Source organism: Aquarana catesbeiana, linkage group LG10 (assembly GCF_042186555.1).
Source record: "Aquarana catesbeiana isolate 2022-GZ linkage group LG10, ASM4218655v1, whole genome shotgun sequence".
Classification (NCBI taxonomy): domain Eukaryota; kingdom Metazoa; phylum Chordata; class Amphibia; order Anura; family Ranidae; genus Aquarana; species Aquarana catesbeiana.
In genome coordinates, this window is record NC_133333.1 from 28,836,954 (window position 1) to 28,981,132 (window position 144,179).

The 144,179-nt window shown below is 43.7% G+C and overlaps 5 protein-coding genes across 5 annotated transcripts; all 5 read left to right on the forward strand.

Moving 5' to 3' along the window:
* Positions 1-2,925: 2,925 nt before the first annotated feature.
* LOC141110505 (chemerin-like receptor 1) lies at positions 2,926-14,681 on the forward strand. Its single transcript, XM_073601886.1, has 2 exons — positions 2,926-3,063; positions 12,871-14,681. Exon 2 carries the CDS (start codon positions 12,917-12,919, stop codon positions 13,988-13,990), a length of 1,074 nt encoding a protein of 357 aa, XP_073457987.1. The 5' UTR covers positions 2,926-3,063; positions 12,871-12,916; the 3' UTR covers positions 13,991-14,681.
* Positions 14,682-24,529: 9,848 nt separating this feature from the next.
* Positions 24,530-38,444, forward strand: LOC141110506 (chemerin-like receptor 1). The gene is made up of 2 exons (XM_073601888.1): positions 24,530-24,628; positions 32,876-38,444. The coding sequence occupies exon 2, from the start codon at positions 32,907-32,909 to the stop codon at positions 33,993-33,995; it is 1,089 nt and encodes a 362-aa protein (XP_073457989.1). The 5' UTR covers positions 24,530-24,628; positions 32,876-32,906; the 3' UTR covers positions 33,996-38,444.
* A 17,826-nt stretch (positions 38,445-56,270) lies between these two features.
* Positions 56,271-89,435, forward strand: LOC141110515 (chemerin-like receptor 1). Its single transcript, XM_073601896.1, has 2 exons — positions 56,271-56,322; positions 88,201-89,435. The coding sequence occupies exon 2, from the start codon at positions 88,232-88,234 to the stop codon at positions 89,318-89,320; it is 1,089 nt and encodes a 362-aa protein (XP_073457997.1). The 5' UTR covers positions 56,271-56,322; positions 88,201-88,231; the 3' UTR covers positions 89,321-89,435.
* A 12,105-nt stretch (positions 89,436-101,540) lies between these two features.
* On the forward strand, positions 101,541-107,958 carry LOC141110514 (chemerin-like receptor 1). The gene is given in 3 exon segments (XM_073601895.1): positions 101,541-101,782; positions 106,753-107,006; positions 107,009-107,958. Coding segments are annotated over 2 exon segments (1,086 nt in total). The 5' UTR covers positions 101,541-101,782; positions 106,753-106,783; the 3' UTR covers positions 107,872-107,958.
* Positions 107,959-123,219: 15,261 nt separating this feature from the next.
* On the forward strand, positions 123,220-139,136 carry LOC141110512 (chemerin-like receptor 1). The gene is made up of 2 exons (XM_073601894.1): positions 123,220-123,293; positions 136,951-139,136. The coding sequence occupies exons 1-2, from the start codon at positions 123,220-123,222 to the stop codon at positions 138,065-138,067; spliced, it is 1,191 nt and encodes a 396-aa protein (XP_073457995.1). The 3' UTR covers positions 138,068-139,136.
* The last annotated feature ends 5,043 nt before the right edge of the window (positions 139,137-144,179 follow it).

Sequence of the window (144,179 nt, forward strand, 5' to 3'; positions counted from 1 at the left end):
GGTTCCCTCAGGGTGCACAGTCTAAGCCCCAGACTGCTTTTCCTGATAGGGTTAGGGGGGTGGCCTGCGCTCTGTCCTCATCCTAATCTCGCACTCATTAGGACATCAGCGTGGACTTTTTACTCCTCTTCACCAGGAAGCCTTTAGGCATGTCTCTGGCAGAAGTGGTGTGGCCTTCTTACGGGGCATCAGAATGGCCGGGGGCAATTGCCCCCTGGCCCAGTCTGTCCCTGGATTGGCAGCAGACTGGAACCAGGTACCAGCCCCTAGGTATGCGGAGATTACTTGCGTGTGCAGAGTACAGATAGCAGGAGACAGAAAAGGATCCTGGATATGAGCCGAGGTCCGGGCACATGCCAGACAGACAAACATGGTAAACGAAGCCAGGGCCGGTACATGGGAAATCAGACACAGAATACAAGTAATACACGGGAAAGCAGGAGCATGGAGAAACTAGGAATTTGCTAGGTAACACAAGCTGCACTGAGCATGTCTATATATAGGGAAGCTGACTGGGAGGTGGACCAGGAAGTGAAAAAAGGGATATAAATCCACAGTACAGCAGGCAATGCCCTTAGGTGCTGTATCCTTATACAAAATAAATCATAGCAAATCATTTATGCTAGCAATAGGTCTAGACAAACATACTATACAACATATTTCAAAAACAATCACCATTCACTTGGTCACAAAACTCATCCTTATCCTACCTAGGAATTTCTTTGACATCACCCACTAAACTTCTTTTATGTTCCAACCTAGTGGACCTTATAAAAAGACTTCAACAACTGTCCAAAGACTTTGTCTTATGGGCTGGCAGAATTGCTTTGACCAAAATGTTTTTGCTTCCGCACATCTTACATGTATACAATACCAGTGCCATTTCTTCCTTCACAAGTCAAAACACTTCTTAACTCCTTTATCTGGCAACGGATGTGCCCCAGAATAAAACAAACCAATCTAATGACACCAACAAGAATGGACGGACTGAGAGCCCCAAACGTAGTTTTATTACAAAGCAGTCCTACTGGAACAACTCAAACTCTGGTGGACACCAACTACTCAATCTAACTGGAAACAAATAGAAACAGTGGTACTGACCAGAGACCCAAAACTGTACAGTTGTGCATCACTTCTAGCCCCTACTCATAAGCATTTCCCACTGGACACAATAACAGCTTCCTTGAGAGTTTGGACAGCTATACCTCAGATGTTAAAAGGTTTGCTTCATACTATCCTGTCCTACATGCCAATACAAGTTATTGCACTCTTGCTTCCAGACCTACAACTACCTCCCTGGATTGATACAGCTATCCGCACAACAGGAACCCTCTTCACCTCATCAAATTTCAAAACTTTTGCAGACTTCCAAACCACATATGGCATATCTCCAAAAACATTTTTCATCTACCTTAGGATCAGATCGATGCTCAATAAAGTTCAATGGACCACACAAGGCAAGCTTCTACACTCCCTGCTACAATTCTATGACTCAAGCAACAAACTACTAAAGGGCATCTCACATATTTATGGCCTCTTTTCACAATCGTCTGAGAAATCCATCCAGAACCAAATCTCACAATGGTCAATGCACCTATCCTCTACCCCACCAACAAACCAATGGTACAAAGCACTCTCATTGCCATGACATCTCTCCCACTGTATCACACACTGGGAATCTTTACAAAAACTTTATCAACAATGGTATTATACACCAACCAGACTTGCAAAAATATACACTGATACCTCCCACTTATGCTGGAGAAAATGTGGCCTCCCAGGAACTCTTTTCCACATATGGTGGGAATGCCCTGTTCTCAGATACTTTTGGAATCAAACAATAACTTTCCTCCATTCAGTCATCCCCTCAACAACTAAGCTGTCTGCACTAGACCTTTTACTCGGCTTAGCAATTCCCACTTGGCCCAAATGCTTCCAAACCATAGCCACACAGATCCTTATTGATGTATGCCTAGCTTTGTCAAGAGAATGGAAGTGTCTATACCAACCAAACATCAAAACAGTGATCGCAATCCTAAATGACCATTTTAAAATGCAGAGTACTTCTTCTCTAAAGCCAAACTCACAACTGAGACATTCTACATCGCCTGGGACATAAGGCTCAATGACCCCAAAAGCACAAACCTGGAATGACCCCTCGGACTCTGATGTGATATAGCACTCTCTGCCTTTTTCTCCATTTCATCTGCCAACACTCTGCTGGTAACACACATATCTCAGCACCAAGTACTGGTAGATCAAACCTACACGTGTGTTTACCTGCTAGCTCTAACTTTCATTTGAACTATGTTTAGATTTAACTATAGGTTCCGCATTGTAATCTCATACTTCGTTATTCTTAATAGTCATTGTCTATGTGAAATGATAACCTCTTTACCCATACCTTATGAACTATGTATACAGATAATCCAATGTACATACCATATTTTGTAAATGTACCTTCACATTCTCTTTGCTAAACTTTGCACATCTTTGTAAAATCCTAATAAAGATTTAAAGTTAAAAAAAAAAGGCAGGCTTCTTCCACCTGCTTGGCTTATATACAATTTTTGGGCAATTTTTAAGCATATTGCCACCCTGGTTGATAAAGGCTGGCCTAGACCATGGAGATGAACAAATAGACTGACCCTATAACGCTGCAAGGTCCCCCAATGGTACAATGTTTAGACAGTTGCTCCTGCATAGAATCCAGCACACATGATTAGCTGGTCCACTTAGGATGATTCTTAGTGGAATGTTCCCTTCGATTGGTGTCCTTACAAGCAATTTTCACCAACTGCTAATTCTTTAATTTAAATTTACATGTAGGTTTCCCACCTTCCCGCAGACAGGGCGATGCTATGTTTGACATAGATGAGGCTTCGCTACTGTACCAATCATTCTACATCAGTGAAGAAAATATTTGAAAGAGGATGTTACAGGAACTTCCCCATCTAATAAGTGATGTCGAACCCATCTGCATATATAAATGTAACTCAACAGCTGAAGCAAGAACATTTATAGAAGGATCCAGAGAGGAACATCAGGAGTAGGAAAGTTCAAGTAAGTAACCGATACACATATATACAGTATATTTATGGTTTTGTTTTAAAAAAAGTTTGCTAAGAGATACTCAATAGAATAGTTATTAGTGGCACATGACTCGGTGGGGCTGATTTACTAAAACTGGAGAGTGCAAAATCTGGTGCAGCTGTGCATGGTAGCCAATCAGCTTCTAACTTCAGTTTGTTCAATTAAGCTTTGGCAAATAAAAGCCTGGAAGCTGATTGGTTACCATGCACAGCTGCAACTGATTTTGCACTCTCCAGGTTTGGTAAATCAACCCCAGTTTATTAATCAGGCAAAGCAATGAATAGATAGTTTGTGAACATAGCCACCTCTATAGCAGCCCATGTGTTTGGGGCCCAAGACAGAGGACTTGTTTGTAATGGACAGGTTCAGCTTTTTAACCACTTAAGGACCGAGCCTCTTTTTGACACTTGTTGTTTACAAGTTAAAATTTTTTTTTTTTGCTAGAAAATTACTTAGAACCCCCAAACATTATATATATATATATATATATATATATATATATATATATATATATATATATATTTATTTATTTGTTTATTTATTTTTTCAGAGACCCTAGAGAATAAAATGGCGGTTGTTGCAATACTTTATGTCACACCATATTTGCGCAGTGGTCTTAAATTTTGTGGCAAAAAATACACTTTTCTGACTTAAAAAAAAAGTTGTTACGTAAAAGTTGTTAAAAAAAAAAAAATGTTACGTAAATTGATACCCAACGGGTCATGCTTCAAAATTGCACTGACCCTTAAAAATCTCCATAGGCGACGCTCGCCGTTGTTGAAAATACCGGGGTTATGGCAGCTAGCTTCTGCCATAACAACGGTATTTAGCGTCAAAGTACCGACGGACAATGGCGGCGATTTGCGCTAAGTGGAGTATATTTAAAGTCAAAATGTTTTTACGTTTTGTAAAGTTTGGGGAAGTGTTGGAAGTCCTATTGAGTATTTATTGCTATCTGCGTCACTTCTGGGGAGATTCACTCTCTCAGCTTCTCCTGCTGTCCATTGTCATTCAAAGAGACAAGGATGGGAAATCCACATTTTTACAGTTACCGAAAAAGTAGAGACGACATTGGGGTTGGTTTACTAAAACTGGAGAGTCCAAAAAAAAATCTGGTGCAGCTTTGCAAAGAAACCAATCAGCTTCCAGTTTTTTTTTTTTTTTGTTAAAGCTTAATTGAACAAGCTGAACAAAGCCACATACACAGTATTAAGCCTTGTATACACGATCAGATTTTCCAACGGCAAATGTGTGATGACAGGCTGTTGGCGGAAAATCCAACCGTTTGTACGCTCCATCGGACAATTGTTGTCGGATTTTCCGCGGACAAATGTTGGATCGCAGGTTTTAAAGTTTTCCGCGGACAAATGTCTGTTGTCGGATTTTCCAAGCGTGTGTACACAAGTCCGTCGGACAAAAGCCCAAAGTACAAACACGCATGTTCGGAAGCAAGCACGAGCCAGAAGCGGTCGGTCTTGTAAACTAGCGTTCGTAATGGAGAATTAACATTCGTGACGCGGCAAATTATGAAATCTCCAAATGCAGCGCACATTATCTTCTTCTTTAATGGGATAATAATGAAGCTGCTTTGCTGGTGATACTGATGGACTTATTGCAAACTAATTTTCAAAGACTTTTTTTTTCTAGTGATATCAAGAATAATATTATTATTCTTTTTTTTTTTTATTTGTGCAAGTTACCACAACACCATTATCCTGTAGTTTTTAAGATCAAAGATACAACTATGTTGGTGTCCCTTGTTAATTTTACATTGTATTTTTTTAAATGTAACTGCCGACTCCCAAACTGTCATTTGAAGTAAAACACATAGCCAAGTATTATTCTACACATTTTTTTTTATTGTGCATTAAAAAAAGAAAACAAATAAAATTAGACATGTTATCTGCCAATAGAACTTAACCAAAAAGTGCATTCTATGCATTCAAAAATATAGAAAATATACCAAATCAAATCATTATTCAACCAAAAAAATAATGTCAAAGCAATAACTCCAAGGCCAATAATAAATAACATGTTATCTCCTCCGATTCTTCAACGTGTCTGGTTGACAAATGGCCGTTCAGAAACGAACTGAAAAGCGCGAAACGAAAAGTGTGAAATGAAAAGTGCGAAATAAAAAAGCGCAAATCAACACATACCAAACTTCTACTAACACAAAATTAGCAGAAGGAGCCCAAAGGGTGTCGCTAAAGAGCTGAAAAACAAAGTAGTACGTCACTACGTTCGTAATTGTTGGCCAACAATTGTGTGGCCGTTTGTATGCAAGACAAGTTTGGGCCAACGCCCTTTGGATAAAAGTCCACGGTTTTGTTGGCCAACAATCTGATTGTGTGTATGAGGCTTTAGATTTTCCGCAGATTTTTGTCTTCAGATTTACCAAAACCATATGATATGAGGTCAAACCTTAAAGCCGCGTACACACGAGCGGAATGTCTGACAGAAAAAGTCCGACTGAATCTTTTCATCGTCTATTCCGATCGTGTGTGTGCCTCATCGGACTTTTTTTTTCGAAAATTCTGGCGGACCTAAAAATAGAACATGTTCTAAATATTTCCGACGGAACCAATTCCTATTGGGAAAACTGCTCATCTGTATGCTGTTCCGACGGACAAAAAAAGACGCATGCTGTGAAGCGAGTACGAGATGGAAGCTATTGGCTACTGGCTATTGAACTTCCTTTTTCTAGTCCCGTCGTACGTGTTGTACCTCACCGCGTTCTGGACGGTCGGACTTTGGTTTGACCGTGTGTAGGCAAGACCGCTTGAATGGAATTCTGTCGGAGTTCCGTCGGAGAAATCTTCGGAGTTTATTTCGACGGCAAAACCGGTCGTGTGTACGCGGCATAAGAGTTTCAATTTCTATGCAATCAGGCAGGCCCGTGCACTACATGGTTTTGGTAAATCTGAAGACAAAAATCTGCAGAAAATCTAATAGTGTGTATGGGTTCTAAGAAGCTGATTGGCTACCATGAGCAGCTGCACCAATTTTTGCACTCTCCAGTTTTAGTAAATCAACCCCCAATGTCCGATAGGGATACCCTTTTCCAGTGAGAACTGTCCAACTGTCCTTATTTGTTCAGATTTCCTGCTGGGTGCTTGAGACTAGAACTCTCCAGGGTGGGCAGCAAAAAAAAAAAAAAACAACAAAACTGGTAGAGGTTTAAATTCTCTATTCTATACTAACCTAAAACTAGTTTTGGCTTTAGATATGCTTTCAGTAAAATGACTGACCCTTGTTGAAATCTTGGCAGTCAGTGGATCCTCCGCTCTGTTAAAGCGGGGGTCCACCCATCTATCGTTTTTTTTTTTTGGAGTTCATTCACAAACTTTTCTTCTCATGATTATCTACTCACATGTTCTGTGTAATAAGTCCGCCTGTGTCCGATTTCGTTGTAAAGAATAACTTATAAAATTCACTGAAGGTTTCCATCTTCATTGTGGGCATTTGAAGCCCACAAGCATGTATTTCCTGGATGTGGTGAATGCTGTGCTCCCAGCATTCACCGAGATGTTGTGATGACGCTGTTGCACAATGCATGCTGGGAAGCCTGAGACTAGCTCCCAGGGGACTGTGGGAGGTCTGGGAGAGGCTAGAAACACGCCTACTCCCATGGGAGGAAAACCAGGAAGTGCTAAGAAGATTAGAAAAAAAAAGGTAATTACGGCGATTTAAATTTTTTTACACAGCATGTCAGCATCTAGGCAAGGAAGAGAATGCATAGAGATAATGTTAAAAATTTGGGTGGAACCCCGCTTTAACCTGACCTTAAAGTGATTCTAAAGGTTGGGCTTTAACCACTTGCCGACCAGATCACGTACATTTACTGCGGCAGGTTGGCTCTCCTGCGCGAACCGATGTACCTGTACGTTGGTCCGTGCAAGGAAAATAGTGGGCGCGCACAACCGCCACGCACCACGGGGGAGTGCCCGCGGGTCCAGCGGACTCGTGTCCACCGGCGACCCGCGATCGCTGTGTACAGAGGCAGAACGGGGAACTACCAAAGTAAACAAGGCGATTCCCTGTTCTGCCTAATGACATATCAGAGATCTTCTGTTCCCAGTGATCGGGAACAGTGATCTCTGTCATGTCCCAGTGAGCCCATCCCCCCTACATTTAGAACACGCTGAGGGAACACACTTAACCCCTTGATCGCCCCCCCCTCCCCCCCAGTGTTAACCCCTTCCATGCCAGTGTCATTTTTCCTTTGATCAGTGCATTTTTTTTAGCACTGATCAATCTAATAATGTCACTGGTCCCCAAAAAATTTGGGGACAGATTTGTCCGCCGCAATGTCGCAGTCCAGCTAAAAATTGCAGACCGCCGCTATTACTAATAAAAACAATTTAAAAATATAAAGGTCCCTACATCTATCCGGTAGTTTGATAGATGCGAAAACTTTTTCGCAAACCAATCAATATATACGCCTATTGCGATTTTTTTTACCAAAAGTATGTAGAAGAATATATATCGGCCTAAACTGATGGATAAAATTGTTTTTTTATATATTTTTTTGGGATATGTGTTATAGCAAAAAGTTGTAAAAAAAATGTTTTTTTTTTCCAAAATTGTCAGTCTTTTTTTGTTTATAGCGCAAAAAATAAAAACCGCAGAGGTGATCAAATACCACCAAAAGAAAGCTCTATTTATGGGAAAAAAAGAACGTCAACTTTTATTTGGGTACAACGTCGCACAACCACACGATTGTCAGTTAAAACGACGCAGTGCCGCATCGCAAAAAAATGGCCTGGCCATTAAGGGGGCAAATCCTTCCGGGGCTGAAGTGGTTAAAAAAACAAAACAAACAAACACGTTATACTCACCTGCTCTGTGTAATGGTTTTGCACAGAGCAGCCCTGATCCTCTTCTTTTTGGGTCCCCTGCTGGTGGCCTTGGCTCCTCCATCCAATAGCAAGCCATTCGCACACAGGTCGCAGCTTGGCCCCACCCCCTGCTCTCTCCTCATTGGCTTTGATTGACTGCAGCGGTATGGTGTGTGTGTGTGGGGGGGGCACAGAAGTTTTTTTACCTTAATACATTGGATGCAAAATCTTCTGCCTTTAGACTCACTTTAAGAAGGGCAACTACTTTTCAGCAGATTAAGCTTCCCATTATCTGACACGCAGGATGACAGTAGTTTTTTTTTTTTTTTCAGATGTGCTTTGCCTGTGAGGGGCTCACAGCTAATTAGGGTGTGTGAGTTACTATAGTACCCAAAAGCAGCACCCCACTACATATCAGTGGTCCAGTCCCAGCTTTGTCCCTTTTTACTGATCTCCAGTATAATTGAGACATTTATTGAGGGACATTTTTTTTCTTGTACCTACAGGTAAGCCTATAATAAGAATTTACCCCCTTAATGACCATTTTTTTGCGATCCGGCACAGCATCGCTTTAACTGACAATTGTGCGGTTGTGCAATGCTGTACCCAAACAAAATTGATGTCCTTTTTTTCCCCCACAAATAGAGCTTTCTTTTGGTGGTATTTGCGGTTTTAATTTTTTGCGCTATAAGCAAAAAAAAGAGCAACACTTTTGAAAAAAACCCCAATATTTTTTACTTTCTGCTATAATACTTATCCAAAAAAAGTATATATATATATATATATATATATATATATATATATATATATATATATAAAATGTATTCATCAGTTTACCCCCGCAATAAGCGTACATTGATTGGTTTGCACAAAAGTTAGCCTCTACAAAATAGGGGAAAGATTTAGGGACCTTTAATTTTTTTCCTATTGTTTTTACTAGTAATGGCGGCAATGTGCGATTTTTAGTGGGACTGCGACATTGCGGCGGACATTCTGACCCTAAGTGACACTTTTTGGTGACCAGTAACACCAATACAGTGATCACTGTATAAATGACACTGGCAGGGAAGGGGTTAACACTAGGAGGCGATCAAGAGGTTAAATGTGTTCCCTGGGAGGTGTTTCAAACTATCAGGGGGAGGGGACTGACTGGGAGTAGAGAGAGATCGCTGTTCCTGATCACTAGGAACAGCAGATCTCTCTCTCCTCCCCTGTCAGAACAGGGATCCACCTTGTTTACATAGGCAGGCCCCCGTTCTGCCTCTCTTCACGGTGAAAGCGGGTGGCCGGTGGACATCGAGTCCGCCGGACACGCAGGCGAGTCAGCGGGCCACCGGCGGCGTGCTCGCAGTACCACATGTACAGACCGATCAGTTTGCTCAGCTGAGCTGCCTTGCCGCAGTATATATTGCCACAGCATATTGATCGATGGTCCAGGTAAGCTTAATATATATATACGCGGTGTGGCAATGGGCGCACGTTTTGCTCCCAGTGTGGCCAATCTCTTTATGGCCCACTGGGAGGAAGAAGTTGTATTTCATGATCGTCCACCACAGTTGTCTTGCTATAAGAGGTATATAGACGATTTAGTGATGGTCTGGGAAGGTGATATGCTGAGTTTACAGACATTTATGAATAAACTCAATAATAACACTAAAAATATTAGGGTTACCTGGACAATCGATCAACAACAGATTACGTTTCTGGATTTGGAAATTTTTAAGAGGGATGATTGTTTTCAAACCAGAAACCACGTTAAAGCAACTGATCGTAATGCATATATTCCTTTAAATAGTTGTCATCACAGGTCATGGTTATGTATTATCCCTAGAGGACAATTCATCCTGCTCCGACGTAATTGTACGTCGGAGGAGGAGTTTTTATCTCAGTCCGTGGTTTTAGCAACTCGTTTTAGGCAAAAAGGCTATTCACAGTCTTTGATCAACTCAGAAATTGAGAGAGTCAGGCTTATTGACAGAAGCACTATAGTGGCCGATAGGGCTGTGAGCAGGGGCGGACTGACAACTCATGGGGCCCCCCGGGCAATAGGAGATTATGGGGCCCCCGGGCAATAGGAGAAGATTATTGGGACCCCGGGCAATAGGAGAAGATTATGGGGCCCCCGGGCAATAGGAGATTATGAGGCCCCCAGGCAATAGGAGATTATGGGGCCCCCAGGCAATAGATTATGGGGCCACACAGTATACACACACAGACACACAATATACACACACAGTATACACACACAGTATACACACACAGTATACACACACTGAAAAGGTACTGGAGAGGCGGGGCAGCTATAATCTTGGGATTTTTAAAAAAACACAGATTTTTACATACTGTTCCTGGTTTTATTGAGGCTGGCAACCCTGATTGGGCCCCTTAGTGGCATGGGGCCCTCGGGCAGTGCCCGAGTGCCCGCATGGTCAGTCCGCCCCTGGCTGTGAGTACTGATACCCAGGATACTACTGCAGGATTCAAAATTGTGATGGATTATAGTATCCAGTACAAGAAATTTGAAAAAATTATAGGCAAGCATTGGGCGATTCTTACGTTCGACCGGGTTCTCGGTCCAGTACTTCCGAATCGACCTGAGTTTATTTACCACAAAGCACCTTCACTTCGCGATCGTTTGGCACCTGGAGTTATTGATCCCCCCAAAACAACAGCCAATAGTCTGTTTAGCTTTCTGTCCGGCTTTCTGTCCGGCTTTTACGCATGTGGCAGGTGTGCCACCTGTAAGAATGCCAGTAATAACATAAAAAAACGCAAAGATTTGATCTCCACTGTCACACACAAGCAATATCAGATTAAGAGCCTCATTACTTGTGCTTCTGTTGGGGATGGTGTATATGCTTGAGTGTGACTGCGGTTTACAGTATGTTGGTCGCACCTCTAGAGCATTACATGTACGGGTTACATCTCTCGTCTTTGAGCCGGCACTCGGGTCTGAGTGCGGCTAAATGTAAGTGTATATTTATACAATTTTTAGACAATAAAAAGCTTTTAAACAGTGAGCACTAGATTGTTTTCCTCTGTTTCATTTTACGGTTACACTTATTGAATGTGGATCTGAGGACCGGAGGATGCTTTTAAGAGCGGGGATCTTCTTTGCCTGGTGATCTGTTTATTGTTACGTGACCTGTTTCAGGTCGAATAGATGAGGTGAGAGGCCATCTATTACCTGTGGTGGAGGGATCACTGTCACTGGATTCATCACTTCAGTGTGTGTTTTTCACCGCACCTATTGAAAATTTGTGTCGTTGCTATTTGCACACATTTTGGGACTCTCTGATTTATTGAACCAATTTTAAGAATTGCGCAGCACTGTTATTTTTACTATGATAAATATCCCCATTTTTTTTTTTTTTTTAAAGCGAATTTTTTTCTCAGTTTAGGCCGATATGTATTCTTCTACATACTTTTGGTAATAAAAATCGCAATAAGCGTATATTGATTGGTTTGCACAAAAGTTATAGCGTCTACAAAGTAGGGGATAGATTTATAGCATTTTTATTTATTTATTTATTTTTACTAGTAATGGCAACGATTTGCGATTTTTATCCTGACTGCGACATTATGGCGGACATATGGGACAATTTTGACACATTTTTGGGACCATCGGCATTTATACAGCGATCAGTGCTAAAAAAAAATGCACTGATTACTGTAAAAATGTCACTGGCAGTGAAGGGGTTAACACTAGGGGGCGATCAAGGGGTTAACTGTGTTCCCTGGGAGGTGAGTCTAACTGAAGGGGGAGGGGACTGACTAGAGGAAGTGACGGATCGTGGTTCCTAGCTAATCTGTCACTCCTCTCAGAACAGAACAGGGAGGTGTGTGTTTACACACACTCGTCCCTGTTCTGTGTCTCCTGCTCACGATCGCTCGTGGCCGGCGGTCATGGCGACCATCGGCCACAAGCATCGGCACCCCCGCCGTGCAGCGGGTGCGTGCGCGCACCTGCTATCGTGATCCCGTGAGCCGACGTATAGCTACAATGGTTCACGGGATTGTGCCGACCTGCAAATAAATATAGTAAAATGACGGAGGCTGGTTGGCAACCAGTTAAAGGATATATTTATACTTCTGCATAATATGCATCTAAGACTAAACTTTTTTGGTAGTTTTTGGCTGAAATAAGGATTGGTTTATACCAGGGGGCTCCAAACTTTCTAAACAAAGGGCCAGATTAATATCCTTCAGAAATTAGGGAGGCCGGACTGTGGTCCATAGCAAATGCCCCATACCACCTCTGGTCAACAGGACAGTAGGAGTGGGAATGTGTGCTGTCATTGGTGTTGGAGGAATAGTACCCCATTGTTTGTGTCATTGGGAGGAATAGTTCCCCATCGTTGGTGTCATTGGGAGGAATAGCGCCCCATTGCTGGTGTCAGTGGGAGGAATGGTGCCCCAAGGGCTGGATAAAGGCAAGCAAAGGGCTGTGTTCGGTTTGGAGATTGCTGGTTTATACCCATGACAGTTTCTTTTTTTTTCATCTGTGCCCCAAATTTATCTTCATTTCTTGTCCTGTAGACACCACTTCAAGTAAAAACAGTGAGAGGGAAAATTGCCTCGTAGGCAGTCATCATTGGAAAAAGTGTCTCCACTGGAAGATTTCCTTTTTATTCCTTTTCTGGTGACAGCTCAAAATTTTGGATTCCCGGGAACATTCAGCCACGGGGACATGGTCACCTGAGAAGGGGAAAATCTCCAGTGGGGACACAGACAGCAATGAAAACCTTATATATTCTAAGCCCCCCCTAATCTAAAACTTCAAAAGAGTTTGGCTTTACATACATTTTAGAATAAGTTTTTCAAAAGTTTGCAGTCATTGCCCTATTTTTCAGGTGGACCATAGAATGTATTTTTGTTTTTATTCTTGTACATGACCAATAATAATAATTTTGATCTTCTATATTTCTTTTTACAGATTTTTTTTACCTCAAATCTATCCTGGGAAAATTAAGAATTTTACAATGGTCTATCCAGTCTTTAATGCTACTCTTAAAGAAGAGACCACATTCCCCTGGACTTACTATAAATCTACCCCTTATGTCAATTCAGAAGGGAGAGAAAGACTGGAAAGACTGTATCGTATAGCATTCCATCTTCGTGTGTTCTCCCTGGTGGTCTATTCTTTGGCTTTCCTACTAGGGACCACCGGGAATGGTCTGGTCATCTATTTTACTGCCTTTGTAATGAAACGGACTGTCAATGTTGTGTGGTTCCTTAATTTAGCCATAGCTGATTTTATCTTCACGTCTTTCCTGCCGGTGACCATTACTTGTGTCTATCTTAATCACTGGCCTTTTGGAAAATTCACGTGCATGCTGAACAACACTATTCTATTCATCAATCTGTACGCCAGCATCTTTCTGCTCACTGTGATCAGCATTGATCGATTTATCGCCGTTGTGCTTCCTGTTTGGTGTCAGAATCACCGAACTCCGAAATTGGCCTCTTTTGTAGCTGTGGCAGTATGGATTCTAGCATTCATTTTCAGTTTACCCAATTTTATATTCCGAGATATAAACGATGCTGAAAAAGATCATGTTTTTTGCTATAACAACTTTCATGAGGATGAAAAAGTTGCCTATCAAATGCAGAAGGCTACAGTAATCGTTCGATTTATCGCCAGCTTTTTTATTCCTTTCACCATAATCATCTCATGCTATTCAGTAATTCTTTTGCATATCCAAAGAAATCACATGACCACATCGAGCAAGCCTTATAAAGTTGTCCTAGCTGTTATCTTGTCATTCTTTATCTGCTGGTTTCCCTACCACGTCTTCTCCTTTTTGAAGTTGTCTGAAAATTATGAAAATAAGCACCTTTACTACATAACTTTCATTGGAATACCTATTACCTCCAGTTTGGCCTATATAAATAGTTGTATCAACCCTATTCTCTATGTCTTTATGGGTCGAGATTTTAAACAGAAATTCCAGAGCTCCCTCCGGTCAGTATTTGAGAAAGCTTTCTCAGAGGAATCTGGCCAAATGGACTCCAAGAACAAAACCAAATTAACGTCAAATCCCCAGCTGGTGTGAGACGGGACTACATTTATGGAACAATACATACTATGGTAACCTTATCTGCTTTGAGGTGTTTTTTAGGATATGTTTGTGCTATAATATTGTTCCCAAGGCTTTGTTATCTCCAGCAGAGAATTTTATGACGTCTGTCAAATACTGAAACTGCCAATTGCGGAAGAAGATCATATCTTGTCTTGGAATTCCAGAACTACCATTTACTTCCATACCACCATAATTAAAAACAGCCAACAAGCAACTGAGATTACAACGACCAATACATACTTTTATGCATGCCAATTTCTAAGAGAAGATGTTAGGAGCTGAATCCAGACAAACAGATAACATACTTATAAGGGAGCAGACTTAGAGGTCTTGTCCCTACCCAACCTTGTGACTGGACAGTGAACAGAGAAGCAGTTAACTGATGAGTTTGCCTCTCTGTTCCTCTGCTCTCCCCATCTATCATCATGTTCCTTGTTAGCACCTGAGCACAAAGAATCAGCACCTTGTATTGTATCTCCAAATTCCAGTCTGAGCTCTGCTATACAATGGATTGCAAGAGGCTGATGCCAAGTCAAGTTTAGGTGCTTGAGTTAAACAAAAAGTAATGATGTATTAATAAATACAGAACTGTATTAATGTATGTCTTTTGCGTCTAGCCGGAATTCAGCTTTAAAATAAAGTTATTACAGATAGATTTAATAAACTAAGGTTCCTTCTTTTCAGTTTGAATTACTGTAAAAATGTGCTACAAACTGCATTCAACATCCACCTAACCTATACATAGACAGTTCCAGAAAATGCCATTGGTGAACTCCTTCTGAAAAGGCTAGTAATCTGTTATTTGCATGTCATAGCCCTCTCCTCCTCTGGAAGTGCCTAATTACTCTCTGTGCTGCTCCAGCTCCTCTGTCCCTCCCCTCTCCTCCCTACATAGCCTTTTATGTTGCAGTCAGGAGAGAAGTGAATGAGAATACTATAGAGTGACAGCTCTGAGACTGCTGGGGCTGCTAACGTCACATTCAAGATGGGGACATCTAGCAGGAAAATCAGGGTTTTTGGAGGACTACACAAGGGAGGATTTTACAGGTAAACAAAATGCATAAAACATGTTAAATGCACATATAATGTTATAGAAATATTTTGTTGAAATGTATGGTCTGGTGACAAGGACTCTTTAAAGGTCAATGAAACTTCCTACAGCTGAGGATCTACTTTTCACTCTGATACAAGAACGCCTTTCCATTTTTACCCAATTTTCCAATACAAGCATTGACTCAAAGAGCTTTTTTTATGCTTCCATATTTGCTATAGCTTGTGATGCATATCTGTATATAATACTACTACGACAGCTACTACTACTACTAATTATTATCATTATTATATATTGTTATTTATTAATATCCAGCTCCAGTCAGATACAGTATTTTTATTTCATTTTTGGGAAGGATTAGCATTCTCCGGTCATATACAGAAAAAAAAACCTGTCAGATATTTGAACTCTTTCTTCATCCAAACCCAAATAAAATGTTTGGTTAGGCTTTACCACACAAAGATGATGGCAATAATACAATAATAATGATTGCACATATATTATGCAATGGGGGTAAACGACTTTTCCTGGTCTCATCTTGTCTGATCTGAGAGGTCGTCTCTACAGCTGATCATTCTTTATATGGACCAAGAGAGATTCCATCTAACAAGAAGTTACGGCCATGGGAATACTCCAACAAAGCTGCACATCGCTGTTTCTTTTCAAACAACTTTATTGTCCTTGACACATGATGCTTCCACCGGATGCTGTGCCTCCTTTAAGTCGCTTCACTGTGATTAAAGCGGAGTTCCACCCAAAAGTGGAACTTCCGCTTTAAGCACTCCTCGCCCCCCTTACATGCCACATTTGGCATGCAATTTTTTTTTTGGAGGGGGAGTGGGTACCTGGTTTTGACAGGTACTTCCTGTCCCACTTCCTCCTTCCGTCGCTTGGCCAAGGCGACTCCTCCTCTCCAAAATGTAAAGAAAAAAAGACAGTATCCATGTTTTACATGGAAGGCGATAGACACATCACCTTACAGGTACATGACTGGGCACGTTTGGAGACATCACCTATCTCCCACTGTACTGAATTCTTGGCCCCCCAAGGACGCACGCAGGCTGCAGCTATCTCACAAGCTCCTGTAACAGGCACACTGGACAGTCCTACCCCCAAAAGAAGGATCACCTTGCACACATATTATTTTTGCCGCTATAGAGCGCTCTGATGTGGACCTACATGGAGTTAAGGAGAACTATCTATCCTTCACATGATATGTCTCCCCACTAGCCATTCCTCCCCATGTGCATATGTGTTGGTCCATGTGTTTATACAGACTGGGTTTCACCTTTTAAAGCTCTGATGAAGAGGTTACCCTCGAAACGCGTCAGACAATCTTTTAGTACTTGCCCATGTTTGGGCATGTCCCACTTGTAACACTACAAGTGTATATTTTGTAACCCCTTAGTATGTTTATATTTTTTACATGTATGTATTCTATTACTTATGAATAAACTGTATGATTTGATGCTAGTGTTTGATCATCCATCCCTCCCACACTGACTCCTCCTCTCCCCCTAGGCGGCTCCTCCCTCTCTGCAATCTTGTGGGACACATCACAGGTCCCAGAAGATTGCCCCAGCCTCTAGGAGAGCGCAGCGCGACTTGCGCATGCGCAGTGCGCATTCGGCTGTGAAGCTGCAAGCTGTCACAGCTGGGTGCCCACACTTGCAATGCCGGCGCCACGGAGAGGAGGGGGAGAGGAGCGGGAACGGTGGGACAGGTGAGTGTCTGTTTATTAAAAGTCAGCAGCTACACTTTTTGTAGCTTCTGACTTTTAATAAACTGAAAAACGACTGGAACTCTGCTTTAAGGGCTTAGTAGTAGAGGCAAGAAGCTAAGGCTGATAGAAAACTAGCCAGAAGGCTGGAAACGGTTAATAGGGACCTGCGTTGCTGTGTATTGCTGAACATACCCCAGTGTGGAGAACTCCTATTTTCTTCATCGGACCAATAAAAATAGGCAGGAAGCCCTGACACATACTGGTAAGCAGCAGTGGCATAACTAGAACCTTCAGGGTCTCGGTGCAAGAAACCATGAAAGCCCCTGACCCCCGGGCCAGGGCCCTTCTCTCCGAGCCTTTGCCACCCAGGTAATTTTGCCATTGGTGTCAGTAGTTTTTTATTTTTGATATTTTATTTATTTATTTTTTTTTACCTTTTTTATTTATTTATTTATTTATTTATAATACAATTTTTTAAGAATGTGTTTTTTTTTAGGAGCCCCGTTGTGGAGGTTTGGTGAGATATCAGGGGTCTAGGCAGACCTCTGATTTTACACATTTGAGACAGAGAAAGGAGATTGAGGACACAGCCCTCATTCTCAGCTGCACAGAATAAATAAACAGAAAGAGCTCTTTACAGAGCTTCCTGCCAATACATGAAATGAAGCATAGTAAACACAGTTTAAGTATAGATCACTATTTAGAAAAGGAAGGGGCCAGTAAATGGCACGTTCCCTGCTCTCCATTCTGACAGATCCCTCGCAGCAGCCAGTGGGGGAGGGGAGGGGAAAACCCAGCAAAGCTGCAGAGGATGAAAAGGGGGGAGCAGGAGAAAGCACAAGGGGTTCGAGAGCACACTGGGGGCAGCAGAGCTGGATAGGAGGAGCGGCTGAATGCCTGCTTCTCCCCGTCTCCCTCCCACAGGTATTGAGCACCTGCAGGAGGATAATGGAGATATTGGTTCTTCTATATGCAGCTGCCCCGACCACTCCTCCCAACCAGGCATACAGGGGGCAGCACAGGCCCCCTGCAGCATGAGGCCGGGTCACAATTGAGAGCCTTTCAACCCCTGTAGGTATGCCCCTGGTAAGCAGACTGGATTCTTCAAATGCTTTCGATCCACCAGCAAGGGCAGGAGCCTACCTGGCTTGATACAAAATGATGTAGATCTGTATAATACATAAGCGCAAACACTTCTACCATGCAGTGGACAATCACACAGTATATCTGCAAAGTGATATAATTAAATGTGAATATAATACAAAATATTTTAAAAAATCTAAATCATATAAAAAAGTCCATACAACTGTCAAAATAACGGTGTATAAATCAAAAATAAATCTTCAAAGTGATTCAATTCAGGAAAGTTTGTGGAAAGTCAACTCTCTATGTGAGTAGAGCCAGGAATAATACACTTTATATCCACTACCAGTGCGATTAAATAGAGCCATCTCCCCTATGGAAATGCACTCACCAAATTAAATTGCCTTCCACGCTCATGAAAAAGCAAATAAGCTTTTGCCTAGGTTCACATTGATGTGATTTGGCCTGCGATTCGACATGTCAAATCGGAAGCAAAATCGGCGGCTATTGCCGGCAATGGCACCGTCCAAATCGGTGCGACGCCGCACTGATTCCCAAAAGTAGTTTCTGTACTACTTTTGGTGACTTTGGGGTGCGATTTGTATAGACATCTGTGCAGGAACCCGCACAGATGTCTCTGAAATGGCCCCCAAAGCCAGAGTGAACCTAGGCTTTAGGTCAATATCCACCTGGCAGTACTCCACAATCAGCAGGTCTCATTGCATGTCTGTGAGAGAAAGAAAAAAGCCTCCAATAGTGCGTTAAACCCATAAAACTTTTATTAAAATTCAAGTAAAACCACTCACATTCAGTGGCGGCTGGTGAAAATGTTTTTTTTTGGGGGGGGGTGGGGCGCAAACCCCTCCAGGTCCTTCCCTGCAAAACAAACAGAGCCTCTATCGCTGTCACAGCTCCCCTGATACTCGGCCAGTGGCTTCCACATTTCAAATCTTCAGCCTCTTGATTAGCCGGGAAACTGGAAGTGACGCGTGGGGAATTTTGATTTGCCTAAGTCTAAAGTGGGCGGGTTCAGAGTGCAGTGCTCTGCACCCTGAGCACAATGTTAAACAAGCCAATTAGAGCCTCGGGCTCTAATCATGTGCTTGTTAAACATTGACGGACCTAATAGACTTCTATTTGTCCTGCGCCCCGCAGTGCACGGCACACACATAGAACAATTTATTTTTAAATAAATTGTAATATTACTAACATTTTTAACTTTAAGATGTTAAAAGACGTTAGTCATATTATTATTTATTTAAAAATAAATGGTTCTATAAATTGCCTTCCCATGGGGGGGGGCACCCCTGCGCCCCTTATGGACCCTCCACCACTGCTCACATATAAAATCATCTTGTACATTGCATGTAAATGGGTAAGTATCAGATAGGCAACAACTCATCCCTGTCTCACCACCGCCACGCTGGTTTCAACTGTCAGTGTGGTCACCTTCCACGCTCTCCCATGATCAACAACTGAACCGAGCTCTGCATAGCCACTTCCTGAAGCTTTTAGTCATTTTCGACTTCATCACTGAAGTCGGAAATTACGAAAAGCTTCGGGATGTGGCTAATGGCTATGTGGAGCTCGGTTTAGTTGTTGATCATAGGAGATTATGGAAGGTGACCACACTGACAGTTGAAACCAGCATGGAGGTGGTGATACAGGGATGATTTGTTTCCTATATGATACCTACCCATTTACGTACAAGATGATTTTAAATGTAAGTGGTTTAGCCCAGGTTCACACTGACTGCGGGAATGAAATTGTGCGAGTTGAAGCTGAACTCACACGATTTCATTCCCTCATGTTAGTCCACTTTGGGGGCGATTTCAGAGACATCTGTGCCAGTGGTGTAGCGTGGGTTGTCAGCGCCTGGGGCAAGGCAAGTCATTTGCGCCCCCTAAACTGCAGACTTTTAGCACTCCAAGTCCCTTCCCTTCCTACAATAGTACTGACCTACCTGATTTCTACACTGACCACTGCACTGACCAACCTATACTGACCACTACACTGACCAACCCGATTCCTATACTGACCACTACACTGACCAACCCGATTACTATACTGACCACTACACTGACCAACCCAATTCCTATACTGACCACTACACTGACCAACCCAATTCCTATACTGACCACTACACTACACTGTCTACTGACCACTATACTGTCCACCACACTGACCACTATACTACACTGTCCACTACATTGACCACTATACTGTCCACTACACTACACTGACCAGTAAATTGTCCACTAAACTACACTGACCACTTTACTGTCCACTACACTAACCACCACACTGACCACTATACTACACTGTCCACTACACTAACCACTACACTGACCACTAAACTACACTGACCACTATACTGTCCACTACACTAACCACCACACTGACCACTATACTACACTGTCCACTACACTAACCACTACACTGACCACTAAACTACACTGTCCACTACATTGACCACTATACTGTCCACTACACTACACTGACCACTATACTGTCCACTACCCTACACTGACCACTAAATTGTCCACTACACTACTGACCACTATACTATCGACTACACTGACCACTATACTGTCCACTACACTGACCACTATACTGTCCACTGCACTACACTACACTGACCACTATACTACACTGACCACTATACTATACTGTCCACTACACTACACTGACCACTATACTGTCCACTACACTGACCACTACACTACACTGACCATTATACTGTACACTACACTACACTGACCACTATACTACACTGATCACTATACTGTACACTACACTACATTGACCACTATACTACACTGAGCACTAAACTGTCCACTACACTACACTGACCACTATACTACACTGACCACTATACTGTCCACTACACTGACCACTATACTATACTGTCCACTACACTACACTGTCCACTACACTACACTGACCACTATACTACACTGACCACTATACTACACTGACCACTAAACTATCGACTGTATTATACTGTCCACTACAATGTCCACTACACTAAACTGTCCACTATACTACACTGTCCACTACACTGTCCTACCTACAGTATTCCTAGACTGACACTACATGGCGCTGCTCTTCTACACTCTCTCTCTCTCCGGCTGCTCCCTCTCCCCAGACCGCAAACCCCCCCCCAGGGCCAGCAACATTACTCACCGTCTGTTTTTTTGTCCTGCTTTGGTCCGGAGGAGAGGAGGAGGAGAAGACATCGGCGGATCACGATTTTCATTGCCTTTGTCCTCTGTGCTCTGGCCGCCACGTTCACTGTCCCGTATCCTGTGATTGGGCGTATGGGGGTCATGTGCGGAGGCGGGACTCCAGGAGTAATCGTGATTGTGGATAGGCCAGCCCCGCCACCGCACATGACCACCATACGCCCAATCGCAGCGCGAGGGACACAGGAAATTGAAATTAGGAGGAGGCAGCCAGTAGTGACGCACACTGGCATGGAATTTCGCCCCCCCTAAAAGTTGTGCCCGGGGCCACGGCTCCCTCCGCAGCCCCCACGCTATGCCACTGATCTGTGCGGGTTTCTGCACAGATGTCAGTGGAAGTCGCACCCCGAAATTGGCAAAAGTAGTACAGAAACTACTTTTGGGAATCAGTGCAGCGCTGTAAATGCATCAATGTGAAGCAGGGCTGACTTGGATTTTAATAAATGTTTTATGGGATTAACGCACTATTGGAGGCTTTTGGTTTTCTCTCACACACATGCGATGCGATGAGATCTGCTGATTGTGGAGTGATACAGTATATACAGTATCTCACAAAAGTGAGTACACCCCTCATATTTTTGTAAATATTTTATTCTATCTTTTCATGTGACAACACTGAAGAAATGACACTTTGCTACAATGTAAAGTAGTGAGTGTACAGCTTGTATAACAGTGTAAATTTGCTGTCCCCTCAAAATAACTCAACACACAGCCATTAATGTCTAAACCGATGGCAACAAAAGTGAGTACACCCCTAAGTGAAAATGTCCAAATTGGGTCCAATTGGCCATTTTCCCTCCCCGGTGTCATGTGACTGGTTAGTGTTACAAGGTCTCAGGTATAAATGAGGAGCAGGTGTGTTACTCTCTATACTACCTGATACCCATTCACATGGGAGGGGCGGGATCTGGGGGCCCCCTTGTTAAAGGGGGCTTCCAAATTCCAATAAATCCCCAGCCCGCATACCCCCACAACCAGGCCAGGGTTATGGGGAAGAGGCCCTTGTCCCCATCAACATGGGGACAAGATGCTTTGGGGGGACCCCAAAGCACCCTCCACATATTGAGGGCATTTTGCCTGGTATGGTTCAGGAAGGGGGGTGCTCGCTCGCCCCCTCCCCCTATCCTGTCCTCCAGGCTGTATGCACGGATAAGGGTCTGGTATGGATTTTGGGGGGTCCCACGCCAATTTTTTTTTCACATTTTGGCGTGGAGTTCCCCTTAATATCCATACCACCCACGCCGATTTTATCATTGATTTTTATCTATATTGTCATTTTAGATTACTTTTTTCCTTTAGAAATGTCATTTTGCTGCAGGCACTGTAAAACACATCAGACAGATGCTCCAATTTACAGGCAGACTAAGGGAACCCCCACAGGCATGATATTTAAAGGAATATTTAATTTTTATTGCTTCACTTTAAGCATTATTAAAATCACTGCTTCTGAAAAAAACCTTCGTGTTAAAAAACTTTTTTGCATTGATCCATGTCCCCTGGGGCAGTACCCAGGTCCCCATACACTTTTTATGGCAATAACTTGCATATAAGCCTTTAAAATGAGCACTTTTAATTTTTCATGTTCGTATCCATAGACTTTAATAGGGTTCGCATGTTCGCACCAATTTTTTGCCTGTTTGCGGAGTTCTGGTGCTAACCGAACCGGGTGGTGTTTGGCCCATCCCTAATTATTATTGGTACTTATAAAGCGGCTTCAATTTATGCAGCTGTTTTCATATTTATAATACATTCACATCAGTCACTGACCTCAAGGACTACCAGCAAGTCTTTTGAGTGTGGGAGGAAACCGTAAAACCCGGAGGAAACTCACACAAGCACAACATACAAACTCCAGGCAGCTAGTGCTGTGGGTGGGATTCAAATCAACTATCATATTGCTGCTAGGCATAGGTGCTAGTCACTTAGCCACTAAACTGCCACTTGTTTAATTGTCCAAGGAAAAAGGAAATGTATATATTTTGTCTATTGCCTAGACCAGTATTTCTCAATCTTGTTTCAATGAAGGCACCCTTTAAAATAATGCACCCCATTCTAGACTGTGGAAAACTAAACTAAACATAATGCAGCAACATCCACACATGAAGGACACCCAATGAAAGCAAATACAACTTTGTACGCTGATACTGGTTAATATTCAACATTTCTCTTCTCCCTCAGTTTCTCACCCTTACTCAGCTAAAGTGACCCCAGTGCTGACGAAGAGGGGGAAACAAGAATGCTGTGCAGGTGCCTGACTTCCTCCTTATCAACCAATGAAGTCCTTCATGAAGTCATTGGTTGTTAGGATGCCGGCGGTTAAAAGGTTCTAATGGTGCACAATAAAAACCAGTGGCTTTGTGGAACTAAAAGGCAGGCTTATATACAATTTGTGGGCAATTTTTAGGCATATAGAGTTGAACAAATAGACTGACCCTATAACTCTGAAAGGTCCCCCCCGATGGTACAACGCTTAGACAGTTGCTCCAACATAGAATCCAGCACACATTATTAGCTGGTCCACTTAGGATGATTTATAGTGGAATGTTCCCTTCGATTGGTGTCCTTACAAGCAATTTTCACCAATTGCTGATTCTTAAAAGTGTTTGTTAACCCCTCCAAAAAAAAAAAAAAATGATCCTGCTCCTTTAAGGCATATAATATGACACAGTGCTTGTCCTGTGTCATTTGGCCCCCTGTAAAACCTAAAACACCTGGCTTATCCTGCCAGTTTCTCCCCTCCCCTCTGTAAACTGACCATGGTGTATGATGGCTGCTGAGCCCTGACATTGTGGTCAGGTTACGTGCCTCCATCATCCACAGCCTGCTATCTGCTCTCCTCTCTGATCCTGTGTCCTCCCTCCCCTCTCTGCTCATGACAGTGCCACCCCCTCCCCCCTGCTGCTCTCATAACACTAACCTGTATACACCATCAGCACTGCCTCCTATTGCAGTGTCCCCCTCTGTGTATGATTTATAAAAATAAATGCTGCAAATGCCTCATTTCACAGCCGAGGTTGCCATCACATGACTAGCCAGCTCTCTCCTCCTCCACTCCAGACTGATATCAGCAGGGGAATCTCAGCGCCGCCTGTTGCATCTCTCAGAAGAGGGAAGGAGAAAGCTGGACAGTCATGTGATCGCAATCTCGGCTGTGAAATTAGGTATTTGCAGCATTTATTTTTTATAAATCACACACAGAGGGGGACACTGCAATAGGAGACAGTGCTGATGCTGTATACAGGTTAGTGTGGCTAACAACCACTTCAATTCAAATGTACATGTAGGTTTCCCACCTTCCCGGCAGACAGGGCAATGCTATGTGTGACACAGATGAGGCTTCACTACCGATCATTCTACATAAAGGAAGAAAATTTTCGAAAGAGGATGTTACAGGAACTTCCCTAGTGGTGATGTCAAACCCATCTGCATGTATAAATGTGACTCAACAGCAGAAGTGAGAACATTCATAGAAGGATCCAGAGAGGAACATCAGGAGTAGGAAAGTTCAAGTAAGTATCCAATACACATATATACAGTATATTTATGGTTTTGTTTAAAAAAAAGTTTGCTAAGAGATACTCAATAGAATAGTTATTAGTGGCACATGACTTAGTGGGGTTGATTTACTAAAACTGGAGAGTGCAAAATCTGGTGCAGTTGTGCATGGTAGCCAATCAGCTTCTAACTTCAGTTTGTTCAATTAAGCTTTGGCAAATAAAAGCCTGGAAGCTGATTGGTTACCAAGCACAGCTGCACCAGATTTTGCACTCTCCCGTTTTTAGAAAAGCAACCACAGTTTGTAAATCAGGCAAAGCAGTAAATAGATAGTTTGTGAGCATAGCCACCTCTATAGCAGCCCATGTGTTTGGGGCTCTTGACAGAGGACTTGTTTGTAGCGGGCAGGCTTAGCTTTTTAAAGTACATCTAAAGTCAAAGTGTTTTTAAGTTTTGTGGGGATGTGTTGAAAACCTTGTATTTATTGCTATCTGTGTCACTGCTGGGGAGATTCATCTTCTCAGCTTCTCCTAGTGACCATTGTCATTCGAACAGACAATGATGGGGAAAACCACATTTTTACAGTTACCGAAAGAAGAATAGACAATAAACATGTGCACACTGAAATATTTCGTTTCGGAATTTCATTTTCGTCCGAAAAATAAATTTATTTAGTTACTCCTGAAATTTGTTTTTATTTCTTTAGTTTCTTTAAAAAATGCATTTGTCCGAAAAAGCAGAAATAATTAAGGTCGAATCTGTCATTGAAGGCTTATGGTGTCTGTCGAATGTTCTAAGAAGATTCGACGGAGCAGCTAAACTGTTCGACGCCGCAATCGTACATTTCCGGTCGAATGTTCCGCCTACAAGCTATAGTAGAATTCTAATGTTGTATGACACTAGTAATAATTATATTTATTAATTATTATTACTAGTCAACCAACATTAGAATTCTTCTATAGCCTATGGGTGGAGCATTTGACCATAAATGTCTGCTTGTGGCGACTGCTTCGTCGAATCTTCAAGTCGAATCTTTTCTCTCTATGTCGAATAATCTTGGACTAATAGAGTTAGGTTAGGCACATTCGACCTTTTTTGCTATTATCTCTATAATGTCGAATCTTATCTCTCTATGTCAAATCTTTTCTCTCTATGTCGAATCTTTTCTCTCTATGTCGAATAATCTTGGACTAATAGAGTTAGGTTAGGCACATTCGACCTTTTTTGCTATTATCTCTATAATGTCGAATCTTATCTCTCTATGTCAAATCTTTTCTCTCTATGTCAAATCTTTTCTCTCTATGTAGAATAATCTTGGACTAATAGAGCTAAGGTTAGGCACATTCAACCACAGGTTCAATGGACACAGATCACTATTGTCAGCGTCATGTCGAATCTCGAAAACTAAAATAAAGCATGTGTTTATGTCGGATCTTTCGGTTTTTGGATTCTGCACCAAACGATAACGAAAATACCCGAAATTCGGATGAAAATGCATTGGGACGAAAACAAATGCACATGTCTAATAGACAAGACATAGGGGTTGATTTACTAAAACTGGAGAGTGCAATATCTGGTGCAGCGCTGCGTTAAAACCAATCATCTTCCAGGTTTTTTTTTGTTTTTTTTTTATCAAAGCTTAATTAAACCATCTGAAGGTAGAAACTGATTGGCTACCATGCACAGCTGCAATAGATTTTGCACTCGTATAAATCTACTAAAACAACACCTAATTTCAAGAGAACTAAAATGTATAAACTGTCCTTCTGTATCTTAATTTGATGTAATGATCAACATACAAACATGGGTTATGAGACATTTCTTAGTTTTGGTTTGTCAATACTCTCTAGGTCAGCATTGTGTGGTAGGATTTTGGAAACTGACACATTGCTCCACAAACCACAAAAAAAAAAATCCTCAACATCCTCTTTCCTAGTCTCCTAAAACCCCTCGTTTATAGATAGGTGGAAGCTTGACAATATCAATACTTAGCAAAACTTTTATGAAAGTCAAGTGAAACTTAAATTAATATACAAAAGAATAAATGTGATGACCAACAGAACTACATTACACAACAAAATGTCAGGCACCATTATAACACACATATGTAGGTAGACATTTCAGGTTGATTTACTAAAGTAGTAGAAGCTGTCCACTTAGAAGAATGAACATTGGTAAATAAGGTAAACCTACTGTATGTTCACTTTGATTTCCCAATTGTGATTGGGTGTTCAGTGTAAACTCAGATTATTCACCAACATTCTCTTTAACCTTTACTTCTTTACATAGTAAATAAATCCCATTGCTCTATACACTACATGGCCAAATGATTGTGGACACATGGCCATCACAACTTTATGAGCTTGTTGTACCTCTTGTTCCAAATAGGGATGGGCGAACGGTTCGGCCCGAGCATTAGTTCAGGCCGAACGTTGGTTGTTCGGATGTTCTGCGGGGCAAATTCAAAAGCCACCGGAACACCGTTAAAGTCTATGGGACACTTATGCCTCGTACACACGATTGGACATTCTGACAAAATCCATGTTTTTTTTCCGACGGATGTTGGCTCAAACTTGTCTTGCATACACAACGGTCACACAAAGTTGGTTGGAAATTCCGAATGTCAAGAGCGCGGTGACGTACAACATGTACAACGAACTGAGAAAAATGAAGTTCAATAGCCAGTGCTGCTCTTCTGCTTGATTCCGAGCATGCGTGCCACTTTGTGCGTCGGAATTGTGTACACACGATCGGAATTTCTGCGAACGGATTTTGTTTTCGGAAAATTTGAGAACCAGATCTCAAATTTTGCGCGACGGAAATTCTGATGGAAACTGTCCGATGGAGCCTACACACGGTCAGAATTTCCAACAAAAGGCTCCCATCGAACATTTTCCGTTGGAAAATCCGACTGTGTGTATGGGGCATAACATGAAAAATTAAAAGTGTTCATTTTAAAAGCTTATATGCAAGTGTTTGTCATAAAAAGTGTTTGGGGACCCAGGTCCTGCCCCAGGGGACATATATCAATGAAAATGTTTTTTTTTTAAAACTGCTGTTTTTTGGGTGCAGTGATTTTTTTAATGGTTAAAGTGAAACAATAAAGATGAAATATTCCTTTAAATATTGTGCCTGGGGGGTGCCTATAGTATGCCTCTAAAGTGGCACATTTTTCCCGTGTTTAGAACGGTACCACAGCAAAATGACATTTCTAAAGGAAAAAGTGGCATTTAAAACTGATCGCGGCTGTAATGAATTGTCGGGTCTCGGCAATATAGATCAAACTTATTGAAAAAAAGAGCATGGGGTCCCCCCAGTCCATTACCAGGCCCTTTGGGTCTGGTATGAATATTAAGGGGAACCCCGAACCAAAATTAAAAAAAAAATGTGTGGGGGTCCCCCTAAAATCCATACCAGGCCCTTCAGGTCTGATATGGAAATTAAGGGGAACCCTGCGCCAAATAAAATAAAATGGCGTAGGGGTCCCCCCAAAATCTGTACCAGACCCTTCAGGTCTGGTATGGATTTTAAGGGGAACCCTGAGCCAAAATTTAAAAAAAATGGTGTAGTTGTCCCCCCAAAATCCATACCAGACCCTTATCCGAGCACGCAACCTGGCAGGCCGCAGAAAAAGAGGGGGGATGAGAGCGCGCCCCCCCTCCTGAACCGTACCAGGCCACATGCCCTCAACATGGGGAGGGTGCTTTGGGGTAGCCCCCCAAAGCACCTAGTCCCCATGTTTATGGTGACAAGGGCCTCATCCCCACAACCCTTGCCCGGTGGTTGTGGGGGTCTGCGGGCGGGGGGATTATTGAAATCTGGAAGCCCCCTTTAACAAGGGGACCCCCAGATTCTGGCCTCCCCCCTGTGTGAAATGGTAACAGGGTACAAGTACCCCAACCATTTCACAAAAGAAGTATCAAAATGTTAAAAAGGACAAGAGACAGCTTGGGGACAAGTCCTTTATTAAAAAATACAGAAATAAAAATGTCCCACGATGTCCATTCATCTTCTTCTACCTCACCGCGACGGACAGAAAAAGAAAAAAAAACTCTGCAACCGATCCTCCTCTTTGGGAGGCTCCCGCAGTGTGACGCTCCTTCGCTGATGACAGTTCTTTTATAACTGAGGGCAGGGCCACCCAGTGACATACCTGGGTGACCCCGCCCCCTCTGACACCATGGGGACTTCCCTGTGGCTTCCCCGTGGCGTCAGAGGGGGGCAGGGTCACCCGATTACATCACCGGGTGGCCTCGCCTTCTCTGACGCCACGGGGACTTCCCTGTGGTGTCAGAGGGGGGCGGGGTCACCCAGTTACGTCATCAAGTTTAATAAGAACTGTCAAAGGCGATGAAGCGTCACATGGCACTAGCATCCCATAGGAGGATCGATTGCGGATTTTTTTTCTTTTTCGGTCCATTGCGGCGTGAAGAAGATGAATGGACATCGTGGGACATTTTTATTTTTTAATAAAGGACTTGTCCCCAAGCTGCTTCTTGTCATTTTTAACATTTTGATACTTTTTTTGGGAAATGGTAGGGGTACATTTTACCCCGTTACCATTTTACACATGGGGAGGCCAGGATCTGAAGGTCCCCTTGTTAAAGGGGGCTTCCAGATTCTGATAAGCCTCCCCGCCCGCAGACCCCCACAACCACCGGGCAAGGGTTGTGGGGATGAGGCCCTTGGCGCTCTCTTGTCCCCCCCTCTTTTCCTGCAGCCTGCTAGGTTGCGTGCTTGGATTAGGGTCTGGAATGGAATTGGGGGGACCCCTACACCATTTTTTAAAAAATTTGTCACAGGGTTTCCCCTTAATTTCCTCATCAGACCCGAAGGGCCTGGTATGGATTTTAGGGGGACCCCCACGCAATTTTTAAAAAAATTTTGGTTCGGGGTTCCCCTTAATATTCATACCAGACCCAAAGGGCCTGGTAATGGACTGCTCTTTTTTTCAATGAGTTATATCTATATTGCCGAGAACCGACAATTCATTACAGCCGCGATCAGTTTTAAATGCCAATTTTTCCTTTAGAAATGTAATTGTGCTGTGGTACTGTTCTATTTATTTTCAATTATTTTTATTAAGATATTTTTCACATAAAAAACATTCCATATCATTGCATTTAAAAAAACCTTATATATTGACATGCTTAAAATTACATATATATAAAACAATACACAACACACATAGAAACCACAATCGACATAGCACATGGATCAATCTCGTATTACTTTCCAAAAATGTTACAGGTATTCCAAGAATGTTACAGATCTTCCCCGTCTCCTCCCTCTCCCCAAAAAAACCCTTCCAAATTTTATAGTGTAGTATACCCCTTTACCATTTTCTCTTTATTTTAGTGACCCCCTCTCTCTTATTTCTTATTCCTAGTTATAATTATCCTTAATCCCATATTGTGTCCCAATTCTATATATATATATATATATATATATATATATATATATATATATATATATATGTTACTATATCTTTCACAAACCTATTATGTTTGTCTTGAAGAGGAGGGAGTCGCAACTCTCTACCAGCATTATATTTCTCCTTGGTATTAAAAAAAAAAATCTAAATTTTTCACGGCCCCCCCCCCTTTTCACGGCCCCCTACTGTACACGTGTGTGATGAATAAAATCTTACATCTATTTCGTTCTGTTGAATTCTCAAAGTGATTCCATTTTAATATACGTAAAAAAAAAGGGGAAGGCGGAAAAAGAAAGGGGGGGGGGAGGCGGGGAAAAACAAAACTTCTAATTACCACCAATATAATTCACATAAACCCGAGTTTGTCTAAATTCCAACCAACTTTTCCAGGTATTAGCTTGTTTTATTTCTGAATCATTTTGCATATGTACAGGGCTTTTTTTCTCAAACAATAGGTGCTGGAATTTAACCACGGCCCCACAAAACTCGTCCCCCTACACACACCCTCCAAATCACATCAAATAGTGGGTGTGTTCAGTCAATATTCACAAAAACAGTAGGAGGGTCTTAAAAGGGCATTAAGTACCAGGATTGCATTACATACAAAGTGCAGAGCTGTCACTTGTAAACACAGAAACCAGACTTCTGTGTTTACAAGTGATTGTGGTGAGCAGGCAATAAAGGGTCTGAGCCAAAGGTGGTGGAACTAAGTTCCACCAAGTTCCCTCTGAAAAAAAGCCCTGCATATGTATTACTTCCTCTATACACCTAATTTTATCTATCTCCCTAAGCCAGTCCTTTTGCGTCGGGGTATTTTTTAACTTGGTGGTACTGTTCTAAACACGGGAAAAATGCACCACTTTACAGACATACTATAGACACCCCCCAGGCATGATATTTAAAGGAATATTTAATTTTTATTGTTTCACTTTAAGCATTAAAAAAATCACTGCTCCCGAAAAAACGCCCGTTTAAAAAAAATTTTTTTGCATTGATACATGTCCCCTGGGGCAGGATCCAGGTCTCCAAACACTTTTTATGACAATAACTTGCATATAAGCCTGTAGCCTCCCTGGCGGTATTCCCGAGTGTGGCTCGGGGTTAAAATTCAGTACCATTAGCGGTAACCCCGAGCCACACTCGGGATCGCATTGCAGGATCCTGGGGCGGCGTTACTTACCTTGTCCCCGGGATCCTGCGATGTCCCCCGCAGTGTCCGAGGGCTCCGTCCTCCTCCGAAGCCTCTCCGTGCCAGGCTCCGTTCCCTGCAAGCGTCGCGACGCACGGGGGCGGAGCCTGGCGGCAAATTCAAAAAACTGTCAAAATCATAACACATACAGTACTGTAATCTTACAGATTACAGTACTGTATGAAATGATTTCACATCCCTTTTGTCCCCAGTTCTCTGGCCCATGCCCTGCATGCAGTTTTACATGATATACACTGTTCTTTCTGCCTGGAAACTGGAGATTGTCCATAGCAACCAAAAAGTGTCCCTTTACGTCAAAAGTGGCTTTAGACCAGCTAGAAAACAGCGATAGTAAATTAGAACACTTGCAGAATTGAGCGATAGTGAATTGTGGGGAAATTTATTTTATTACTATTTTTTTAAATTTTTTTAAATTATTTATTTTTATTTATTATATTATAATTTATGTTTTTGTGTTTCAAACTTTATCATACCCGGGATATCTACTAGACTCTGGTTTGGACAGATTTAAGTGTGTTATTGTTAAGATTTACAGACCTACAATATAAAACGCCAAATTTCCATGCAAAATAATGGTACCGCTTTCAGCACCTAAAATCCGAAATAATCATACCGCCAGGGAGGTTAAAATGATCACTTTTGATTAGTCATGTTCGTATCCCATAGACTTTAACGGTGTTCGCGTGTTCTGCCGAATTTTTTGCCTGTTCGGTATGTTCTGGTGCGAACCGAACCGGGGGGTGTTCGGCTCCTCCCTAGTTCCAAAACCATAGTTATTATTATAAAGATACCCCCCATTTGCAGCTGTAACAGTTTCCTCTTTTCTATCTGAAATAAGGATTGGTTTATATCAGGGGGTCTCCAAACTTTCTAAACAAAGGGCCAGATTATTGTTCTTCAGACATTTGGGGGCTGGACTGTGATCCCGCGGGAGTAGCAAACGCCCCAGTGCCAGTGGCAATAAACAATGCCTCTGACTTTGTGCTCAGTGGGATTAACAAAAATAAAGACATAGCACCTCTGGTCAGTAGGAGTGGAAATGTGCCCTGTCATTGGAGGAATAGTGCCCAATCGTTGGTGTCCTTGGGAGGAACGGTGTCCCGAGGGCTGGAAAAAAGGCAAGCAAAGGGCTGCATTTGGTTTGGAGAACACTGGTTTATACCCATGACAGTTTTTTTCCATCTGTGCCCCAAATTTATCTTCATTTCTTGTCCTGTGGTCACCACTTCAAGTGAAAACAATGAGAGGGAAAATTGCCTTGTAGGCAGTCATCATTGGAAGAAGTGTCTCCACTGGAAGATTTCATCTTTATTCCTTTTTTTGGTGACTCAAAATTTTGGATTCTCGGGCACATTCAGGCGTGCAACATGGTCACCAGAGAAGGGGAAAATTGCCAGTGGAGACACAGACAGCAATGAGAACCTTATATATTCTAAGCCTTCCCTACTCTAAAACTACAAAAAGTTTTGGCTTTAAACACATTTTAGGATATGTTTTTGAAAAGTTTGCAGTCATTGCCCTATTTTCCAAGTGGACCGTAGAATATATTTTTGTTTTTATTCTTGTACATGACCAATAATAAGACTGAATTTTGAGCTTCCCCACTTCTTTTTACAGAATTTTTCCACTTCCAATCTGTCTTGGGAAAATGAAGAATTTTACAATGGTGTATCCAGTTTCTAATGTTACTCTTAAAGAAGAGACCACAATCCCCTGGACTTACAATGAATCTACCCCTTATGTCTATTCAGAAGAGGAAGAAAGACTGGAACGTATAGCATTCCATCTTCGTGAGTTCTCCCTGGTGGTTTATTCTTTGGCTTTCCTACTAGGGACCACCGGAAATGGTCTGGTCATATATTTCACCGCCTTTGTAATGAAACGGACTGTAAATGTCGTGTGGTTCCTTAATTTAGCCATAGCTGATTTTATCTTCACGTTTTTTCTACCGTTGAGCATTACCCATGCCTCTCTTAACTATCACTGGCCTTTTGGAAAATTAATGTGCAAGCTGAACAGCACTATTCTATTCATCAATCTGTACGCCAGCATCTTCCTACTCACCGTGATCAGCATTGATCGATTCATCTCTGTTGTGTTTCCTGTTTGGTGTCAGAATCACCGAACTCCGAAGTTGGCCTCTGTTGTAGCCGTGGTAGTATGGATCCTAGCATTAATTTTCAGTTTACCTTATTCCATATTCCGAGATATAAACGATGCAGAAGAAGATTATGTTTCGTGCTATAACAACTTTCATGATGATGAAAAAGTTGCAATTCAAAGGCACAAGGCTACAGTATTTGTTCGATTTATCGTCAGCTTTTTTATTCCTTTCACCATAATCATCTCATGTTATTCAGTAATTCTTTTGCGTATCCAAAGAAATCACATGACCACATCGAACAAGCCTTTCAAAGTTGTCCTAGCTGTTATCATCTCCTTCTTTGTCTGCTGGTTTCCCTACCATGTCTTCTCCTTTTTGGAGTTGTCTGCAAATTATGGTGATGAAAATGAGCATCTTTCTTACATAACTTTTGTTGGAATACCTATTACCTCCAGTTTGGCCTTTATAAACAGTTGTATTAACCCTATTCTCTATGTCTTTATGGGTCGAGATTTCAAACAGAAATTCCAGAGCTCCCTCCGGTCGATATTTGAGAGAGCTTTCTCAGAGGAATCTGCCCAAATGGACTCCAAGAGCAAAACCAAATCAACATCAGATTCCCAGCTGGTGTGAGACGGGACTATATTTATGGAACAATACATACTATGGAGACCTTTTGGCTTTAAGTTGTTTTTCAGGATATGTTCATGCTATAATATTTTTCCTAAGGCTTTATCATCTCCAGCAGAGAATTGTATGACATTTGTCAAATATTAAAACTGCCAATTGCTGAAGAAGGTCATATCTTGCCTTGGAATTCCACAACTAACAGTTACTACCATACCATTGTAATTAAAAACAGCTAACAAATAACTGAGATTACAAGGACCAATAAAAACTTTTATGCATGCTGTTGGACAATTTCTATGTAAAACCTCGTACACACGATCGGATTTTCTGACGGGAAATGTGTGATGACAGGCTGTAGGCAGAAAATCCGACCGTTTGTACGCTCTATCACACAATTGTTGTCGGATTTTCCGTGGACAAATGTTGGATGGCAGGCTTTAAAATTTTCCCTGGACAAATGTGTGTTGTCCGATTTTCCGAGCGTGTATACACAAGTCCGTCGGACAAAAGTCCAAAGTACAAACACGCATGCTCGGAAGCAAGGACGAGCCAGAAGCGGTCGGTCTTGTAAACTAGCGTTCGTAATAGAGAATTAACATTCGTGTCGTGGAAAATTATGAAATCTCAAAATGCAGCGCACAATTCTCTTCTTCTTTAATGGTATAATAATGAAGCTGCTTTGCTAGCGATACTGATGCAGTTATGGCAAACACATTTTTACACCTTTTTTTTTTTCTAGTGATATCAAGAATAATATTATTATGCTTGTTTTTTTTTTTTTGGTGCAAGTTACCACAACAATTATTCCCTAGTTTTTAAGTTCAAAGATACAACTATGTTGGTGTCCCTTGTTAATTTTCCATTGTATGTTATTAAATGTAACGGCCTACTCCCAAACTGTCATTTGAAGTAAAACACATAGCAAAGTATTATTCTACACATTTTTTTATTGTGCATTAAAAAAAGAAAACAAATAAAATTAGACATGCTATTTGCCAATAGAACTTAACCAAAAAGTGCATTCTATGCATCCACAAATATAAAAAATATATCAAATCAAATCATTATTATTCAACCAAAAAATTAAAAAAAAAGCCTCATGCATGTGTCCTGCTTCTTAATATAGGGGGTCAACAATACTAAGAGTCAGTGAAAGCAGGGGTCTGTCATCTGGAGATAATTCTGAAAAACATCTGTAGTATTCTCCTGGAGCTCCCGCAGCAAAGGCATATGACATAATTGGTCACAATTAATAAAGCAACCAATTTTTGGTCCAAGAACTCCTCTTCCTCCTGTTCCTGGACTGGATTTGGGTCAAAGCAATAACTTCAAGGCCAATAATAAATAACACGTTATCTCCTCCGATTCCGCAAAATGGCTGGTTGATGAATGGGCGTTCTGAAATGAACTGAAAAACACGAAAAGAAAAGCGCAAAACGAAAAGCGCGAATTAACACTCACCAAACTTCTACTAACATGAAATTAGCAGAAGGAGCCCAAAGGGTGGCGTTAAAGAGCTGAAAAACCATATAGTACGTCACTATGTTCGTGTTTGTTGGCCGACAATTCCTTGCTGTTTGTATGCAAGACAAGTTCCTGGCCAACGCCCTTTGGACAAAAGTCCGAGGTTTTGTCTGCGGAAAATCTGATGGTGTGTACGAGGCTTTAGAGGTCTTGTCCCTACCCAACCTCTCTGTCACTCTGCTCTCACCACCTCCCTGCATGTTCCTTGTTAGCAGAGCGGATCAGCTCCTTGTGTTGCATCTCCAATTTCAAGTCTGATTTCTGCTATAGAATGGATTTCAAGGGGCTGATGCCAAGTCAAGTTTCGGTGCTTGAGTTAAAAAAAAAAAAGTAACAATGTATTAATAAATACAGAACTGCATTAATTTGTGTATTTTATGTCTAGCCGGGAGTCAGCTCTAAAATAAAAAAAGTTATTACAGATATATTTAATAAACTAAAGTTCCTTCTTTTCAGTTTGAATTACTGTAAAATATACTACAATCTGCATTAAATATCCACCTAACCAGTACATAGACAAATACAGAGGATGCCATTGGTGACCTCCTTCTGAAAAGGCTAGTAATCTGTTCTTTGCATGCCATTAGCCCTCTCCTCCTCTGGGAGAGCGTAATTACTCTCTGTGCTGGTCCAGCTCCTCTGTCCCTCCCCTCTCCTCCGTACCTAACCTTTTATGTGGTAGTCAGGAGAGAAGTGAATGAGGAGACTATAGAGGGTTAGTTGAGTGACAGCTCTGAGACTGCTGGGACTGCTAACATCACATTCAAGATGGCGACATCTAGCAGGAATATCAGGGTTTTTGGAAGACTACGCAAGGGGGGATTTTTACAGGTAAATAAAATGCATAAAACATGTTAAATGCACATATAATCTTATGAAAAGATCTTGTTGAAAGGTATGGTCTGGCGACAGAGACTCTTTAAAGGTCGAGAAGAACGACTTTCCATTTTTACCCAATTATCCAATACAAGCATTGTCTTGTAAGAGCTTTTTTATGCTTCCATATTTGGTGTATATTTGTGATGCATATCTGTATATAATACTACTACTACTACTTCTTCTACTTCTACAGTAGCTGTGAAGCTTTTTTGGAGTATTCCTGCATCCATAACTTCATGTTAGATGGAGTCTCTCTTGGTTTGTACAGGGACTGATCAGCTATAGAGGCGATGTCTCAGGTCAGCCAAATGAGACAAGGAAAAGTCCTTTATCCTCATTGCATAATATATGGTTTATAATTATTATTGCATATTCTTGCCATCATCTTTGTATGGTAAAGCCTAACCAATCTTCTTTTTTAGGTTTGGATGAAGAAAGAGTTTGGATGCAACAATAATTATAAACCATTCATTATACAATGGGGATAAATGGCTTTTCCTTGTCTCATTTGGGTGACCTGAGAGATCGCCGCTATAGCTGATCAGTCCCTGTTCAAACCAAGAGAGACTCTGTCTTATGCCGTGAACACACGGGCGGACTTTTCGGCATCAAAGGTCCGATGGTCTTTCCGACGGACTTTTGATGGATTTCCGACGGACTTTCGAACGAACGGACTTGCCTACACACGATCACACCAAAGTCCGACGGATTCATACGTGATGACGTGCGAAAGGACTAAAATAAGGAAGTTGATAGCCAGTAGCCAATAGCTGGCCTAGCGTCGGTTTTCGTCTGTCGGACTAGCATACAGACGAGCGGATTTTTCGACCGGACATGAAACATGTTCCAAATCTAAAATCCGTCCGATTTTCGACCGAAAAAGTCCACTGCAGGTCCGATGAAGCCCACACACGGTCGGATTGTCCGTCGGACCAGTCCGGTCGAAAAGTCTGCCCGTGTGTACACGGCATAACAAGAAGTTATGGTTATAGGAATACTCCAACAAAGCTGCACATTGCTGTTTCTTTTCAATCAACTTTATTGTTCTTGACACATAATGCTTCCACCGTATGCCGTGCCTCCTTTAAAGTGGTTGTAAAGCCTAAACATTTTTTTACCTTAATGAATTCCTTGCATTAAGGTAAAAAATGTTTAGGTGTCAGCATCCCCCTCATCACCCCCCCCCCTTTACTTACCTGAGCCCTCATTATATCTAGTGCTGTGCAGGTCTGCAGCTCTTCTTTCACTTCCATGTCTCGCTGGCTTTGCTGGGGCACCGGGAGCCATTGGCTCCCAGTGCTGCCAATCAAAGCCAGTGACCGGGGAGGGGGGGGGATGTGCAGAGTTGGGTGTGAGCACGCACAAGTGCCCCGAAGGAAAACGGCTTCCCATGGGGGCACTGGACAGAGGGGTGGGACCAGGAGCACCGGCGGGGGACCCAAAAACAGGAGGTTCGTGGCTGCTCTGTGCAGTTCCATTGCACAGAGTAGGTAAGTATAGACATATTTACTGTTAAAAAAAAGAAAAAGTACCTTTACAATCACTTTAAGGCGCTTCACTGTGATTAAGGGCTTAGTAATAGAGGCAGGAAGCTAAGGCTGATAGAAAACTAGCCAGGAGGCTAATAGGGAACTGGGTTGCTGTGGCTTTCTGAACCTATTTTCCAGCTTTCCTCAACTACCAGGTTTTAGCATTCAATGACCAACTTTAGAGCTGATATGTTAGTAATTTTGGGGTGTTTGGTTTTCTCCTCCCCCTACATTCTTATTTAATTTATTGGAGTAATTTAGAATATTTTTTATAGATATGCATTCTGTACTTCCTTCTGAAGAAGTGGAACCTCATCTACGAAACGCGTAAAGCTTTGAAATGCAGTTTTTTATTCAATCATGCGTTTATATTATACCCTTTTCTTTGATTTTATGTATTATGTGCAATACTGGAATTTTCACATGTGTCTATTATATGCCCATCAGCTCGTCATATCTGCCATGTACCATGTCCCATGTGTATTTATATGAATAAACTTTCTCATTATTGTGCAATTTATTTATTCTTTCTTTTTTTTTATTCTTTTTTTAGAAGGTTTTCATCCAAAAATGACAGTGTTATCATAAATGGTATGCAAAACATCTGAAATGGCATAACATTAGTGCAATACATACAGCGTAACATGTGTATGACAATACCAGTGGCGGCTGGTGGGGTCTTTTTTTTGGCGGTGGTGGGCGGCAAACAAACCCCCCCGGGCCGGCACTAGCACAACTAAAAGCTCCCCCCCAAAATGGCACGGCGCTAACGCCCCCCTCCACCACCCGTGTCCTTACAGTGGATGCGGGCGGTGAGAGCAGTGGTTGGAGCTGCTGTAGCCATCTTCCAGTGTGGCGGGCTCTGATGTCCTTTCCTGGAGTCCTCTCTGCGGTGCGTCTCCTCTCTGCTCCTTCCGACGCTAGGCGTCCAATAGGACCACCTGACATTTTGGCCAATCGGGAAACGGGTTCCATACCTGCTTCCTGATTGGCCAGGAGGAGGATCAGTGTTGCAACAGCAACAATCATGGCTCATGGCCAGGGCCATCTTAAAAGCATTATAGGTCCCCGGGCAATACAGTGCACTGGGGCCCTGTCTACATAATCACGCACGAGAATAAAATGCAAATGATCAAAAAGGCTATATTTATTGGTACTTCCAACAAAATCAGTGTTTAAAAATTAACACAACGTTTGGACAATATAACACGAGTTTGATGGGCACAGTGGCAGCATTTGATGGGCACAGTGGCAGCGTTTAATGGGCACAGTGGCAGTTTTTGATGGGCACAGTGGCAGCTTTGATGGGCACAGTGGCTGCATTTGATGGGCACAGTGGCAGTTTTTGATGGGCACAGTGGCAGCTTTGATGGGCACAGTGGCTGCGTTTAATGGGCACAGTGGCAGCTTTTGATGGGCACAGTGGCAGCTTTGATGGGCACAGTGGCTGCGTTTGATGGGCACAGTGGCAGCTTTGATGGGCACAGTGGCTGTGTTTGATGGGCACAGTGGCAGCTTTTGAGGGGCACAGACAGTGGCTGTGTGTGATGCACAACTTGAACGTACTTAAGTAGACAGTGTTAGACTTACTTGAGGCCGCCGGTCTCGTGCAGTACAGTGTGTCCCTCACAGCAGCAAGGAAGCACCAGCTATCAAGGGCCGTCTTTCCACTCCGCTCCCTCTCCACGCTGTCTGAAGAACATGGCAGAGGTGGGCGGAGCTTGTTCACTAGCAGCTGGGGCAGCTGCGGTGTGCTATGAATGCTGGGGCAGCCGCGGCCTCTGACTGACGTCACTGGTTGCTAGCTAGACGCCGTGCGGCCGGGGATTCTAGCAAGTGAGCAACCAGTGCAGTCAGTCAACTTAAGATTGCAGCACTGAGGATCGGCCCAGCAAGCCCAGTGGAAAAAACTGCCCTGCTCATGGCTCAGGGGGACTAAGTCCACGCCCCACACTATATAAGGCTGCTTATATATATATATATATATATATATATACACACTGCACTGCATTCAGTGTAGCCTATATATATTCAGAGTAGACTCTATAGTCAGTTAATGCAGGCAGTGTAGTTTATATAACAGTGTATTGAAGTGGTTATGGGGAACCCTGCGCCAAAAGGTAAAAAAAAATGGTGGGGGTCTGCGGGAGGGGGGCTTATCGGAATCTGGAAGCCCCCTTTAATAAGGGGCCCCCCAGATCCCACCCTCCCCTATGTGAATGGGTAGGGGTACATTGTACCCCTACCCATTCACCAAAAAAAGTGTAAAAAAAAGTAAAAGCCACAAAAGACAGTTTTTGATAATTCCTTTATTAAAAAAAAAAGAAAAGTGTCCTGCAATGTCCATCCATCTGCAATCACGGCGCCAAAGGTCCACCGGTGACATAAATGGATGACCACGCCCCCCTCTGATGTTACATGACATCATCAGTTTACGCCACCGAGTGGTCCTGCCCTTGGCTATATAACAGCTGTCACTGCGAAAAGGCTGCAGTCGGGTGGGAGGCCTCCCATGGAGGCGGAGTTTTCCCTTTTTTTTTTTTTCTTTTTATCGGGACCGTCGGTGCCGTGATTTTTATTTATTTCTTTAAATAAGGGAATTGTCAAAAACTGTCTGCTGTCATTTTTACTTTTTGACACTTTTTTGGTGAATGGGTATGGGGTACAATGTACCCCATACTGATTCACATGGGGGGGCGGGATCTTGGGCCCCTGTGTTAAAGGGGGCTTCCAGATTCTGATAAGCCCCCTGCCTGCTGACCCCCACAACCCTTGTCCGGTGGTTGAGGCCCTTGTCCCCGTCAACATGGGGACAAGGTGCTTTGGGGTGGGGGTGCCAGGCCACACTTAAGGGCATGTGGCCTGGTACAGTTCAGGAAGGGGGGGCGCTCTCATTCCCCCTTTTACTGCGGCCTGCCAGGTTACATGCTCAGATAGGGGTATGGTATGGATATTGGGGGGACTCCCACGCCATTTTTTAAAAATTTGCAAATATTGTGTGCGTGCACCGATATTTCAAATTTAGCTGCCTCGGAGGGGACAGGGAGGGGGGCGGGACGAGCGCACTCAGATTATATACTGTGAGAATCTCCTATTTACTTGGCGGCCTCTGTAATAGGAAGTCCCGTCTCCTGGGCCGCCATTGGACCTCTGTCTATGATAGGAGATTCTCACTGTATGTAATCTGTCGGCGCTCATCCCGCCCCCCTCCCTGTCTCCTCTAGGCTGCAAATGGGCATTGATCGGGCTGCACTGATGGCAATGGTGAGGCTGCTGCATTGATGGCAATGGTGAGGCTGCTGCATTTATGGTAAAGGGGAGGCTGCTGCGTTGATGGCAATGGCGAGGCTGCCTTGATGTGGACTGATGAGGCTGCATTGATGGCACTTGTGAGGCTGCAGATGGGCATTGATCAGGCTGCATTGATGGCAATGGTGAGGCTGCAGATGAGCACTGACTCTCATTTTGCTTCAAAGTTCCTTATTTAAAATTTAAGTTTTTTTTCCCCTGAAACTTCCCTCTTAAAATGAATGTGCGTGTTATACGCCTGTGCGTGTTATACACCAATAAATATGGTATATAAGTTAGTTTAAAAGGGAAAAATAACCGAGTTATCTCTATTCAGATGAACACAAAACAAACAAAAATCAAATGGATCAATATATGTTATACAATTGGTCTTTAACTTTATCTTTTGCATTTACTATCATTCCTCTTATACACTGTATCCCCCTTCTGGTTAAAGTTTAAATGACATAAAGATACATTTACCAAGTCACTCAAACCTCATGAATACCATATATATATACCTATCTTAGGGAATTTAACTTACATTTATATAACCCTGTAAATAATTAATACAACTTTTAATTGCAAATAACAATACCCCTCTCAGCAATGCACTAAAGGTATATTAGTACCAGTCTTGAGGTAACCCATTCCCAAGCACATTTATACATACATATATCCTTACCCTACATATATTGACTTTAGCTTGCTGCTCCATAGTGCTAGATTTAGAGAAAACAGCGGATTTTATTAGACCTCGAGCCCACTCAGAGGGTGAATTTCTTTGAATCCCCTCTGAGCACACCGGATTTTTTTTTCTTCTTGTTAATACTCAGCAACAATCACTCTCTTTCTGCTCACTCCTCTTCAGGGGTGGAAGACACAAGAATGGAAAAATCACTACAACAACTAGGGTAGACTAGCAGGTCTAAAGCCGCGTACACACGAGCGGAATGTCCGACAGAAAAAGTCAGACGGAAGCTTTTCATCGTCTATTCCGATCGTGTGTATGCCTCATCGGACTTCTCTTTTAGAAAATTCTGATGGACCTAGAAATGGAACATGTTCTAAATATTTCCGACAGAACCAATTCCTATCGGGAAAACTGATCGTCTGTATGCTGTTCAGACGGACCAAAAACAACGCATGCTGTGAAACAAGTATGAGACGGAAGCTATTGGCTATTGAACTCCCTTTTTCTAGACCCGTCATAAGTGTTGTACATCACCGCGTTCTGAACGGTCGGACTTTGGTCGGACTTTGGGTTGACCGTGTGTAGGCAAGACCGCTTGAATGGAATTCGGTCGGAGTACTGTCGGAGAAACCTTTGGAGTTTATTCCGATGGCAAAACCGGTCGTGTGTACGCAGCATAAATCTACCTCCGGTACACTTAATTCCCCTTTTTTTGTGTTCCTCCTCCTTTTTCCCTTTTCACAAAATCACCCTGAACCCTCCCTTAGTCAATACCTAACTAATTTGCAACACTATCTCATTCCCTATAAATTCTCTCACCTTAGGCATATTCTCTAACACTATTATGCCCCGTACACACAATCGGACTTTCCAACATCAAAACTGTGGATTTTTGTTCGAAGGATGTTGGCTCCAGCTTGTCTTGCATACACACGGCCACACAAATGTTGGCCAACAATTCCGAACGTAGTGACGTAAAAGACGTACGTGATATCTCCATTCCGAACGTGGTCCTCCCTATACAGAAGTGGAGGCCTTCCACTGTATAGCTGTCTACCTATAGAAGTCTTGGAGTCTGCCAATTATCATTGCATCTACTTAACCACCTCAATACAGGGCACGTACACCCCCTTCCTGCCCAAGCCATTTTTCAGTTTTCAGCGCTGTCGCACTTTGAATGACAATTGCGCGGTCGTGTTACACTGCACCTTAATTAAATTTTTATCATTTTTTTCCCACAAATAGAGCTTTCTTTTGGTGGTATTTGATCACCTCTGCGGTTTTTATTTCTTGTGCTATAAACAAAAGAAGAGGGACAATTTTGAAAAAACACAATATTTTTTACTTTTTGCTATAATAAATATCCAATTTTTTTTTTTTTTTTTAACAAATTTTTTCCTCAGTTTAGGCCGATACGTATTCTTCTACATATTTTTGGTAAAAAAAAATTGCGATAAGCGTATATTGATTGGTTTGCGCAAAAGTTATAGCGTCTACAAAATACGGGATAGATTTATAGCATTTTTATTATTTATTTATTTTTTACTAGTAATGGCGGCGATCTGCAATTTTTATTGTGACTGCGATATTGCGGCGGACACATCGGACACTTTTGACACATTTTTGGGACCATTCACATTTATACAGCGATCAATGCTATAAAATTGCATTGATTACTGTGTAAATGTGACTGGCAGGGAAGGGGTTAACACTAGGGGGCGCTCGAGGGGTTAATGTATTACCTAAGGAGGTGATTCTAACTGTGGGGGGAGGGGACTGACTGGGGGAGGTGACCGATCACTGTCCCTATGTACAAGGGACACGCCATCGGTCTCCTCTCCTCTTTGACAGGACGTGGATCTGTGTTTACATGCACAGATCCACGCTCCTGCTGTGTTACCCGGCAATCGCGGGTGCCCGGCGGACATCGCGGCCGCCAGGCACGCGCACCGGGTCCCGAGTGACACGGCGGCGCGCGCGCGCGCGCCACCGGCGGCGCGCGCGCGCGCCCCCTAGTGGCTCGGGAAGGCGAGGACGTCATATGACGTCCTCCCAGAATAACAGAAGCCTCGTCCAGCCGTCATATGACGGTGGACGGTGGCATAGTGGTTAAAGTTGATGTAAACCCGAATTTTTTTTTTTTTTATAGCTTACTGTAGAGTATAAGATTTCCTATCATTTGAGCCCAGTCTTCCCACACAGAGTTAATCCAGCTCTGAGCAATCCTCTTTTATTGTACAGTGAGATAAATCTTGACAAACTGAGAAAAACTTTGTCAAATCCTCCCCCTTGCTGTGAGTGACAGGTGATTTACATATCTCGTGCACTGGCCTAAGACATGCAGTATTTTTTAATTCCCTCCCACTCCTTTCTTCAGCAGCTCTGCAAGGATTGGCTGTTCCGCACCTCAGCATGATTTGGCATGCTGAAGTCATGTGGTTACTTTCCTGTCTTTTCACTGGATGTTAGAGATCATAGCAGAAGTTCAGTGGAAGAAATACACAGGAGAAAATGCATATCGACAAGGGGAGGGTAGAGGTGGGCGGGGAGTCTACTGACATCACAACTCCACCCACCGAGCTCCAGACAACAGACCCACCCACAGAATATGCAGTTTTTCGGGTCTAATAACAGACAGAGGGGAGACATTTGACAGGTAAAGATACATGCAGGAGGCATGTATATCCTTATAGATAACCCCTATGGCAGTAGTTTAGAAAGGATGACATTGGGTTTACATCCACTTTAAGGTTGTTCTGGCCCTAACCCGCTCTCCCACAGTTCTGTTAAGAGACAATAAATCTCTTTTGCATTCAAAAAGTGTCTGGCGCCCATCACTCCATCTTTCATCACACCCACCATGCCTTATAACCCACTCTACAAAGAGGGATGTCAGCTATCCCTGACTCCGGAGGTCACCATTAGGCCTTTGGAGGTACAGGACCTTGCTACATATAATTGGATGGTCAAGTGTCCGCATTTTGGCCATATTTGGCCACTCATTGTTCTTGGGCAGATAACACTCTGTGAACATGGCTGTAGGTCTTTCAGCAATCTTTCAACCAAATTTTAATCAAACATCAGACACTTTGTTGGTTATCTGTAACTTTTGGAATGTGTTTTGATGTAGTCTACTGTTTATTTATAACATAGAACTCTTAAGCAACACATCAGCCACTGCCTTTGATAAAAGCACTTCCTCACAGTCAAAGCCAATTTAATCCCTACGCCCAACTCTAACACAATATTGCACTCAAATTTTGTAGTTGTAAACTGTATCAGACCATTTGACTCCATTTGTCCCTTTCATTGGTCAATGTACAGCTGCCCTCTTGACCAGGTCGAGAACGTTTCCTACTATTTTCATACCTGTGATCGATTATCATCCACACCAAAGTTAGAAAGGGAAAAATAAAATTATCAGTGTCATGTTTTCTCTCATCAACCTGCATACAAATAATACCAGTACTAACAGAGAAAAGGTCTGATACAGTTTTTAAAGTGGAGCTCTAGTCCCCATAATAAATTTATTAAAAAAGCTCCCCTGTGACTGTTATTACTTGCACATTTAACATAGAATACTGTTAGAACAGTATTCATGCTGGTTAGATTTAAATCTTTAAAAATGTCCCTGATCTTGGAAACTGGCAGGTGGCCATCTATGATGTGGGCATCTGAAGTCCGCTTGTGTCTTTTTGCATGATTCGGTGCAGCTGGCTACCCAGCATGCACCTCCCGATCTCGCACCTGTGCCGTATTCAATGTCGTATTCAAATACCACAAGATTTCATTAGGCTCCCCAAAAACTCCTGGGATAGATGACGCCGATATCAATGGAAATCGCCTAATGAAGTCATCGCCTAGGCATTGATTTACTCAAACTGGAGAGTGCAAAATCTGGTGCAGCTCTGCATAGAAACCAATCAGCTTCCAGGTTTTTGTCAAAGCTTAATTGAACAAGCTGAAGTTAGAAGCTGATTGGCTACCATACACATCTGCACCAGATTTTGCACTCTCCAGTTTTAGCAAATCAACCCCAATGTATAGTATTTTCTAAGTTTTTTGGATATTAACATGATATTTTCCTATCAAAAATAATAAAGTGAATAATTCATTGACAGATATAAAAAAAATATTCCATTTCAGAGCTACCCTGTTTCTTCCATCACTAGATGTTCACTGTCTGATGGCCAACATTATTTAATCCACATCCTATTAATCCACATCCTCAAAGCCCAGGCCAGATGCAGGGGCGCCGCCCCCCCCCCCCCAATCCATGCATCCGTCCCCCTAATACACATGCAGAGCCCGGGCGCATGGATTTTTATTAATTTTTTTTTTAGAAGCACATGATTAGAGCCCGAGGCTCTAATTGGCTTAAAAAAAAGGGTGGGTTTGGGGTGCAGTGCATCCTGAGCCCACTCTGTTGTGTGACATTAGTGAATTAATATTCGCTTGTGTCTTCTTGTTTCTCCTCCCAGCCAATCAGGAAGTGGGTCCTAAGACCCCATTGACCGGGAGTCCTAAGACCCCATTGGCTGGGAGTCCGAAGACCCGATTGGCCGGGAGGAGAAGCGATGGGTGGGACACGGTAGAGATGGAGGGGAAGCTGCCTGGCGGGAGAGAGGGCGAGCCGGCGACCGGGGTAGGGTGGATGGTTGGGCGGTGTTGTCAACGGTGTGTGGTGGTAGGCCCGAGGGGGGGCAGAGTTTGTGGTCAGGTCTGTCTGCCGCCACCCTCCCCCCTGACTAATGGAGCACCAGCCGCCACTGGTGCAGACTCATGAACCCATCCCCAACCTGTTACTGGACAGTAAAGTAATCCCCAACCTGTTACTGGACAGTAAAGTAATCCCCAACCTGTTACTGGACAGTAGTAGTAGCATAGTGGTGAGCTCATCTCTGTCACACTGCTTGATCTTCCTCTCAGCATGCTCCACACAGCACAATAAGGCTGCACAAAAATGCTCATTTAAATATACTCCCCAATAACCATAAAGAATATAATTCAACTTTGTGTGCACTAAATATCTTTACAAACTCATATATTACCTTGTAAAAGTAGCATCCTCAATGTGCTGTGCAGAGCTGTGGGAGGGGTCCATCACGCTCCACCCACTATGGACTGCTTGCATTAAACTACAGGAGGGGGCGGGGACAAGACCAGTCACCCTGCAAAAGTAGAGAGAGCAACAGTGACCGGTCTTTATTACAGGAAGCTTCTGCACAGAGGTAAAGTTTCACACTGGGTTACTGCACATATCTGCTGTTGTCATCAGTTCTTCCAAAATTATACATAGCAGCAGAGGTTCTTTAACCACTTTCCGCCATACTTTTACTGCAAGCAGGCAACAGTTACAGGGTCGGTCATGCACTGGTACGTCGCTGAGCACATGCGCACCCCTTGGGGACACGGCGGTATCACGCACTTGGTACCCGACCACTGCTAACAGCTGGTGTGTGATTGCTTTGACCAATCATAGCATTACATGATTACAATGTAAACAAACAGTCATGAATGGGAGATCACTTTTGTGATGCTGTGATTGGCCCACAGATATCACATGGTCACTGGGCCAATCACAGCACCCTGTACCATGTGATTAGCTGTAGCCAATCACATATCACAATAGTAATGCCCCGTACACACGGTCGGATTTTCCGATGGACAATGTCCGATCGGAGCGTGTTGTCGGAAATTCCGACCGTGTGTGAGCGCCATCGGACATTTTCCATCGGATTTTCCGACACACAAAGTTGGACAGCAGGAGATAAAATTTTCCGACAACAAAATCCGATCGCGTCAATTCCGACCGTGTGTGGCCTGTTCCGACGCACAAAGTGCCACGCATGCTCAGAAGAAATTCCGACACGGGACAGCTCGTTCTGGTAAACGTAGCGTTCGGAATGGATACAGCACTTTCGTCACGCTGCAATGTTCAAAATGGTTTAATACAGCGCACTCTCTTCTTCTTTATAATGTGACAAGAATTAAGTAGTTTTGCTGCTCGTATTCACACACACTTCTCACAAACTTATTTCGTTACTATTTATCGGGATTCCCTCAATATATTTAGATTTCTCACATCTGACAACAAAATTTTTTGTTTTTTTTGGACTTTAATGTAGATTCTTTTTTTGCGTTTCTCTTTTTTATTTTTTATTTTTTGGTGATTTTGATTTGTATTCCCGAAAATGTTTGTGTGTTTTTTGTGACAAGTTCCCACAACACCATTGATGTGTTGTTCTATTTAATCTGTAGGAGATTGTTTGGTGTTGTTGTCCCTTGTTAATTTCACATTGTACTTTAGAAATGTACCTGAATCGTCACCAACAAACTGTCCTTTTTGGATGAAAACACACACAGGAGAGTATAATTTACCCAAAAAAATTTTAGTAAGGGCTCACAACTAAACAAAGAGGGAGGCAACGCTGGAGAAACTGCAGAAGTGGGCGAAGCCTTGGACCCCTGGGGCAGACATCAACTATTTAAAAGCAAAATTGGTGGCCTGAGGAGTCCATATCATAAGGGAGGGCAGTCTGGTCCAGAAGTCCCAGAGATCCGGAAAGCAGCAGATGACATCTATGTCCCCAGGCTGTGGTCATACGAGAGACTGCATCTTCTGTCAGACCAGACTGAACCCAGGGCAATCACTATTTGGTCTTCCTTCCACGCTTCCTTACAGGCTTTGGCTGTGGTGGTGGAGTTGTGGCAGCAGGAGGAGGAGGAGGATCGTCCCTCTCAATGACATCCGTCTTGTGTGTCAGTTCCCCACTCTCCTCCTTACGAAGGACTTTATAAATCAGGTCCTCAGAGATCTTGCGTTGACCCTCCTGCATGCCCTGCAATTTTGTGGCAGCCATGCAGGCAAAGGCCTCTTCAGGACTGGGGAAGGCTCTGAGGGACGCAGAAGCCTCCTGGATCAGCCTGTACGCTGAATCCTGCACGGGACTCGGAGTGGCCTTCCTGGCTCGTTTATATGGCAGGCGGAGGGGAGGGACCTGAGACTCAGTCAGGCTGCGACTTGTCCCCGCCTCCTCCTGGCTGCCACTAATCCCCGCCTCCTCCTGGCTGACACTAATCCCCGCCTCCTCCTGACTGCCACATTCCACAGCCTCCTCCTGGCTGAGGTCTTCCTGTGTATGAAAAAGGGACATAGTTTTAGTTTTTTATTCATCAATCACACACAATTTTCACCTCCTGACTGCTGCAAATTGAATGTTAACAAATATAACAGACTATTCTTCTGCACCCAGCAGTTTTCATTCTTTTCCCAATTTTGGGTGCCCACTACTGTCTATTGATATGTAAAACACTTTTTTTAATCAGCAATTAGTGATCAATAATAACATCTAATAAACATCATTTATTTATTGACCAGAAATCTGTAGAAGAATGCTATACCTGACTCCAGCTGGGCTCCTCCACTTCTTCCTGGCTGGAAGGCCCAAGTTGGACATCAGAAGCCTCAGCTGGGGTGGAAGGAAGAGTGGAGAGGGATTCCCTGACTTCAGTGTGGTCTGACAGAAATCGCAGTCTCTCATAGTACCACAGCCTGGGGACATAAACGTCATCTGCTGTAGCTCCGGACCTCTGGGAATCTGTGACCTTCTTGCGCTCCCTAAGATAAGTGCTCCTCAGGCCACCAATTTTAGCTTTCAAATAAGGGATGGTTGCTGTGGGGACCACCGGCTTCACCAACTCCAGCAGTTTCTCCAGCGCTGTCTGCCTCTTCTGTTTGTGATTATAGTGGGGGTGTCTCACTTGCCACAGACAGGGCAGCTCCCTGTACTTGTCTATGAACAGGGGCAGGAAATTGTGGTCGTTGAACCCATCCATTTTCTCTGTAAGACACAACACAAGACAAAGCCTAATGTCAGGCCAAACTCCCCTAATCTTTTTACAATATAGGCTTCCATTTCGAAGCAGTATAGGCCCAAGTTTAGATCCTACCTTCGTTAGCACGATCGGCGTCTCCGATGCTCCTTCCTCCGCTCACAGATCGTACGTAAGACGCGCGCGTTATGATTTATACACACTGCGCATGCGTATAACTCCGCCCGCCCCTGACGTTCTTTCTAGTCTATTCCCTGCCCCTTTTCATTCGGCGCAGTGGGGGAAGAGCACATGGCGGATAGACAGCAGGATAATTGTAGCAACGAGGAGGAGGAGGAGGAAAGGCTGGAGCCTGAAACGTCCCGATCCAGAAGGAGATTAAAGGACTCAAATATGTCCTTTGGGGAGATGTTGGAGATGGTGGACATCCTGAAGAAGGCCGACTATGATGGAAAGTATGGGCCTTACCCCAACCCCAATGTCAGAAAGGCCAAGATCATGGCGAAAGTGGTCAGGAGTCTGCACCGGAAATTCGGGGTACGATGAACGAAAGATCAGCTCAGGAAGCGGTGGTCGGACCTGAAATTACGAGAACACGAGCAGTACAGAAAGATCCGGAGAGTGCTGCAAAAAAGTAAGTAGTTGTGCTGTGTTCCTATTCTTTATGTTTATTACGTTCGTGCTGCTCCATGTGCTTTTAGGAACTGTTGTACAGTTTAAAATGGCAACTTTCATGTTCATGGGCACATTATTCGTTCGGATCACACATTGTTATTTCGGACGATAAAATACCATTGTTTAGGCCATATGCATTTGCCCACCATTTTGACGCCCTATACTTGTCTTCAAAGAATTGGGTTGTGTAGATGGCTTTGTTACTAGAATGAAATGCAAACTAGATTCTGTGTAAGGAGAGGACACTGAGCAGCTGTTTTTACATCTGGACACTGGAGCACTAGTGTGGGACCCCAGAACACCATTTTTATTAGGGGGGCCACACAGGTGCTCCAGTGTATACTATAGGGGGGGCTACATCTGTGAAGCTTTTACCAAACAGGTAAAGTATTGCAGCTTGACAAAGGGCACTAAAAAAGCTACATCTTGGAACTCTGCTAAAATAGACAATTGTACCCCACTTCCAAGCAATGTTTCATCTTTATAGTTCTGACATTAAATATCTGTGTGCTAATTATACCATTTTTGTTTTACATAGGGGAGAAAAGACTCGGAGGACACCCCTCATCCAAGGAGACCAGAGCCCCCCCCCCCTCTGGAAGAAGGGGAAATCCACCCAACACAAGATGAGCAGGAGGATGAAGACGTGGTGGAAGTAGTCACCACAACAGGTGAGTGTCTGCGACCACAGGCCCAGATAAGAGATGGATTGCGGCATTTTTTTGAAACCTAATTTATTTTGGGGTTCCTCTCTTTTTAGGTGATCGTGAGGTTGTGGATGAAGATCCTTTCACATCCGAAAGTGCCCAGATCGTGATCGGGGAGATCATGGGGTGTAATTTACAATTGGAAAACATCAAGCAAAACATCAATGATGTTATTCCAAAATATAAAAACATCATTGATGTTTTGGGGCGAGTTTAAAACCCCTCCAAATCACTTTCTTCTTTTGTGTGCTACAATGTGCTAAATGTTTTTGTGATTTTTCCGAAAGCCAAATTTGGAGGATGCACACAGTGTGTCAACATGTGCTATCTGCCATCACGGGAGATCAATGGACGCGTTTTGGGGGTGCAACCCCTTCCTCAATAATAAAGTAGCGGTGAGGAAGGGCTTTCTCCCCCAAAACACGTCCCTTGATCCCCCCTGATGGCAGGTCGCACATGTTGACATTGGGAAATTTGTGTGCATCTTCCAAATTTGGCTTTTCCTGGGGTGATTTCCCCCCATCTGAACGCAATATCAAACACAGTTCCTAAATACTCATGTCTGATATTGCCTTCCAGTTCTACCAAATGTGAACTTTGTAAGATCAAAAGATTTGTGTCTTTCTTGTGGGTTTTACACAGGCCTGTTTTCTATAAAATGGACATTTTGATTTTGGATAATGACACCACAAAAATTGTTATACAACAAACATGTTGGTTTGTCAGAAAAACCTTGGGTAAATGCACATGTGATTGTGCAGGTATTAAAAAGATTGTTCATCAAGAATGTGTGGATTATTGTCTCACACTACAACACTTTTGGGGTGATGTAATTGTTGTTTTATGAGAAAATGGGGGTTATTTCCTAAGGGCAAATCCACTTTGCACTACAAGTGCAGTTTCAGTGCAGTTGCAAGTGCACTTGTAGTGAAAAGTGTCTTTGCATTTAGTAAATAACAGCCAACAGTGCTTTGTATAAGGTTAAACAATCACGACATTTTCTGCACTCCACACATTTCTGTCAGGGTCAGCTAAAACAAACACAAGCAGTAAATGTCCACAAAGAAGAGCCTGGGGGGAGATGCCTGTCGAGAACTTGAGGTCCTGCAGGCTTCTCCCTGTGGCCAAATACCGCAAGGTAGCGACCAACCTCTGCTCCGGAGTGATGGCTTGCCTCATGCAGGTATCCTGCCTGCTAATATAAGGGGTCAGCAAAGCCAACAAACGGTGAAACACGGGGTCCGTCATCCTGAGAAAGTTCCTGAAATCATCAGGATTATTCTCACGGATCTCACGGAGCAAAGGCATATGACAGAACTGGTCACGCTGGAGCAACCAATTCTTGGTCCATGAACTCCTCCCCACCCTGTTCATGGACTAGACTTGTGTCAAGGTCAGGACCCCAACACCAAGCCCCCGCACAGCACGAACTGTACGAGGAGTACGCATACGAAACATGGCTAGAAAACGGTCGGCTGCTCAGAACAAAGTAACAGAATGCACTGAAGAACAGCAAGGCCTGTGAAGAGCGACCTGAAAAACAGTAACGAGCAGGCAAGATCACACAGAAAACTCTGATACGAACTGACTGCACGCACTGAAGAGCAGATACAAACCCACAAGCACAAACTGAACGGCAGAAAACGATCTGAAAGCCACGAGTCTGAAAAAGCGCGAATCGTCTCTCACCAAACTTTTACTAACATGAGATTAGCAAAAGGAGCCCAAAGGGTGCCGTGCTTGGTTCTGAACCAAGTCTCGTCGTACGTGGTGTACGTGACCGCGTGGTTGTCGATCGGAAATTCCGACAACTTTGTGCGACCGTGTGTAAGCAAAACAAGTTTGAGCCAACATCCGTCGGAAAAAATCCTAGGATTTTGTTGTCGGAATGTCCGAACAAAGTCCGACCGTGTGTACGGGGCATAAGAAAGGTGTTATGAATAAAAGCAACTCATGATAGCTAAAACTATTGCTTTTAACAGTAATCATCACTGTTATAAGCAACAATAAGCTAAAAAAAACTCCCTGAACAACCTCCCCCCCCTACAGTGTCACCTGAACGTTAGAGTGTACCTGATACCAAAATGGAGGAGAGCCTCTGGAGGGGGGGGGGGGGAGGTTGTAGGAGCCTGCCTCTTCTTGGACAAGGTGTACACCATCCATGCCGGGGGGGGGGGGGCAGCCTGTGCTCTGTATTCGTCCTCATCTTGCACTCGGTAGGATACAGGCAGGGACTTTTTGCTTCTCTTCACCAGGAAGCCTTTAGGCATGTCTGCGGTGGAAGTGGTGTGGCCTTCTTACGGGGCATCAAAGTGGCCCGGGGGGGGGGGGGGGCAATTGCCCCTCTGCTCCCCGGCACAGTTCGCACCTGGATTTGCAGCAGGCTGAAACCAGGTATCAACCCCTAGGTACACCCATCTGAAGATGTGGAGATCACTTGTGCGTGCAGAGTACAGATGGCAGGAGACAGAAAAGGATCCGGGATATGAGCCGAGTTCAGGGCACGCGGCAGGTAAACAAACATGGTAGACAAAGCCAGGGTCGGTACATCAGACACAGAATACAAGTAATACACGGGAAAGCAGGAGCATAGAGAAACTAGGAAGACGCTCAGGTAACACAAGCTGCACTGAGCATGTCTATATATAGAGAAGCCAACTGGGAGGTGGACCAGGAAGTGGAAAAAGAGCAGGTGATGCCCATAAGTAAACTCAGAAACCAGCAGCACATGTGCGCAGAACTCCAGGTCCAGCAGAACCACTGCAGAAGGTAAGAATTTCACAAGCTGGAAACTGCAAGCTAAACCATGACAGGATCCCATGCGGCACTATGATGCATCCCCAGGGGGCAGGTCCTTGACAGACTGGGCCCATGGGTAGCGAGTTGAATGATGCCGGTCATGATTCCACCCTGAACAGACCTGTTGATGGAGGAAGTTGGTGATGGCACTGGAGCATGGAGAAGGTGAGTATTGCTGGTCAACTATCTGTATTGCTTGGTCAACTATCTATTTTTAATACAGAAATGGAAGTGGGGGCTAAGATTAAAAAATCAGTACGGCTTTAACAATTTTGCTTTGTTACTGACAGTCATATCTCTTTAAGGTGTATCTTTAGGTCAAACGTCATAGACCTTACAATTTTTAATGAGGTTATGTTAAAATTAGAGTTGGGCAAACGGTTCGGCCTGAGCATGAGAGCACGATGAACACCCGAATTGTCGAGGCGTTTAACCGTTTGTTCGGCCCACCGAAGACCACAATGCACTGCGCCAGCGCACAGCACATTGGAAGCCCCGATTGGCTGAAGCAATGAAACCTTTGCCCAATCAGGGCACATAGTACTGTCAGAGTCATGCACATATCAGCACTCTGATATGCTTCTTTCACATTGTTTTTCATGTCATCACCCCAATGAAAGATTTCAGTATCTTGGCCACTGTTGCATCTGCTCCCTCTGGCGGAGAGTGACTTCATGGCGATGGCATCAGTAGCATTTCCTGGTTTTAAACACCGTGGCACCTTCTCTTTATTTACTCCATATTATTGGGTGTGTATTCCATTTATTTGATTTATTTCCACTTTCAAATGTTGAATATTTTTTATGTCATAATATACAAATTTTGATGATGTATTCATATTGTATTTACATTTTAGGTAGTTTTCTCTGCTACAGTTGGACACCTCTGAAGAAGAATCCTCGCATAGTGTCTTTTGCATAGTGATTGGGGAGTATTTTCATATTTGCCTGTCTATACCTCAGATATGATTTTGTATACCATTTGCCGCCTCAAATATAAACTCTAGTATGACTTTTTAAAAGTTTTGTACAAATAAATTATATATTTTTTTACTGATATCACTTTTCCGGTCTGTGCCTATATAGTCCCAATTAAAAGAGGGGTCTTTCTTATATGAAGGAAAAAGGAAATGCCCGTATTTTGGTCATTGCCTCTAGACCAGTGATGAAGAACCTTGGCACCCCAGATGTTTTGGAACTACATTTCCCATGATGCTCAACTACACTGCAGTGTGCATGAGCATCAAGGGAAATGTAGTTCCAGAAATATGGGGTGCCAAGGTTCTCCATCACTGGCCTAGACAATAGAGATCAACAAATGACTGACCCTATAAGTCTGTGAGGTCCCCCAATGGTACAACGCTTGGACACTTGCTCCTTCTACATAGAATCCAGCACACATGATTAGCTGGTCTACTTAGAATGATTTTTAGTGGAATGATCCTTTCATAGTTACAGAGTCGGTAACGTTGAATAAATACACCAGTCCATCCAGTTCAGCCTGCAGTGTGTGTGTGTTTATGATAAGTAAATCCCATATCCCTGTATGTTGTGATCACCAAGATGCCCATCTAATAGTTTTTTTTTAAACTACAGATGCTCCCCGCTCATACCACTGCTTGTGGAAGAGAATTCCACATCCTTACCGCTCTGACAGTAAAGAACCCTCTACGCAGTTTAAGTTTAAACCGCTTCTCTTCCAAATTCAATGAATGTCCGCATGTCAATTTAAACTCCCTCGCACTGAAATGTTTTTTCCCTATGTCACCAGTATGGTATTTGTACATCGCTATCATATCCCCTCTCAATCCTCTCCACAGAGAATATGTTCAATGCTTGTAGTCTTTCTCCATAACTGAGGTCCTCCAGTCCCTTTATTAGCTTTGTTGCCCTTCTCTGGACCCTCTCCATTTCCAGTACATCGTTCTTGAGGACTGGTGCCCAGAACTAAACAGCATACTCAAGATGCAGCCGAACCAGAGTCTTGTAGAGTGGGAGAATTATTCTTTTATCTCTGGAGTGAATGTCCTTTTTGATGCATGCCAATATTCTGCTGGCTTTGCTTGTAGCAGCTTGGCATTGTATGGCATTGCTGAGCCTATCATCTACTAGTACCCTTCAATTGGTGTCCTCATTACAAGCAATTTTCAACAATTGCTGATTCTTTGAATTAAATGTACATGTAGGTTTCCCACCTTCCTGGCGGACGGGGCAATGCACCAAGTGACATAGATGAGGCTTAACTACTGATCATTCTACATCAGTGAAGAAAATATCTAAAAGAGGATGTTACAGGAACTTACCTAACAAGTGATGTCAAACCCATCTGCATATATAAATGTGGTTCAACAGCAGAAGCAAGGACATTCAGAGAGGAACATCAGGACTAGGAAAGTTCAAGTAAGTAACTGATACACATATAAACAGTATATTTATAGTTTTATGTAAAAAAAAAATTGCATGGAGGTTCTCAACAGAATAGTTATTAGTGGCACATGGCTCAGTGGGGTTGATTTACTAAAACTGGAAAGTACAAAATCTGGTGTAGCTGTGCATGGTAGCCAATCAGCTTCTAACTTCAGCTTGTTCAATTAAGCTTTGACAAAAAAACTGGAAGCTGATTGGTTACCATGCACAGCTGCACCAGATTTTGCACTCTCCAGTTTTAGTAAAGCAACCCCAGTTTGTTAATCAGGCAAAGCAGTGAATAGGTGATTTGTGAGCATAACCACCTCCATAGCAGCCCATGTGTTTGGGGCTCTAGACAGAGGACTCGGGTTGTAATGGGCAGGTTTAGCTTTTTAAAGTATATCTGAAGTCCAAATTTTTTTAAGTTTTGTAAAGTGTGGGGAAATGTTGAAATTCCTGTTGAGTATTTATTGGTATCTATGTCACTGTTTGGGAGATTCACCTTCTCAGCTTCTCCTGGTGACCATTGTCATTCGAACAGACCATGTCGGGAAATCCACATTTTTACAGTTACCTATTACCAGCAAAATCTGTCAATAGAAACCAATCAGCTTTCAGTTTTTTTTTGTTGTTAAAGCTTCATAGAAAAAGCTTAGAGTTAGAAGCTGATTGGTTTGCATGTACAGCTGCACAAGTTTTTGTACTCAGTTTTAGTAAATCAACCCCATTGTCTAATGGGATACCCTTTTCCAGTGACAGCTATCCAACAGAGGATTTTGTCTTACTTTGTACAGATTTCCTGTCTCTATTCTATACTAACCTAAAACTAGTTTTGGCTTTAGATATGCTTTCAGTAAAGTGATTGACCCTTGTTGAAATCTTGGCTGTCAGTGGTGCCTCCGCTCTGTTAACCTGAGCTTAAAGTGATTCTAAAGGTTGGACTTTAAAAAAAAAACAAACATGTTATACTTACCTGCTCTGTGTAATAGTTTTGCACAGAGCAGCCCTGATCCTCTTCTTTTTGGGTCCCCTGCCAGTGGCCCTGGCTCCTCCCCCCACAGAGTGCCCCTAATAGCAAGCCTGCAAATGGATATTGTCTATTTGCACACAGGGTGTGGCTCGGCCCTGCCCCCTCTCTCCTCATTGGCTCACTGGCTTTGATTGATAGCAGCAGGAGCCAATGGTGCCTGCTGCTGCGTGAGCCAATGAGGAAAGGGAGAGCCGTTGCTTTCATGCAATTCTCTGGATTAAGATGGGACTCAGGCAAGTATAAGGGGGGGGGGGGGGGCTGGGGGTGTATACACACCTAGAAGTACTACTTTTCAGCAGATTAATCCGCCCATTTGGACCTGCATACGTTCCTCTGACACGCAGGATGACGGGAACTTTTGTTTTCAGATTTGTTTTGTCTGTGAGGTCCCTCAATGGTACAATGGTAGCTAATTGGGGTGCGTGAGTTACTCTAGTACCCCAAAACAGCAATACCTATCATTGGACCAGTCCCAGCTTTAAAAGTGAGTCATTTTTACTGACATCCAGTATAATTGAGACATTGATGGTCATTAACGTAAAAGTTTTTTTTTTTTTTTACGTTTGTTGTCCAATGTAAGGGGTATATTTCATTTATTACAACCATAAAGTAAGATCTTTTTGACTGATCATCAGTGTAATATTAATCCTGGCTTTATCCACTAAACCATCGCCTAATTTCAAGTGAAATAAAATGTATAAACTGTCCACTGTGTCATAATATGGTGTAACGATCAACATACAAACATGGATTAGGAAACATTTCTTGCTCTTGGTATTTCAATATACTCTAGGTCTAGGCCAGGGGTCCTCAAACTACGGCCCGCGGGCCACATGCGGCCCGCCGAGGACATTTATCCGGCCCACCCCGCGGATTCCCGACAGGCCAGGCTCGGGCCAGGGCCAGGTCGGCTCGGCTTGGGCAGGTCCACTCTGCTTCGGCAGGGAGCATATCGGCTCCGCTCAAGCCGCCTCCCCCACCCCAGTAATGGAGGGCTCAGTGTGCTGCGCTGCATGCTGGGAAGTGTAGTTTCCAGCACAGTCCCGCGCGGAGGGTGACAGCGAGAGCGGAGGCTTCAGGCAACAGCCTACTAACAAGTGAGGACCCCTGGCCATCCCACTGTCCCCCTGTCCACCCCACTGTCCCCTTGTCCACCCCACTGTCCCCCTGTCCACCTCACTGTCCCCTGTCCCCCCCTCTGTGCCCCTGTCCACCCCTCTGTCCCCCTGTCCACCCCACTGTCCCCCTGTCCCCCTGTCCCCCCCTCTGTCCACCCCTCTGTCCCCCCCTCTGTCCCCCTGTCCACCCCTCTGTCCCCCTGTTCATCCCACTGTCCCCCTGTCCATCCCTCTGTCCCCCTGTCCACCCTTCTGTCCACCCCTCTGTCCCCCTGTCCACCCCACTGTCCCCCTGTCCACCCCACTGTCCCCCTGTCCCCCCCCTCTGTCCACCCCTCTGTCCCCCCCTCTGTCCCCCTGTCCACCCCTCTGTCCCCCTGTTCATCCCACTGTCCCCCTGTCCATCCCTCTGTCCCCCTGTCCACCCTTCTGTCCCCCTGTCCATCCCACTGTCCCCCTGTCCATCCCATTGTCCCCCTGTCCGTCCCTCTGTCCCCCTGTCCATTCCTCTGTCCCCCTGTCCACCCCTCTGTCCCCCTGTCCATCCCACTGTCCCTCTGTCCACCCCTCTGTCCCCCTGTCCACCCCACTGTCCCCCTGTCCCCCCCTCTGTCCCCCTGTCCACCCCTCTGTCCCCCTGTCCACCCCACTGTCCCCCTGTCCCCCCCTCTGTCCACCCCTCTGTCCCCCCCTCTGTCCCCCCTGTCCACCCCTCTGTCCATCCCACTGTTCCCCTGTCCACCCCTCTGTCCCCCTGTCCATCCCTCTGTCCCCTTGTCCATCCCTCTGTCCCCCTTTCCATCCCTCTGTCCCCCTGTCCACCCCTCTGTCCCCCTGTCCATCCCACTGTCCCCCTGTCCATCCCTCTGTCCCCCTGTCCATCCTTCTGTCCCCCTGTCCACCCCTCTGTCCCCCTGTCCATCCCGCTGTCCCCCTGTCCACCCCTCTGTCCCCCTGTCCACTCCTCTGTCCATCCCACTGTCCCCCTGTCCACCCCACTGTCCCCCCCTCTGTCCCCCTGTCCACCCCACTGTCCCCCTGTCCACCCCTCTGTCCATCCCACTGTCCCCCTGTCCACCCCACTGTCCCCCTGTCCACCCCACTGTCCCCCCCTCTGTCCCCCTGTCCACCCCACTGTCCCCCTGTCCACCCCTCTGTCCATCCCACTGTCCCCCTGTCCATCCCTCTGTCCCCCTGTCCATCTTCTGTCCATCCCACTGTCCCCCTGTCCACCCCACTGTCCCCCTGTCCACCCCTCTGTCCCCCTGTCCACCCCTCTGTCCATCCCACTGTCCCCCTGTCCATCCCACTGCCCCCCTGTCCACCCCACTGCCCCCCCCTCTGTCCCCCTGTCCACCCCTCTGTCCCCCTGTCCACCCCTCTGTCCCCCTGTCCACCCCACTGTCCCCCTGTCCACCCCACTGTCCCCCTGTCCCCCCCTCTGTCCACCCCTCTGTCCCCCCTTCTGTCCCCCTGTCCACCACTCTGTCCATCCCACTGTCCCCCTGTCCACCCCTCTGTCCCCCTGTCCATCCCACTGTCCCCCTGTCCATCCCTCTGTCCCCCTGTCCATCCCTCTGTCCCCCTGTCCACCCCTCTGTCCCCCTGTCCATCCCACTGTCCCCCTGTCCATCCCTCTGTCCCCCTGTCCATCCCTCTGCCCCCTGTACACCCCTCTGTCCCCCTGTCCATCCCACTGCCCCCCTGTCCACCCCTCTGTCCCCCTGTCCACCCCTCTGTCCATCCCACTGTCCCCCTGTCCACCCCACTGCCCCCCCCCCCTCTGTCCCCCTGCCCACCCCTCTGTCCATCCCACTGTCCCCCTGTCCATCCCACTGCCCCCCCCCCCCACTGCCCCCCCCCCCCCCTGTCCCCCTGCCCCTGTATTTATTATTCATTCTTTTATTCTTTTGCACTACAAAAAAGATGTGTGCATAGGAATTTAGGAATTAGTTCATATTTTTTTTAAACTATAGTGCGGCCCCCCAACTGTCTGAGGGACCGTGAACTGGCCCCCTGTCTAAAAAGTTTGAGGACCCCTGGTCTAGGCCAACATTGTGTAGTAGGATTTTGGAAACTGACACATTGCTCCACAAACCACAAAAAAAAAAAAAAAAAAAAAAAAGCTTTTCATCATCCTCTTAACTAGTCTCCTAAAACCCCTTGTTTACAAATAGACTCCATTAGGTGGAAGCTTGACAACATCAATACTTAGCAACTCTTATCTTGCCCCACACGCCAATATCTACACTTGAGTGCCACATCCCCTACCTCTCCACGAAGGGGTGGAGGATGGCAGGAATCCAATGTGTAGAGTATCTATTAACCAACTCCCAACCCTTACCCTTTAAAGACATACAATCTAAATTTCATATTCCCTCTAGGGATATCTTCAACTACATACGGACTGCAGCATTCCTAAAACAACACTCTAAGCCTACCTCATCCGTCCCTTCTGCAGTTTGGCAGTTTTTAGTTAATAACAAGCATAAAAGCAAGGGAATTTCCTTGTTCTACTCAAGCTTGCAGAATAAAATTACCTTTTGCAAAACACGAATGAAATGATTGGCCTCGAAAAATAATATTTGGTGCATAGAAAGTATAAACAAATGTACCATCATCCGAATTGGGTAGAATAGAAGTTTAGGAGTCTGGACCCCAACCAGAACTCACAAGAGTATAGGAGGACAAGCGGACTATCACGGTACATTATATGAAGATACAAATAAAGTGTGTAAACAATTATAAAAATATACAAAAGTTTATTAATACAAAAACCAAGACAAAAGCATTAAAAGTACAGGTAACATGGTGTTTCGACTAGTTTCACAGTTTTACCGCTTCATCAGGAAAAACTGTACATCTGCAAATAGAAAGACAGTCAATAACAATACAATCAAGTATATTTAGAAGGATTGTTTAATGATAGATACAAATTGATAAGGTGGGGTATGAAGGGAGGTAGTCAACAAATAAATAAGGCTGCTTACCCAAGCTCCGGTGTACACAGAACCCATGGCGCGCCCAGCGGAGCCTCCCACGGCAACTGGGGGAGATTTAAAGGATCAGAGGGCTGGTGTCTAAGTGAAATGATATACATAGGGTAAAGTTACCAAATTTTAAATAGTGTCAATAACCAGTGCCAGTGACAGGGCAAAGAACCCAAGGTATAATGGTGATGAAGGAGTGCACGTGAAGGATGTCAGGAGCGGGGGGGGGGAACACCCCCAATGCGCCTTTGGGAACTACGTCAATCATTCTCAGAGGAACAATAGTTTAAAGCCATCGCCTACTCTCAACAAACAACCCACCGTATCAACCATTGGGAAACATCACAGAAAATTCTCTCCAGATGGTATATGACCCCCAGCCGCATGACAAAGTTCTCCCCCAATATTTCCACCTTCTGTTGGGAGGATTGTGGCCAAACTGGCACCCTTTTTAATATCCTATGGTCATGCAAATGCTTAACAAGCTATTGGCACAAGGTTTTTCAGTTAATTTCTCAAGTTACAGGTTTTCTTCTTAAACTGACCCAGAATTGGCTTTATTAAGTCTGGGTACAGAACGCATCCACAAGGAATTCCCCACCATCACTGTGCTCATTTTATTAGCTGCCAAAACTCTGATAACCAGACTCTAACACACAACCCATGCTTCTAATGTCTCTGAACTCACCATGTACCTCAACTTAACCTTTGAATATGAAAAAGCTCTGGCGCTTGGCACTAACACTCTCACTAAATTACAAAAAACCTGGGGACGTTGGCTTTCAAATGCTTCCTAAATAACCCCTCAGGATATACAGTATCTCATGGTGCTGTTTCTTTTATGATATTCATTTTTTATGCCTTTCTTCATATATTGATTCCCTGTTACATGAATGTAATGAATATGTCAACTCTAGATTTGATCTGTGTCCTATGTCACTTGCGTTTGCTATGTTCCATTTTTCAAACTCCAATAAAAAAATTTAGTTGAAAAAAAAAAAAATAAATACTTAGAAACACTTTTACGAAAGCCAAGTATTACTTAAAGTACTTAAAGTATTACTAAAGAACTTTAGTCAGAAAATGAAGTCCTGTTAGATCATTTCTGGCTGGCCCAGTTTGCAGGTATAATATTAAAATAAGTGCCTATATTGTTTAAACACTTCACTCCCAGGCCAATTCTGACAATTCTCACATATACAGTATCTTACAAAAGTGAGTACACTCCTCACATTTTTGTAAATATTTTATTATATCTTTTCATGTGTCAACACTGATGAAATTACACTTTGCTACATGTAAAGTAGTGAGTGTACAGCTTGTATAACAGTGTAAATTTGCTGTCCCCTCAAAATAACTCAACACACAGCCATTACTGTCTAAACCGCTGGAAACAAAACTGAGTACACCCCTAAGTAAAAATGTCCAAATTGGGCCCAATTAGCCATTTTCCCTCCCCGGTGTCTTGTGACTCGTTACTGTTACAAGGTCTCAGGTGTGAATGGGGAGCAGGTGTGTTACATTTGGTGTTATCACTCTCTCATACTGGTCACTGGAATTTCAACATGGCACCTCATGGCAAAGAACTCTCTGAGGATCTGAAAAAAGAATTGTCAGTCAACATAAAGATGGCCTAGGCAAAAAAAAGATTACCAAGACCCTGAAACTGAGCTGAAGCACGGTGGCCAAGACCATACAGCATTTTAAAAGGACAGGTTCTACTCAGAACAGGCCTTGCCATGGTTGACCAAAGAAGTTGAGTGCACGTGTTCAGCGTCATATCCAGTGGTTGTCTTTGGGAAATAGACGTATGAGTGCTGCCAGCATTGCTGCAGAGGTTGAAGGGGTGGGGGTCAGCCTGTTGGTGCTCAGACCATACGCCGCACGCTGCATCAAATTGGTCTGCATGGCTGTGGTCCCAGAAGGAAGCCTCTAAAGATGATGCACAAGAAAGCCCGCAAACAGTTTGCTGAAGACAAGCAGACTAAGGACATGGATTACTGGAACCATGTCCTGTGGTCTGATGAGACCAAGATAAACTTATTTGTTTCAGATGGTGTCAAGCGTGTGTGGCGGGAACCAGTTGAGGATTACAAAGACAAGTGTGTCTTGCCTAAAGTCAAGCATGGTGGTGGGAGTGTTATGGTCTGGGGCTGCATGAGTGCTGCTGGCACTGGGGAGCTATAGTTCATTGAGGGAACCATGAATGCGAAAATGTACTTTGACATAGTGAAGCAGAGCATGATCCCCTTCCTTCATAGACTGGGCCACAGGGCAGTACTCCAACATAACGACCCCAAACACACCTCCAGGACTACCACTGCCTTGCTAAAGAAGCTGAGGGTAAAGGTGATGGACTGGCCAAGCATGTCCCCAGACCTAAACCCTATTGAACATCTGTGGGGCATCCTCAAACGGAAGGTGGAGGAGCACAAGGTCTCTAACATCCACCAGCTCCGTGATGTTGTCACAGAGGAGTGGAAGAGGACTCCAGCGGCCACCCATGAAGCTCTGGTGAACTCCATGCCCAAGAGGGTTAAGGCAGTGGTGGAAAATAATGGTGGGCACATAAAATATTGACACTTTGGACCCAATTTGGACATTTTCACTTAGGGGTGTACTCACATTTGTTGCCAGTGGTTTAAACAATAATGGCTGTGTGTTGAGTTATTTTTGAGGGGACAGCAAATTTACACTGTTATACAAGCTGTATACTCACTACTTTACATTGTAGCAAAGTGCAATTTCTTCAGTGTTGTCACATGAAAAGATATAATAAAATTATTCCAAAAATGTGAGGGGTGTACTAAATTTTGTGAGATACTGTCTATAAAAATATACATTTTTGCTAGAAAATTACTTAGAACCACAAACATTATATTTCTTTTTAGTAGAGGCCCTAGAGAATAAAATGGTGGGTATTGCAATTTTTTTATTTTCACACGGTATTTGCGCAGAGGTTTTCCAAATGTAATTTTCTTGCTCTCACTCTGACATTTCTGGTGATGCCTCACATGTGCGGTGTATATATGCATGTAGGACTTACGTTTGCATTCACATTTGCACATGAGCATGGGGGGGCAGGGGCATTTTTAAGTTTTTTCTTTTTTTGTTGTATTAAAAACTTTTTTACACTGTACCTTTATTTTTTTATCAATTTTATTGCTATTACAAGGAATGGACAACATCCCTTGTGATAGCAATAAGCATGACAGATCATATTTATGGATAAATCTGGGGTCTAATAGACCCCAGATGTCTCCTCTGACCTCTTACTAATTTTGGTAGCATCATTATTCATGTGGAATGTATGTTCCTTGCTAAAGAATCTTATTTTTATTTTCTTGTCAAGTTGTTATGGGTAAAGTTCTGTTTTAAATAAATATATAAATGAACAAATGCAATGAGCAACAAAACTGCATTACAGCAAAATGTCAGGTACCATTATATTAATAATAATAATAATTAAAAAAAATAAAATAAATAAAAATAAATAAATATATATATATATATATATATATATATATATATATATATATATATATATATATATATATATATATATATATATATATATATATATATCATGTGATGAAAATTTAATGTCAATAGCACTTTAGAAATATATTTACCTAAAAAAATGGTGACGTGTTCAATAGTTATGTTACTCACTATATATACGTATATATATATATATATATATATATATATATATATATATATATATTGTAATAGTCCCTGTCACTGGGAAAAGGGATGGGATCTCTAACCCTGTGTCCATGTCTTATGGAGAGCCAGCAGGTTGTGTGCCCAGGTGCACACAGCCCATATAACGAGGGGCTAGTGAGAGCAGAGGGTGGAGGAAGGTGGAGTGTGTGTAGCTTGTTGCTACTGCTGTGTGAAGACAGACCTGTGTCTGGAGAGTGGTCTGCCCTGTGGGAGTCTGCAGCCTATGTAAAGGGGATTCTTTGCCCAGGGACTGGGAAAGGCTGGCCAGCCTTGAGAGTCGGGGAGACTGAGGAAGCCAGTGAGTCCAGGGGGCTGTAAAGAATTGGCAAATCTGTTGAGAGCAAGCAGAGGAACTGCTGACAAGAGAGCCAGGTGGCTTGGTATGTTTTCCTTATTTTTGGAGTGCTTAATGAAGTTAAACCCCTGCGTGGGAATCCTGAATGGACCTTTTTGCTTTTGTTTTTCGGTTTAATAAACGTGGGCTACCAGGCCCTTAACTATAATGCCTGTCTGAGGTGGACTCACTGCACTAAAAACGCATTTATCGCTTGAGCTAAATACCCCAAACATTACAAGTGGTGTTCGAATGCGGGCAGACAGACGGTGAAGTCCGGGTCTCTGCGCCAGTAGTGAGTCATTTCAGGAATTGCTGCTAGCGGTGTGTGGCAGCCAGGCAAACTGCATTGCGCAGAAGTTAAATTGATGAACTGTGTTTGTGTGCATGAGACAGCACAATCTGTGTGTGCACTGTGCAGGTGAGGAAAGCTTGCATGAAGTGAAAAGCAACTTGCTTTAAAGTAACAGTGCTTCATTTTTTGCTGGAAAGCGCAAAAGTGTGGTGGAGTGACTGCAGAGATGAAGCAAGAGTTTGAGCCTGCCGGAGAACATTGCAGACTGTTTTTTGCTACACTTAAAGGGGAAGTGCATGCTGTTGCCCCTGGCAACGCTGGTGCAAGCAGGCCAGCTATTAAGGTGCAAAGTCCCAAGCTTTCAAGAGGATGCAATTTGGGAAGCCCTGTCAAGGCTCTGAAGCAAGAGCGCTGTTTTCGGTGCAGAGAGTGGGGGCATGTTATCTCCAAGTGCCCTTTGTCTCAGTCTCCAATACAAGGCGACACGGCCAGACAGAGGTCTGCAACAATGTTTAGAAAGCCTGATTTAAGTCCCAGGAGTGTCCAAAAGGCTTATCAGAAGTTTGACAAGTATGTGGTTGCCCGTAGCAACGGCAGTGATGTCAAGTCTGTGGACTACGCGAGAAACGTATTGCCGACAGAGGATCGTGGCATGTTTAAAGCAACAATGCTTCAAGGAGCGCAAAGTCGCTGCTTTTGGGAGAGTCAGCAAAGTACAGCTGGAAGAGTGCCATCTCCCTTAGCAACAAGGGATCGGGTGTTAACCGGAAGGAGGAGATACAGTGGAGATGTGGAGCGGCATCCCATTAAAGATATGTGTAAAAATGTACCATGCCTGGAATGTGGTCAACTGGGGCATGAAATTTTTTCTTGTCCCAGGTTATGGAACATGCCTGGAGATGTGGTTACTGGGCAGAAGTCTTTGTCTGCAAGCCCAGATTTTTGTGCAAACCTATTTTCAGTCACCTCTGGCAACAGTGAGGAAGTACCTGTTGTGCCTGCAGGGGGTGCTAAGGAGTCAGAAGTGGCTGCTGCAGTTTCATCCCATGGCCACCAGGGAGAGTTAGTCAGTAAAAGTGCGATAAAGGATAGACAACGTACTCAAATGAAGCCAGAGTTACCTGCTACAGATTATGGTAAGACTGTTGCAGTTTGCGGGACTGATCCCAGTGAAGTGGGAGTATATCCGGCTGGGAGATCAGCAGAAGTGGTAAAAATGGACTTGCTGCAGTTTGCTACCCCGAGTAGTGGGGAGACACAGGTTGAAGCTCAACCTGCAGCAAGGTTAAGAACTCAAAAAGACTGGACTCTGTATGTACCTGGTGTAATCCACCAGAGTGCTGGAAGTGGTAACCTAGGGGTGACCAATACAGTTTGTGTGCCAGGTTCCCTAGTGACAGGTGCTACAGAGATGCCCAGGGAAACCTCCCAGGAGCCCGCAGTGGTGAGGCACTTGGTTTCCCAGGACAACTGTGGAGCCGCCCTAGTGGGCAAAAGAATGCCTTTGGAGAGGAAGGGTGGTGTGCTGAGCGTTACACGGGGTGCTGTGTGTTCTGACCAAAAACAGCCTGTTAAAGCTTATAACACTGCTATGTCTATGGCTGATGATACATGTACTTATTGTGATGTATTCAAAAGTAATGATGATGTTGAAAAGTGTATTACTGACAATGTTGATGGTTTGGTGTCTCCCATGGTAACCACAGGTAGTGCAGCAGAGTTGTCCCAGGAAATCTCAGGAGGACTCCCAGTGTTGGAGCCGGCGGGGCTCCAGGACAGCTCTGATATTGCTCAGGTGGAAAACAATGGGAAAATAGCTCAAATGAGGGAGTATGTATTATCACAATCTGATGTGGTTGACAGTGACTGGTGCAGATTGTCTGCTGCTAAACCACTCTGTCCACCTGTGTCTCCATGGGCAGAGGGAGCAGTACTACAGAGTGCTGATGACTGGAGCACAGACAGGATAGACTGGGATAGTCTCGCCATTAAGGTGATAGCGTGGTGGAAAGAAATTTCTGAAGGTAATAGTAAGCTGGACACTATTGCTGCTGTGACAAATGGAGAGGCTGCAAAGCCAGTAGACACAGGTGCGTTGGCTGTTGCAGAACTTAACCCCCTCCAGGCGGAAGGATCGGAAAAGGGCGCATATATAGCAGAAGTTTTGTCCACAGCAAAAGAGATGAGTCATGTTGAGTGCCAGGATGATGGGATAATGGATAGGGACTTGGAAGGGCTCAGTGTTGCTGAAAATGAGACAATGAGTGTGACACATGCATTTAGCGGTGCTCATTGGGAGCCGCAAGTTTTGTCAGTGGCCTCTGAGGTGGAGGTCTCTTTGAGTGTCTCAGCCTCTCAGGCCTTAGCAAATGAGCCCCTCCACGTCGTTAGTAAGGGAAAAGTCCCTAGAGTTCTGTGTTTAGATGTGGCATGTCTAGAAATAACTGAGATGTTGTTGGAATTGGTGAAAATCTTTCCGCTGTATACCTGCATGTATCCACCGCAGATGGGCGACCTGGTACTGCGTAGTACCAATCAGTGGAGACACGTGGTACAGGCGATGTTAAGCAATGTTGATAAAAATTGGTTACTGCAATGTTGGTTACTTTTGCAGAAAGTGGTCTCGCAGTTCTCTGCGAGAATGCTTCCAGCGACAGTTATGTGCGGAAGGCGTTCAGGGGAACTGCTAAAGGAATCAGAAATGATAGACATAGTAGAAGTCTCTCCGTATGCTGGTGTGATGAGGTGCATTCCTGCTGGTGCGATCCGAGGTGCAGCTGAGCAGTGGTTGGTACATGGCGCGTGTGCTGTCTCACCCGCTAGACCTCGTGAAAGGGAAGGGCCCGGAAAAGACGCAGCAGTAGTGGGAATTCAATCCATCACTCGCAGGGAGGTGCAGTTTGAGGTACCCGGAGACACTTTGACAGGAAATGGCAGTGTTGGTAACTGTAATGAAAAAGTGTATGAGAAGCACTGTAGAGCACTGTCGGACAACTCAGAGGTATTGGTTGAGGTACCAATGGACACAGAAATGGTTAAAGAGATTGGTGTGGAAAAATGTGGCGCAAAATGTGTGTTGGTAGGACAGTCGCTATTGGAGGGTTGGACAACCGGGAGCGATGTGAAACTGCGGGAACGTCCCATAGGGAGTAACTGCTTGCCTGTAGATGGTCCCTCCCTAGAGCCTGTCCTAGCAAACCAGGTGACAAGAGGTCTTGATGATGATGATGATGATGATGATGATATTGAATTAAATAACCCCTTGTGGAACATTGCTATCGAGGTTAAACAGAAGTATGTGGTGTTGATCTCAAATGATTTGGTTGCCAAGGGTAACCACACAGGGGTTAGTGAACCTGATAAACAGATGTTGTTGGTTAGTGTTGCGTCAGGTAGTGAGAGGGGTCAGTCCCTGACAGATTTCATGGAAATGGGTCCCCAACAGTCCCAGGAGAGTAGGTCTGGGGGAGGGAAAAGGAGGATCCCGTGGCCAGAAGGTGGAAGGGATAGAGAGATTAGTGGGAGCCCATGGTTCAAGGTGAAGTGCTGGTGGAAACATACCCGGAAAAAGAAATGGGCCTACGCAGCGAATGGCTGGCACAGAGGTGTCCCATTCTTAGTGACTGGTTTATGTGTTCCTCCCTCCGGTGCGAAACAAGGGGGGAGTATAGGGAAATGTAGGACCCTGTTAAGATCCAGGGTGGGACGTACCTGGAAGCGCACCCGAAAAAAAGGTTGGGCCTACGTGGCTGACAGCCAGCACAGAGGTGTCCCAACCATGACGGGTGCTGGTGTTCCTCCCTCCGGATCGAAACAAAGGGGGGGGATATGTAATAGTCCCTGTCACTGGGAAAAGGGATGGGATCTCTAACCCTGTGTCCATGTCTTATGGAGAGCCAGCAGGTTGTGTGCCCAGGTGCACACAGCCCATATAACGAGGGGCTAGTGAGAGCAGAGGGTGGAGGAAGGTGGAGTGTGTGTAGCTTGTTGCTACTGCTGTGTGAAGACAGACCTGTGTCTGGAGAGTGGTCTGCCCTGTGGGAGTCTGCAGCCTATGTAAAGGGGATTCTTTGCCCAGGGACTGGGAAAGGCTGGCCAGCCTTGAGAGTCGGGGAGACTGAGGAAGCCAGTGAGTCCAGGGGGCTGTAAAGAATTGGCAAATCTGTTGAGAGCAAGCAGAGGAACTGCTGACAAGAGAGCCAGGTGGCTTGGTATGTTTTCCTTATTTTTGGAGTGCTTAATGAAGTTAAACCCCTGCGTGGGAATCCTGAATGGACCTTTTTGCTTTTGTTTTTCGGTTTAATAAACGTGGGCTACCAGGCCCTTAACTATAATGCCTGTCTGAGGTGGACTCACTGCACTAAAAACGCATTTATCGCTTGAGCTAAATACCCCAAACATTACAATATATATATATATATATATATATATATGTGTATATATATAGTGAGTAACATAACTATTGAACACGTCACCATTTTTTTAGGTAAATATATTTCTAAAGTGCTATTGACATTAAATTTTCATCACATGTTGGTAACAACCCATACAATCCATACATGAAAAGAAACCAAAACAAATAAGTTCAGAAATTAAGTTATATGTAATAAAATGGAATGAAACAGGGAAAAGGTATTGAACACATGAAAAAAGGGAGGTGCAAAAAGGCATGGAAAGCCAAGACACCATCTGAATTCTATCAGTAATTAGAAAGCAATCCTTCCCCTTGTCGGTGCAAATTAATATCAGCTGGTTCAGTCTCAACTGATGGCCTATAAAAAGGTGTCTCATTACCAAGGTGTCACACAAGAAACAACTCATGATGGGTAAAAGCAAAAAGCTCTCTCAAAACCTTTGCAACCTTATTGTTGCCAAACATACTGATGGCATTGGTTGCAGAAGGATTTCTAAACTTCTCAATGTTTCAGTGAGCACTGTTGGGGCCATAATCCGGAAATGGAAAGAACATAATTTCACCATAAACCGACCACGACCAGGTGCTCCTCGAAAGATTTCTGACAGAGAAGGTAAAAGAATTATAGAAGAGTTGTCCAAGAGCCAAGGACCACTTGTGGAGAGTAGGGATGAGCTTCGTGTTCGAGTCGAACCCATGTTCGACTCGAACATCGGCTGTTCGATCGTTCGCCGAATTGCGAACGTTATGGGCCGTTCGCGCTAAATTCGTGTGGCGCGTCACGGCCCATAATTCACTGCGGCATCGCAGTGCATTGCTGGCTGATGATTGGCCAAGCATGCACTATGACCCGCATGCTTGGCCAATCACAGCACCGTCAGTAGAGAGAGCTGTAATTGGCCAAAGCCAGGGTGGCTTTGGCCAATTATGGCTCAGGGGATTTAGTACACACCCCACACTATATAAGGCCGCCTGCACGGCGGCCCTGTGTAGTGTGTGTTCCGGTGTGCTGAGAGATAGAGAGAGAGAGAGACAGTGTCATTTGATTTGAGTTAGATAGATTAGGCAGAACAGTCAGTCAGTTAGCTGCACTTACAGTGTATTGTGTATATATATGCATCCCAGGTGTTGCATATATATATATACACTGTATTCAGTTTAGCTAGATCCGTTCCTGTTATCTTCTATCTAGACTATTTACATTTAATGCAGTGCGTCCTGCTCACAGTGTTCAGCTAGATCCGTTCCTGTTATCTTCTAGACTATTTACATTTAGTGCAGTGCGTCCTGCTCACAGTGTTCAGCTAGATCCGTTCCTGTTATCTTCTAGACTATTTACATTTAGTGCAGTGCGTCCTGCTCACAGTGTTCAGCTAGATCCGTTCCTGTTAAATTCCTACTGACAGGCAGGCTTGTCTGGTTACAGTATATAAAGCTACCTGAAGAAAATTACAGGTGTTCTATTTGATCCTATTAGTACCACGGTCAGGCAGCTAGACTATTTACATTTAGTACAGTGCGTCCTGCTCACAGTGTTCAGCTAGATCCATTCCTGTTATCTTCCTACTGACAGGCAGGCTTGTCTGGTTACAGTATATAAAGCTACCTGAAGAAAATTACAGGTGTTCTATTTGATCCTATTAGTACCACGGTCAGGCAGCTAGACTATTTACATTTAGTACAGTGCGTCCTGCTCACAGTGTTCAGCTAGATCCGTTCCTGTTATCTTCCTACTGACAGGCAGGCTTGTCTGGTTACAGTATATAAAGCTACCTGAAGAAAATTACAGGTGTTCTATTTGATCCTATTAGTACCACGGTCAGGCAGCTAGACTATTTACATTTAGTACAGTGCGTCCTGCTCACAGTGTACAGCTAGATCCGTTCCTGTTATCTTCCTACTGACAGGCAGGCTTGTCTGGTTACAGTATATAAAGCTACCTGAAGAAAATTACAGGTGTTCTATTTGATCCTATTAGTACCACGGTCAGGCAGCTAGACTATTTACATTTAGTACAGTGCGTCCTGCTCACAGTGTTCAGCTAGATCCGTTCCTGTTATCTTCCTGCTGACAGGCAGGCTTGTCTGGTTACAGTATATAAAGCTACCTGAAGAAAATTACAGGTGTTCTATTTGATCCTATTAGTACCACGGTCAGGCAGCTAGACTATTTACATTTAGTACAGTGCGTCCTGCTCACAGTGTACAGCTAGATCCGTTCCTGTTATCTTCCTACTGACAGGCAGGCTTGTCTGGTTACAGTATATAAAGCTACCTGAAGAAAATTACAGGTGTTCTATTTGATTCTATTAGTACCACGGTCAGGCAGCTAGACTATTTACATTTAGTACAGTGCGTCCTGCTCACAGTGTTCAGCTAGATCCGTTCCTGTTATCTTCCTACTGACAGGCAGGCTTGTCTGGTTACAGTATATAAAGCTACCTGAAGAAAATTACAGGTGTTCTATTTGATCCTATTAGTACCACGGTCAGGCAGCTAGACTATTTACATTTAGTACAGTGCGTCCTGCTCACAGTGTACAGCTAGATCCGTTCCTGTTATCTTCCTACTGACAGGCAGGCTTGTCTGGTTACTGTATATAAAGCTACCTGAAGAAAATTACAGGTGTTCTATTTGATCCTATTAGTACCACGGTCAGGCAGCTAGACTATTTACATTTAGTACAGTGCGTCCTGCTCACAGTGTTCAGCTAGATCCGTTCCTGTTATCTTCCTACTGACAGGCAGGCTTGTCTGGTTACAGTATATAAAGCTACCTGAAGAAAATTACAGGTGTTCTATTTGATCCTATTAGTACCACGGTCAGGCAGCTAGACTATTTACATTTAGTACAGTGCGTCCTGCTCACAGTGTTCAGCTAGATCCGTTCCTGTTATCTTCCTACTGACAGGCAGGCTTGTCTGGTTACAGTATATAAAGCTACTTGAAGAAAATTACAGGTGTTCTATCCCAGCTTAGTGCAGCTACAGGCCATTAGTATGTCTGGAAGGCCAAGAAGGAGAGGCAGACAGTCACAAGCCAATAAGAGAGGGCAAGCAGGCTCTGTGTCTAGTGCTGGTCGTGGAGACGGTGCATCCTCATCAGCACGTGGCCATTGGACACGCTTGGCCTTTTTTTCGGCAGCTGGCCGTGTTGAGCCGCAACATGCGGAAGACTTGGTCGAGTGGATGACCAAGCCGTCCTCATCCTCCTCATCCTCTCTCACCCATGCCCAGGGTGCTTTGTCTGGCAAAGCAGCGGCCTCTTCCCTCAGCTCAATGTCATCAGTGACTCCTTCCCTAGCTCCACCATGTCCTCATGAGGATTCCCTCGAACTGTTTGACCACAGTGTTGGGTACATGCTCCAGGAGGATGCCCAGCATTTGGAAGGCTCTGATGACGATACTGAGCTCGATGAAGGCAGTAACATGAGCACGGACAGAGGGGGTGCCCAAGAAGGACAGCAATCTGGCAGTCATGCTCCCCCTGCTGCAGCATACTGCCAGGTTTGCTCCAGTGATGAGGAGGGAGGGGATGATGAGGTCACTGACTCAACGTGGGTGCCTGATAGGAGAGAGGAGGAGGAGGAGGAGGAGGAGGAGGAGGAGGAGGAGGCGGCGGCACATCACCAACGAGGCAGGATGCCCTCCAGGGGCCAGCCTAAGGGCAGCACATTGACTGCATCACACCCCAAAGCTCCACATGTGCAGGGCGCTGCAGTCTCTGCGCGTTATTCAAAAAGTTCTTTGGTGTGGGCCTTTTTTGAGACGAGTGCATCAGATCGCACCGCTGCTATTTGCAACATATGTCTCAAGCGTATCTCGCGTGGCCAAAACATCTCCCGCTTGGGTACCACATGCTTGACCAGACATATGTTGACCTGCCATGCAGTTCGTTGGCAAGCGTATCTAAAAGACCCACACCAAAGAACAAAGAGGATCTCTCCTTGCTCCTCATCAGCTGAGATTTCCAACCCCACTAGACCTTCAGTCCTTAGGTGTGTCACAGCCAAGTACTTGTGGGCAATCTGCTTTTGGTACACCGACGTCAGATTGTACCAGGCAAATTTCCCTGCCCCAGCTGCTGCACCGCCGAAAGAAGTTTGCTCCCAGCCATCCACATGCCCAGCGGTTGAATGCTAGCTTGGCAAAATTGCTAGCACTTCAACTGCTGCCTTTTCAGTTGGTAGACTCTGCCCCCTTCCGTGAGTTTGTGGAATGTGCGGTTCCTCAGTGGCAGGTACCCAAACGCCACTTTTTCTCACGGAAGGCGATTCCGGCTCTCTACCGGCATGTGGAAGGCAATGTCCATGCCTCGCTGGACAGGGCGGTCAGCGGTAAGGTGCATATTACCGCTGACTCATGGTCCAGCAGGCATGGACAGGGACGTTACCTAAGTTTCACGGCGCATTGGGTGACTCTGCTGGCAGCTGGGAAGGATGCAGGACAAGGTGCAGTAGTGTTGGAGGTTGTTCTGCCACCACGCCTCCAAAATGCTGATTGTGACACACCTCTCTCCTCCACCCCCTCCTCTTCTTCTTCCTCCATGGCCTCTTCCTCGGAACCAGCGGTGCTCCGTAGGCGTTCAAGGGGCTACGCAAGTACGCAGGCCAAAAGATGCCATGCGGTGCTTGAGCTGGTGTGCTTGGGGGACAGGAGCCACACTGGGGCAGAGGTTTTGTCAGCTCTGCAGGGGCAGGTTCAGAGGTGGTTGACGCCACGCCAACTTAAGGCAGGAATGGTGGTTTGCGACAATGGCACCAACCTCCTCTCTGCCCTCCGACAGGGACAAATGACCCATGTGCCCTGTTTGGCTCACGTCCTTAACTTGGTGGTGCAGCGGTTCTTGGGCAGGTACCCGGGCTTACAGGATGTCCTGAGGCAGGCCAGGAAAGTCTGTGTGCATTTCCGCCGGTCATATAATGTCAGTGCTCGGCTGACGGACCTCCAAAAGGAGTTTAACCTGCCCAAGAACCGCCTAATCTGTGACATGCCCACCAGGTGGAACTCAACGTTGGCCATGCTGCAGCGGCTGCACAAGCAGCAGAGGGCCATCAATGAGTACCTGTGCGACTATGGCACCAGGACAGGGTCAGGGGAGCTTGGTTTTTTTTCCCCACGCCAGTGGGCCATGATCAGGGATGCATGCACTGTCCTGTCACCATTCGAGGAGGCCACGAGGATGGTGAGCAGTGACAGTGCATGCATCAGTGACACTGTCCCCCTTGTCCACCTGTTGGAGCACACGCTGCATGGAATAATGGACAGGGCACTTGAGGCAGAACAGAGGCAGGAAGAGGAGGACTTCCTTAGCTCTCAAGGCCCCCTTTATCCAGACAGTGTTCCTGCGTGCCCGCCGATCACACAGGAAGAGGACGAGGAGGAAGAGGAGGAGGAGGAAGATTGTGTCAGTATGGAGGTGGAGCCTGGCACTCAGCATCAGCAGCAGTCTTTAAGGGATCAGTCCCAAGAAACACATGGACTTGTACGTGGCTGGGAGGAGGTGGCTGCGGACCATGTCGTTCTTAGTGACCCAGAGGACTCCGGACCGAATGCCTCAGCAAACCTACGCTGCATGGCCTCCCTGATCCTGCAAAGCCTGCGTAAGGATCCTCGTATTCGTGGTATCAAGGAGAAGGACCAATACTGGCTGGCAACCCTCCTTGATCCACATTACAAGGGTAAGGTTGCGGACCTTATCTTGCCATCGCAGAGGGAGCAGAGGATGAAACATCTTCGGGAGGCCTTGCAGAAAGGTCTGTGCAACGCGTTCCCAGAGACTGGTAGGTTACAAACTCCTGTTTCTGGACAACGTGTTGCTGAGGCTTCGGTCAGTCAAAGAAGGAGCGGTGGAGAAGGTGGCCGTCTGACCGATGCGTTCAGACAATTTTTTGGTTCGCAGCCCCAAGGTATGATCGGTTCCAGCAACCATCGCCAGCGTCTGTTTTACATGGTGCAGGAATACCTAGGGGCAAGATCAGACTTGGACACCTTTCCCACCGAAAATCCTCTGGGTTACTGGGTCTTGAGGATGGATCACTGGCCAGAGCTTGCACAGTATGCAATTGAGCTACTGGCCTGTCCTGCATCCAGCGTTCTTTCGGAACGCACATTCAGTGCTGCTGGAGGCGTGGTAACCGATCACAGGGTGCGTCTGTCCACCGACTCGGTCGATCGGCTGACCTTCATAAAAATGAATGAGTCTTGGATCACCACCAGCTACCAAGCACCTGATGCTGATGTAACCGAATAATTTTTTTTGAAATCTCAGATCCCTTCAAAGACTGCCTATGCTGATGCTGAGTGACTATCCCTGAGTAATTATCCTCTTCCTCCTCAATCATCACGCTGATAGCTTGTAAGAACATTTTTGGTTCTGGGCCCCACCACCAGTGCCTAAGGCACAATTTTTCAGCCCCTGTTTAACAGGGGCGTGTAATTACAATTTTTGATGTAATACTTTGCAGCAGGGCTCGTTCCTGCATTCCAACTAGAGTGTCTGTGAGGGGTTGCAGTGTTGTGGCACCAGCACCAGTGCCTAAGGCCCAATTTTTCTGCCCCTGTCTAACAGGGGCGTGTAATTACAATTTTTGATGCAATACTTTGCAGCAGGGCTCGTTCCTGCGTTCCAACTAGAGTGTCTGTGAGGGGTTGCAGTGTTGTGGCACCAGCACCAGTGCCTAAGGCCCAATTTTTCTGCCCCTGTCTAACAGGGGCGTGTAATTACAATTTTTGATGCAATACTTTGCAGCAGGGCTCGTTCCTGCGTTCCAACTAGAGTGTCTGTGAGAGGTTGCAGTGTTGTGGCACCAGCACCAGTGCCTAAGGCCCAATTTTTCTGCCCCTGTCTAACAGGGGCGTGTAATTACAATTTTTGAAGCAATACTTTGCAGCAGGGCTCGTTCCTGCGTTCCAACTAGAGTGTCTGTGAGGGGTTGCAGTGTTGTGGCACCAGCACCAGTGCCTAAGGCCTAATTTTTCAGCTCCTGTTCAACAGGGGCATGTAATTACAATTCTTGATCTAATATTTCACAGCAGGGCCCTGTGAGGGCTTACAGTGTTGTGGCCACAGCAACACCTAAGGCCCAAATTTCTGCTGAGTATATAGGGCAGGACCCTACTTTCAAACATCTAACTTACAAACGACTCCTACTTGCAAACGGAAGGAGACAACAGGAAGTGAGATGAAATCTACCCCTAGGAAGGGAAATTCTTTCCTGTAAGAGTTAATATGGGAAAACAATTTCTCCTTTCCACTGATGCTTTCCAATCCTTGTTCCACAAAAAAACCCAAATTTTCAAAAAACATTTTTCATTGGGACAAAAAAGTGAGGTGAAATCTTCTGAAGAGGAGGAAAGACAGCAAAACAAATGTCACAGGGGTGATAACCCTTCCCTATGTTTTCCAAAAAGCTTAGAAAAGATTTTTTGGCTGGAGCTAAACACGTTAAAAATGTTCAAAATTACAAACAGATTCTACTTAACAACAAACCTACAGTCCCTGTCTTGTTTGCACCGCCTGTATACTGCTGTTCAGAGTATATAGGGCCTGGTGGCCCCACACCTTTCCTTATTTTAATTTGGGTGCGGGGTTCCCCTTAATATCCATACAAGACCCAAAGGGCCTGGTAATGGACTGGGGGGTACCCATGCCGTTTGTCTCACTGATTTTCATCCATATTGCCATGACCCGACATGACATTAAACCCGCAAGCAGTTTTAAATGAGATTTTTTCCTTTAAAAATGACATTTGGTGCAGGGACTGTTCTAAACATGGGAAACACGCGTCACTTTACAGGCATACTATAGACACCCCCCAGGTACGATATTTAAAGGAATATTTCACTTTTTTTTTTTTTACTTTAAGCATCATTAAAATCACTGCTCCCGAAAAAACGGCCGTTTTTAAAAGTTTTTTTTGCATTGATACATGTCCCCTGGGGTAGGACCCGGGTCCCCAAACCCTTTTTAGGACAATACCATGCAAATTAGCCTTTAAAATGAGCACTTTTGATTTCGAACGTTCGAGTCCCATAGACGTCAATGGGGTTCTAACGTTCGTGCGAACTTTCGGTCCGTTCGCGGGTTCTGGTGCGAACCGAACCGGGGGGTGTTCGGCTCATCCCTAGTGGAGAGCTTCAGAAAGACCTGAAATTAGCAGATACAATTGTTTCAAAGAAAACAATAAGTAATGCACTCAACCGTCATGGCTTGTATGCACGCTAACCACGCAGGACTCCATTGCTGAAGAAAAAGCATGTTGAAGCTTGTTTAAAGTTTGCTGCGCAACATTTAAACAAGCCTGTGAAATACTGGGGAGTATATAGTCTGGTCAGGCGAGACCAAAGTTGAACTCTTTGGATGCCATAATACACATCATGTTTGGAGGTCAAATGGCTCATCACCCCAAAAACATCCCAATACCAACAGTGAAGTTTGGAGATGGGAACGTTATGGCGTGGGGCTGCTTTTCAGCATACGGTACTGGCAAACTTCATGTCATTGAAGGAAGGATGAATGTAAAAAGGTACCAAGACATTCTTGATAAAAATCTGCTGCCATCTACCAGGATGATGAAGATGAAACGAGGGTGGACATCTCAGCAAGACAATGATCCCAAACACAAAGCCAAGTACACTCTCAATTAGTTTCAAAGAAAGAAAATAAAGCTGCTAGAATGGCCCAGCCAATCACCTAACTTGACTCCAATAGATAATCCATCGAAAGAACTAAAGATCAGAGTTCATAGAAGACGCCCATGGAACCTTCAAGATTTGAAGACTGTGTGGAAGAATGGACCAAAATCACACCTGAGCAACGCATGCAACTAGTTTCTCCATACAGGAGGCGTCTTGAAGCTGTCATTACCAATAAAGGATTTTGTACGAACTATTAAATACATTTCAGTTAGCGTGTTCAAAACTTTTTTCCTGTGCCATTCCATTTTATTCAACATAAATTAATTTCTGAACTTATTTGCTTTGGTGTCTTTGTATGTATAGTGTTGGTGTGTATGTATGTTCTAAAAGCAAGTGAACCCTCGTATGATATCCTGCTTAGAGTGTTCCTTCAAACCCAATCAGATCTGGAGATCATTCCGATGGAAATTATGACACACATACAAGGCATGCAATTCAGAATGATCTATTCTTTTACACATCATCATCACATCACATCATCACAACAAAAGTCCAACCTCTTCATTAATATATGGTAACCTTACAGACATACAGGATATTTAAAACTGGCAAAAATAGAACATGATTTCTTCATACAGAAACTGTCAACAGGAAAAAGCTTTGTGCATCATTTCGGAGAAATCAAACCATTTATAAGAATTTGAAACTAACTTTTGATAAACGTCACATATACATATTATCCCAAAATGGATACACATTTTTATAGCTAAAATGGTGGACAGCAAGCTAAAATATCCCTACAATTCCCTCTTTGATCATAAATTTATGATCTCACTTCCTTATTATGGTGGTATTCTCAGCCTGCTTCTGATGATACATACTGAGATAAGTTTTATTGGGAGATGAGGGATCTGAAATGCGAGTGGCTCTATTAATAAGGCACATAATAAGCTTATACACAAGATAAAGGAAAAGGAAAAAGAACACAATCATGGTCAAAATTATGGCAATATCCCTTATCCAAGAGAATATCCTTCCAAATCCAAAATCAACATTTCCAAAAGGACTCCAGGTCTGGGCTATGTTGCGAGCCTCTTGTTGCAGCTTGGCCACCTCTTTTCTATGCTGAGCTATCACATCATAATAGTCTGGTACCTCTATACTGGTATTGTGTACCCAAGTACAACATTCATAATCCTCAGTCATTTCACATAATACTGTAAGGGCTGAACTCATGCTTTCAATGGCTAAGTCATGCAATTCTAGTTGTTTTCTAATAGCCCTAGTTTCAACATTAAGTTTAGAAATGTCATCAGAGTTATTTTCCATCATCTCATCAATAATTCCTGAGTAATTATTTAACTTTTTCACAAAATCTATTCCCCATCCTGTCCAGGAAGGGAACCATGTACAGGCCATATCCTTTTCATTGAATAACTCTCTCCTATTACGATGTTTTAATGGATACCTTGGGTGTATACTAGCTTCAAGTAAATGACTTCCATCACTATCACCTACCACCCCCATTAAGGGCACCAGTGAGGCCAGGTAATACCAGCCTTGGGCCTCTTGTGGAATCCAGGGATAACAAGTCTTCCCACAACAAACATAAGTGTGCTTACCAAACGAAAAGGGCATATTCACAGCAGTCTCTTGATCTACTGCTGTAACTATTGCCAGAACCTGAAACAAATACTGTACAGATTTACTACTATCATTTTCAGAGGCAAGAGTCTTTTTAAAATCAGCCTGTACTCTGACCTTATCATGGTGTGTTTGATATAAAGAACAAGACTTCTCACTAGGGGCATAGCAATTAGAAATGTTCAAAACCGATTGACTACAGGTATGAGCATTTCTAGTAGAATTCCCTAAATTAAAACACCAGGTAGGATTATGACTTCTATTGATGATGTGAAAGGAAATGGTATAATTAGTTCTTCTGCTGACATTCAAAAGGTCAAGGGGAATCTTTCCTCTCAAAAAGGGAAGTAATATTAAAAGGTATAGCCATTAGGGGTATCCTAACAGTGCTAAGGTGCGATTTGCCACAAATCCAACATTTCTGAAATCCTGATTTCTGAGCATAAGCATATTTAAATTTTAGCAAAAGCATTTAGCAAAATTATCCTCAATGTCTCTCTTGTTTCTAACTTGTATCACTGTAATGTTGTCCTGTGTATGTGTGTTCCCACAAATACTTTTAATGCCACCCAAGTCTTCAGGGTGGTAAATACAGTTAGTGATGATCCAAGTGGGCGGGAACACTATCAGGGTGATCAGGAACAGGAAGCAAAATGTTTTGCCAGAAGTCTGTAGTGAAATAAGCGAGGTCATCTTCTCTGGCCGGACCTGCTTTTCCAGGAAGTCCTCCTTCATCTGCTTGGACTTCTGCTTGAGGGCCTCCTGTATTAAGGATCTCCTTCCTGCTCTTGGGGCTTTGGGCAACCTTTTTCACTTGGCTGGCATGGCTCCCGGACTAGCAGTTTTCCACCAGGATAGCCGTTCTGATCACTGCAATCACCATAGTAGGAGGTCCAAAGGGATACTCTTGCTTCTTATTTCTGTTCAGCTGTTGAACCACCACGGTGTCTCCCTCCTTGAAGAGGTGAGTAGCTTCCTGTGAAGAAAAAAAAGAGGTGCAAGCAACATTTCTTTGACTGTATCCAATGTTTCAACCAATTTTCTTACATATTCTTCCTGTATAAAGTCTAAATCTCCCTTTTCTACCATTAAAGGTGCTCTGGCCTATGGGGTGGGGAAAGGTCTACCCATCAAAACTTCAAAAAAAAACTTATTTCTGCCAGGACTGCTGGGAGGACCCTTCTCCAGTTGGCAAAGGTTACTCCTGTGGCATTTCTTATCTTGTCTTTTATTGTTCTATTCATGCTTTCTACTATTCTTGAACTTGGAGGGCGGTAGGAAATGTGAAACTTCCATTCTATCTTGAGAGTTTTTACCAAGTCCTGGCAGACCCTGGTTATAAAAGCTGGACCATTTGAGAACATGTCCACAATTATCAAAAGATATTCCTGTCTTTTGCCTAGTTTGGGCATGTGTGTGAAATCAGCCGTGACTTGTATACCTGTGTGGCCTATTCTGTGGTACTATGAATGCACTTGCCGTTGGTATACATGGTTTCCCCTCTTTGCAGAGAAGTCCAGCCCTTGGATCTCTCTACACACCCTTTCCATTCCAGTCCCTTAACTCATAATTTGATGCATAATCCTGGAGATCTGCAAGTGACTGTTCAAAAGGGGATAGGTCAGGTATCAGCATAACAATTTGGATGTCTGCTGTCTGTGAGATAGCAGCTTATTTAGTAGCAAGGTCAGCCAGACCTGCTCATTTCCCCTGGCTATCTCTGTCTGTTGGCCTGTGTGTGCTTTGCAGTGTACTATAGCCTAGAGCAAGAACCATCCACAAAAACATTCTGTGTGTCTGGTAGTGCTGTGGAAGATAAATCAGATCTGGGTGATGTGTCTTGATGAATGAGGTTTATGCAGTTATGTTATGGCACAACCTCATCCTGTTCTCCTTTTTAATCCTAAAAGGGCGTTTAACTTCCCTGGCGGTATGATTATTTCGGATTTTAGGTGCTGAAAGCGGTACAATTATTTTGCATGGAAATTTGGCGTTTTATATTGTAGGTCTGTAATTCTTAACAATAACACAGTTAAATCTGTCCAAACAAGAGTCTAGTAGATATCCCGGGTATGATAAAGTTTGAAACACAAAAACATAAACTATAATATAATAGATAAAAATAAATATTTAAAAAAAATAAAAATAAATAGTAATAAAATAAATTTCCCCACAATTCACTATCGCTCAATTCTGCAAGTGTTCTAATTTACTATTGCTGTTTTCTAGCTGGTCTAAAGCCACTTTTGAGGTAAAGGGACTCTTTTTGGTTGCTATGGACAATCTCCAGTTTCCAGGCAGAAAGAACAGTATATATCATATAAAACTGCATGCAGGGCATGGGCCAAAGCACTGGGGACAAAAGGGATGTGAAATCATTTCATACAGTACTGTAATCTGTAAGATTACAGTACTGTATGTGTCATGATTTTAACTTTTTTTTAAATTTGCCGCCAGGCTCCGCCCCCGTGCGCCACAATGCTCGCAGGGAACGGAGCCTGGCAAGGAGAGGCTTCGGAGGAGGACGGAGCCCACGGACACTGCGGGGGACATCGCAGGATCCCGAGGACAAGGTAAGTAAAGCCACACCAGGATCCTGCGATGTAATCCCGAGTGTGGCTCGGGGTTACCGCTAATGGTCCTGAATTTTAACCCCGAGCCACACTCGGGAAAACTGCCAGGGAGGCTACAATGGGTGCTGGGCCTGCAGTGAGAGAAGCATATTTGATGTGCAATTTTGGATTGGACAGCAAAATCACCTCATATCCGCTCAACCTCTGGGCAGACATGTGCTATGTATGTACATTTTTCAACAAGATTGACACATTGTGAGTAATGTGAAGTGTGGTGTCGTGTCCCAGAGTGAAAGAAGTGACCATCTCAACCACCATGGCATAGGACGCTAGAGCGCACCGGGACCATCTTTGAGAAAAAAACTACAGGGCACAGTCTCCCACCATGTTCCTGGGCCAGTACTCCCGCCATGGTTCTGCAATTTTCCCTGGGAAACAAGTGAAACATTTTGCCATATTCAAGGAGGCCGAGGCTCGGGCTGGTAACCATTACACATTTCAACATGGCAAAACATGGAAACATGGCAAAAACATTTAACATTTCATCAGACCATTTTACAGTATCAGACATTTCAGAGACATTGCTTCAAAGACATTGCTTGTCTCAATATATTGTCATTAAAAGAGCAGTCAGGTATCCATTGGCGGCAGTAACCAATCATACCTAGGAAGGTGAGCATGTCCTTCCTGTTAAGTGGGCGGGGCAGACCCATTCAGAGCCACAACTCTTTTGTGACTGACTCTTCTTTCTCCTTTTGTGAGCACAAATACTTAACTGTGTTTTTTTTTTTTTTTGTTTTTTTTTTTGTTTTGACAACATTGTAACATTTTCTTAAACATTTTGTAACCACATACATGTAACCATTTCAATAAAGATAGGCTATCAGCTCGGCAGTCCTCCTCTGAAGAACTACAAATCAAAAAATAATTAACATACTGCAACAGTACAGAACCATAAGGGGCAGTCCAGGGCCCAAGGGTGACTTGGAGTACAGTGGCCGTGTCTCCTCGTCTATAGGGATGAAAAAAAAAACATTCTTTAAATCAATCACAGTAAAATACTCTGCATCGTATGGCACGGCGGTAAGTATTGATGGCACATCAGGCACTACTGGGGCAATCGGTACCACTAGGCTATTGATGTCCCTTGTCTTGTACAAACCTATAGTCACCATTTGCCTTCTTTACTGGGAGTATTGTAAGGCGAGACAATTTTCCTTAAGATTCCTTTCTTTAAGAATTCCTCTTTGTCTGTATGTAACTCCCTCTTTGACCTTGCCCCCTTTCCTCTTTTTAATAAAAGTTTCCCCTTTGATTTCCTAAGAAATCATTTTGATAATGTGTTGATACTGGTGTTTGTTTTGGGATGTCAAAACATCCCACTACGTCTTTTTCAATCAACGTTTTTTTGTTTTTTTTTTCCTTGAAAGTCAGTCATACTCTTTGTAGCCCAGTCTGACATCTGCTGTCTCACAGTAAGTGCATATTTAGGAACAAGGTTACTGAGATAAGTCTGTATTAAAAGACTGTGCATTTCATCTTAAGTGTTAAATCTGGCGTATTGTGTCATAAAAGGAAACCTAGAGCATTAACTAACTGCGTAGTTACTTCCTCTTTTTTTTCTCTGTGCTTTCTGCTTGTTTTAAAACTGCGTGTTTTGTATTCTGACCCTCTACAGCGTGTGCAGCCTCTGCAGCTTTCAACTTCTGTGTTGTGGTATGTAAAATGGAGGTGGAGGGGCACAGGGAACTAGGGCAGGAGCTAGGGCACATGGTACAGACATAGAGAAGGTTGATTTAACCCTTAATTTACCATCCCATGACTCTGCTAAACCCATCATGAACAATGTATGGGCTAGGATACTATAGGGAGCCTCGGTCCAGCCGATCTCCACAACATACATTTTTTATTTTTTCTTTCTAAACATTCTAATTAGATACTGAGTCTCTTTTTTTTCTGTTTGCAGTGTGCCAACAGGTTCAAACAGTGCCTTCAATTGTGGTAGTACTAATGCCGCAAACAATTTCCCACTATCTATTACAGTCAGTGAGATATTAGTACTTGAACCCTGTTGGCAAAAAGCCAAATGTCCAAATTTTGCACCTGACTTCCACTTCGCAAGAGATGTCAGTAGCAAAAATAATTATTCAAATAGCATGTTTTAATCAAAAGTTATCCTCACCAATTTATGTATTACCTTAAAAAAAGTGTTATTAACGCTCTACCCATATTTTAAATGGTAAAAACGTCCCTAATGTCACAATGCTACAAAGACCGGGGACAGATTTGATAAGTCTCCCCTGCTCTTCGAATAAGTGACATTACTCCCTGCACTGTCAATAGTTCTTGAAACACAAATTTGTGTAAACCAATAATACAATCAGGACACTTTTGAGACATTTTTTTTTTTTTTTTTTACTTTCCCTAAGATGACACTGAACGTCTGATTACAGCAAGGCAAAGAAAATATTTTTACTCACTGCATCAATGCCAGAATCATCCTGCCGACTATAATATGATACACTTTATATCTTATATTTTAGAGTCAAAGCATTCATATGTAAATCATTAAAAGTCAGCACCAATACATCACCAAATATTGTAACATCACTCTACGTTTCATTATAATACAATGATAATACAATACAATGGAAAGGTGTCATCTTACCTTATGACACCTGACAAATTCTACACAGAAAAACACTTACTTATTTTATCTCCTTATTTACTTCTAAGCGACAGAAAGGCAAGCAAAGAGGTTTGGGTTTTTCTGGCACACTCTATCAGATATCTTTATCAAACTTCTTACAGTACTGTATTATATTACTTTGGGCTTCTCAGAACCCCTTGGAACTATCTCAGAGTCCCTTCTTTTTGGAACTATCTCAGAGTCCCTTCTTTTTGGAACTATCTCAGAGTTCCTTACACTTCCGTCACCCGAACGGACTTCTACCAAGGTTCATACATTTGCATAAATGTTTTTAACACTACATCTTCTGTTAATCCCATATAGGGAAACAATCTTTTAAACTAAAAGTCACGGTGAGAGAAACAATAATAATTAAATCACTCACCGGACTTAGAAACTTGGATGATGATCATCCCATAAATGATGACCGCCCCACATTCTGACACCAAAGCTGTTGGGGTGTATGTATGTTCTAAAAGCAAGTGAACCCTCGTATGATATCCTGCTTAGAGTGTTCCTTCAAACCCAATCAGATCTGGAGATCATTCCGATGGAAATTATGACACACATACAAGGCATGCAGTTCAGAATGATCTAATCTTTTACTTCCGTATTTCACTTATATAACTAAAATGACATCACAACAAAAGTCCAACCCCTTCATCATCATTGCATGGTTTGTTACCAACATGTGGCGAAAATTTCATGTCAATAGCACCTAGAAAAATGGTGACATGTTCAATACTTATTTTACCTGATATATATATATTCACACATTTTGGATTAATTTATTAAAGAAGTAGAAGCTGTTCACTTGGAAAAGTTAACATTGGTAAATAAGGTACTATGGTCACTTTGATTTCCCAATCATCATTTAATCTCTCTTGCACATGATTGGGTGTTCAGTGTAAATGCAGGTTCACCTTGTTCACCAACATTCTCTTTGCAAAGTGATCAGCCTTTATTTCTTTAGTTAGTAAATCAATCCCATTGACTCATACTCTATATAGCCAAATGATTGTGATTGTGAACACATGGCCAGCACAACTATATGAGCTTGTTGGACTTCCCATTCCAAAACCATAGTCCTTAATATAAAGATAATACCCACCCTCCATTTGCAGCTTTAACAGCTTACTCATTTCTGGAAAGGCTTTTCATGTTACATTGTAGTATGTCTGTAGGAATTAATGAGATCAGGTACTGATGTTGGTTGGAAAGACCTGACTGACCAACTCATCCCAAAGGTTTTCAGTAGGGTTAAACTGATAGTTCACCTTTACAGAAAAAAAGAGTGGGGACTCCCTGGACCACTGGAGTGGCTGCGAGGGTGCTGACAGCAAAGCAACCATAGAAGGAATAATAGCGGGGACCGAGGGTTGGGGAGGATGTCTGTTGTTAATTTACCTTTTTTGATTTCTTCCGTAAAGGTGAACTAACCTTTTAATGTCAGGAAACTTGAATTCCTCCACACAATTCTCGTTAAACCATGCCTTTATGGGGCTAGCTTTTTTGCTGGAGGAGTCATATAAAGGATATATTTATACTTCTGCATAATATGCATCTAAGCCAAAACTTTTTTGGTAATTTTTGGCTGAAATAAGGATTGGTTTAACAGGGGTCTCCAAACATTCTAAACAAAGGGCCAGATTATTGTCCTTCAGACATTAGGGGGGCCCCCAGGAGTAGCAAATGCCCCAGCATCAGTGGGAGTAAACAGTGCCTCTGATTTTGATTAAAACAAAAAAAAAGACACACCACCTTTGGTCAGTAGGAGTGAGAATGTGCCCTGTCATTGGTATTGAAGGAATAGTACCCCGTCGTTGGTGTCATTGGGAGGAATAGCGCCCCATTGCTGGTGTCAGTGGGAGGAATGGTGCCCCGAGGGCTGGATAAAGGCAAGCAAAGGGCCGCATTCAGTTTGGAGATCGCTGATTTCTACCCATGACAGTTTCTTTTTTTTCTCATCTTTGCCACAAATTTATCTTCATTTCTTATCCTGTAGACACCATTTCAAGTGAAATCAGTGAGATGGAAAATTGCCTCGTAGGCAGTCATCATTGGAAAAAGTGTCTCCACTGGAAGATTCCCTCTTTATTCCTTTTTTGGTGCCAACTCAAAATCTAGGATTCCCAGGCACATTCAGCCACGGGGACATGGCCACCAGAGAAGGGAAAAATCTCCAGTGGGGACACAGACAGCAATGAAAACCTTATATACAGTATTCTAAGCCTTCTCTACTCTATCTAAAACTGCAAAAGGTTTTGGCTTTACATACATTTTAGGATAAGTTTTTCAAAATTTTGCAGTGTTTGCTCTGTTTTTCAAGTGGACCATAGAATATATTTTTTATTTTATTCTTGTACATGACAATAATAAGACTGAATTTTGAGCTTCTATATTTTTTTTTTTACAGAATTTTTTGGCCTCAAATTTATCCTGGGAAAATGAAGAATTTTACAATGGTCTATCCAGTCTCTAATGCTACTCTTAAAGAAGAGACCACAAACCCCTGGGCTTACTATGAATCTACCCCTTATGTCTGTTCAGAAGAGGAAGACAGACAGCAACGTATAAAATTCCATCTTCGTGTGTTCTCCCTGGTGGTCTATTCTTTGGCTTTCCTACTAGGGACCACGGGGAATGGTCTGGTCATCTATTTTACTGCCTTTGTAATGAAACGGACTGTCAATGTTGTGTGGTTCCTTAATTTAGCCATAGCTGATTTTATCTTCATGTTTTTCCTGCCGTTGAGCATTACCCAAGCCTCTCTTAACTTTCACTGGCCTTTTGGAAAATTCATGTGCAAGCTAAATAGCCTTATTCTATTCATCAATCTGTACGCCAGTATCTTCCTACTCACCGTGATCAGCATTGATCGATTCATCTCCGTTGTGTTTCCTGTTTGGTGTCAGAATCACCGAACTCCGAAGTTGGCCTCTTTTGTAGCCGTGGCAGTATGGATTCTAGCGTTCATTTTCAGTTTACCTTATTTTATATTCCGAGATATAAACGAAGCTGAAAAAGATCATGTTTTTTGCTATAACAACTTTCATGAGGATGAAAAAGTTGCCTATCCAAGGCACAAGGCTACAGTAATCGTTCAATTTATCACTAGCTTTTTTATTCCTTTCATCATAATCATCTCATGCTATTCAGTAATTCTTTTGCGTATCCAACGAAATCAGATGACCACATCGAGCAAGCCTTATAAAGTTGTCCTAGCTGTTATCTTGTCATTCTTTGTCTGCTGGTTTCCTTACCACGTCTTCTCCTTTTTGGAGTTGTCTTCAAATTATGGTGATGAAAATGAGCATCTTTTCTACATAACTTTGGTTGGAAAACCTATTACCTCCAGTTTGGCTTTTATAAACAGTTGTATCAACCCCATTCTTTACGTCTTTATGGGTCGAGATTTTAAACAGAAATTCCATAGCTCCCTCTGGTCAATATTTGAGAAAGTTTTCTCTGAGGAATCTGCCCCTATAGACTCCAAGAGCAAAACCAAATCAAAGTCAAATCCCCAGCTGGTGTGAGACGGGACAACATTTATGGAACAATACATACTATGGTGACCTTATCTGCTTTGAAGTGTTTTTTAGGATATGTTTGTGCTATAATATTGTTCCCAAGGCTTTGTTATCTCCAGCTATTTTATGACGTTTGTCAAATACTGAAACTGCCAATTGCTGAAGAAGATCATATCCTGTCTCAGAATTCCAGAACTACCATTTACTTCCATACCACCATAATTAAAAACAGCTAACAAGCAACTGAGATTACAAGGACCAATACATACTTTTATGCATGCCAATTTCTAAGAGAAGATGTTAGGAGCTGAATCCAGACAAAGGGAGCAGACTTAGAGGTCTTGTCCCTACCCAACCTTGTGACTGTACCGTGAACAGAGAAGCAGTTAACTGATGAGTTTGCCTCTCTGTTCCTCTGCTCTCCCCATCTATCAGCATGTTCCTTGTTAGCACATGAGCACAAAGGATTAGCACCTTGTATTGTATCTCCAAATTCCAGTCTGATCTCTGCTATACAATGGATTGCAAGAGGCTGATGCCAAGTCAAGTTTAGGTGCTTATGTTAAAAAAAAAAAGTAATGATGTATTAATAAATACAGAACTGCATTAATGTATGTCTTTTGCGTCTAGCCGGAATTAAGCTTTGAAATAAAGCTATTGTATGTTCCTTTTTTTCAGTTTGAATTACTGTAAAAATGTGCTACAAACTGCATTCAACATCCACCTAACCTATACATAGACAGATCCAGAAAATGCCATTGGTGACCTCCTTCTGAAAAGGCTAGTAATCTGTTCTTTGCATGTCTTTGCCCTCTCCTCCTCTGGGAGTGCCTAATTACTCTCTGTGCTGCTCCAGCTCCTCTGTCCCTCCCCTCTTCTCCCTACATAGCCTTTTATGTTGCAGTCAGGAGAGAAGTGAATGAGAATACTATAGAGTGACAGCTGTGAGACTGCTGGGGCTGCTAACGTCACATTCAAGATGGCGACATCTAGCAGGAAAATCAGGGTTTTTGGAGGACTACACAAGGGAGGATTTTACAGGTAAATAAAATGCATAAAACATGTTAAATGCACATATAATGTTATAGAAATATTTTGTTGAAATGTATGGTCTGGTGACAAGGACTCTTTAAAGGTCAATGAAACTTCCTACAGCTGAGGATCTACTTTTCACTCTGATACAAGAACGCCTTTCCATTTTTACCCAATTTTCCAATACAAGCATTGACTCAAAGAGCTTTTTTTATGCTTCCATATTGCTATAGCTTGTGATGCATATCTGTATATAATACTACTACGACAGCTACTACTACTAATTATTATTATTATATATTGTTATTTGTTAATATCCAGCTCCAGTCACATAAAGTATTTTTCTTTCATTTTTGGGAAGGATTAGCATTCTCCCTAATTGGGGTCATATACAGAAATAAAAACCTGTCAGATATTTGAACTCTTTCTTTTTTTATCATTTCAAGTTTATTGAAAAAAGATAAAGAATAGTAACAAAAGAATACACTGTATATTGCAAATTTTGCAGGTGCAACTGCGTACTTTTCGTCTTTTTACAGAATAAAAACAGTTAGTGTGAAACTCGTGTAGAAGTCTAAATGTTTAACAGACACCGCATCACTGAGATTATTTTCACTAAGCTGACTTTGTGGCTGTAAAATAAAAAAAAAAAAAAAAAAAAAAATACAGCATAATAGTTCTATCTACGCTTCGCAAGCCATTGCGACAAACATTTCTTATCAGTTGTTCAGATTGTTTATTGTTGAGAACAAGCAAAAGTGTGGTCTCTATGATTCTCTGAAACAATCTAATTCACATCTACAAGAGAAGTACGAATTTCCAAGGTATATACCAGTGAGGACATAAGCTATAGATCAGCCATGAAGTGTTAAGAAGTTGGATATAGAAAAAAGAAGTAGGAAGGGATAGGGGAAATGCTGATGTGAAGGGCAGAAATAGGATACAGAGGAAGGGCACCCACCCAAGACAGCAAGGTCCCCCCCATACCTAATTCAGGAAGGGAATTCTGCAGAGTATTTGAAGAGCAACCAGGGTTGCCATGTTTTGTGGAATCGTTCGATATGGCCTTTGTCTTGGGCCAATACGTCTTCCATTTCGTGGATCTCACTGACTCTCGACAGCCAGTCCCCAACAGTTGGAGTAGATGTAGAGAGCCAATGTAGAGGTATTTGAGATTTGGCTGCGTTGAGGAGATGTATTGTCAACGAGCGTTTGTAGCGTTTAAAAGAGGTGTTGGACAAGTGTAATAGACAACATGCTGGGGTCAGTTCCACTTTGGTTTCTGTAATCTTTTTAATTAAAACCTTAACTTCATTCCAGAATGGTTCAATTTTGTGGCATTGCCACCAGATGTGGGTTAGTGTGCCTTTTTCGGAGAGACATCTCCAGCAAGTGTCTGGTTTTTGTGTATCCCATTTGTGTATTTTATCAGGAGTGCTGTACCAGTGGGTCAGCAGTTTGTAATTTGTCTCTTGCAGTTTCGTGCTTATGGAACATTTATGTGCTAGGGCAGCCACATACCTCCATTGTTTGTCTGAGATCTCCAATTCAAGTTCTTCCGACCATCATCTCCTGTGCCCATCCGATATCTCAGTCCCCGAGCGACTCATCCACTCATACGCTACAGAAGTGGCCTTTTTAATTGGAGTTCCCTCTCGACACACCGACTCCAAAGCCGTCAGGGGTCTATGTAGTGTTAGGGGTTCCTCAATGTTACCTAAATAGCTTCTTAATTGGAAATATGTCCATAGTTTCATTTGGGGTCGGTTTAAGTCTGTCTTAAAAGACAACCAATCTCTGAATTTGTTTTCATTATAGCAGTCTCCAGCCAGCAAGGGATCCCCTGCCGGAATCGACTTAAGAGTTGGGTTATGTAGACCTGGGGCAAAGTCTGGGTTATCTGTCAGGGGTGTTAGAGGGCTGGGTGTTGAGGTCAGCTTTTTTTGTTTAGCTAGTCCGGTAATGATCTTCAGTGTGGTACCAGTGATTGGGTGTGACCTTATGGGATGAGGTAGTGTTTTGATAGAGGACCATGGCAAGTATTTAAGCGGCAGCGTGGCAAGCGTTGACTCTAGTGATACCTAGTCCTTCTCCGACTCATGGCAATGCCAGTCTATGATTCTGGCTATGTGTGAGGCCTGGTAGTAACTGCGGAAGTTCGGGAATTGGATTCCTCCTAGATCTTTGGGTTTGACCAGAGTGCCTAGTTTGATTCTGGGTTTTTTATGTTGCCAGAGAAATCTCGTGACCATTGTATTAAGCTCATTGAAAAATTTCTGAGGTATCTCTATCGGTAGTGTGCGGGTTAGATATAAAAATTTGGGCAATATGACCATTTTTACTATGGCTGCTCTGCCGAACCAAGAGAAATAGTTCTCGTTCCAAACTGTTAAATCTTTCGCACAATTTTTTAGAAAGGTCACAAAATTTTTCTCATATGCTATTTTTAGAGATGGTGTAACCCAAATTCCTAGATATTTTAATTTGGTCTTATCCCAAGTAAATGTTGAATTCGCCTGAGTTAATTTGAGTACATTGTCTGGAAGGGAGAGGTTCAGAGCCTCTGACTTTGTATAATTAATTTTTAGGTTGGATATAAATCCGTAGTGTGCAAATTCTTGTAACAGGTTGGGGAGTGTTGTAGTCGGTTTCGTTAAGAAGAACAATAAGTCATCTGCGTATGCAGCTAGTTTGTACTCTTTATTTTTAATCTGGAAACCTTGTATTGCTGTGTTTTTTTGCACTGTTCTAATAAAGGGCTCTAGTGAGAGAATAAATAAAAGGGGAGACAGGGGGCAGCCCTGTCTAGTCCCATTTTTAATATATACTTTTTCTGAGAGAATTCCGTTTATTTTTAATTCCGCTGCTGGCTTTTGATAAAGGGCCGAGATCCAATGCAACATGTTCGGACCTAAGCCCACAGCTCCACACACCGCCAGCATGAAGTCCCATGCCACACGATCGAAGGCCTTCTCCGCGTCTGTTGAGAGGAGAAAGCCTTCGATCTTCCGTTGTCTCACAGCCTGTGTTAGTAAGAGAGCTTTAGTAACATTGTCTTTGGCCTCTCTGTTTGGCATAAAGCCCACCTGCTCCAAGCCAATTAGTTTTGAGAGCAGCGGCCCCATCCTCAATGCAATGATCTTCGCAAACAGCTTGGCATCGAGGTTTAACAAAGAGATGGGACGGTAGCTAGCACATTCCTCTGGGTTTTTGCCCTCTTTCGGTATAACCGCAATATGGGCAGAGAGAAAACCAGGAGTAACACGTCTTGGCTTGGATAAGGCATTCAATGCATCTTTTAAGGGTTCAGTCAGAATCTCCATAAAGGATTTGTAATATGTGGCGGAATATCCGTCAGGACCTGGGCTCTTGCCCGGTTTTAGTAATTTGATGGCCTGTTTGACCTCTGCTGTTGTGATTGGGGCTTCTAGGAGATCTGTATCCTCCTTGGGTAGAGATGGTAGTCCGCTATGTCTTATGTAGTCTTGTATGAGTTGTGTCCTATCTCCTAACATTTGTGGAGGTTTATGCTGTGGGGGCAGGTTATAAAGCTTCGTATAGAAAGCGTGGAAGTGATTAGCTATTGCCTCAGGTGTTACCTCGAGCTTTCCCTCTTTGGATCTGATACCAACTATCTGATTAATTGAATTTTGTTCTTTGAGGGCCCTCACCAAGAACCTCCCAGCTTTGTCGCCTGACTCATAATAGAGCCGCCTCTTAAAGAAAAGAATCCGTTTGGCTTTAGTGTGGAGAATCTGCTGTAGATCCTTCCTTGCCTCTAGAAGGCTCTTGGCTGAGGTCTCCGATAGAGATTGTTTATGTAATACTTCCATTTGAACTCTTTCTTCATCCAAACCTAAATAAAATGTTTGGTTAGGCTTTACCATACAAAGGCGATGGCAATAATATACAATAATAATGATTGCACATATATTATGCAATGGGGGTAAATTACTTTTCCTGGTCTCATCTTGTCTGATCTGAGAGGTCGCCGCTATAGCTGATCATTCTTTATATGGACCAAGAGAGACTCCATCTAACAAAAAGTTACGGCCTCGGGAATACTCCAACAAAGCTGCACATTGCTGTTTCTTTTCAATCAACTTTATTGTCCTTGACACATGATGCTTCCACCGGATGCTGTGCCTCCTTTAAGTCGCTTCACTGCGATTAAAGCGGAGTTCCACCCAAAAGTGGAACTTCCACTTTAAGCACTCCTCGCTCCCCTTACATGCCACATTTGGCATGTAATTTTTTTTTAGGAGGGCGAATGGGTACCTGGTTTTAACAGGTACTACCTTACCCACTTCCTCCTTCCATTGCTTGGCCAAGGCGACTCCTCCTCTCCCCCAAGGCGGCTCCTCCCTCTCTGCAATCTTCTGGGACACGTCACAGGTCCCAGAAGATTGCCTGGCCTCTAGGAAAGCGCAGCGTGACTTGCGCATGGGTGCCCACACTTGCAATGCCGGCGCAACGGAGAGGAGAGGGAGAGGAGCGAGGACCGTGGGACAGGTGAGTGCCTGTTTATTAAAAGTCAGCAGCTACACTTTTTGTATCTTCTGACTTTTAATAAACTGAAAAACGACTGGAACTCTGCTTTAAGGGCTTAGTAGTAGAGGCAAGAAGCTAAGGCTGATAGAAAGCTAGCCAGAAGGCTGGAAATGGTTAATAGGCAGGCCCAGACTGGCCATAGGGCAAACCGAGCACTTGACCGGTGGGCCGGGGCCGCAGGGCCACAAGTCCTTGCTGGGCCCGAGGCAGCTGGGCTGCTCTTTGAGCCTGCGCCACTCACCCGGCCTCTCCGCGGCCGCCCGGCTGCTAGTTCAGCTCAGCCATCGGTGCTGTGGAGAAAGAAACATGCAGGGGGAGGAGCTCTCTGCAACTGCACGTATAGTTCAGCTGTCTATGCCAGGGGGCGTGACCACGAAGGGGGAGGAGCTAGATGAGACACCTCCATGGCCGCACGTATAGTTCAGCTGTCTGTGCCGGGGGCGTGACCACGAAGGGGGAGGAGCTAGAGGAGACCTGCTGCAGACACCTTGGAGCCAGATCATAGAGAACTTGAGTGCAGCCCCGCTGTAACCTGGATAGGAGGAGCAGAGGGGGCGGCTGCACATAGAAGAATCCTTCTCTCCATCTTCCTCCTGCAGTCTTTGAATGCCTGCAAGAGGGAGAGGAGAAGCAGGCATTCAAAGACTGCAGGAGGAAGATGGAGAGAATGATTCTTCTATATGCAGCCACCCCCACTGCTTCTCCTATCCTGCTTATTTCTGCTGCCCCTCCTGTGCTCTCTGCCCCACCCATCATCTTTGCCCCCTCGTGGTCTCCACCTCCCCTTGGCTCTCGGCTCTCAGCCTCCCTATGCTCTCCACCATATTCTTTGCCCCCCTGTGCTCTCCACCTCCCCCCATGCTCTCCGCTGCCCCCCTGTGCTCTTCACCTCCTCCCATGCTCTCCGCTGCCCCCCTGTGCTCTCCACCTCCCCCCATGCTCTCCGCTGCCCCCCTGTGCTCTTCACCTCCTCCCATGCTCTCCGCTGCCCCCCTGTGCTCTCCACCTCCTCCCATGCTCTCCGCTGCCCCCCTGTGCTCTCCACCTCCCCCCATGCTCTCCGTTCCCCCATGTGCTCTTCACATCCCCCCATGCTCTCTGCTGCCCCCCTGTTACTCTCCACATCCCCCCATGCTCCCCGGTGCCCCCTGTGCTCTCCACATCCCCCCATGCTTTTCCGCTGCCCCCTTGTGCTCTCCAAATCCTCCCTATGCTCTCCGCTGCCCCCTGTGCTCTCCGCATCCCTCCCATGCTCTCTGATGTCCCCCTGTTCTCTCCACATCCTCCCATGCTCTCCGGTGCCCCCCTGTGCTCTCCACATCCCCCCATGCTCTCCGGTGCCCCTCTGCGCTCTCCACATTTCCCCATGCTCTCCGCTGCCCCCTGTGGTCTCCACATCCCCCCATGTTCTCTGGTGCCCCCTGTGCTCTCCACATCCCCCCGATGTTCTCCGGTGCCCACCTGTGTTCTTCACATCCCCCTCATGCTCTCTGCTGCCCCCCTGTGCACTCAACTTCCTCCCCATGCTCTCCGGTGCCCCCGTTCTCTCTCTCTACCCCCTGTGCTCTCCCTTTCCCCCTCCCCCCCAGGCTCTCAGCCTCCCCGTGCTCTCCACCTTCCCCCATGCTCTCCACTGCCCCATGTTCTCTCTGCTGCCCCCTGTGGTCTCCACCTCCCCCTGGCTCTCAGCCATACCCGTGCTCTCCACCTTCCCCCATGCTCTCCGCTGCCCCCTGTGCTCTCCACACCCCCCACCCCATGCTCTCCACCTCCCCCTGCTCTCCCCCAGTGCTCTCCAGCCCCCCCCAGTGTTATCCACCTCCCCCCAGTGCTCTCCAGCCCCCAGCCCCCCCACTGTTGGCCGCCTCCCCCCAGTGCTCTTCACCCCCCAGTGCTCTCCAGCCCCCCCACTGTTGTCCGCCTCCCCCTGTGCTCTCTGCCCAACCCCTGTGCTCTCCTGCCCTCTCTGTGCTCTTCGCTGCCTCCCCCTTGTACTCTCCACCCTCCCCGTGCTCTCCTGCCCTCCCCATGTTTTTGCTTCCCCTGTGCTCTCCAACCCCCCCACCTCCTGTGCTCTCCGGCCCCCCTGTATTCTCCTCTTCCTACCTGTGTTCACTGCCTCTCCCCTGTGCTCTCGCCCCACCCCATGTTCTCAAGGTTCCTTCCTGTGCTCTCCACCCCCCCTTCATGCTCTTTCCCAGTCCCGCTCGCCCCCCCCATCTCTGCCAGGTACCCCCCTCCCCTCTCCCAGGGGATCCATCAGGGTGGATAGTGGGGAAGGGGCCGCTTAACATGTCATGGGCTGCTCAGTCCAAAATGCCCGGGCCTATTTTTTGTCTTAGTCCGGGCCTGTTAATAGGGACCTGCGTTGCTGTGTATTGCTGAACATACCCCAGTGTGGAGAACTCCTATTTTCTTCATCGGACCAATAAAAATAGGCAGGAAGCCCTGACACATACTGGTAAGCAGCAGTGGCATAACTAGAACCTTCAGGGTCCCAGTGCAAGAAACCATGAAAGCCCCTGACCCTCAGCCGGGGCCCTTCTCCCCGAGCCTTTGTGACCCAGGTAGTTTTGCCATTGGTGTCAGTAGTTTTTTATTTTTGATATTTTATTTTTTATTTTACCTTTTTTATTTATTTATAATATAATTTTTTTTAATTGTTTTTTTTTTTAGGAGCCCCGTTGTGGAGCTTTGGTGAGATATCAGGGGTCTAGACAGACCTCTGATTTTACACCTTTGAGACAGAGAAAGGAGATTGAGGACACAGCCCTCAATCTCAACTGCACAGAATAAATAAACAGAAAGAGCTCTTTACAGAGCTTCCTGCCAATACATGAAATGAAGCATAGTAAACACAGTTTAAGTAAGGATCACTGACTATTTAGAAAAGGAAGGGGCCAGTAAATGGCACATTCCCTGCTCTCCATTCTGACAGATCCCTCGCAGCAGCCAGTGGGAGAGGGGAGGGGAAAACCCAGGATAGCTGCAGGGGCAGCAGAGCTGGATAGGAGGAGCGGCTGAATGCCTGCTTCTCCCCTTCTCCCTCCCACAGGTATTGAGCACCTGCAGGAGGATAATGGACATATTGGCTCCTCTATATGCAGCTGCCCCGACCACTCCTCTCAACCAGGCATACAGGGGGCAGCACAGGCCCCCCGCAGCATGGGGCAGGGTCACAATTGAGAGCCCTGCTACCCCTGTAGGTACGCCCCTGGTAAGCAGACTGGATTCTTCAAATGCTTTCGATCCACCAGCAAGGGCAAGAGCCTACCTGGCTTGATACAAAATGATGTCCATCCATCTTCAATGACACCACCTGACAGACCTGAAAAATAAAAAAAAAAAGCTCAAGACGCCAACTGCTGTCTCTTGGCTGTGACAGCTGTTATATAGGCAAGGACGTGACCACCCAGTGATGTAACAGAGTGGGCCCGTCCCTTCTGACGGCGGGGTCAACCATTTACGCCAGCGGGTGGCCCCGCCCTTGCATATAAGAGCTGTCAAAACGAAAATACAGCAGTCGGCGGGACGCCTCCCATGGAGGCGGAGTATTTTCTTTCTTTTTTTCCTATTTTTCGGGTCTGTCGGGCGGCGTGATTGACAATGGATTGTACATCACGGGACACATGTTTTTTCTTTTTTAATAAAGTAACTGTCAAAAACTGTGTTTTGTGGTTTTTACTTTTTGATACTTTTTTTGGTGAATGGGTAGGGGTACAATGTACCCCTACCAATGGGTAGGGGTACAATGTACCCCTACCCATTCACATGGGGGGGCGGGATCTGGGGGCCTCCTTGCCAGAGTTGTAGGGATGAGGCCCTTGTCCCCATCAACATGGGGACAAGATGCTTTGGGGGGACCCCAAAGCACCCTCCTCATATTGAGGGCATGTGGCCTGGTATGGTTTAGGAGGGGGGGTGCTCGCTCGCCCCCTCCCCCTATCCTGTCCCCCAGGCTGCATGCTCAGATAAGGGTCTGGCATGGATTTTTTTTCACATTTTGGAGTCGAGTTCCCCTTAATATCCATACCAGATCTAAAGGGTCGCCGATTTCATCATTGATTTTTATCTGTATTGCCATTTTAGATTACATTTTTTCCTTTAGAAATGTCATTTTGCTGCAGGCACTGTAAAACACATCAGACAGATGCATCACTTTACAAGCAGACTAAGGGGACCCCCAGGCATGATATAAAGGAATATTTCATTTTTATTGTTTCACTTTAAGCATTATTAAAATCACTGCTTCTGAAAAAAATGGTTGTTTTAAAAAACTTTTTTTTTGCATTGATACATGTCCCCTGGGGAGGTACCCGGGTCCCCATACAGTTTTTATGGCAATAACTTGCATATAAGCCTTTAAAATGAGCACTTTTAATTTTTCATGTTCGTGTCCATAGACTTTAATAAGGTTCACATGTTCGCACCAATTTTTTGCCTGTTCACGGTGTTCTGGTGCGACCCGAACCGGGCGGTGTTCGGCCCATCCCTAATTATTACTGGTACTTATAAAGCGGCTTCAATTTACGCAGCTGTTTTCATATTTATTATACATTCACATCAGTCACTGACCTCAAGGACTACCAGCAAGTCTTTTGAGTGTGGGAGGAAACCGTAAAACCCGGTGGAAACTCACACAAGCACAACATACAAACTCCAGGCAGGTAGTGCTGTGGGTGGGATTCAAATCAACTACCATATTGCTGCTAGTCAGAAGTGCTAGCCACTTAGCCACTGAACTGCCACTTGTTTAATTGTCCAAGGAAAAAGGAAATGTATATATTTTGTCTATTGCCTAGACCAGTATTTCTCTTTTTTCTCTTCTTTTTTCAATGAAGGCACCCTTTAAAATTATGCACCCCATTCTAAATTGTGGAAAACTAAACTAAACAATGCAGCAACATCCACACATGATGGACACCCAATGATAGAGGTGATTTATTCTTCGAAAGCAAATACAACTTTGCACGCTGATACTGGTTAATATTCCAACATTTCTCTTCTCCCTCAGTTTCTCACCCTTACTCAGCTAATGTGACCCCAGTGCTGACAGAGAGGGGGAAACAAGGATGCTGTGCAGGTACCTGACTTCCTCCTTATCAACCAATGAAGTCCTTCATGAAGTCATTGGTTGTTAGGATGCCGGCGGTTAGAAGGTTCTAATGGTGCACAATAAAAACCAGTGGCTTTGTGGAACTAAAAGGCAGGCTTCTTCCACCCGCTTGGCTTGTATACAATTTGTGGGCAATTTTTAGGCATATTGCCACCCTGGCTGATAAAGGCTGGCCTAGACCATAACGATGAACAAATAGACTGACCCTATAACTCTGCAAGGTCCCCCAATGGTAAAAAGCTTAGACAGTTGCTCCTACATAGAATCCAGCACACATGATTAGCTGGTCCACTTAGGATGATTTATAGTGGAATTTTCCTTTCGATTGTAGTGCTTACAAGCAATTTTCACCAATTGTTGATTCTTAAAAGTGTTTGTTAACCCTAACTAAAAAAAAATTGACCCTGCTCCTTTAAAGCATATAATATGACACAGTGCTTGTCCTGTGTCATTCGGTCCCCTGTAAAACCTAAAAGACCTGGCTTATCCTGCCAGTTTCTCCCCTCCCCTCTGTAAACTGACCATGGTGTATGATGGCTGCTGAGCCCTGACATTGTGGTCAGTTTACGTGTCTCCGTCATCCACAGCCTGCTATCTGCTCTCCTCTCTGCTCCTGTGTCCTCCCTCCCCTCTCTGCTCATGACAGTGCCACCCCCTCTCCCCTGCTGCTCTCATAACACTAACCTGTATACACTATCAGCACTGCCTCCTATTGCAGTGTCCCCTCTGTGTATGATTTATAAAAATAAATGCTGCAAATACCTAATTTCACAGCCGAGATTGCGATCACATGACTAGCCAGCTCTCTCCTCCTCCACTCCAGAAGGACATCAGCAGGGGAATCTCAGCCCCGCCTGTTGCATCTCTCAGAGGAGGAAAGGAGAAAGCTGGACAGTCATGTGATCGCAATCTCGGCTGTGAAATGAGGTATTTGCAGCGTTTATTTTTATAAATCACACACAGAGGGGGACACTGCAATAGGAAGCAGTGCTGATGCTGTATACAGGTTAGTATGGCTTAACAACCACTTCAGTCTAAAGTGGTGTTCCGGACGTTTTTTTTTTAAAGTCAGCAACTACAAACACTTAAGCTGCTGGCTTTTAATAAGGACACTTACCTGTCCAGCGAGCCTGCGATGTCGGCCTCCCCGTCCATCGGACCGGCTGCCGGCGCCTCCATCCTAACTAAATAACTAAGGGACTAACTAACTAACTAACTGACTAACTAAGGGAAACAGGCAGTGGAGCCTTGCGGCCTCACTGCCTGTTTCCTACTGTGCATGCGCGAGTCGCGCGGCGCTTTGTGAATGGCCCCGTTGGTTTCTGGGACACACGCATGTCCCAGAAGGCAACGGGGTCACTCGCCGAAGAGGAGGAACCGCCACGCAGGAATAGGGAGAGGCAGATTAGGAAGACTGCCTAGCAACAGGGTTTTCAGGTAAGTTAAATTTTTTTCCAATGTTTTTTTTTTTAATTTAAAAAAAAATATTGATGCACTTTTTTATTTTAGGGTGGCCCGCCACTTTAAATGTACATGTAGGTTTCCCACCTTCCCGGCAGACAGGGCGATGCTATGTGTGACACAGATGAGGCTTCACGACTGATCATTCTACATCAAGGAAGAAAATTTTCAAACGAGGATGTTACAGGAACTTCGTTATCTAACAAGTGATATCGAACCCATCTGCATGTATAAATGTGACTCAACAGCAGAAGCAAGAACATTCATAGAAGGATCCAGAGAGGAACATCAGGAGTAGGAAAGTTCAAGTAAGTAACCGATACACATATATACAGTATATTTATGGTTTTGTTTAAAAAAAAGTTTGCTAAGAGATACTCAATAGAATAGTTATTAGTGGCACATGACTCGGTGGGGTTGATTTACTAAAACGAGAAAGTGCAAAATCTGGTGCAGCTGTGTATGGTAGCCAATCAGCTTCTAACTTCAGTTTGTTCAATTAAGCTTTGACAAAAAAAAAGCCTGGAAGCTGATTGGTTACCAAGCACAGCTGCACCAGATTTTGCACTCTCCCGTTTTAGAAAAGCAACCACAGTTTGTAAATCAGGCAAAGCAGTGAATAGATAGTTTGTGAGCATAGCCACCTCTATAGCAGCCCATGTGTTTGGGGCTCTTGACAGAGGACTTGTTTGTAGCGGGCAGGCTTAGCTTTTTAAAGTACATCTAAAGTCAAAGTGTTTTTAAGTTTTGGAGACTGTGGGGAAGTGTTGAAAACCTTGTATTTATTGCTATCTGTGTCACTGCTGGGGAGATTCATCTTCTCAGCTTCTCCTAGTGACCATTGTCATTCGAACAGACAATGATGGGGAATACCACATTTTTACAGTTACCGAAAGAAGAATAGACATTATAGACATGTGCACACTGAAATATTTTGTTTCGGAATTTCGTTTTCGTCCGAAAAATACATTTATTTAGTTACTCCCGAAATTTATTTTTATTTATTTAGTTTCTTTAAAAAATGCATTCGTCTGAAAAGCAGAAATAATTAAGGTCGAATCTGTCATTGAAGGCTTATGGTGTCTGTCGAATGTTCTAAGAAGATTCGACGGAGCAGCTAAACTGTACGACGCCGCAATCGTACATTTCCGGTCGAATGTTCCGCCTACAAGCTATAGTAGAATTCTAATGTTGTATGACACTAGTAATAATTATATTTATTAATTATTATTACTAGTCAACCAACATTAGAATTCTTCTATAGCGTATGGGCGGAGCATTTGACCATGAATGTCTGCTTGCGGCGACTGCTTCGTCGAATCTTCATGTCGAATCTTTTCTCTCTAGGTTGAATAATCTTGGGCTAATAGAGTTAGGTTAGGCAAATTCCACCTTTTTTGCTATTGTCTCTATAATGTCGAATCTTATCTCTCTATGTCGAATCTTTTCTCTCTATGTCGAATAATCTTGGACTAATAGAGCTAAGGTTAGGCACATTCGACCACAGGTTTGATGGACACAGATCACTATTGTCAGCGTCATGTTGAATCTCCTATCTATAACGAACTGTTGTCGCAACGAAAATGAAAATAAAGCATTTGTTTATGTCGGATCTTTCGGTTTTCGGATTCTGCACGTTCGTTATCGTTTGTTAAAACTATAACGAACATACCCGAAATTCGGATGTAAATGCATTCGGACGAAAACGAATGCACATGTCTAATAGACAAGACATAGGGGTTGATTTACTAAAACTGGAGAGTGCAATATCTGGTGCAGTGCTGCATTGAAACCAATCATCTTCCAGGTTTTTTTTGTTTTATCAAAGCTTAAGGCTCCATGCACACTGAAGCTCAAAAAAGCTTTTTCTGGATGCCAGATTGCTGGCAGAAAACTCTGGTTGAAAAACATGCTTTTAACAGCGTTTTGTACTAGCGTTTATGAGCATTTTTTAGCGTTAGCGTTTATGGGCATTTTTAATAAAAATACACAGAGGACACTCCAAAAATCCCATAATGCATTCCAAACTACCACAATGCATTGAAAAAATAGAACGCCGAATGCTAATTAAAGTGTGTTTATGAGCGTTTATGAGCGTTTATCGGCATTTGGCCTTTTTTGGAGTCTTTTTGGTGGTGAAAAACGGCACTTTGAATGCGAATTTCTGGCGTTCAGAAAAAAGCCCATAAACTCCACTGCTCATTAAAGCTAAAAAACATCCATGTGTGCATGGACACATAGGATAACATAGAGTGGAGTTTATGGGCTTTTAAAAAAAAACGCCCAAACTCCAATAAGCTGCAGTTTATCAGCTCCAGTGTGCATGGAGCCTAATTAAACCATCTGAAGGTAGAAACTGATTGGCTACCATGCACAGCTGCAATAGATTTTGCACTCATATAAATCCATTAAAACAACACCTAATTTCGAGAGAACTAAAATGTATAAACTGTCCTCTGTATCTTAATTTGATGTAATGATCAACATACGAACATGGGTTATGAGACATTTCTTAGTTTTGGTATGTCAATACTCTCTAGGCCAGCATTGTGTGGTAGGATTTTGGAAACTGACAGATTGCGCCACAATCCACAAAAAAAAAAAAAAAAAAAAATCCTCAACATCCTCTTTCCTAGTCTCCTAAAACCCCTCATTTATAGATAGGTGGATGCTTGACAATATCAATACTTAGCAAAATTTTTATGAAAGTCAAGTGAAACTTAAATGAATATATAAAAGAATAAATGTGATGACCAACAGAACTACATTACACAACAAAATGTCAGGCACCATTATAACACATATATGTAGATAGACATTTCAGGTTGATTTACTAAAGTAGTAGAAGGTGTCCACTTAGAAGAATGAAAATTGGTAAATAAGGTAAACCTACTGTATGTTCACTTTGATTTCCCAGTTGTGATTGGGTGTTCAGTGTAAACTCAGATTATTCACCAACATTCTCTTTAACCCTTACTTCTTTACATAGTAAATAAATCCCATTGTTCTATACACTACATGGCCAAATGATTGTGGACACATGGCCATCACAACTTCATGAGCTTGTTGGACTTCTTGTTCCAAATAGGGATGGGTGAACGGTTCAGCCCGAGCATAAGTTCAGACCGAACTTTGGTTGTTCGGATGTTCTGCGAACACTGAACAATATGCGGTGTTCGGGGCAAATTCGAAAAGCCACCGGAACACCGTTAAAGTCTATGGGACACTTATGCCTCGTACACGCGATCAGACATTCCGACAAAATCCATGTTTTATGTTATATATGTTATATGTTACTATATCTTTCGCAAACCTATTATGTTTGTCTTGAAGAGGAGGGAGTCGCAAGTCTCTACCAGCATTATATTTCTCCTTGGTAATAAAAAAAAAATCAAAATTTTTCACGGCCCCCCCACTACTGTACACGTGTGTGATGAATAAAATCTTACATCTATTTCATTCTGTTGAATTCTCAAAGTGATTCCATTTTAATATACGTGAAAAAAAAAATGGGAGGCGGAAAAAGAAAGGGGGGGCGGGGAAAAACAGAACTCCTAATTACCACCAATATAATTCACATAAACCCGAGTTTGTCTAAATTCCAACCAACTTTTCCAGGTATTAGCTTGTTTTATTTCTGAATCATTTTGCATATGTACAGGGCTTTTTTTCTCAAACAATAGGTGCTGGAACTTAACCACGGCCCCACAAAACTCGTCCCCCTACACACACCCTCCAAATCACATCAAATAGTGGGTGTGTTCAGTCAAATTTCACAAAAACAGTAGGAGGGTCTTAAAGGGGCATTAAGTACCAGGATTGCATTACATGCAGAGTGCAGAGCTGTCACTTGTAAACACAGAAACTAGACTTCTGTGTTTACAAGTGATTGTGGTGAGCAGGCACCAAAGGGTCTGAGCCAGAGGTGATGGAACTAAGTTCCACCAAGTTCCCTCTGAAAAAAAGCCCTGCATATGTATTACTTCCTCTATACACCTAATTTTATCTATCTCACTAAGCCAGTCCTTTATGTCGGGATATTTTTTGACTTGGTGGTACTGTTCTAAACATGGGAAAAATGCACCACTTTACAGGCATACTATAGACACCCCCCAGGCATGATATTTAAAGGAATATTTAATTTTTATTGTTTCACTTTAAGCATTAAAAAAATCACTGCTCCCGAAAAAACTGCAGTTTTTAAAAAAAAACATTTTCATTGATATATGTCCCCTGGGGCAGGACCCGGGTCTCCAAACACTTTTTATGACAGTAACTTGCATATAAGCCTTTAAAATGATCACTTTTGATTAGTCATGTTCGTATCCCATAGACTTTAACGGTGTTCGTGTGTTCTGCCGAATTTTTTGCCTGTTCGGTATGTTCTGGTGCGAACCAAACCGGGGGGTGTTCGGCTCATCCCTAGTTCCAAAACCATAGTTATTATTATAAAGATACCCCCCCCCCCCCCCCCATTTGCAGCTGTAACAGCTTCCTCTTTTCTAGCTGAAATAAGGATTGGTTTATATCAGGGGGTCTCCAAACTTTCTAAACAAAAGGCCAGATTATTGTTCTTCAGACATTTGGGGGCTGGACTGTGATCCCACGGGAGTAGCAAACGCACCAGTGCCAGTGGCAATAAACAATGCCTCTGACTTTGTGCTCAGTGGGATTAACAAAAATAAAGACATAGCACCTCTGGTCAGTAGGAGTGGGAATGTGCCCTGTCATTGGAGGAATAGTGCCCAATCGTTGGGGTCATTGGGAGGAACGGTGTCCCGAGGGCTGGAAAAAAGGCAAGCAAAGGGCTGCATTTGGTTTGGAGAACACTGGTTTATACCCAAGACAGTTTTTTTTTTCCATCTGTGCCCCAAATTTATCTTCATTTCTTGTCCTGTAGACACCACTTCAAGTGAAAACAATGAGAGGGAAAATTGCCTTGTAGGCAGTCATCATTGGAAGAAGTGTCTCCACTGGAAGATTTCCTCTTTATTCCTTTTTTTGGTGACTCAAAATTTTGGATTCCCGGGCACATTCAGGCATGCAACATGGTCACCAGAGAAGGGGAAAATTGCCAGTGGAGACACAGACAGCAAAGCCTTCCCTACTCTAAAACTACAAAAAGTTTTGGCTTTAAACACATTTTAGGATATGTTTTTGAAAAGTTTGCAGTCATTGCCCTATTTTCCAGGTGGACCGTAGAATGTATTTTTGTTTTTATTCTTGTACATTACCAATAATAAGACTGAATTTTCAGCTTCTTCACTTCTTTTTACAGAATTTTTCCACTTCCAATCTGTCTTGGGAAAATGAAGAATTTTACAATGGTGTATCCAGTTTCTAATGTTACTCTTAAAGAAGAGACCACAATCCCCTGGGCTTACGATAAATATGACCCTGACGTCTATTCTGAAAAGGATGAAAGACTGGAACATATAGCATCCCATCATCGTGTGTTCTCCCTGGTGGTTTATTCTTTGGCTTTCCTACTAGGGACCACCGGAAATGGTCTGGTCATATATTTCACCGCCTTTTAATGAAACGGTCTGTCAATGTCGTGTGGTTCCTTAATTTAGCCATAGCTGATTTTATCGTCACGTTTTTTCTACCGTTGAGCATTACCTATGCCTCTTTTGACTATCACTGGCCTTTTGGAAAATTCATGTGCAAGCTGAATAGCACTATTCTATTCATCAATCTGTACGCCAGCATCTTCCTACTCACCGTGATCAGCATTGATCGATTCATCTCCGTTGTGTTTCCTGTTTGGTGTCAGAATCACCGAACTCCGAAGTTGGCCTCTGTTGTAGCCGTGGTAGTATGGATCCTAGCATTAATTTTCAGTTTACCTTATTCCATATTCCGAGATATAAACAATGTTGCAGAAGATTATGTTTCGTGCTATAACAACTTTCATGATGATGAAAAAGTTGCGTATCAAAGGCACAAGGCTACAGTAATTATTCGATTTATCGTCAGCTTTTTTATTCCTTTCACCATAATTATCTCATGTTATTCAGTAATTCTTTTGCGTATCCAAAGAAATCACATGACCACATCGAACAAGCCTTTCAAAGTTGTCCTAGCTGTTATCATCTCCTTCTTTGTCTGCTGGTTTCCCTACCATGTCTTCTCCTTTTTGGAGTTGTCTGCAAATTATGGTGATGAAAATGAGCATCTTTTCTACATAACTTTTGTTGGAATACCTATTACCTCCAGTTTGGCCTTTATAAACAGTTGTATTAACCCCATTCTCTATGTCTTTATGGGTCAAGATTTCAAACAGAAATTCCAGAGCTCCCTCCGGTCGATATTTGAGAGAGCTTTCTCAGAGGAATCTGCCCAAATGGACTCCAAGAGCAAAACCAAATACACATTAGATTGCCAGCTGGTGTGAGTCGGGACTATATTTATGGAACAATACATACTATGGAGACCTTTTGGCTTTAAGTTGTTTTTCAGGATATGTTCATGCTATAATATTTTTCCTAAGAGCCCTTTCACACTGGGGCGGTTTGCCTGCAAACCGACCTGAAAGTGCCGCTACTTTCATTCCAGTGTGAAAGCCCTCGGGAGCGATGCGCTGGCAGGACGGTAAAAAAAGTCCTGCCAGCAGCATCTTCGGAGCGGTGAAGGAGCACTGTGTATACCGCTCCTTTACCGCTCCTGCACATTGAAATCAATGGGACGGCGCGGCTATACCGCCGGCAAAGCGCCTCTGCAGAGGCGCTTTGCGGTGGTATTTAACCCTTTCTTGGCCGCTAGCGGGGGTTAAAACCGCCCCGCTATCGGCCGCATACCGACAGTAAAACGCCGCTAATAATAGCAGCGTTTTACCTCTGACGCCGCTGACGTCGCCCCCGCCCCAGTGTGAAAGGGCTCTTAGGCTTTATCATCTCCAGCAGAGAATTGTATGACATTTGTCAAATATTGAAACTGCCAATTGCTGAAGAAGATCACATCTTGTCTCGGAATTCCACAACTAACATTTACTACCATACCACCCTAATTAAAAACAGCTAACAAATAACTGAGATTACAAGGATCAATAAAAACTTTTATGCATGCTGTTGGACAATTTCTATGTAAAGCCTCGTACACACGATCAAATTTTCCGACAGGAAATGTGTGATGACAGGCGGTAGGCAGAAAATCCGACCGTTTGTATGCTCTATGACACAATTGTTGTCGGATTTTCCGTGGACAAATGTTGGATGGCAGGCTTTAAAATTTTCCCTGGACAAATGTCTGTTGTCGTATTTTCCTAGCGTCTGCACACAAGTCCGTCAGACAAAAGTCCAAAGTACAAACACGCATGCTCGGAAGCAAGGACGAGCTAGAAGCGGTCGGTCTTGTAAACTAGCGTTCGTAATGGAGAATTAACATTCGTGTCGTGGAAAATTGTGAAATCTCAAAATGCAGCGCACAATTCTCTTCTTCTTCAATGGTATAATAATGAAGCTGCTTTGCTAGCGATACTGATGCAGTTATGGCAAACACATTTTTAAACCTTTTTTTTTCTAGTGATATCAAGAATAATATTATTATGTTTGTTTTTTGTTTTTTTGTTTTTTTGGTGCAAGTTACCACAACACCATTATTCCCTAGTTTTTAAGATCAAAGATACAACTATGTTGGTGTCCCTTGTTAATTTTCCATTGTATGTTATTAAATGTAACTGCCGACTCCCAAACTGTCATTTGAAGTAAAACACATAGCCAAGTATTATTCTCCACATTTTTTTATTGTGCATTAAAAAAAGAAAACAAATAAAATTAGACATGCTATCTGCCAATAGAACTTAACCAAAAAGTGCATTCTATGCATCCAAAAATATAAAAAATATATCAAATCAAATCATTATTATTCAACCAAAAAATTTAAAAAAAAGCCTCATGCATGTGTCCTGCTTCTTAATATAGGGGATCAACAATGCTAAGAGTCAGTGAAAGCAGGGGTCCGTCATCCGGAGACAATTCTGAAAAACATCTGGATTATTCTCCTGGAGCTCCCGCAGCAAAGGCATATGACATAATTGGTCACAATTAATAAAGCAACCAATTTTTGGTCCAAGAACTCCTCCTCCTCCTGTTCCTGGACTGGATTTGGGTCAAAGCAATAACTCCAAGGCCAATAATAAATAACACGTTATCTCCTCCGATTCCGCAACATGGCTGGTTGATGAACGGGCGTTCTGAAATGAACTGAAAAGCGCGAAAAGAAAAGCGCAAAACGAAAAGCGCAAATTAACACTCACCAAACTTCTACTAACACGAAATTAGCAGAAGGAGCCCAAAGGGTGGCGCTAAAGAGCTGAAAAACCGCGTAGTACGTCACTATGTTCGTGTTTGTTGGCCGACAATTCCTTGCCGTTTGTATGCAAGTCAAGTTCCTGGCTAACCCCCTTTGGACAAAAGTCCAAGGTTTTGTCTGTGGAAAATCCGATCGTGTGTACGAGGCTTTAGAGGTCTTGTCCCTACCCAACCTCTCTGTCACTCTGCTCTCACCACCTCCCAGCATGTTCCTGGTTAGCACAGCGGATCAGCTCCTTGTGTTGCATCTCCAATTTCAAGTCTGATTTCTGCTATAGAATGGATTTCAAGGGGCTGATGCCAAGTCAAGTTTCGGTGCTTGAGTTAAAAAAAAAAAGTAACAATGTATTAATAAATACAGAACTGCATTAATTTGTGTATTTTATGTCTAGCCGGGAGTCAGCTCTAAAATAAAAAAAGTTATTACAGATATATTTAATAAACTAAAGTTCCTTCTTTTCATTTTGAATTACTGTAAAATATACTACAATCTGCATTAAATATCCACCTAACCTGTACATAGACAAATACAGAGGATGCCATTGGTGACCTCCTTCTGAAAAGGCTAGTAATCTGTTCTTTGCATGCCATTAGCCCTCTCCTCCTCTGGGAGAGCGTAATTATAATCTCTGTGCTGGTCCAGCTCCTCTGTTTCCTACCTACCTAACCTTTTATGTGGCAGTCAGGAGAGCAGTGAATGAGAATACTATAGAGGGTTAGTTGAGTGACAGCTCTGAGACTGCTGGGGCTGCTAACATCACATTCAAGATGGCGACATCTAGCAGGAATATCAGGGCTTTTGGAAGACTACGCAAGGGGGGATTTTTACAGGTAAATAAAATGCATACAACATGTTAAATGCACATATAATCTTATGAAAAGATTTTGTTGAAAGGTATGGTCTGGCGGCAGAGACTCTTTAAAGGTCGAAAAGAACGACTTTCCATTTTACCCAATTATCCAATACAAGCATTGTCTTGTAAGAGCTTTTTTATGCTTCCATATTTGGTGTATATTTGTGATGCATATCTGTATATAATACTACTACTACTACTACTTCTACTACTACAGTAGCTGTGAAGCTTTGTTGGAGTATTCCTGTATCCATAACTTCATGTTAGATGGAGTCTCTCTTGGTTTGTACAGCTATAGCGGCGATCTCTCAGGTCAGCCAAATGAGACAAGGAAAAGTCCTTTATCTCCATTGCATAATATATGGTTTATAATTATTATTGCATATTCTTGCCATCATCTTTGTATGGTAAATCCTAACCAATCTTCTTTTTTAGGTTTGGATGAAGAAAGAGTTTGGATGCAACAATAATTATAAACCATAAATTATGCAATGGGGATAAAAGGATTTTCCTTGTCTCATTTGGGTGACCTGAGAGATCGCCACTATAGCTGATCAGTCCCTGTACAAACCAAGAGAGACTTTGTCTTATGCTGTGTACACACGGGCGGACTTTTCCGCATCAACGGTCCGACGGTCTTTCCGACGGACTTTTGACGGATTTCCGACGGACTTCACACCAAAGTCTGACGGATTTGTATGTGATGACGTGCGACTGGACTAAAATAAGGAAGTTTATAGCCAGTAGCCAATAGCTGCCCTAGCGTAGTTTTTTGTCCGTCGGACTAGCATACAGACGAGCGCATTTTTCGACCGGACTCGAGTCCGTCGGAAAGATTTGAAACATGTTCCAAATCTAAAGTCCGTCCGATTTTCGACTGAAAAAGTCCACTGCAGGTCCGATGAAGCCCACACACGGTCGGATTGTCCGTCTGACCAGTCCGGTCGAAAAGTCTGCCCGTGTGTACACGGCATAACAAGAAGATACTCCAACAAAGCTACACATTGCTGTTTCTTTTCAATCAACTTTATTGTTCTTGACACATAATGCTTCCACCGTATGCCGTGCCTCCTTTAAAGTGGTTGAAAACCTAAACCTTGCATTAAGGTATAAAATGTTTAGGTGTCAGCATCCCCCTCATCACCCCCCCTTTTTACTTACTTGAGCCCTCATTATATCTAGTGCTGTGCAGGTCTGCAGCTCTTCTTTCACTTCTGTGTCTCGCTGGCTTTGCTGGGTCACCGGGAGCCATTGGCTCCCAGTGCTGCCAATCAAAGCCAGTGACCGTGGGGGGCATGCAGAGTCAGGTGTGAGCACGCACAAGTCCCCCGAAGGAAAACGGCTTCCCATGGGGGCACTGGACAGAGGGGTGGGGCCAGGAGCGCCGGCGGGGGACCCAAAAACAGGAGGTTCGTGGCTGCTCTGTGCAGTTCCATTGCAGGTAAGTATAGACATATTTATTATTAAAAAAAAGAAAAAGTACCTTTACAATCACTTTAAGGCGCTTTACTGTGATTAAGGGCTTAGTAATAGAGGCAAGAAGCTAAGGCTGATAGAAAGCTAGCCAGGAGGCTAATAGGGAACTGGGTTGCTGTGGCTTTCTGAACCTATTTTCCAGCTTTCCTCAACTACCAGGTTTTAGCATTCAATGACCAACTTTAGAGCTGATATGTAAGTAATTTTAGGGTGTTTGGTTTTCTCCTCCCCCTACATCCTTATTTAATTTATTGGAGTAATTTGGAATATTTTTTATAGATACGCATTCTGTACTTGCTTCTGAAGAAGTGGAACCTCATCCACGAAACGCGTAAAGCTTTGAAATGCAGTTTTTTATTCAATCATGCGTTTATATTATACCCTTTTCTTTGATTTTATGTGTTATGTGCAGTACTGGAATTTTCACATGTGTCTATTATATGCCCATCAGCTCGTCATATCTGCTATGTACCATGTCCCATGTGTATTTATATGAATAAACTTTCTCATTATTGTGCAATTTATTTATTCTTTCTTTTTTTAAATTCTTTATTTAGAAGGTTTTCATCCAAAAATGACAGTGTTATCATAAATGGTATGCAAAACATCTGAAATGGCATAACATTAGTGCAATACATACAGCGTAATGCCCCGTACACACGGTCGGACTTTGTTCGGACATTCCGACAACAAAATCCCAGGATTTTTTCCAACGGATGTTGGCTCAAACTTGTCTTGCATACACACGGTCACACAAAGTTGTCGGAAAATCCAATCCTTCTAAACGTGGTGACGTAAAACACGTACGTCTGGACTATAAACGGGGCAGTGGCCAATAGCTTTCATCTCTTTATTTATTCTGAGCATGCGTGGCACTTTGTCTGTCGCATTTGTGTACACACGATCGGAATTTCCGACAACGGATTTTGTTGGAAAGTTTTATAGCCTGCTCTCAAACTTTGTGTGTCAGAAAATCCGATGGAAAATGTGTGATGGAGCCTACACACGGTCGGAATTTCCGACAACAAGGTCCTATCACACATTTTCCGTCGGCGTGTACGGGGCATAACATGTGTATGACAATACCAGTGGCGGCTGGTGGGGTTTTTTTTTTGGGGTGGGGGGCGGCAAACAAACCCCCCCGGGCCGGCACTAGCACAACTGACAGCTACCCCCCACGTCACGGCGCTAACACCCCCCCTCCACCACCCGCTGTCCTTACAGTGGATGCGGGCGGTGAGAGCAGCGGTTGGAGCTGCTGTAGCCATCTTCCAGCGTGGCGGGCTCTGATGTCCTTTCCTGGAGTCCTCTCTGCGGTGCGTCTTCTCTCTGCTCCTCCCGACGCTAGGCGTCCAATAGGATCACCTGACATTTTGGCCAATCGGGAAACGGGTTCCATAGATAGCAGCCATGTATAGTGTGTGAATGGAGATAGTTTGAGCTAGATTAGGCAGGCAGGTTAGTTAGTGGCAGTGTAATATATATATATATATATATATATATATATATATATATATATATATATATACACACACACTACACTGCATCCAGTGTAGCCTATATATATTCAAGTAGACTCTATATTCAGTTAATGCAGGCAGTGAAGTTTATATAACAGTGTATTGAAGTGGTTAAGGGGAACCCTGCGCCAAACTGTAAAAAAAATGGTGGGGGTCTGCGGGAGGGGGGCTTATCGGAATCTGGAAGCCCCCTTTAATAAGGGGCCCCCCAGATCCCGCCCCCCCTATGTGAATGGGTATGGGCTACCCATTCACCAAAAAAAAGTGTCAAAAAAGTAAAAGCCACAAAAGATAGTTTTTGATAATTCCTTTATTTAAAAAAAAGAAAAGTGTCCTGAAATGTCCATCCATCTGCAATCACGGTGCCAAAGGTCCACCCGGTGACATAAACGGATGACCACGCCCCCCTCTGATGTTACATGGCGTCATCAGTTTACGTCACCGAGTGGCCCCGCCCTTGGCTATATAACAGCTGTCACTGCCAAAAGGCTGCAGTCGGGCGGGAGGCCTCCCATGGAGGCGGAGTTTTCACTTTTTTTTTTTATCGGGACCGTCAGTGCCGTTATTTTTATTTATTTTTTTAAATAAAGGAACTGTCAAAAACTGTCTGCTGTCATTTTTACTTTTTTGACACTTTTTTGGTGAATGGGTATGGGGTACAATGTATCCCATACTCATTCACATGGGGGGGTGGGATCTGGGGGCCCCTGTGTTAGCAGGGGGCTTCCAGATTCTGATAAGTCCACTGCCCACTGACCCCCACAACCCTTGCCCGGTGGTTGAGGCCCTTGTCCCCGTCAACATGGGGACAAGGTGCTTTGGGGTGGGGGTACCAGGCCACACTTAAGGGCATGTGGCCTGGTACAGTTCAGGAAGGGGGGGCACTCTCATTCCCCCCCTTTTACTGCGGCCTGCCAGATTGCATGCTCAGATAAGGGTCTGGTATGGATTTTGGGGGGACTCCCACGCCATTTTTTAAATAATTTGGAGTGGGGTTCCCCTTAAAATCCATACCAAACCTGGGGGGGGGCTGGTATGGATTTTGGGGGGGACCCCCACACCATTTTTTTTTTAATTTTGGCATGGAGATCCTTAAAATATATAGCGCAAGTTCAATATATACTTAGTATACTAGTTTCAATCTTGGATCATAGGAACTGAATATTGTCCCACAGATGAATGATGGGAAAAAACGCAAAGAAACACATAGTATTCATAAGAGGATGACATAAACGTAATATGCACAAGGGCTGTCAAAGACTCTGAGGCCTAATCAATACAAGCCCATTTCTAGGCTACAAAACGTTAAGATTTTATTTTTTATTTGTTTTAGGATTTTACAAAGAATGTTGTTTATCTATCAATACCATAGGATAGGCTGTTTATCACATTTGATAAAATGTGAGAACTGCAATGGTAGGTCAAAAATCAATCTGAACAGGTGATAGTGTAAGCTGTATTAAACTAACCTTCCAAACAACTAAACTCCCTCATACTTCTACCCACAGTATACTGGATTGCCAGAAAGTTTTCCGAGTAATCAATGTGTTATATATGATATTCTAAAAGAATATACACCTATTATGATCACCAAAATTCTCCTCACATTTACTGTTTACTATTGTAGATAATTTAACAGTTCAGGTTAATAACAATTACTGTATTTATTGGAGTATAACACGCACTTTTGCACCATGAAAATCGGGTGCAAATATTGTGTGCGTGTTATACGCCGATACTTCAAATTTAGCTGCCTCGGAGGGGACAGGGAGGGGGGCGGAACGAGCGCCGTCAGATTACATACAGTGAGAATCTTCTGTTTACTCTGTAATAGAAAGTCCCGTCTCCTGGACTACCACTGGACCACTGTTCTGTCTATGATAGGAGATTCTCACTGTATGTAATCTGTCGGCGCTCGTCCCGCCCCCCTCCCTGTCCCCTCTAGGCTGCAAATGGGCATTGATCAAGCTGCACTGATGGGAATGGTGAGGCTGCTGCATTGATCGCAAAGGTGAGGCTGCATTGATGTGGACTGATGAGGCTGCATTGATGGCACTTGTGAGGCTGAAGATGGGCATTGATCAGGCTGCATTGATGGCAATGGTGAGGCTGCTGTATTGATGGCAATGGCGAGGCTGCATTGATGTGGACTGATGAGGCTGCATTGATGGCACTTGTGAGGCTGAAGATGGGCATTGATCAGGCTGCATTGATAGCAATGGTGAGGCTGCTGCACTGATGGCAATGGTGAGGCTGCTGCATTAATGGCAATGGGGAGGCTGCAGCATTGATGGCAATGGTGAGGCTGCTGCATTGATGGCAATGGCGAGGCTGCTGCATTGATGGCAATGATGAGGCTGCATTGATGTTGACTGATGAGGCTGCATTGATGGCACTTGTGAGGCTGCAGATGGGCATTGATCAGGCTGCATTGATGGCAATGGTGAGGCTGCAGATGAGCACTGACTCTTATTTTGCTTCAAAATTCCTTATTTAAAATCTAAGTTTTTTTCCCCTGAAACTTCCCTCTTAAAATGAATGTGCGTGTTATACACCGATAAATATGGTGTATAAGTAAGTTTAAAAGGTAAAAATAACTGAGTTATCTCTATTCAGATTAGCACAAAAAATCATATGGATCAATATCTATTATACAATTGGTCTTTAACTTTATCTTTTGCATTTACTATCATTCCTCTTATACACTGGATCCCCCTTCTGGTTAAAGTTTAAATGACATAAAGATACATTTAACAAATCACTCAAACCTCATTAATACCATATATATACCTATCTTAGGGAATTTAACTTACATTTATATAACCCTGTAAATAATTAATACAACTTTTAATTGCAAATAACAATACCCCTCTCAGCAATGCACTAAAGGTATATTAGTATCAGTCTTGAGGTAACCCCTTCCCAAGCACATTTATACATACATATATCCTTTACTCTACATATACTGACTTTAGCTTGCTGCTGCATAGTGCTAGATTTAGAGAAAACAGCGGATTTTATTAGACCTCGAGCCCACTCAGAGGGTGAATTTCTTTGAATCCCCTCTGAACACACAGGATTTTTTTTTCTTCTTGTTAATACTCAGTAACAATCCCTCTCTTTCTGCTCACTCCTCTTTAGGGGTGGAAGACACAAGAATGGAAAAATCACTACAACAACTATGGTAGACTAGCAGGTCTAAAGCCACGTACAGACGAGCGGAAAGTCCGACCAAAAAAGTCAGACGAAAGCTTTTCATCGTCTATTCCAATCGTGTGTATGCCTCATTGGACCTCTCTTTTCGAAAATTCTGACGGACCTAGAAAGGGAACATGTTCTAAATATTTCTGACGGAACCAATTCCTATCGGGAAAACTGATCGTCTGTATGCTGTTCCAACGGACCAAAAACAACGCATGCTGTGAAGCAAGTACGAGACGGAAGCTATTGGCTATTGAACTTCCTTTTTCTAGTCCCGTCGTAAGTGTTGTACATCACCGCGTTCTGGACGGTTGGACTTTGGTCAGACTTTGGGTTGACCGTGTGTAGGCAAGACCGCTTGAATGGAATTCCATCGGAGTTCTGTCGGAAAAACTTTTGGAGTTTATTCCGACGGCAAAACTGGTCGTGTGTACGCGGCATAAATCTACCTCCGGTAAACTTAATTCCCCTTTTTTTGTGTTCCTCCTCCTCTTTCTCTTCTCACAAGATCACCCTAAACCTGAGCCCTCCCTTAGTCAATACCTAACTAATTCTCAACACTATCTCATTCCCTATAAATTCTCTCACCTTAGGCATATTCTCTAACTTTATTATGCCCCGTACACACGATCGGACTTTCCAACATCAAAACTGTGGATTTTTGTTCGAAGGATGTTGGCTCCAGCTTGTCTTGCATACACACGGCCACACAAATGTTGGCCAACAATTCGGAACGTAGTGACGTAAAAGACGCATGTGATATCTCCATTCCGAACGCGGTCCTCCCTATACAGAAGTGGAGGCCTTCCACTGTATAGCTGTCTACCTAAAGAAGTCTTGGAGTCTGCCAATTATCATTGCATCTACTTAAAGTGGATGTAAACCCGAAATTTTTTTTTTTATATCATACTGTAGCGTACAGGCATACCCCACTTTTAAGTACACAATGGGGTTTATTTACTAAAGCTGGAAAGTGCAAAATCAGGCTCACTTCTGCGTAGAAACCAATGAGCTTCCAGGTTTTATTACCAAAGCTTAATTGAACAAGCTGGGGTTAGAAGATCATTGGTTTCTATGCAGAAGTGAGCCTGATTTTGCACTTTCCAGCTTTAGTAAATAAACCCCATTGTGTACTTAAAAGTGGGGTATGCCTGTATAAGATTTCCTATCATTTGAGCCCAGTCTTGCCACACAGAGTTAATCCATCTCTGATCAATCCTCTTTTATTGTTCAGTGAGATAAATCTTGACAAACTGAGAAAAACTTTGTCAAATCCTCCCCCTTGCTGTGAAGGACAGGTGATTTACATATCTCGTGCACTGGCCTAAGACATGCATTATTTTTTAATTCCCTCCCACTCCTTTCTTCAGCAGCTCTGCAAGGATTGGCTGTTCCGCACCTCAGCATGATTTGGCATGCTGAAGTCATGTGGTTACTTTCCTGTCTTTTCGCTGGATGTTAGAGATCATAGCAGAAGTTCAGTGTTAGAAATACACAGGAGAAGATGCATATTGACAAGGGAAGTGTAGAGGGGGGCGGGGAGTCTACTGACATCACAACTCCACCCATCGAGCTCCAGACAACAGACCCGCCCACAGAATATGCAGTTTTTTCGGGTCTCATAACAGACAGAGGGGAGACATTTGACAGGTAAAGATACATCCAGGAGGCATGTATATCCTTATAGATAACCCCTATGGCAGTAGTTTAGAAAGGATGACATTGGGTTTACATCCACTTTAAGGTTGTTCTGGCCCTAACCCGCTCTCCCACAGTTCTGTTAAGAGACAATTAATCTCTTTTGCATTCAAAAAGTGTCTGGCGCCCATCACTCCTTCTTTCATCACACCCACAATGCCTTGTAACCCACTCTACAAAGAGGGATGTCAGCTATCCCTGACTCCGGAGGTCACCATTAGGCCTTTGGAGGTACAGGACCTTGCTACATATAATTGGATGGTCAAGTGTCCGCATTTTGGCCATATTTGGCCACTCATTGTTCTTGGGCAGATAACACTCTGTGAACATGGCTGTAGGTCTTTCAGCAATCTTTCAACCAAATTTTAATCAAACGTTAGACACTTTGTTGGTTATCTGTAACTTTTGGGATGTGTTTTGACGTAGTCTACTGTTTATTTATAACAGAACTCTTAAGCAATACATCAGCCACTGCCTTTGATAAAACCACTTCCTCACAGTCAAAGCCCAACTCTAACACAATATTGCACTCAAACTTTGTAGTTGTAAACTGTATCAGACCATTTGACTCCATCTGTCCCTTTCATTGGTCAATGTACAGCTGCCCTCTTGACCAGGTCGAGAACGTTTCCTACTATTTTCATACCTGTGATCGATTATCATCCACACCAAAGTCAGAAAGGGAAAAATAAAATTACCAGTGTCATGTTTTCTCTCATCAACCTGCATACAAATAATACCAGTACTAACAAAGAAAAAGTCTGATACAGTTTTTAAAGTGGAGCTCTAGTCCCCATAATAAATTTATTAAAAAAGCTCCCCTGTGACTGTTATTACTTGCACATTTAACATAGAGTACTGTTAGAACAGTATTCATGCTGGTTAGATTTAAATCTTTAAAAATGTCCCTGATCTCGGAAACTGGCAGGTGGCCATCTATGATGTGGGCATCTGAAGTCCGCTTGTGTCTTTTTGCATGATTCGGTGCAGCTGGCTACCCAGCATGCACCTCCCGATCTCGCGCCTGTGCAGTAATGACACCACGCGGTGCCGTATTCAATGTCGTATTCAAATACCACAAGATTTCATTAGGCTCCCCAAAAACTCCTGGGATAGATGACGCCGATATCAATGGAAATCGCCTAGGCATTGATTTACTCAAACTGGAGAGTGCAAAATCTGGTGCAGCTCTGCATAGAAACCAATCAGCTTCCAGGTTTTTGTCAAAGCTTAATTGAACAAGCTGAAGCTAGAAGTTGATTGGCTACCATGCACATCTGCACCAGATTTTGCACTCTCCAGTTTTAGCAAATCAACCCCAATGTATAGTATTTTCTAAGGTTTTTGGATATTAACATGATATTTTCCTATCAAAAATAATAAAGTGAATAATTCATTGACAGATATAAAAAAAATATTCAATTTCAGAGCTACCCTGTTTCTTCCATCACTAGATGTTCACTGTCTGATGGCCAACATTATTTAATCCACATCCTATTAATCCACATCCTCAAAGCCCAGGCCAGATGCACGGGCCAGATGCACTATTGCTTTTAACAGTAATCATCACTGTTATAAGCAACAATAGTGTAAAAAAACTCCCTGAACTACCCCCCCCCCAGAGTAGTACAGTGTCACCTGAAAGTTAAAGTGTACCTGAAACTAAAATGGAGGAGAGCCCCTGGGGGGAGGGGGGTTGTAGGAGCCTGCCTCTTCTTGGACATGATGTACACCATCAATGCCCCTGGGGGGGGGGGCAGCCTGTGCTCTGTCTTCGTCCTTATCTTGCACTCGGTAGGATACAGGAAGGGACTTTTTGCTCCTCTTCACCAGGAAGCCTTTAGGCATGTCTACGGTGGAAGTGGTGTGGCCTTCTTACGGGGCATCAGAGTGGCCCGGGGAGGGGGGGGGGCAATTGCCCCTCTGCTCCTCGGCACAGTCCGCACCTGGACTTGCCGCAGGCTGGAACCAGGTATCATCCCCTAGGTACGCCCATCTGAAGATGTGGAGATCACTTGTGCGTGCAGAGTACAGATGGCAGGACACAGAAAAGGATCTGGGATATGAGCCCAGGTCATGGCACGGAGCAGGTAGACAAACATGGCAGACAAAGCCAGGGTCAGTACATGGGAAATCAGACACAGAAAAAGTAATACACGGGAAAGCAGGAGCATAGAGAAACTAGGAAGATGCTCAGGTAACACAAGCTGCACTGAGCATGTCTATATATAGAGAAGCCGACTGGGAGGTGGACCAGGGAGTGGAAAAAAAGCAGGTGATGCCCATAAGTAAATTCAGAAACCAGCAGCACATGTGCGCAGAACTCCAGGTCCAACAGAACCACTGCAGAAGGTAAGAATTTCACAAGCCGGAAACTGCACGCTAAACCATGACAGGATCCCAAGCGGCACTATGATGCACCCCCAGGGGGCAGGTCCTTGGCAGACTGGGCCCATGGGTAGCGAGTTGAATGATGCCGGTAATTATTCCACCCTGAACAGACCTGTTGATGGAGGAAGTTGGAGACGGCACTGGAGCATGGAGAAGGTGAGTATTGCTTGGTCAACTATTTGTATTGCTTGGTCAACTATCTATTTTTAATACAGAAATGGAAGTGGGGGCTAAGATTAAAAAATCAGTGAGTACCGCTTTAACAATTTTGCTTTTTTATTGACAGTCGTAGCTCTTTAACGTGTATCTTTAGGTCAAACGTCATAGACCTTACAATTTTTAATGAGGTTATGTTACAATTAGAGTTGGGCGAACGGTTCGGCCTGAGCATGAGAGCACGACGAACACCCAAATTGTCGAGGCGTTTAACTGTTTGTTCGGCCCACCGAATGACCACAATGCACTGCGCCGCCGCACAGCGCATTGGAAGACCTGATTGGCTGAAGCAATGAAAGCTTTGCCTAATCCGGGCACATACTACTGTCAGAGTCATACACATATCAGCACTCTGATATGCTTCTTTCCCATTGTTTTTCATGTCATCACCCCAATGAAAGATTTCAGTAGCTTGGCCACTGTTGCATCTGCTCCCTCTGGCGGAGAGTGACTTCATGGCGATGGCATCAGTAGCATTTCCTGGTTTTAAACACAGTGGCACCTGCTCTTTATTTACTTCATATTAATGGGTGTGTTTTCCATTTATTTGATCACTTTCAGATGTTGAATGTTTTTGATGTCATAATATACAAATTTTGATAATGTATTCATATTGTATTTACATTTTAGGCAGTTTTCTCTGCTACAGTTTGACACCTCTGAAGAAGAATCCTCGCATAGTGTCTTTCGCATAGTGATTAAGGAGTATTTTCATATTTGCCTGTCTATACCTCAGATATGATTTTGTATACCATTTGCCGCCTCAAATATGTACTCTAGTATGACTTTTTTAAAAGTTTTGTACAAATAAACTATATATTTTTTTTTACTGATATCACTTTTCCAGTCTGTGCCTATATAGTCCCAATTAAAAGAGGAGTCTTTCTTATATGGAGGAAAAAGGAAATGCCCATATTTTGGTCATTGCCTCTAGACCGGTGATGGCGAATCTTGGCACCCCAGATGTTTTGGAACTATATTTCCCATGATGCTCAACTACACTGCAGAGTGCATGAGCATCATGGGAAATGTAGTTCCAGAAATATGCGGTGCCAAGGTTCCCTATCACTAGCCTGGACCATAGAGATCAACAAATGTCCCCCAATGGTACAACACTTGGACAGTTGCTCCTACTGCATAGAATCCAGCACAAATGATTAGCTTGTCCACTTAGAATGATTTATAGTGGAATGATCCCTTCATAGTTACAGAGTCGGAAAGGTTGAATAAATACACCAGTCCATCCAGTTCAGCCTGCAGTGTGTGTGTGTTTATGATAAGTAAATCCCATATCCCTGTATGTTGTGATCACCAAGATGCCCATCTAATAGTTTTTTTTTTAAATCCACTCATACCACTGCCTGTGGAAGAGAATTCCACATCCTTACCGCTCTGACAGTAAAGAACCCTCTACGCAGTTTAAGGTTAAAACGCTTCTCTTCCAAATTCAATGAATGGCCGCATGTCATTTTAAATTTCCCTTGCACTGAAATGTTTTTTCCCTATGTTAGGGTCACCAGTACGGTATTTGTACATCGCTATCATATCCCCCCTCAATCCTCTCCAGAGAGAATATGTTCAATGCCTGTAGTCTTTCCCCATAACTGAGGTCCTCCAGTCCCTTATTAGCTTTGTTGCCCTTCTCTGGACTCTCTCCAGTTCCAGCACATCCCTTCTTGAGGACTGGGGCCTAGAACTGGATGGCATGCTCAAGATGCAGCCGAACCAGAGTCTTGTAGAGTGGGAGAATTGATCTTTTATCTCTGAAGTGAATCCCCTTTTTGATGCATCCCTATATTCTGCTGGCTTTGCTTGTAGCAGCTTGGCATTGTATGGCATTGCTGAGCCTATCATCTACTAGGACCTCTCAAAGGTGTCCTCCTTACAAGCAATTTTCACCAATTGCTGATTCTTTGAATTAAATGTACATGTAGGTTTCTCACCTACGGGGCAATGCACCAAGTGACATCGATGAGGCTTCACTACCGATCATTCTACATCAGTGAAGAAAATATCTAAAAGAGGATGTTACAGGAACTTACCTAACAAGTGATGTCAAACCCATCTGCATATATAAATGTGGCTCAACAGCAGAAGCAAGGACATTCATAGAGGAATTCAGAGAGGAACATCAGGACTAGAAAAGTTCAAGTAAGTAACCGATACACATATAAACAGTATATTTATAGTTTTATGTAAAAAAAATTTGCATGGAGGTTCTCAAAAGAATAGTTATTAGTGGCACATGGCTCAGTGGGGTGGATTTACTAAAACTGGACAGTGCAAAATCTGTTGGAGCTGTGCATGGTAGCCAATCAGCTTCTAACTTCAGCTTGTTCAATTAAGCTTTGAAAAAAAAAAAACCTGGAAGCTGATTGGTTACCATGCACAACTGCAACAGATTTTGCACTCTCCGGTTTTAGTAAAGCAACCCCGATTTGTTAATCAGGCAAAGCAGTGAATAGGTGATTTGTGAGCATAGCCACCTCCATAGCAGCCCATGTGTTTGGGGCTCTAGACAGAGGACTCGGGTTGTAATGGGCACGTTTAGCTTTTTAAAGTATATCTGAAGTCAAAATGTTTTTTTAAGTTTTGTAAAGTGTGGGGAAATGTTGAAATTCCTGTTGAGTATTTATTGCTATCTGTGTCACTGTTTGGGAGATTCACCTTCTCCTGGTGATCATTGTCATTCGAACAGACCATGTCGGGAAATCCACATTTTTACAGTTACCTACAGAGGACCAGAGAAGACATTGGGGTCGATTTACTAAAAAGAGAGAGCAAAATCTGGTGATAGAAACCAATCAGCTTTCAGGTTTTTTTTCTTTTTGTTAAAGCTTAATAGAACAAGCTTAGAGTTAGAAGCTGATTGGTTTCCATGTACAGCTGGACCAGATTTTGTACTCTCCAGTTTTAGTAAATCAACCCCATTGACCAATGGGCATACCCTTTTCCAGTGACAGCTATCCAACAGAGGATTTTGTCTTACTTTGTACAGATTTCCTGTCTCTATTTAATACTAACCTAAAACTAGTTTTGGCTTTAGATATGCTTTCAGTAAAGTGACTGACCCTTGTTGAAATCTTGGCTGTCAGTGGTGCCTCCGCTCTGTTAACCTGAGCTTAAAGTGATTCTAAAGGTTGGAATATAAAGTATAAAAAAAAACAAAAAACAAATATGTTATACTTACCTGCTCTGCGTAATAGTTTTGCACAGAGCAGCCCTGAACCTCTTCTTTTTGGGTCCCCTGTCAATGGTTCTGGTTCCTCCCCCCACAGAGTGGGAGTCATTTACAGCAAGCCTGTAAATGGATATTGTCTATTTGCACACAGGGCGTGGCTCGGCCCCGCCCCCTCTCTCCTCATTTGCTCACTGGCTTTGATTGATAGCAGCAGGAGCCAATGGTGCCCGCTGCTGTGTGAGCCAATGAGGAAAGGGAGAGACGTTGCTTTCATGCAAATCTCTGGATTGAGATGGGGCTCAGGTAAGTATAAGGGGGGGGGGGGGGCTGGGGGGTATACGCACCTAGAAGGTTTTTTATTCTAATGCATACAATGCAAAACCTTCTGCCTTTAGAAGCACTTTAGGAAGGACCAACTACTTTTCAGCAGATTCATCCACCCATTTGGACCTGCATACGTTCATCTAACACGCAGGATGATGCAAACTTTTGTTTTCAGATTTGTTTTGCCTGTGAGGTCCCTCAATGGTACAATGGAGGCTAATTGGGGTGTGTGAGTTACTCTAGTACCCCAAAACAGCCCCCACTACCTATCACTGGACCAGTCCCAGCTTTAAAAGTGAGTCATTTTTACTGATATCCAGTATAATTGAGACATTTATTGATGGCCATTAATGTAAAAGAGATGTTTTTTTTAACGTTTGTTGTCCAATGTAAGGGTTTTATTTCATTTATCACCAACATAAAGGGAGATCTTTTTGACTGATCATCAGTGTAATATTAATCCTGACTTTATCCATTAAACCAATGCCTAATTTCAAGAGGAATAAAATGTATAAACTGTCCACTGTGTCATAATGTGGTGTAACGATCAACATACAAACATGGATTAGGAAACATTTCTTGCTCTTGGTATTTCAATATACTCTAGGTCTAGGACAACATTGTGTGGTAGGATTTTGGAAACTGACACATTGCTCCACAAACCACAAAAAAAAAAAAAAAAAAAAAGCTTTTCATCATCCTCTTTACTAGTCTCCTAAAACCCCTTGTTTACAAATAGGCTCCATTAGGTGGAAGCTTGACAACATCAATACTTAGCAACTCTTATCTTGGCCCACATCCCAATATCTACACTTGAGTTCCACATCCCCTACCTCTCCACGAAGGGGTGGAGGATGGCAGGAATCCAATGTGTAGAGTATCTATTAGCCAACTCCCAACCCTTACCCTTTAAAGACATACAATCTAAATTTCATATTCTAGGGATATCTTCAACTACATACGGACTGCAGCATTCCTAAAACAACACTCTAAAGCCGCGCACACACGAGCGGAATGTCCGACAGAAAAAGTCCGACAGAAGCTTTTCATCGTCTATTCCAATCGTGTGTATGCCTCATCGGCCTTTTTTTTTTTTTTTTCGAAAAATTCTGACGGACCTAGAAATAGAACATATTCTAAATATTTCCGATGGAGCCAATTACTATCGGGAAAACCGATCATCTGTATGTTGTTCCGACGTACCAAAAACGACGCATGCTCTGAAGCAAGTACGAGATGGAAGCTATTGGCTACTGGCTATTGAACTTCCTTTTTCTAGTCCCGTCATAATTGTTGTACGCAGGGCCGCCATCAGGGGGGTACAGCCGTCACAAGTGTAAGGGGCCCCCGGGGCCCGAGGGGCCCGCCCGGGCCAGAAGAAGACAGGACAGGTGGGTGGAGGGAAGCCGTGTTGTGCATTACCGGGTGCCTGGTGGTTGTGCGAGGTCCCTGGTGGCTGTGCATGGTCCCTGGTGGTTGTGCGGGGTCTCGGGTCCCTGGTGGTTGTGCGGGGTTCTTGGTTATTGTGCAGGGTCTCTGGTGGCTGTGCGAGGTCCCTGGTGGCTGTGCAGGGTCCCTGGTGGCTGTGTGGGGTCCCTGGTGGCTGTGTGGGGTCCCTGGTGGTTGTCCGGGGTCCCAGGTCCCTGGTGATTGTGCGGGGTTCCTGGTGGTTGTGCAGGGTCCCTGGTGGCTGTGCGAGGTCCCTGGTGGCTGTGCAGGGTCCCTTGTGGTTGTGTGCGGGGTCCCTGTGCAGGGCCCCCTGTGGTTGTGTGGGGTCCCTGTGCGGGGTCCCGGGTGGCTGTGCGGGGTCCCGGGTGGCTGTGTGAGGTCCCTGATGGCTGTGTGGGGTCCCTGGTGGTTGTGCGGGGTTCCAGGTCCCTGGTGGTTGTGCAGGGTCCCTGGTGGCTGTGCAGGGTTCCTGGTGGCTGTGCGGGGTCCCTGGTGGCTGTGTGGGGTCCCTGGTGGCTGTGCGAGGTCCCCTGTGGCTGTGCGAGGTCCCTGGTGGCTGTGCGAGGTCCCTAGTGGCTGTGCAGGGTCCCTGGTGGCTGTGTGGGGTCCCTGGTGGCTGTGTGGGGTCCCTGGTGGCTGTGTGGGGTTCCAGGTCCCTGGTGGTTGTGCGGGGTCCCTGGTGGCTGTGCAGGGTTCCTGGTGGCTGTGCGGGGTCCCTGGTGGCTGTACGAGGTCCCTGGTGGCTGTGCAGGGTCCCTTGTGGTTGTGTGGGGGTCCCTGTGCGGGGCCCCCTGTGGTTGTGTGGGGTCCCTGTGCGGGGTCCCGGGTGGCTGTGCGGGGTCCTGGGTGGCTGTGCGGGGTCCCTGGTTTGTTGTGTGAGGTCCTTGTGTGGGGTCCCGGGTGGCTGTGCGGGGTCCCTGGTGGCTGTATGGGGTCCCTGGTGGTTGTGTGGGGTCCCTGTGCGGGGGCCCAGGTGGCTGTGCGGGGTCCCGGGTGGCTGTGCGGGGTTCCTGGTGGTTGTGTGTGGTCCCTGTGCGGGGTCCCTGGTGGTTGTGTGTGGTCCCTGTCCCGGGTCCCTGGTGGCTGTTCAAGGTCCCTGGTGGCTGTGCGGGGGCCCTGGTGGCTGTGTGTGGTCGCTGTGCGGGGTCCCGGGTGGCTGTGCAGGGTCCCTGGTGGCTGTGCGGGGGCCCTGGTGGCTGTGTGGGGGCCCTGGTGGCTGTGCGGGGTCCTTGGTCCCTGGTAGCTGTGCGGGGTCCTGGGTCCCTGGTGGCTCTGTGGGGTCCCTGGTGGCTGTGTGGGATCCCTTGTGGCTATGCGGGGTCTCTGGTGGCTGTGCGGGGTCCCCGAGTTGGTTGTGTGAGGTCCCTTGTTCGGCCTAGGCCAAAACACAGCACTGTGTGTATGTGGGGGGGGGGGGGGGCTGACATAAATACAGGTATGTGTGTGGGGGTGGCTGACATATATACAGGTGTGTGTGTGTGGGGTGACATATATATACAGGTGTGAGGGGGGCGTACAGGTGGGATGGCCCGTGAGCAAGCTCTGGGGAAAGTTGGTGGTCAGGCTTGGGGGGGGGGGGGGCAGGCCTAAAGCTGTGTAAGGGGCCCAATGGCTGCCCTGGTTGTACGTCACCGCGTTCTGAATGGTTGGACTTTGGTCGGACTTTAGCTTGACCGTGTTTAGGCAAGATCGCTTAAATGGAATTCCGTCGGAGAAACCTTCGGAGTTTATTCCGATGGCAAAACCGGTCGTGTGTACAGGGCATAAGTCTACCTCATCCGTCCCTTCTGCCGTGTGGCAGTTTTTAGTTAATAACAAGCATAGAAGCAAGGACATTTCCCTGTTCTACTCTAGCTTGCAGAATAAAATGACCTTTTGCAAAACACCCCCAATGCGCCTTTGGGAACTACGTCAATCATTTCTTGAGGAACAATGATTTAAAGCCATCGCCTACCCTCAACAAACAACCCACCGTATCAACCACTGGGAAACGTCACAGAAAATTCTCTCCAGATGGTATATGACCCCCAGCCTCATGACAAAGTTCTCCCCCAATATTTCCACCTTCTGTTGGGAGGATTGTGGCCAAACTGGCACCCTTTTTAATATCCTATGGTCATGCAAATGCTTAACAAGCTATTGGCACAAGGTTTTTCAGTTAATTTCTCAAGTTACAGGTTTTCTTCTGAAACTGACCCAGAATTGGCTTTATTATGTCTGGGTACAGAATGCATCCCCAAGGAATTCCACACCATCACTGTGCTCATTTTATTAGCTGCCAAAACTCTGATAACCAGACTCTAATGCCCCGTACACACGGTCGGACTTTGTTCGGACATTCCGACAACAAAATCCTAGGATTTTTTCCTACGGATGTTGGCTCAAACTTGTCTTGCATACACACGATCACACAAAGTTGTAGGAAAATCCGATCGTTTTAAACGCGGTGACGTAAAACACGTACGTCGGGACTATAAACGGGGCAGTGGCCAATAGCTTTCATCTCTTTATTTATTCTGAGCATGCGTGGCACTTTGTCCGTCGGATTTGTGTACACACGATCGGAATTTCCGACAACGGATTTTGTTGTCGGAAAATTTTATCTCCTGCTGTCCAACTTTGTGTGTCGGAAAATCCGATGGAAAATGTCCAATGGAGCCCACACACGGTCGGAATTTCCGACAACACGCTCCGATCGGACATTTTCCATCGGAAAATCCGACCGTGTGTACGGGGCATTACACACAACCCATGCTTCTAACATCTCTGAACTCACCATGTACCTCAACTTAACCTTTGAATATGAAAAAGCTCTGGCGCTTGGCACTAAACACTTTCACTAAATTACAAAAAACCTGGGGACATTGGCTTCCAATGCTTCCCAAATAACCCCTCAGGATATACAGTATCTCATGGTGCTGTTTCTTTTATGATATTCATTTTATGCCTTTCTTCATATATTGATTCCCTGTTACATAATATTAAAATAAGTGCCTATATTGTTTAACCACTTCACTCCCAGGCCAATTCTGACAATTCTCACATATACAGTATCTCACAAAATTGAGTACACCCCTCACATTTTTGCAAATATTTTATTATATCTTTTCATGTGACAACACTGAAGAAATGACACTTTGCTACAATGTAAAGTAGTGAGTGTACAGCTTGTATAACAGTGTAAATTTGCTGTCCCCTCCAAATAACTCAACACACAGCCATTAATGTTTAAACCGCTGGCAACAAAAGTGAGTACACCCCTAAGTGAAAATCTCTAAATTGGGCCCAATTAGCCATTTTCCCTTCCCAGTGTCACGTGACTCGTTAGTGTTAGAAGGTCTCAGGTGTGAAGGGGGAGCAGGTGTGTTAAATTTGGTGTTATCACTCTCACTCTTTCATACTGGTCACTGGAATTTAAACATGGCATCTCATGGCAAAGAACTCTCTGAGGATCTGAAAAAAGAATTGTCGTTCTACATAAAGATGGCTTAGGCTAAAGGAAGATTGCCAAGACCCTGAAACTGAGCTGAAGCACGGTGGCCAAGATCATACAGCGGTTTAAAAGAACAGGTTCTACTCAGAACAGGCCTCGCCATGGTCGACCAAAGAAGTTGAGTGCACATGCTCAGCGTCATATCCAGAGGTTGTCTTTGGGAAATAGACGTATGAGTGCTGCCAGCATTGCTGCAGAGGTTGAAGGGGTGGGGGGTCAGCCTGTCGGTGCTCAGACCATACGCTGCACACTGCATCAAATTGGTCTGCATGGCTGTGGTCCCAGAAGGAAGCCTCTTCTAAAGATGATGCACAAGGAAGCCTGCAAACAGTTTGCTGAAGACAAGCAGACTAAGGACATTGATTAATAAAAGAAGCAAATACCAGAGTTGCTAAGCAGCACTGGTCCAAGCGCTCACGAAATGCTAAAGACAAAATGGAAATGAATCCACTTAAACAAAGACAAAATACAAGCTGCTGTTATAAAATAAAAACACAATAATAAAGCAAAATATACTCTCTTCTAATGCCCCGTACAAACGGTCGGACATTGATCGGACATTCCGACAACAAAATCCATGGATTTTTTCCGACGGATGTTGGCTCAAACTTGTCTTGCATACACACGGTCACACAAAGTTGTCGGAAAATCCGATCTTTCTGAACGCGGTGACGTAAAACACGTACGTCGGGACTATAAACGGGGCAGTGGCCAATAGCTTTTATCTCTTTATTTATTCTGAGCATGCGTGGCACTTTGTGCGTCGGATTTGTGTACACATGATCGGAATTTCCGACAACGGATTTTGTTGTTGGAAAATTTTATAGCCTGCTCTCAAACTTTGTGTGTCGGAAAATCAAATGAAAAATGTGTGATGGAGCCTACACACGGTCGGAATTTCCGACAACAAGGTCCTATCACACATTTTCCGACGGAAAATCCGACCGTGTGTACGGGGCATTTGAAGAAAGCATTGGCAGCGCTATTTCAATTCTCAGGTGATCCGAGGCTGATAAATGTAATATCACTAAACTCCCAAGTGGGTGAGAGTAGACATAAAATTGTTAATCATAAAACAAAAAAGTCCAATGCAGTTAAAAGGGGAACCAATAGTCCCAAATCAATAGTTCATAAGATACCAGCAAAAGTGTATGGACACTGATTGTATCTACTGCATAAACTCAAAGATTTAATGAGAACAGCTCATTGCATAAGGCAGACAATAATTACAATCCAGGGATGTATTTCTTCTGGGGTGCACATATCCATGGGTAACTAAACCATCACATCACCGCGTGAAAAACCCCTATGGATGTGAGCTTACCAGAGGTAAGACAAAGCCAAGCCTGTCATCTCCTTTCTCCTTCAGATCGGCTCCTCCACCACCAGAATCCCTCAGTCCTCCTCAGTCAAGATCATGTAATATCATGTAGAAAAATAGAAGGGGAGGCTCTCCATAGTGTAAAATTGTTTATTTAAATAAACCCACCGGAAAACCCCCCTTAAGCAAATGTGCTTACAAAGTATAAATATAAAAACAGCTAGACATGCACCGCATCAGCTCATCACTGGTCGGAGCTCAGAACGCCTGCCCACCTCGATGAGTCCCGGGATGATGCTGTCTGTCTCCAGCTGGTTGGTCGCATGGTCATTCTCTGACACGTTTCGTAATTCCGTCTTCCTAAGGACATTGATTACTGGAACCATGCCCTGTGGTCTGATGAGACCAATATAAACATATTTGTTTCAGATGGTGTCAAGCGTGTGTGGCAGCAACCAGGTGAGGAGTACAAAGACAAGTGCGTCTTGCCTACAGTCAAGCATGGTGGTGGGAGTGTCTTGGTCTGGGGCTGCATGAGTGCTGCCGGCACTGGGGAGCTACAGATCATTGAACTGCGAAAATGTACTGTGACATAATGAAGCAGAGCATGAACCCCTTCCTTCGTAGACTGGGCCACAGGGCAGTATTCCAACATGATAACGACCCCAAACACACCTCCAAGACGACTACTGTCTTGCTAAAGAAGCTGAGGGTAAAGGTGATGGACTGGCCAGCCATGTCTCCAGACCTAAACCCTATTGAACATCTGTGGGGCATCCTCAAACGGAAGGTGGAGGAGCACAAGGTCTCTAACATCCACCAGGTCCGTGATGTTGTCACGGAGGAGTGGAAGAGTGGAAGAGGACTCCAGTGGCCACCCATGAAGCTCTGGTGACCTCCATGCCCAAGAGGGTTAAGGCAGTGCTGGAAAATAATGGTGGCCACACAATATATTGCCACTTTGGACTCAATTTGGACATTTTCACTTAGGGGTGTACTCACTTTTGTTGCCAGCAGTTTAGACATTAATGGCTGTGTGTTGAGTTATTTTGAGGGGACAGCAAATTTACACTGTTATACAAGCTGTACACTCACTACTTTACATTGTAGCAAAGTGTCATTTCTTCAGTGTTGTCACATGAAAAGATAGAATAAAATATTTACAAAAATGTGAGGGGTGTACTCAATTTTGTGAGATACTGTCTATAAAAATATGTATTTTTGCTAGAAAATTGCTTAGAACCCCCAAACATTATTTTTCTTTTTAGTAGAGGCCCTAAAGAATAAAATGGTGGGTATTGCAATTTTTTTATTGTCACACAGTATTTGCGCAGAGGTTTTTCAAATGCAACTTTCTTGGAAACGATACATTTTAATGCATTTTTGTGCACACAAACACAATATAATACCCAAGTTATTGGTAAAATATAAAACATGATATTGTGTCAAGTAAATAGATACCTAACATTTCACACTTTACAATTGCATATGCCCGTGGAACGGCACCAAACTACAGTACATAAAAATCTCTATAGGTGACGCTTTAAAAACCTTTACAGGTTACCAGTTTAGAGTTACACAGAACATCTGGTGCTAGAATGATTGCTCTCACTCTCATTTCTGGTGATGCCTCACATGTGCGGTGTGATCACCGTTTACATATGCATGTAGGACTTACGTTTGCATTCGCATTTGCACATGAGCATGGGGGGGCGGGGCATTTTTAAATTTTTTTCTTTTTCTTTTTTGTTGTATTAAAAACTTTTTTACATTGTCCTTTTATTTTTTTTTTTATCAATTTTATTGCTATCACAAGGAATGGTCAACATCCCTTGTGATAACAATAAGCATGACAGATCATATTTATGGATAAATCTAGGGTCTATTAGACCCCAGATGTCGCCTCTGACCTCCAAAGCATCTGATCAAACTTCACTGTGCCAAAAATCAGAACCACTGGAGGCCGATCTGTTGGAAGCCTAAAGATTTACTGCTGCTCAGGGGCAATTTACAGCACACACTAATTTTGGTAGCATCATTATTCATGTTGAATGTATGTTCCTTGCTAAAGAACCTTATTTTTATTTTCTTGTCAAGTTGTTATGGGTAAAGTTCTGTTTTAAATAAATATATAAATTAACAAATGCAATGAGCAACAAAACTGCATTACAACAAAATGTCAGGTACCATTATAATCAATATATACCGTATTTATCGGCGTATAACACGCACCCCAAGTTTAGGAGGGAATTTTAAGGAAAAACACTTTTAGGAGTAAAGTTTAAGGAAGAAAAACTTACATTAAAATGCCCATCAATGCAGCGTTATCGGTGTCCATCTGCAGCCATGTCAGTGCAGCTTTGCCTCAGTGCAGCCTTGTGTGATTGCCGCGATCGCCGCCGACATACACAGCAGTGTGTAAATTCAAGTATGGCGCCGAGACTGCAGGGACTCGTTGGAGCTGAGATACACATACCCGAGTATCCTCGGCTTTTCTCAGCGCCGCTCACAGTCCCGCCCTATGATGGACATAACACAGGTCCAATGGCGGGACTGGGCGTGACTGTGAGCAGCGCCGAGAATTGCCGAAGATACTCGGGTATGTGTATCTCGGCTCCGACGAGTCCCTGCAGTCTCGGCGCCATATTTGAATTTACACACGGCTGTGTATGCCGGCGGCGATCACAACAATAGCCGCGATCGCTCCGATCAGAACAAAATTGTCGGGGGTCAACCTATAACACGCGCCGACGATTTTCCCCTGATTTTAAGGGGAAAAAAGTGCGTGTTATATGCCTATAAATATGGTATATAGCGGGTAACATAAGTATTGAACACGTCACCATTTTTTTTTAAGTAAATATATTTCTAAAGTGCTATTGACATTACATTTTCATCACATGTTGGTAACAACCCATGCAATCCATACATAAAAAGAAACCAAAACAAATAAGTTCAGAAATTAAGTTATATGTAATAAAATGGAATGAAACAGGGAAAAGGTATTGAACACATGAAAAAAGGGAGGTGCAAAAAGGCATGGAAAGCCAAGACACCATCTGAAATCTATCAGTAATTAGAAAGCAATCCTTCCCCTTGTCGGTGCAAATTAATACCAACTGGTTCTGTCTCAACTGATGGCCTTTAAAAAGGTGTCTCATCTCATTACCAAGGTGTCACACAAGAAACAACTAATGATGGGTAAAAGCAAAGAGCTCTCTCAAAATCTTTGCAACCTTATTGTGGCCAAACATACTGGTGGCATTGGTTACAGAAGGATTTCTAAACTTCTCAATGTTTCAGTGAGCACTGTTGGGGCCATAATCCAGATATGGAAGGAACATAATTTCACCATAAACCAACCATGACCAGGTGCTCTAGTAAGATTTCTGACAGAGAAGGTAAAAGAATTATAGATGAGTTGTCAAGAGCCAAGGGCCACTTGTGGAGAGCTTCAGAAAGACCTGGGATTAGCAGATACAATTGTTTCAAAGAAAACAATAAGTAATGCACTCAGTCGTCATGGCCTGTATGCACGCTCACCACGCAAGACTCCATTGCTGAAGAAAAAGTATGTTGAAGCTCGTTTAAAATTTGCTGCACAACATATAAACAAGCCTGTGAAATACTGGGAGAATATAGTCTGGTCAGATGAGATCAAAATTGAACTCTTTGGATGCCATAATACACATCATATTTGGAGGTCAAATGGCTCATCACCCCAAAAACACACTAATACCAACAGTGAAGTTTGGAGATGGGAACATTATGGAGTGGGGCTGCTTTTCAGCATACGGTACTGGCAAACTTCATATCATTGAAGGAAGGATGAATGTGAAAAGGTACCAAGACATTCTTGATAAAAATCTGCTGCCATCTAACAGGATGATGAAGATGAAACGAGGGTGGACATCTCAGCAAGACAATGATCCCAAACACAAAGCCAAGTACACTTTCAATTAGTTTCATAGAAAGAAAATAAAGCTGCTAGAATTGCCCAGCCAATCACCTGACTTGACTCCAATAGAAAATCCATGGAAAGAACTAAAGATCAGAGTTCATAGAAGAGGCCCATGGAACCTTCAAGATTTGGAGACTGTTTGTGTGGAAGAATGGACCAAAATCACACCTGAGCAACGCGTGCAACTAGTTTCTCCATACAGGAGGCATCTCGAAGCTGTCATTACCAATAAAGGATTTTGTACGAAGTATTAAATACATTTCAGTTAGCGTGTTCAAAACTTTTTTCCTGTGCCATTCGATTTTATTCAACATAAATTAATTTCTGAACTTATTTATTTTGGTGTCTTTGTATGTATGGATTGCATGGTTTGTTACCAACATGTGGCGAAAATTTCATGTCAATAGCACCTAGAAAAATGGTGACATGTTCAATACTAATTTTACCTGATATATATATATTCACACATTTTGGGTTGATTTATTAAAGAAGTAGTAGCTGTTCACTTGGAAAAGTTAACATGGGTAAATAAGCTATACTATGGTCACTTTGCTTTCCCAATCATCATTTAATCTCTCTTGCACATGATTGGGTGTTCAGTGTAAATGCAGGTTCACCTTGTTCACCAACGTTCTCTTTGCAAAGTGATCAGCCTTTATTTCTTTAGTTAGTAAATCAATCCCATTGACTCATACTTTATATAGCCAAATGATTGTGAACACATGGCCAACACAACTATATGAGCTTGTTGGACTTCCCATTCCAAAACCATAGTCCTTAATATAAAGATAATACCCACCCTCCATTTGCAGCTTTAACAGCTTACTCTTTTCTGGAAATGCTTTTCATGTTACATTGTAGTATGTCTGTAGGAATTAATGAGATCAGGTACTGATGTTGGTTGAGAAGACCTGACTGACCAACTCATCCCAAAGGTTTTCAGTAGGGTTAAACTGTTAGTTCACCTTTACAGAAAAAAAGAGTGGGGACTCCCTGGACCACTGGAGCGGCGGTGAGGGAGCTGACAGCAAAGCAACCATAGAGGGAATAATAGGGGGACCGGGGGTTGGGGAGGTTGTCTGTTGTTAATTTACCTTTTTTGATTTCTTCCATAAAGGTGAACTAACCTTTTAATGTCAGGAAACTTGAATTCCTTCACACCATACTCGTTAAACCATGCCTTTATGGGGTTAGCTTTTTGCTGGAGGAGTCATATAAAGGATATATTTATACTTCTGCATAATATGCATCTAATCTAAAGCTTTTTTGGTAGTTTTTGGCTGAAATAAGGATTAGGGGGGCCCCCAGGAGTAGCAAATGCCCCAACATCAGTGGGAGTAAACAGTGCCTCTGATTTTGTGGTCAGTGGGATTAAAACAAAAAAAAAGACATGCCACCTTTGGTCAGTAGGAGTGAGACTGTGCCCTGTCATTGGTATTGAAGGAATAGTACCCCATCGTTGGTGTCATTGGGAGGAAAAGTTCCCCATTGTTGGTGTCATTGGGAGGAATAGCGCCCCATTGCTGGTGTCAGTGGGAGGACTGGTGCCCCGAGGGCTGGATAAAGGCAAGCAAAGGGCTGCATTCAGTTTGGAGATCACTGATTTCTACCCATGACAGTTTCTTTTTTTTTCTCATCTGTGCCCCAAATTTATCTTCATTTCTTGTCCTGTAGACTTCAAGTGAAATCAGTGAGATGGAAAATTGCCTCGTGGGCAGTCATCATTGGAAAAAGTGTCTCCACTGGAAGATTCCCTCCCTATTCCTTTTTTGGTGCCAACTCAAAATTTAGGATTCCCAGGCACATTCAGCCACGGGGACATGGCCACCAGAGAAGGGAAAAATCTCCAGTGGGGACACAGACAGCAATGAAAACCTTATATACAGTATTCTAAGCCTCCTCTACTCTATCTAAAACTTTAAAAGGTTTTGGCTTTACATACATTTTAGGATAAGTTTTTCAAAAGTTTGCAGTCTTTTATCAAGTAGACCATAGAATATATTTTTTATTTTATTCTTGTACATAACAATAATAAGACTGAATTTTGAGCTTCTATATATATATATATTTTTTTTACAGAATTTTTTGGCCTCAAATCTATCCTGGGAAAATGAAGAATTTTACAATGGTCTATCCAGTCTCTAATGCTACTCTTAAAGAAGAGACCACAATCCCCTGGACTTACAATGAATCTACCCCTTATGTCTATTCAGAAGAGGAAGAAAGACTGCAACGTATAGCATTCCATCTTCGTGTGTTCTCCCTGGTGGTCTATTCCTTGGCTTTCCTACTAGGGACCACGGGGAATGGTCTGGTCATCTATTTTACCGCCTTTGTAATGAAACGGACTGTCAATGTCGTGTGGTTCCTTAATTTAGCCATAGCTGATTTTATCTTCACGTTTTTCCTGCCGTTGAGCATTACCTATGCCTCTCTTGACTATAACTGGCCTTTTGGAAAATTCATGTGCAAGCTGAATAGCACTATTCTATTCATCAATCTGTACACCAGCATCTTCCTGCTCACCGTGATCAGCATTGATCGATTCATCTCCGTTGTGTTTCCTGTTTGGTGTCAGAATCACCGAACTCCGAAGTTGGCCTCTTTTGTAGCTGTGGCAGTATGGATTCTAGCATTTATTTTCAGTTTACCTTATTTTATATTCCGAGATATAAACGATGCTGAAAAAGATCATGTTGTTTGCTATAATAATTTTCACGAGGATGAAAAAGTTGCCAATGAAAGGCACAAGGCTACAGTAATCGCTCGATTTATCGCCAGCTTTTTTATTCCTTTCACCATAATCATCTCATGCTATTCAGTAATTCTTTTGCGTATCCAAAGAAATCACATGACCACATCGAGCAAGCCTTTCAAAGTTGTCCTAGCTGTTATCTTGTCATTCTTTGTCTGCTGGTTTCCCTACCACGTCTTCTCCTTTTTGGAGTTGTCTGCAAATTATGGTAAAGATGAGAATCTTCAATTCATAACTTTTGTTGGAATACCTATTACCTCCAGTTTGGTTTTTATAAACAGTTGTATCAACCCCATTCTTTACGTCTTTATGGGTCGAGATTTCAAACAGAAATTCCAGAGCTCCCTCCGGTTAATATTTGAGAAAGCTTTCTCTGAGGAATCTGCCCAAATAGACTCCAAGAGCAATACCAAATCAACGTCAAATTCCCAGCTGGTGTGAGACGGGACTACATTTATGGAACAATACATATTATTGGTGACCTTTTGCTTTGAGGTGTTTTTTAGGATATGTTTGTGCTATATTATTGTTCCCAAGGCTTTGTTATCTCCAGCAGAGATTTTTATGACGTTTGTTAAATACTGAAACTGCCAATTGCTGAAGAAGATCATATCCTATTTCGGAATTCCAGAACTACCATTTACTACCATGCGACCATAATTAAAAACAGCCAACAAGCAACTGAGATTACAACGACCAATACATACTTTTATGCATGCTAATTTCTAAGAGAAGATGTTAGGAGCTGAATCCAGACAAACAGATAACATACTTATAAGGGAGCAGACTTATGCTCTGTACACACGGTCGGACTTTCCAACGGAAAATGTGCGATCGGAGCCTTTTGTCGGAAATTCCAACCGTGTGTAGGCTCCATCGGACTTTTTCCATCGGAATTTCAGACACACAAAGTTTGAGAGCTGGATCTAAAATTTTCCGACAACAAAATTTGTTTGCGTAAATTCCGGTCATGTGTAGACAATTCCGACGCACAAAGTGCCACGCATGCTCAGAATCAAGCAGAAGAGCAGCACTGGCTATTGAACTTCATTTTTCTCGGCTCGTTGTACGTGTTGTACGTCACCACGTTCTTGACGTTCGGAATTTCCAACCAACTTTGTGCGACCGTGTGTATGCAAGACAATCCGATGGATTTTGTTGTCGGAATGTCCGATCGTATGTACAGGGCATTAGAGGTCTTGTCCCTACCCAACCTTGTGACTGGACAGTGAACAGAGCAGCAGTAAACTGATGAGTCACTCTGCTCTCTCCACCTATCACTATGTTCCTTGTGAGCACATGAGCACAACGGATCAGCTCCTCGTATTGTATCTCCAAATTTCAGTCTGAGCTCTGCTATATAATGGATTGCAAGATGCTGATGCCAAATCAGGTTTTAGGTGCTTGAGTTAAAAAAAAAAAGTAATGATGTATTATTAAACACAGAATTGCATTAATTTGTGTCTTTTATGTCTAGCCGTATTTCAGCTTTAAAATAAATAAAGTTATCACAGATATATATTTAATAAACTAAGATTCCTTCTTTTTAGTTTGAATTACTGTAATAAGATGCTACAAACTGCATTCCATATTCACCTAATCTGTACATAGACAAATACAGAGGATGCCATTGGTGACCTCGTTCTAAAAAGGCTAGTAATCTGTTATTTGCATGTCATTGCCCTCTCCTCCTCTGGGAGTGCCTAATTACTCTCTGTGCTGGTCCAGCTCCTCTGTCCCTCCCCTCTCCTCCCTACATAACCTTTTATGCTGCAGTCAGGAGAGGAGTGAATGAGAATACTATAGACTGTCACTTAAGTCTGCTGGGACTGCTGACATCACATTCAAGATGGCGGCATCCGGCAGCAGTATCATGGCTTTTGGACTTCTACACAAGGGAGGATTTTACAGGTAAATAAAATGCATAACATATGTTAAATGCATGTATATTCTTATAGGGAGGTTTTGTTGAAATGTGTGGTCTAGCAACAGGGACTCTTTTAGGCTGGGTTCACACCTATGCAAATTGGATGAGGGTTTCCCCGCATCCAATTCGCATTGCAGCATAATGTGACCGGCTCTCTATGGAGCCAGTTCACATGTCTCCGGGGCATCTGCGGAGCGTACTGCACAGAAACGCTGTGCGTCTTTGCCTCCGTTTCAGGGCCCAATTCAGGCAAAAATTCTGCCCTGATTCGTGCCTGAAACGGAGAACAGGGACGGACAGCATTGCTGTGCGAACCGTGGCCGGTTTAGGTGTGAGCCAAGCCTAAAGGTCAATGAAACTTCCCACAGCTGAGGACCAACTTTTGGGAGTTGGCTGTCCATTATTACCCAATTAGCTAATATAAGCTTTGACGCAAAGAGTTCTTTTATGCTTCCATATTTGATGTAGCTTGTGATGCATATCTGTAAATAATAATAATAATAAAAGATAATGATACTACTACTAAAAAAAAAAAAAAATATTATTAATATTATTATTAATAGTAGTAGTAATAGTATCATATAATAATAATAATAATAGTAATAATAATTTTATTAAGATCCAACTCCAGCCAGATATTTTTTTTCTTTATTTTTGCATAGTGTGGGGAAGGTGAAATCTTACCATTTGAGGTCATATACAAAAATATAAACCTGACAAATATATAAACTCTTTCTTCATTCAAACCTAAAAAAGAAGGTTGGTTAGGGTTTACCAAACAATGATAGTAATAATAATAATAATAATAATAATAATAATGATAATATTAATACATATCCCCATCCCCATTTGTAAGCTCCAGTGGGCGGAGTAAAAAGTGTTGGGGGCGTGGCCTGGCAGGGGTCCAGGCTGAGACTACCACTGTCATTGTGTGGAGGTGGCGGGCTCCTTCCCGGCCAGCACTCACAGCAGTAGGCACAGGACTACATTTCCTAGCAGCCTGAGCGGCTCACATACATACCATGGGCTTGTCTCATCTGACCTAAGAGACTGCCACTATAATTGATCGGTCTTTGTACAGACCAAAAGAGACCCTGTCTAGCAGAAAGCTACCACTGTAGTATACTCCAAGAAATCCGCACATTACATTGTTTCCTTTCAATCAACTTTATTGTCCTTGACACACAATGCTTCCACCTGATGCCATGCCCTCTTTTTAAGGCTCTTCACTGTGATTAAGGGCTTAGTAATGGAGGCAAAACGCATAGGCTAATAACAAGCTAGCCAGGAGGCTAGAAATGATTAAAGGTGTTGCTGATGTGTCTTGCTGAACATACCCCAGTGTGGGCAACTCCTATTATATTCATCTGAGCAATAAAAGGGGGCGGGACGCCCTGACACATATTGCTGAGCAGACTGGGTCCTTCAAACACTTTAGATCCACCACCAAGGGCAAGAGCCTACCTGGTTGGATACAAAATGAGGCAGGTCTGAATATTACGTTTTGGTAATGTCAGGTTGATGTTTGATATGTACAGTATCTCACATTTTTGTAAATATTTTATTCTATCTTTTCATGTGACAATGCTGAAGAAATGACACTTTGCTACAATGTAAATTAGTGAGTGTACAGCTTGTATAACAGTGTAAATGTGCTGTCCCCTCAAAATAACTCAACATACAGCCATTAATGTTTAAACCACTGGCAAAAAAGTGAGTACACCCCTAAGTGAAAATGTCCAAATTGGGCCCAAATATTTTGTGTGGCCACCATTATTTTCCAGCACTGCCTTAACCCTCTTTGGCATGGAGTTTACTAGAACTTCACAGGTTGTCACTGGAGTCCTCTTCCACTCCTCCATGATGACATCACAGAGCTGGTGGATGTTAGAGACCTTGCGCTCCTCCACCTTCTGTTTGAGGATACCCCACAGATGCTCAATAGGGTTTAGGTCTGGAGACATGCTTGGCCAGTCCATCACCTTTACCCTCAGCTTCTTTAGCAAGGCAGTGGTCATCTTGGAGGTGTGTGTTGGGGTCGTTATCATGTTGGAATACTGCCCTGTGGCCCAGTCTCCGAAGGGAGGCGATCATGCTCTGCTTCAGTATGTCACAGTACATGTTGGCATTCATGGTTCCCTCAATGAACTGTAGCTCCCCAGTGCCGGCAGCACTCATGCAGTCCCAGACCATGACACTCCCACCACCATGCTTGACTATAGGCAAGACACACTTGTCTTTGTATTCCTCACCTGGTTGCCGCCACACACACCTGACACCATCTGAACAAAATAAGTTTATCTTGGTCTCATCAGACCACAGGACATGATTCCACCAATCCATGTCCTTAGTCTGCTTGTCTTCAGCAAACTGTTTGTGGGCTTTCTTGTGCATCATCTTTAGAAGAGGCTTCCTTCTGGAACGACAGCCATGCAGACCAATTTGATGCAGTGTGCGGCGTATGGTCTGAGCACTGACAGGCTGACCCCCCCACCCCTTCAACCTCTGCAGCAATGCTGGCAGCACTCATACGTCTATTTCCCAAAGACAACCTCTGGATATGAGGCTGAGCACGTGCACTCGACTTCTATGGTCGACCATGGTGAGGCCTGTTCTGAGTGGAACCTGTCCTGTTAAACCGCTGCATGGTCTTGGCCACCGTGCTGCAGCTCAGTTTCAGGGTCTTGGCAATCTTCCTATAGCCTAGGCCATCTTTATATAGAGTAACAATCCTTTTTTTCAGATCCTCAAAGAGTTCTTTGCCATCAGGTGCCATGTTGAACTTCCAGGGATCAGTATGAGAGAGTGAGAGCGATAACACCAAATTTAACACACCTGCTTCCCATTCACACCTGAAACCTTGTAACACTAATGAGCCACATGATACTGAGGAGGGAAAATGGCTAATTGGGCCCAATTTGGACATTTTCACTTAGGGGTGTACTCACTTCTGTTGCCAGCGATTTAGACATTAACGGCTGTGTGTTGAGTTATTTTGAGGGGACAGCAAATTTACACTGTTAAAACAGGTGTACACTCACTACTTTACATTGTAGAAAAGTGTCATTTCTTCAGTGTTGTCACATGAAAAGATAGAAGAAAATATTTACAAAAATGTGAGGGGTGTACTCACTTTTGTGAGATACTGTATATAGTTTCTGTCCTTGAAGAGCTTCTACTGATCAAGTGGGCATCCCATAATAACCCTATCCCCATCTAAGTTCCATTACCCTAAATAAAAAAATAAAAAAACAAAGCTGCAAGGACTGCTTCTTGTCTCAGGAGTGATTGAGAAATTCATGTTCCTGACTGCGTAGGGTGGGAGATAACCAACATTTATAATAACCAACATTTATAGATAAGCAACATTTATAGATAAGCAACATTTATAGATAAGCAACAGTGGCTCCTGCGGTGGGTAGCACTACACGTGCATGGCTATCTGATGTGTAGATGTGTAGATGGGGTTTGTGCCTTCTAAGTAGTCAGGAAGAGGTTTCATGTTCTATGTGAAAGGACTCTGATAACACAGGGTGTGCATTGATCAAGAAGATTTAAAAACAAAAATGTTTCCTTTTTCTCCATACCATTTAGTATTCATCTATATGGGTCTCAACAACAACATGGACAGGGGCTTACCAAGATAAGTTCTGAAAGAAACAGCGGCATCAGTTAAAGTGTCTCTAAAGGCAACGTTTTTTTTTTTTTTTTCATTTTTGATTTTTGAGTAAGGGCCCCTTTACACTTCCTTCAACACTCATTAAAGCCCCTACCGCTTCAACATGCTTTTTTGATGTGTTTTTGATGCTTTGGTGATGCTTCCATGATGCTTTTATGAAGCTTTAATAAGGCTTGGCAAATGCCCTGTGTGTGTTGATTTTTTATTTGGGACCCAGTAGAACCCCAGCTCACTAGTAACCCCTCTCAGCCAATCCCCAGCTAATTAGCACCCCTGTACAGAAGATGGCCAGATCATTGGTACCCTCATGCAGCAGATCCCTTTGATTGGAGCTTTGATTGGCATTCAGAGTGCTTTAAAAAAGCGTGTCTGATGCCACATTTTGAATCGAGTCTAAACAAGCCCTAAGGGAGGGTTATGACCAGTCCCAGGACAAGGTCATCTAGAGCCCCGGGGCGAACATGCCAAACTGCACCCCCCCAAGATGTATGAGCATTATGTCTTAGCAACCCACCCTAAAAAAAAAGAGAAAAATTGAGCAATAAACTGCATGCTTACCCCTAAGCATAAATGCCCCCTCCTCCCAGGATAAATCCGCCCCCCTGCTGAAATCCTCCTTCCTAGCACAAATCTTTGCTCCCACTTATCTCTACTCAAATCCGCTCTACCAAAATCCCCCCAGCACAACCCCCTCTAAAAAAAGAAAAAAAGAAAACACTCCTACTAACACATCCTCTCCCACCCACTCCAAATCTCCCCTCCCAGCACCTTCCCCCCTCAAATTTTCCCACCTAGAAAAAATATCCTACAACCGTCCCTACAAATTCCTGCCCCCCCAAAAAAGTCCCCTTTTCAAATTTTCCCACCTAGCAAAAATATCCTACAACCGTCCCTACAAATTCCTACCCCCCCCCCCCCCGCCCCCCAAAAAAGTCCCCTTTTCAAAT

Bases quoted from the DNA above. Each gene is read 5' to 3' on its own strand.
- LOC141110505 (XM_073601886.1), top strand. From the start codon at position 12,917: ATGGTCTATCCAGTCTTTAATGCTACTCTTAAAGAAGAGACCACATTC.
- LOC141110506 (XM_073601888.1), top strand. From the start codon at position 32,907: ATGAAGAATTTTACAATGGTGTATCCAGTTTCTAATGTTACTCTTAAA.
- LOC141110515 (XM_073601896.1), top strand. From the start codon at position 88,232: ATGAAGAATTTTACAATGGTCTATCCAGTCTCTAATGCTACTCTTAAA.
- LOC141110512 (XM_073601894.1), top strand. From the start codon at position 123,220: ATGTGGCTCAACAGCAGAAGCAAGGACATTCATAGAGGAATTCAGAGA. The intron at 123,294-136,950 runs GTAAGTAACCGA...TTTTTTTTACAG, and splicing joins TCAGGACTAGAAAAGTTCAA to AATTTTTTGGCCTCAAATCT.